Below are 144,179 nucleotides of genomic sequence, written 5' to 3' on the forward strand. Positions count from 1 at the left end.
AGAGGACATGCCTTCCAATGCCATTTTTATTCTTTAATTTTATCTTGCATTTTTTAGACTGAACTGAATGTTCCATCTCTTTTATTTCCTCCTTACTTCGGTACGTCAGCTTTGATTTCTGGTAAATGTCAAGTGGCTCTCACCTAGTCAGAAAAAAAGCAGAATAATAACTCCTTGACCTGAATTAAAAAGGTAATCTGTGCATGACATCGGGATAGATTTTACTGTGACCAGGCTATGATAGAAACACAAAGTTTTACCAGGCACCCTCTAAAACTTGTCCCAAGTTCTTGACATGCTTTCTTAAGATACAAAATAAGGACGGTCCTAAGGAAGATGATGTTTTGGAAAGGCTGACCTGAAACAGAGACTGGACAGAGCTAGAGAATAAATAAGGTATTTATTGAAAGGCCCATAGGAAACACCTTGGGCAGGACAGGAGCCTGGCATGGGCTACACCCAGGGTGGACTAAGAATGGTCACAAAATGGATGATCACTCACGAGGTCTTACACTTTTGTAAGGTTTGGTCCATTTGCATATTGGGGTTTAATTGTCCAGTTACAGTTTCAGGTTGTGAGGTCCCATCCTTCTTGTTTCTCTCTTCAGTCCACCGCTGTTTGTGCTTTTGGACTGAAAGTTATCCTTGGTCCTCAGCAGGAAAAGGATTTGTTTTATCTACCTGCTCTGTGAAGAGAGCTTACTGGCACTCAATATGAGGTTCAGAACTACACCCCTAGGCAGCACAGAATCTGAAAAAAAAGAAAGCTAAAACTTAAGTCATCAAAGAGAGACCTATGCCATAAAATAAGCAACATTATCGGCTAAATGGCAGTTCTCTCAGAGCTAGGTTCATTTGAAATAGCAAGCGAGAACACAAATGTCTTAATCCCTTTCAGTTTCAGTAAAAAACAAGCTCTAAAGGACCCACAGGTATTTCTAGGGCATTCCTGTAGAAGTGCTGGCATCTCTATTTCAAAGCTGGGAATCTAAGGTGAAGAAAAATCACTGGTCTAAAGTTACCAATGCTTCAGAGAATGCAAGCCATGTAAAACCTTCATATTTACTTCTTTCTAGAGCTGAAAACTAGAGTCACATCCATCCTGGGTTGGTTTTTTTTTTAATTTTTTCTCTTTCCTGTTTCTTGTATCTCCAGCCTGCGTTCATTCATTTATTTTCAAAGACAAAGAATTTTAGTGAAGACTGACACCTTGCTAGAAGTACCTGACCTTTTAATAGCTTTTCTTCATAATTTGAGAATTGGATTGGGAATGAACAACTATATTTTCAGAAGTTACTTGAGATTAATCACTGCAAGAGTTTTATCTTTAGATTGTTTTAGTATGTTCTTCAGCTCAAAGAGAGAACAATAAAAATGAATTATTGACCTGAATATCAAATTCATAAATGCCAATTTACTGCTAGGTTAAGAAGGTATTTTTCTTGGTTTTCTGATATTCTGCTTCATTTGCTAGCTGTTTTTAAGTATTTGTGTGAATAAATCTCATTTTTTTTATGCCACCTACTCACAACATTACTTGTAAAGAAAAGTTATTATAAGGAAAATAAAAAAAAATCACATTTTGCTGCTTTGGAAACAAACAATTAAATACACAGAAATCAAGATCTAGCTATAAAATCTACTATTCTTTATAATATCTCAAGATGGTTTAAAGGACTGTGGATTCCACAAAACGCAAATGAACTCATGGGAGAAATGATTCTTTAACAGTTTGACTTTCATTAAAAGCTGAACAGAGGTTTGTTTTAAAAATCAACATTGTGACCAGAAAAAAATTAAATCTTATTTTTTTATGAAGTAGCTTATAATTTAATCATTTTATGTACTCCCAGGTTTTCACTTATTAAGAACCTTACTGACTTTGATAACCAACTTAGTACTTCGTAATTTCTTTCCTGTCAGGCATAAGTCACACACATATATTTGCATGAGTGCATCGTTTTATCTGCTTTATAATAAAATTCATGTACTCTTTCTATTCTATATATTATGTCTTTACAGCTGTCTATAATGTTCATGAACCACGCAGACTCCAGAGCTCGAAGGATGTAACAACTGAAATAAAAATATCTAGGCAAAAGGTTGTTGTGTAGCCAAGTGCAATGCTTCTTTTTAGTGATGAAACCACACCCAGAAGTCCTCTGGACTGCCTCTGGATAAAGAAGGCAAGATTTTTAGCCTTTTATAATCTGTTTTTTTACCAAAAATCATATTAGAAAGTTCCTATTTTATAATATACTTCTATGAAGAGTAAACCATGGCAAACGCACTAGAAGACTTATGCTATTCAAAACCTGTAAATATCTTTCTTATTTAAACAACACAGAAGGAAATTGAAAGTTTGGTGACCAAGCTAATTTAAAACACAGCATAGCACCAAAGGAAAGCAGGACCCAAATGTTTGGTTTCAAACCCTGTGAAACGAGTCAGTATGAATTTGGCTTCAGAAATTTGTAGAATATTTACAGGTCAAAATTATATAAAGTAGAAATAAACAGCTCAAGTATTGTTACATTCTTCATCTAACACAAGCTCAGTTTTCCAACTTTCCCAGGCTGGCAAATGGTTAGTTGACTTCAGGTAAAGTAAGTAAGAGTAACTGATGGGAAATGCTGGGTTTTGAATTACAAGTATGATGTTTGATGTTATGAATGGACCTTATGATCCCAAACAAATAAAGATCCCTCTGTTCACTAACTCAGTGAAATTCCTTTTCTCTTTACTTCAGCTTCTGCATTACAGGCATCCAAGTGTCTGAAAATTCTTGATTTTTTTTACAAGGTAAAGGGTGTAGTACAGCAGGTAGGTATGACTGACAGGACCCAGCTTTGGACCTATTGAGTAAGATCTCTTTCAAAGGTTAACCGCTAAAATATACTAGAGATACAGCATGGAAACTCAGTAAACTGAATTTCTGCATGAGGACAAAAGAAGTCGAAGATGTTCCTTCCTAAATCAGACAGAAGTTATTAGTGAGTTGGCATTGCAAGCAGTAGTGATCTGTCCTCTACTAATTTTATTCATATAAATGAATTGGATAATGCTTCTGAAAGCAAGATTTTCATGTGATTCTAAATTAGGAAGAATAATAATTAATGAGGAACAATGCAGACAGTAACAGGACTAATAGATGACAAATGTAGTTCAATGCAGCTTAATGCAGAATAATGAATCTGGTAAGTAAAGTGGGAAAAAAAAGGGGGGAGAGAAAACCTTACCACCTGCAACCTCAAACACACACAAACACACACACAGAAGAACAAAATAAATGAACCAAACAAAGAATGGAAAACAAAGTTAAAGATATGTCCTTTCCTAAAAGTAATCCTTTGGCAGGCTTAAGCATGGGGATTACCAAAGGATAAGAAAAAGGGCTCAAGTTTGGATAAACTCAGGAAAGATATGGGAAAAGAGATGATGATTACCACACTTAAAAAGGAAAAGCTGTTTTTGCAGTTCTGTTCCTGACTTCTCCATTCAATTTGGACCCTAAAGGGCTTGCTTTCTACTCACTGAGCACATGCATCGAGAGTTGCAAGGATGCACAGACAGCAACTGTTGCAAAAATTTGTACTTTATTTTGCAGTTGGTGAGTTGCTATTTCCAAGCAGATTCAATCCACCTTTTGCTGTTTTGTCTTCAGTTAGCCTGGTAGCCATGGTTTCCAAAGGTTCCCTGTAAACACTACACTACTGAAAGTTATTTTTATGAGTACATGCAGTGTTTATATACCCCACTGGCACATCTGCTCTCCAAAAGGCAATTCACAAAGGAACAACAGTTTTGCTTTTTATTTGCATAAATTCATTCATATGCCACTAAAAAAAAAATCATTTATATGAATAGCTTTTTATAATTAATCTTTTCAAGTTACTACTATTATGTTCACGAGACCAGTATTCCCCAGCACTGGAAAATTGCTGTTAATAATCTTGACAGTTTTAAGCTGTAAGTGGCTGAGAGTATTTCATCTGAAAGCTGCCTGGTGTGTTGACATGACACTCAGATTCCCTGTTTTCCCCTGAATCATAAAGCAGTTTGGAAAGCACCACTGCATTGTAAAACATGATCTTTATCACAAGCAACCGTGATGTAGCTTCTCTGTGTTATGATATTGGGATGGCATGGACATTCAAAGCTCTAATGCAGCGCATCCCTTTGATACGTGCTTAACATTAAGCAACTGAGTATTTCTTTTGATGTGGATATTATCATGCAGTTTCTTAAAGAATTAGTCTCCCTCAACTGATTTTTATTCTTTTGATGTGTCCTTTTCAAGAGTTACCCATTTTGTTTGGGAAATGCTCTGTTTCCTTAAACTTTCTTTTTATTGTTGTTCTTTCCCGATAGGAGATGACAGATATTATTGTAAGTTTTATTCCTCATTCCTAAAATTACTGAGGTTTCTCCTAGGGCTCTTGTTTCATTTACAAATAATATTAATTGCATTGCATTTTTTTTTTTCCAAAATAAAGTTTACTCACTGCTTTGAAAGACTAAACTTCAACTTTTCTAAAACCACAACGTACTTATTATGAAAATACTTGCATGCACTTATTCTTAAGAAGACACTTTTGTTTATTCTAAAAATGATTTTTCACTTTCTGTTCTTTCTTTCACTTAGCTATATTTTTTTGGAATTTAAGATCAACTGACTCAAAGTGCCATTTTTCATGTACCTTGCAGAGTTGTTCTGCTGAGCTCTTTGACTGACAATATGCTTCCTTCAAACATCGGACCCTGAACTTCAAGGCCAATGAAAGCTATTTTGGTCAGATGGGAATGGAAATTGCCTTGACTTTGTTCCAAGCAGGCAATTAAGAAATGATAAATTAGAATCCATGTAAAGCTGGAAACCATAACTCTCAGATTTGTTATGCACTTGGAAGGTAAAACACCTGATAATAATAATAAATACAATTACTTATTGTAAAACAATGCAAACGAGCATAAGCTTATAAGAATGATGTGATTTCAAAGCTAAAATTTGTTTGGAAATTTCCATTTAATCTTGTGAAATTGATAATTGTCTTACCTTTTCTATGCAATATTTAAGTCGTCTGTCCCATGTAATCTAAAAGTAATTTTTTAGTGCTTTACCCATTTCTATAATTTCCATGTATAGTGTTTGAACTTTCAGCAAGCAGTCGCACTAGAGAAGTTGCAGGGAGGTAATGTGTTTTTCTGCTATACTAGGTGGCTGACACAAGTCATCTAGCTTATCACAAGCCCGATTACTTAATAGCTTTTCTTAGCTGTGTTGGCTACATCTTGAAGCTCAAATCTAAATCCCAACTCCTACTACATCTTATAAAATATGTTGAATAAACAGCAGCATTTTCCTGCATTTTCTAGGAGCATTTTCCAGCAGAATTTTCCAGGCATTGCAAAAAGAAATGTTTTTATGTTCATGCAGAGTTCTGATGTGGGAAATCCATTTCCAGTTCTCGCTTGTTTTATTTTACAGACTTGTTTATATATACAGAATATTTTATTTTACTCTTCTCACGTGGAATAAACTGTGAATCTTTTTAAGTTCCAATTGGTAAGTTCATTGTTAATGCCACTATAGCCATGGAAGATCTTCATCTTTGTCAAGCAGTAGGAACAAATTGATTGCTCATGAAAATTGTATTTCCCGATAAGCTCTTCTTCCGGAATATTTTTGACTAACACCATCATGCAGAGCAAGATGGCACAGCTCAGGAAAGCACTGCAGCTGCAGGCAGGGAGCTCAGCTTGGCGGTTGCTACCTATCATGCATTCTAAATGTCACTTTAGAGAATCTACCAGTTTCATTAATGTCTACTGCTAAGTGAATATTCATATACCTTGTAGGAATAAAGGTTTTCACAGCCATTGCAATTTGTAACCAATGGATATCTTATTTTGATTAAAACAAATAAACAAAAAAGATATTTCAGGAGAAATATCCTGAAATATTACTCAATGATTCTCATGCAGATAATATGACCTAAGTGAATACTATTGAATGTTGTGTAGTACAGGGAATGTTGGGAAGGTAATTTAATTATTCTTATTACCTACTTAAGTAACATTCTTCAATTGCCAAATAATAGAATTTACTTTTCTACAAAATTATTTGAAACTGAACATTAACTTTGATATTTTTCTGGTCAGAGTTTGAAAAAGAAGCAAGTGGAAGGTCTGGGATTTCCTTGTAACCAAGTTTTTTTTCTTTTGTTTATTTTTTTTTAAATTTTCTTTTCTACATTGCACTCTGGAGTAACACTTTTGTACACAACAACTAACAAGTGTAGTAAAAAATAATGATTTTGAATATATTTGAAAATTAATATATTTGTCTTTTCATGTGATTATCAGTGATATTTGTTTCAGATTTAATTCCCACTTTCTTTTTTCAATGTTTTCAATTTATTTTTGTTTGCAGGCTTGTGAATCTATTAAAATCCAGTGTTTTTAAGATTTCTCTTCCAATTACTTGAGATCTTAAATGTATAAAAAACACACAGTCAGGGACTACTGTATTTTTGTGAAGTATGATTTTTTTCTTTCCACCTGAAGTTGATCTTCAATAACTGTTTCTGAAAGAAAAATGGGCAGTGCTTTAATTGGAGCACTAAAGGAAGTTCAACTGCACAGAAACACTAAGAAGGTATCTGTTAATCACGATTAGAAAGAATAAAATATTTAGTTTAAGGTCATTCAATGAAAGGGTAAAACAATGACTTGTTTTAACTTCTTAGTTGCAGATCAGGGTGAATGTGCTGTTTTAGAGGAAAAGACCTTTAGATAATTCTAAGCAACATTTTGTCCCTTTGTTTTAAATGCTTGCTGGAGAATAGCTCGGAAGTTGTTTATTTGAGCTATAGCTGGAATGCAATTTTTTCTCACTAGGAGAGACAGATGCCTCCTCATTGGGGGAACCCTTCCTTTCAGCAGCAGGGTGTCTGAGACCAAATACACGTCTGCAGAACTACCACCTTCCTCTGTGATAACCAGTTTAAGTGGCTTTGCTCCTAGTTTAAGCAGCTTGAGTCACATGGAACTAATACATTTTGTCTTAAATTGGAGACGTGTGAACATTAGTGTGGCTGAAGTCCAAGACTGAATTAACTGCTGGCCACCTTGAAATTCTTCTGCAATTGAATGTGCTTAGGAGCGGAAACCCTATGAGCTGGCAACAGCCTCTATAGCACTGCCTACCTGTGTGATAAAATTTAAGAGCTGTTCTTATGTCTAGAATTGGCAGGGAAAGATTGCCCAACTGTTAACAGATATGGCTTTTTGGAAAGAAACTTTCAAAATAGAATTCATGTGCTTGAAATTAAATATGCATATACATTTTGGAGGTCTGAGGTCTTAAACTAAAAGTTTTAGCAAAGAATTGTTATTCATTTGACTCTTTTCCCAAGATTGCACAGGGTTTTGATTACAAATGCTGTGATGCATTCTCTACATCAGCTTTAATTATATGTAAAATTGTGGAAGGATGTAGAAGGGAAAAGTGTCTTCACTTCAAGCCTGGTAATATTCTTGTCATCTTGTACATGTTGCTTTTTAGATTTTGTCTCCCTCACTATGAGATTTCTAATTTAGAAAGAGAAATTTCACCCCAATGTCAGGCTATTACAGATAGTCCAGATAGGCAGGCTGTCCTGCAGTAATTTAAATTAAAATAATTAATGAATGTGATTTATTAATTTTCATACTTGTGAAAAAATGTTTATCTGCATTTTCATCCATTAAAGACACATTTGAAGGACAATGAATAAAAACATGTGTCCTCGAAATGTAGAATTTTGAAAGATGCATGAATATTGATTTTATCATCTTTGCTGTGAGGTATTTATACTTTTATTATGGCTTATTGATGTATCTCCTAAGTAATAGAGTAAAAAAGAGAAGAAAAATGTCTCTTGCCCTGTTTTGGATTTTTACTGTTCTTAAATGAAAAAAAAAAAAATCCCTTATGTTAACATCTTGTAAGAAATTTTTTAGGGAGAGGGAAGATCCACAGTTCAAATTCTACAACCCCAGAAATTTGGTGAAGGTATTGGACACAGACTAAAATTTATCTATAGTCCTACTTTTACTCTGGTAACCAGGAGTAAGAATTCCTAGGAGAGCCAAGCCAGAATACCTTTTCAGAATTTCAGAATGTATGGTAAGCATATATTTGGGAGAGCAGTGAAATTTCCAATGCTTGTTTCTTGTCAAAATAATATATAGGAATCCAAATTCTAAGCTAATCTATTGTGGCAACCCTGTGACCCTTCCCCAGGGCATGGCCCATAAGGCCAAAGCCATTTCAGTAAGTCTGTAATTGGACAATTACCTTTTTTCAGCCCATATATGCTGACTCAGGGAGTTGTCTCCCATTAATCTTATGTTTACCAAATGGCATGTGCATATTTGTTTTGTAATGGTCACGATACATGCAGGAAAATGGTCTGTCTACCATTTCTTATGGTTAAAAATGTGTTTCAGCTGACATTTGTTTCAGTCTCTCAGTGACCCAGTGGATTATTGCACTTAAATCCTTTTACTTCTGGAGACCTGGATACAAATTATTTGTATGAGTTGACAAGGGAAATGTGTTGGCCTCAAAATATTTCATACCAGATGTTTGTACACAACAACAATCATCTCCATAATACAGCATGATTAATAATCTCTGTTCAGCAAAGCAGTTTTAAATACAAATCAACAAGATTCAGTTCAGATTCAAGCTGAAGCACTGCAGTTTTTCACAGGGAGGACAAGGGGAGAAAAAAAATCATAGAAAGACATTTTCTAATACAAATATATTTTACTTCAATTAAATTTTATTAGAGGGCCTCAATTTTGCAGGTCTTCTTCTGGAAAAAATTCCATAGAGAAAAGGCAGGTTTTTACCTGGAGACAATTTTGCTTGACTGTCCCTGTATTTTTTTGTGACTTTTGACTAAAGTGAGGAAAGCACAATCACCATATTTGTACCTCCATTGAAATCTCAGAAATTCTCTATTAGTAAGTGTGTGGGGTACAATTATCAGAGAGACACAGCAAATATTCATTTCTTGAGAATAACAAAAAAAAAAACAAAAAAAAAAAAAAAAAAAAAAAAAAAAAAACAAAAAAAAAAAAAAAAAAAAAACCAAAAAACAACACCACTACAAAAAGACACTTCTGATGTGGATACATAAGCTCTAAACATCAAAAATCATGTTCTATTTATTTTAAATAGCAACTTGATTTTCCGAGTCAAACAAGTAAAAAGGGCTTCAACTAAACCACTCATTCTGTGGTCACAGTTGATACTATTTAGGGTTTAACTACATGATTTGTTCCTTCAATCAGATATTTGGAAGTCTAAATACTCCAATTATTTATATCTTAAAATAGACTAAAGTGGTTATTGTTCAAATATGACATCAGGCAAACAGTGACTGGCAGTTGCATAGCGTTCAATCCATTAAGTGGAAATGGTGTCTGAAGAACATGGAAACAAGGCTGACCGAAACAATTTTTGTAAATAGTAGTTTAAAAAAATTATTTTCATTTTTTGAATACTTTGGAGACTACTGCTTTATGTATGTGAAAATGTAGTGAGAGCTATGTTGTGCTAGGCTCTATGCAAGCAAGAAAGTATAAATACTGAGAAAGTTTAGAAAATGTCAACAACTAAAAATGCAGAGAATATTTGTGGAACTTCATGGATCTATTATGCAACTTTCCCCCTTTTAGACCTTATGAACCTGTACACTCCCCTGGAATTTGCAGTCCCGTTCTCATTTTACTAAATTTTATTGTCAGGTATGCAAAAGTCGGGGTTTGGGTTTTATTTCTGGTTTTGGCGGGGTTTTTTTGTTTTGTTTTGTTGTTTTGGGGGTGGTTTTTTGTTTGTTTGTTTTTGTTTGTTTTGTTTTGTTTTTGTTTGTTTGTTTTTGGGGTTTTTTGTTTGTTTTTGTTGTTGTTGTTGGGGTTTTTTATATTTTAACATTTGATAGTATTTTAAAAACATCAGCAAAAAGGAAACATTTTAACATATGCGAAAAAAATCTTAATTCTCAGTATCAATATGTTATCAATATCTGGTTTGAATTTTATTTTTCATAATTACTTACTTTTCCGTGCCCACGGCAAAATTTTTTAGTGAAAGGCTTTTGGTCTGCTAATTTGCTGTCAGGAAACATGTTTTCTGAGTTTGGTTTTAAATATATACAAGATTACAAAAAATGCATATATTTCACTGTGAAAACCTTGTAAATAGTCTGTGGATACATATTACATAAGGATATTTATGGACAAGGTCAAATAAAAAAACAGCTCTATGTGTGAAATTTCATTTTTAGATGTACTGGAAGAACTGGCAGAAAAATTAAGAAACTCCCTTTTATTTGATTGATTTCTTATACCAAATTAATATTGTTAAGAAGTATTTAATTATGAAAACTTATGTTATGTTTTTGTCTTTTATATTCTAGGCCCTTCTCATCATAGGGTAAATACGGGAAGAATTGGACAGCTAGACTAACTGAAGATGACAATAAGGGAAAGAACAAAGAAAAGTCTGTTGTAATTTAATTTTAAAAGGTACCATCATTTATTTTCAGTTGGCATTCAATTTTCAATACACTCATTTTAAAATGCATTACTGTTTAGTTTTGAATGTTATGGTAATTTGGGAATTGACTTAGCTTTTCTCAGAGTTAGAGATTTGAGGCATATTAATGAACATAAGTTTCAGATGACAAATGGTGCTTGAAGTTTCCATGTCTTTTAATTCATTTTTTATTAGAACATGGATGTTTTTCTGAAATATAGATGGCATTTGCCAGGCAAAATGGTCATCTGATTTCAACATACAATGTGATGCTTCAGTGAAGTTTGAACTTTAGAGTGATTTAAAATTCATTGGTAATAGCGCTATAAAGGCCGTGTTCCCTGGCTCGAAATGCAATAAACTGCAGGATAGTATCCCCTTTGCAGCCACACTGAACCTTCAGTCTGTTTCATTTAGGGCATTCTTTTTTTTAATTCACTAACCTGTGAATTCCAGCTGTGCTTCATCATGCTTGCATTGTCAGAAGCTAGTGCTGGTGCATAAGGATTTTATTGAGGGAGGGAAAGTGAGTGGCATAAGCTGAATCGTATTTGTATAGAACACACTAGAAATATATTTACCCATTAAAAAGCTTACACATGCAGAGTAGAAGCAGTTCTTCTAAAGATAAATTCATTTTGTTATATATTTACAAACCCAAGCTTATGTTCATAATAGCTGATCTGGATCAGTTAACATGAAATGACTGAAAACAAAGCATTAAAAAATTAATTTTTCACAGTCAATTTTTCTTCCTACTAAGCTCATAAATTATTAAAATTAAAAATATTTTCAAGAATCCCAATGCCTTTAGAATGCATAAATAAATGAGATAATGACACAATAGAGGGCTTTAACTGACACCCCCTTTTTTTTTTCAAGAAGTACAAGCCCAAGTTCTAGTCATATGCACGAGGTGAAATTCACCAGTTATATTACCTTTAAAATGGTTTGTCTGTACTGTTGTTCATCAGGTGACATTAAATATAGCTGCTTCATTTTTTCCACTCTGGATATACAAGTTACCTTTTTGCTTAGAGTGCTACATGATGCTCTGCGACTCCTCTGCACTTAAATCTTCTCATGAATCCTTGCCGGTGCATAACAATAAAAATACTCATCACTCTTTGTTAGAGCTCTAACAGTTTCAGGAAGTACAACTTTAAATATGTGCATCAGGGAGCAGCAAGAACAGAGCTGCTCCTCAAGAGCAGATAGCAGGACCTGAGCAGGATCTGGCTGGGAGCATGTCCTCATCAACGGGATGAGGTCTCTCCAATCTTGCAGGGAGAGGTGAGTGCTGGTCATGGGCTCCACCAGGAGTCACACAAAAGCGAGTGGTGGCCTGCCTCTGGGGTAATTTCACAGAAACCCAGCCAGGAAGAAAAGCAGATGGGGACAGACACAGGGCTGCAGAATGAGGCCAAAGTCCATCCAGGCGGCAGGGATGCATACATCTTATCTTCAAGGGGTCCGGGAAAAAAACATACAGGGCCTGGTTTTAAAATAACTCTGTGAGCCCCACCTCTTGCCCCTCCCTGATCTCCTCCTTATTGGTCTCTTTGCCCTAGGCCCCTCCCTTGTTCTGCCCCTTAAAAGCAAGTGTACTGACTTTGCATGGGCTCTCAGCCCCTGCTTTGTCTTTGAGCTAATTTGGGTCTTATTTTGTGTCTTTATAATAAAGGATCCTTGGAGTTGCAAGCTGAGTCCCTCCCACACTTCTTTACACTGACCCACCGGCGACTGTCTGGGACATTCAGGGCCCCAGGGAAAAATGTCGCGCCCCCAAAAAGTGCATTGGCATCGAAGCGCGTCACGACAGCCTGCGTCTATGCATGGTGCAGGGCCAGAGGCAGTGGACAAAACAAAACTCGGGCAGTGACTCACATTGCTCCTCCTTGCACTCTCAAAGTATTTTATTTAGCTGATAGACAATCACATTCTAAGTTATCACTTATGAAAAAAATTCTCCAATATTTTTAATAATTTAAGCCTCTGTTATATCTGCATTAATATTTGAGTGTATCTCCATTACCCCATCTTTCTGTGAGTTACTTGTTACCATTTGAGAACATTGTTCTTGAAGGCATAAATGCAAAATGGCTCATCAACTCTAATCACTCCCTGACAATGAGACAGGAAATTTTAGAATATTCCAGCATTCCCCCTTCAATTATTTTACCCAGTGACATATGTGTACCTTTCAGAAATTGTTTTGCCTCTTTTACTCCTTAAGAAAATATTTTAGAACATTGATGCCTTCTGAGGACTTCTTGATGTGCAAGAATTAACAGCACCCTGAGTTTAAAAAGACACAAGCTACAGCCATGTTGGTGCCCAAGAAGAGTGTGGATTCTGGCAGTGGTATGCTTTTACCTTTGCAGTACATTTCATTACTTTACTTGATTCAGAACTGGCATTACAAAGATATTTAATGCCTATAGTGTTGGTTTGGGTTTTTTCCTTAACTTTTTAATCCTACTGATAGCTGTGCAATGAAACCTGAAAACAGATTTACAATAATTTAATTTTACTGAATCACTGAATACCTGAATAATTGAATACAAAGACCACTGAAAAGCGTGAAAACTGTTCTTAGGAGTTGGAAAGTGCCCCTTGATATTCAAGGCTGCTAGTTGATGTCAGGCACAAGATGGAAAAGTCTTTTAAAGCAAAGAAAACATTTCCACCCATCAATGTTTATGGAAAAAATTCTCATTAACTGAAGTTGATAGTTTTGTATGCACACTGAACAGGAAAAGGAAACTATATATTGCCTTTTCAAATAAAGTCTTTAGTATTATTGATTTGCTGTGAAACAAACTCAGGTGAGTATGAAATTTGTTTAGGACTGCAGCATACAATCAAATTTAATTCTCCTTAATCACTTGTAAATGCTCTGTTGACTCTGATTATTTTGAAGGAATTATTTATGTGAGTTTCTTATATTTGATACCATGAAAAACAAATAAGAAAACTGAAACATCTCTGTAATAAACGAGTACTGAGAATCTGAGACAAAGATACTGAGTAATTACTCTGAAAGTGTTCTATAAGAAGTCAGTAATTTAACTTTCTTTTACTGAAGTTGGTATATAGGCTGTCTTACAGCATAGCAGACTATAAATCTATATGGAGTTGACATCTTATCTATCCCAAAACATCAAAGAATTAGGGGTTTTTTGTTGTTATAAAGAGCAGGGCAAGTAGTGAGGTGTCAGCAACACAGGTACTCAGCTGAAGTTTCTGAGGTTGTTCAAGACCAAGTTCAAGATCCTGAAGTTTAATGCCTGATAATGCAAAAGGTATTGACCATCCAAGTCAAGAAAACGGCTTCATCTGCTGGATGTCAGCTTTTCTGCATGACCCGGGGGATTCTCACTGTGCTGAGCACAGACCACACCCACAGATGCATCTGTTCAAAGCTACAGGTTGTCATGCCAACTTTATTGAATCAAGAATATCTGCCAATTATTTTCTAGAATTGTCTGTCTAGACAGATATCTCTCTTTACAGAAAAATGCCTCAGCTGTAAGATACAGACTATACTGTGGACAAATAGAGGTGACATGATCTCCCCCTACTTTCAAATTACTGCTAAGCAAAATCAAGATCCAAGAGAAAAGCAAGCTAGAAAAATGCATGTGTTTAACTCTTGCAACAAAGAGAAAAACATTTTTACTCACAGAACCTTACTATTTTCAAAAAAGGGGCACAGCATGCAAATGCAGGTCTAAGAATTTGTTTTTAGTTTAATTAACAATCTAATCAGCAAAGAAAAAAAAATTCTCTTCTTATCAGTCCAACTCCAATAGTATTTCTAGTCTAAATTGTGTCATTATTACAGAAAAACCTCATCCACAGCTATAGCTGTTACACATTCAAATACCATTTTCTCTGATACTGCACTCACCCCTCCAAAGATTTTTTAGGCCCTAAAATTTACAATCAAGCTTCACTGAACAATTGTGTTCATGGGGGTGTATGTATTTTAGAGAATCATCATTGTCATGAGTTTTTTGATATAAGGAGTATGATATTCCTGGTGAAGGTTTCTGCCTCAGTCTCCCCGTTCACTTGTTCTTTCCTTGTTGCTTCCCTGGAAGGTTTTAACTATCTAATGGGCGAAATATGCATTATTTGTCAGCAGGTGCTCTAGTGAGCTTCACCTTTGGAGGTAAAATTTCTAAAAAGGTAATACTAGCATACATATCATCTGAATTAATTTCAAGTTTTAAAATCCAGGAGTTTTTATTCACGACCTATTTGGCCATTTGTGTATGTGAAACCTCTTTTTATTTTATAGCTGTAGAAAATGCAAACAATATCTATTCTGCTAAACTACTATGTCCTTTCCCTTCAAACTAGGTATTCAATAACAGACTCAAACTGTAGATCAACCAGTACATGAGCCTAATTAGAATTTAATGGTAGAATTCATCTAAGAATGAACCAAGAATTACAGTGAAAGTGGTATGAAATACCCACACAAACACTTCTAGTGCTCATTCATTTTCAAGTTAACAAAGGCAACCCGCCCCCCCCCCCAAAAAAAAAAAAAAAAAAAAAAAAAAAAAAAAAAAACACAAAAACAAAAAAAAACCCACAACACCAGGAAGAAATATTAATAAAATTTGGGGAAAAAAAATATTTCTGTTTTCAGACAAATATATTTTTAATTGTCCTATAGCAAGATTCCTAAAAGATAGTGATTTAAGTTTTATGTACAAGTGGATTTAGAAACCTTGTTTAATACTAGGATTACATGAGCTTAAAAATCTTGTTGCAGCACTTACTTTGGTTGCAAAGCCAAAATTTCATGGTTGCTCTTGAAAATGCCATTATGTGAATTCAAGTACTTTATACACCCTTAAATATCTGCTTCATGATAGCAAACTTAGTAGATTATATTTTTCCCTTATTACAGTATAGCGGGAATGCAAAAATGTATTGCTTAAAGATATTCTGTACTGCTTTGCACTTAGCAAACTCTCGAATTACCAGTAGGATGATTCAAGACAAGAGGGCGCTTTGTAAGAGATATTTATTCCAAACACTTACATGGAATGGCCATATGAAAAATTCCTCATAACAACAGCATAACTGGTTGAAGCCAATTATCTGTTTGTTCTAGTATCATTCTTCAGAGGTAGTCAAAGTAGTTGTACAGAGAATAATGTGAGTAAATACAGAGATATTTATTCTTTATGTCATATAATAATTTAATTAATTGCCTCTTCTTCTTGTATTGTGAATAATTACTCCCTGTGTTACCCTTCATCACAGACTATTACACTCCTCTCAAGCTGTTTCTTTTCCAGGTAGAATAGTCTCAATCTATCCCACTGTTATTTTATATTATAATTTCAGTGATTGCCATTATTGCTATCTGTATCTTTTCTAATTGTACCTCATGATTTCTGACATAAAACAACCAGGATTTTACTGTATTAAAAATCATACGCAAAACAAAGTATTAAATCAAATATTTGTTTCCTAGTCCTTCCCTACCAACCCACAGGGTTCAGATTGTTGGTTGTAAAAGGGGTTTTTTTAATCACTGCTGAGATTTTTTTTTTTTCCATAGAATTATCTAATATTACTCCAAATGTTGTCTCCTGAATTATAACATTATTCTGAACAAACTTCTAAATAACAAACTGCAATATTTTCAGATACAAGTATTTCTATGTAAATCTTCCATGTTCAATTATCCATTCATGGCATTTGTAACTTATCTAGTTTTGTTGCCTTGTGGATTTGTGAATACACAAATAAATGTGATTAAAAATATTTTTATTGTATTTTAAGAGCCCAGGATGTGATTCTCCTAGACCTCAAAATCTCTTTTGACCAAAAATTATACCCACTCTATTAATACCACCAACATGACAATAAAGCGGTTTAACTTAGACAATATTCACATTCATATTGAAACTCCTGAGAGAACAATTCAAAAGGCTTTCATTTGCACAGGTTAGCTGTTGCTAGAATATGGAGAGTTGTGTAAAAATATATCGACTTCTGTGCTGGGCAACCTGCACCGAGGTTTGCGTGACTAGAGCACAATCTATGGAATTGGATTCTAATACTTGCTATGTACTTGTCCTGGTATTCTGCATTTAGTTCCCCCACACAATTAGCAGGAGCTATAGTTTAGAATCAAATTAAAATGAGTTGTAATTTAGGTTGAAATTTGTGGGGCTGTCATGCCAATGAGAAACTGTATCTTAAAACTCTACACAGTGACTAACTGCATATCACAAAAGCTCCACACATTAAAAAATGGATTAATTAAATAGGTTTTTGTTGCTTCAAGTAAGCAAAATGGTCGTAGAACATTCTATTCTTTCATGATGCAAAAGATTGGTAGTACAGAAAAACAGAATTTTTCCACAAATTTTATTTAGGTATCCAAGTTCACAGAAAAAACCAACCAACCAACCAAACAAAAACACACACACAAAAAACCCCACTCTGCAGCAGTGTGGCTGCAATGCAATGAAGAAGCAAAATCTTAACCCTCCAACATGATACATTGTCCCATTTACTCAAAAAATCTGTTGAGAAAAGACACATCACAGTCCTTTGTTTTTTGATCTTGTAATACGCTACTCCTAAACAAAGATTTTTTTCTGTTTCCTAGATTCTTGGAAACTAGAAATCAGATTATATCAGAATATATCACTGCCAATCACAGCTATGAGACATGATAGATATGCAAACATGTTTTTTATTCTTGTTCCAGAGTAATTATAGACACCTACCTACAAAACCCAGAAGTTTCAAGAGCTCTTTCCTTTTCTTTCCTCTGGTTACTTTTCCATCTATAACTGTCCCTAAACTTCTGTCCCAAGCTACCAGCAGAACTCAAGTGCAATAGCAATGCACTGAATTCAATGTTCATGACTTATAGAAGAAGGATCCTATGAAAGAACACAAGACATCAAAGTAAGCACTTCCTTAATACAGTAACTATATAATGATATAATGATCAGAAACTATGTGATCATTTTAGCTTTTGCATAATAATAAATAATAAAAGGTTCATTTTAATTTATTCTGACTGAAAAAATGGCACATTACATGTGGAAAATCATGTTTAAATTGAATGAAATTCAGCCTCACAGTTTTGTAGAATTACAGATTGGCTTTTTATTTGCCACAAGGCACTTCTGCTGTATCTCCTATTTATCATCAGTTGCTGCTAATTCCTTGATTTGTACTACAGAGCCACCACTTTGGATAATTAAAAATCTATTCTGTTGGAGTATTTACTTTTTTTTCATTAAGCAGTGTGTTAAAGGAAACAAGAGACTGTTTTTGTTGGGAATTAAGACCTTAGGGGAATGTTCTGAATTTCTGAGAAACCTTTAGATCTTTGGGGATGGCAGGAAGGGGAAGCTTCTGTTTCATTTGTTGCTGTGAGTTAATTTCTCTGGAGATATTCTTTGTGAAAACATAATATCTAATGAAGATTTTTGAATTTTTCAAGTGCAGTTCTTTAATAAAACAAATGGAATAACTAAACAAGTTTACTCAAAATTCAGAAATAATGGTCTATCACAGATTTTCAAAGCAGGAAACCCTAAAAATTTAAGGTTCTGACATACACCAAAGACTTTAAGTTCAGCGATTAGAGCTAAGATTCTGTATAGGACCTTTTAGAGCAAGTTGTGTTTTATGATGAGTCCCACTCAGCACAACAGCTGTTCTTCCACAGGATTTTATGACAACTTAGCTGCTCTTCAGAAATCACATACAGCAGGCAGGGTAGACCTCAGAAGAAAATTATATAATCTCAAAGTACATTGGTGCACTATGTTTAAGCGCATTACCTGAAAATATATCTCAGCTGTGTACCTCTTGCTCTGTCAGTTGCAATGTCAGTCATCCTGATCAGAGCTCTGAATGCAACACATTGCAACTCCCATTGGACCTCTTCTCCCAGTTTCCTTCCTGTGGAAACCATGGTATGAGGAAGAGGAGCAAAAGAAACTACCTGTGTCGTGTTCTACAGTGAGTCAATATACATCTGGGAGATGCATGTCACTAAAGACTGGGAGAGTAATCCCAGACTGAGTCATTTGGACACAGCCTTAGAGAGCCCTGAACAACTGTCTGAGTGACAGCACATTCCTGTGACCGCGACAAGGTCCAGCGTTTCATAAATGTCCGTATTTTTTCCTGTTGCTTCCAAAACTCTACCACTTTTACCTTGTGTCCTACCATATATGTTGTGGAATAGCCCTTGGGAGCAGTTTCATAGATATCATTTTCAATCCCTTCTCCAGAGAATCCTGTAACCAGAAGCTGGGAGACAATTAAAGACACTGCAAGCATAAGGCAAATAAAGTATTTTCCTTCTGTTTCCTGCAAACATAGCCATTTTTGTGACAGTACATTATATTTCTCTGCTTCTAAACAATGCAGATACCCCAACTACACAATGTTCATCCACAGAAAGGAAAAACAACTGACCTAATTCCTTTACAATGATATATAAGGATATATGAAACCAGTATCCTATTAGAAATATTTCTGCTGACATAAATGCAACTGCCTTCTAGTGTCACTTCTTTTCCCCTCTTGCTATGAATAAGTAGCTTTCCAGCATGATAGTTGTGAACAGTATAGAAGAGTATATTCGTCTGATAACAACCATATGTTAATTCTATTTCAGAGTTTGTATCCTATGCATTTTTTCCATGTCAAGCAAACTTAAACCTTCTGTTAATGGTCATATCTTCTTAGTTACTAGACCAGTGGCCTGTGTTCTTGCCACAAGGTTAGAGAGGCTGATAAGAATCACTCAGGAAAAAACAAAAAGAGCTTAGAAAAGTTTGTAAGAAGACAAAGATTTTTGTATCCTGTATTTTTAGACTGGGCTCTCTATCCTCCTGTTGCCTGCTGAGACTTGTTTGAAATGTTATCTGTCCCCTACCCTTCTACAATAATAAAGTCATATAAAAAATGTGCCCATTGGAAAGTGGAAAGACTTCCTGAGTATACACCATCAGAAAAACGTAGTTATGAGCACTGTGACAGTTGCCCCCTGCACTCACCCTACATGTGCTTCATGGGCTCCAAAGTTCTGCTTATCATTGATAGAGTGCCTCATTCACCTGCTCTGCTGGAATATAAATAAGATTTCTTGGGTTGAAAGAAAAGGTTAATATGCAATACATAAACAATACTAGAATCTCAGCTTACAGAAAATAACCTGCTATGCTAGTTGCATGGAACACAAATTGAATTTCTGAGTAAATACCTGTTCGAGAAGAGAGAAGTTAAATTGTCAAGAACACAAAGGGTTAAATCAAAGCACAAGGACTGAAAGCATTGCTCCTGGCCACAGACATTATGAGAGAAAGATACCATGATTCAGTACTTAAAAGGAAGATGAAAGTGAAAGAAACTGCTTAAAAGATAGGTGATTAAATACATTTAAGATTTTCTTTTAATATTATATTATATTTGCTTTGAGCATGTAAAGAAAATTTTAGTGAGATTTAAAGAAAAAAGATTTTCCCAATTTCTTTTTTCTTACTCAAATACTGAACAGAATAAAGATCTAAATTTTGTTGTTATTGTTATATCCTAAAAATAGGATAACTTTGGAACTCTTCCAGCTCTTACACATTTTTGGAAATGGAAGCTTGTAGTTTCAAGATTAAAGCTATAATCATAGTCTGCTATAAATGCAGTGAGCAAAACAAAGGAAGGGAAGAAGCTTACTGCAAGTCAGACCTGTTATGAAGTAGAACTCTGGTTGAAATTACATGTTGTTTTTTTCTTAAAAAAAACACGCTGGTTCCTTCATCATTGCAGTTCCTAAAATCAAAGTTCTAGAAAAATCCCAGGAGACCTACACACTCTAGCAGTCTGCTAAAATCCTTTATTGAGCCTTGATCAGCTCTTACACAGACTTAGTTTTCTTATTGCACTTCATGTTCTTCTCTTCATATCTCCTGACATTTGGTGAGTAAAGTGCTTTATAAAGAAAAAATACTTGCTTAGGTTGCAATTCAAACCAAAGAAACAAACAAAAAACCTCCCAGAAAACCTCCCACCCAACTGTGCCAATCTGTACATCAGAATAAATAAAATACTTGAATATCTTTAAATTCATTACTTCACTTTTTTGGTGTCTTTTCTTCCAACTTATAGACCCTACAGAAGTACTCAAAGCATAGAGTTGAACATGAAGGTTCACTGCACCATTAGGATTATCCAGAAGAATGGACTAGAGCTGTGTGAGAAGAAGCACAGAAATATAGCTGAAACCGTTCTCATTTCTGAAGGTCATGCACCTGAAGCATAGTTGATTAAAGCTGATTCCACATCCTAAAATTTGAAAGCTTTACAGAGAATCTTCATACCCATGCATAATTGCTGTAGTACCTGGGACACCTGAGGAAGGTTCTCTGACAGAGATGCTGGGCTTAAGTAATGTACTAATAGAGTTATTGGAATTATTTTTTGCTCAAGATATTGGATGTACTCATACTTAGTGTTTGCTCGATGTTTTAGAGAAAGGGACTCATGGCCTGAGAGGGAGAATAAGGAGGCATGTTCATAGCTGTGTTGCCTGGTAATTAGTCAAAACTTTTAACTTTTAGATCAGCTCTTGAGAGTAAATGTAGAGAGCAGACTTACCAAGACACCATGTTAGGAAGGTATAAAAACATAAAATTTCTTGTTTTTTCTCTTCCTTATGGAATGGATCCTATGAACTTCATTGAACAGTGACCTAGTTTTTTATAAATAGCAAAGAGGTGCCTTAAGGGTAAAGGTATTATAGCCTGGGGCCCCTTGAGCTGGTAAAGTCCCTTATACTGCATACTTAGAGATTATTAGAGCATTTCTTGTATCATCAGAGTAGTTTCATATCCAGCTACATTTTCATATTTTTTGAGAATATACTCACAGTGATGGCATTAACAGTGCTAAAACACAGAATTCTATGGTTTTCCAGAAATAAAAAGTCATGCTCAAATTGAAGTAGCAAAGGACAGCACACCTGGAAAAGCCTTCTACACTATTGATTAATTTTTTCCAAATATTTTTCTTTATTGTTCAGTGTGTCTTTGTGGTTTGCAGCAAAGAAACAATAGCAACGTTTTTCTCAATGCTGCATATTGTTTCTGCAGCTTTTCCTCACAAGACATGGCACATTTGTTTGCACGGAAATACATGAGTATGGTCACTAAAGTGAATAACATGGTCACAGAATAGATTTTATTCATATCCATTTATGTATATCAGTTCTGTGTGTAACATTTTCCATTTCCTACTAATAGTACTGACATTTATGTCTTTTTTGTTGTTCTCTTTTCTGAGGCAAAACTGGGAAGTATGAGTATAAACTCCTCTGCAAAATTCTGACAAACATCTTGAACCTTTAACTTGCATGTGAGTGGATTATGCACCAGGCTAATGGCTGTTCTGGATAGAGTAATCAGTCTGCTGGAGCTGTTCCAATTGCATAGGATCAGCTACACTAGAAGAGACTTACACTAGGCCAAGACTATTGGCACCTTCTGAGTCATGGGAAAACAGAGGTGCGAACAAGTCTTTTTTACATCCTCATGGCAGCTTTCAACTTTTATCACAGCTGTCATTAAAAGAAGAGGTGTTTATTTATGTGAAATGGTTTATCTTGTGCAGGACAGATTGACAGTTTTATACCAGAACACTTGCTGTATTCATACAGAAGTCAACAGTTACGGGCTTAAAATGAGTGATCTGAGAAAAAAATCTTTTTTTAAGACTAAATTTCTATATTTTAGAGTTTTAAAATTTTATATTGTGGCTAAACACTATGGAAAAATTAAAGCATTGGCTAAACTAATAGCTTATTGTAAAAGTTTCTGTTTCGTTAATTAGCATTTTCCAATGGCTTTAAACCAAAAAATTCCCAGTCAGTTCTACAATAGTTCCTGCCCTTAATAAGAGCAATAAGTTTTCTCTCTTATCTTCCTGTCATTCACTTCCTAGTGTAGGTTAGTGTTGCTTGTGTAGTTTTAAAATAACACTGTCTATCTCTTTTACAACGAAAAGAAAACACTGCCAGGGTCAGAATACAACCTGACACTTTGTTGGTCAGGGTGTTGGTAGCAGTTCAATCAAGACCCCCTGGAGTGACAGATGTTCTGTTGGAACAGAGATGATCCTATAGAAGGGTGTTGTTTTCCTCTGAAGGTCTAGTGATGGTGAGATGAGTCTGGTCTTCCTCTGGGAAATCCAGTGGAAAAAGGCTTCCCTGGTGTTCTGAATCTCAGATTTTTATCCAGGTAGGAATACTTGGCTCCTCCCACTGGGTGGAACATCTCACAGTGAGATGATGTCATTTTATCAGTCATGAAGTGAGACTCAATGGCCCATTAACAGGAGATATCCCTCGGAGGGAGGATGGGTCTTGGAAGAGATAAAGAGCACTGTCCCACCTGATTTTAACAGTTGGCCTATTAACAGAAGATACCCTCACCCAGAGTTATAAAGAATGGAAGAGGTAAAGAAACACTGCCTCACCTGGTTTTAACAAATGGTAATAGAATACATACTTTTGCATTACAACCTAAGACACTGTTATATAAAGTAAGACTTATTCCAAAGCACAAAAATGGCATGTGCTCAATTCACTGTGATCAGGGCCTATAGAAAACAGCTCTGGTCCTGAAATCTTAAAACCACATGATAGTGTCACAATAGCTAAGTTATTATACCTTGATGTGCAGGTCAGTTTGGGAGTAGAATTATGTCTTCTTGCTAATGGCTAATATCTTGTTAATTCAAACCATCAGCAGAACTTGCATCAGTCTTAGACTACAAACAAGTTTCCATCATAACTCTCAATTTTTAATAAACTGCGTTATGGAAGGAAACATTCTGTTTTTAGACTACTTTCTATGGTTTTCTCCCTTCAAAATATTTTTTTTCGACTATTCTCAAGCAAAACCCTTTTGACCTGCTTTAATTCACTTATAATTTTAAAAGAATGCAAATCAACAGTTCTCTGTAAATTTCACAGCTGTTTCCTATTTTAAAACTAATTCTAACTAAAGTAACTGCACTTGAAGCTTAAAAAATGAGATAGGCATAGTTTTCTTTGAGTAAAGAGATCCTGGGATGAAATGTACCATGCTCAGTCTACACAACAGATAATTTTAGGTTTTTTAGAGTAAAATCCAGTTATCTGTTCAAGGATGCCTTTAGCGATTGTGCTGGGAAGAAACACAACTTTCTCTTTAAAAAGGCTGCAGCAATAAGTACCCAAAGTTTCCACTGAGTAGCAATACTTCTGCTCCATTAAGAAATTTTTTTGAAAATTACAGCCTTTTGCACAAGGCTTTTTGAACATAAGTAGTAAAAAAAAATACTATTTTGTTGTCACTGTAAGGGTGTTTAATATGCAGTACAGCCCATGTGCAGAGTCTAAATTATAGAAAACAATCATGACCAAAATAGTCAACTTACTACACTTCCATTGCAATGTAACATCTGAAAGTTAACCACCTCATCTCAGTGAGATGGTCTGGGGCAATCATGGTCCTATGCAACCCAAGAGATGAGAGGAAGAAAGCAAGCCCAGATCTCTGCAGGTAAATGGAGAACAAGGCTACCTGTCTCTAGGCCATGAACTTTCCAGTCAGAATCTCCAGCTCGGGTTTGCATCTGGACAGGGCTGGCATCCAACCAAGTGACCCTTTGTTACAGATACGGAATTTTATCTTAACTTTTCTGAAACACCAGAACTTCAGAAGGCAAGGTTCCTTGAAAGCAAATGGGTTCGGGACACTGAGCCGCCATCTTTTCTACCTTTCTCATCAGAAACAAGTGAAGCTGCCATTAAAGCTCCCATTTTCTATGGCAGATTTTGATCTGGCCTTGAAGATCCAGATCCTCAAAGTCAGAATTAATTTCTACCTCTACAGAATTTTCTGGGGCTGATGACTACATTTTCCCTATGCCATGGTGTTCATTGTGACCAAAGGGAATTCACACTCCAAAATGGATCTTGCAGTTCCTGGAGCAAGATTATGGATTTCTTGATAATTTTGAAACTTGGATTTCCTGATGACTTTTTTTTATTTATCTAGGCACCCATGCTGCATATGAAGAACTATTTCAGATACATCTTTAGATTTTTTTTCCTGACCGTTACATTTCTAATCATCACCACAGACTTCAAGCAGCAGTGTTCCTTTGGCTGCTGGTGTATTGCTAGGGTTGTCACTAGTATCAGCCAAAGCTGAAGTAACCTTGTACCAAGAATAGAACTGGGAACAAGAGGGAAAACAGGCCAGATGCTTTGATTCATCAGTTCCAAGTTGTCTCTATGGTATGTAATTAAGGCTCCAAGCCTTGCAAAATTATGGGCTCTCTTTCATAAGCAAAATACCCACAACTGAGATTCTAAAGTCACAGAAGTGTTTCTGGGAGACTGCACCCAAAAAAATGTTTCAGGTACACAGAAGAGTTAGAAAGAACTCTGGAATGAGGCTAATAGAGGAATGAGACACACTCTGTCCAGATAAGTCCTGGGGGTGATCCTGCTGTAATTAGGAGTTTCTCTGCTAACAGATGTTCACATTCAGAATCTGCCTGATTGTGGGTAATAGAAGAGATTAACATTTGCCAACCAGTGGCCTTGTGTTTTATACAGCTTTCCAAAATCTACCACCCTCAGAACAATCAATAACAGTACTAAATAGGGAAAAAAATTGAAAACTAGATGAGCATTTCCAGAGATGCAAGCAATGTCCATTAAATTTTAATTAAGTGAAAACTATTTAAAAGCTAGAGACTTCTTGTCTCTAGCTTCTTGGGTTTTCTGGTTGGTTTTGTTTTTTTGTTTTTGTTTTTTTTTTTTTTTCCTACAGGTAGCTTAGACATGGGCAATTACTTTTCTATTTTTGAAAAGATTCCTGATCTCATGACAAAGTTTTCCTGAGTTCATTTATCTTAGTTGTTGACCTGATTGGCACAGCACACAGTTTGAGACAAGTTAACATAAAAATTGAAGCAAATTCACTGAAGCTTATTTCAAGTTTGATTGGCAGTGACATTTTGCTTTTAGAAGAGAAATAAGAAAAGTTCAAATGAAAATGTGTTTGTTTTTATAAAGAAAAAAAAAAAAAGCACTGATTTTTTTTTCCATTAACAATCTAAAAAGGTGCACAAGGTCATAGTTTATAACCTTAAAAAGTGTGGTTAACAGGTAATAGGGAACAGAGCACAATTAAAAGATCAGGCTTGGTGAAAGAAGATGAGAAGAGGCTCATGGGCTGTTGGGGGGTGTTAAGACTTGGGAGAATGTTTTGGATTGTTTGGGTTTGTGGTTTTGGTTTTTTGTTTTTTTGGGTTTTTTCTGTTGTTGATGTTGTTGTTGTTGTTTTATGGTTACCTAGAACTAATTAGGTAGGAAAAATATTTTTATCTGGCTTTTCATTAGTTGCTAAAAATATATGTTGGAATTCTGTGTAGATGAAAAAGAAGGCTGGTGTCTGCTAGATAATTCCTTGTGCAACTCGGGATGATTTTCAGTACGTGCAACTGTTAGAAGAGCTTTTATATATTAGTTGATCAGAGGAGTGTTCTTAAATGAAGCAAAGAGTACAGACTGAAATTAAGGAGGGTCTAGAAAACATATTTTGTAAGAAACAGCTGACAGAAATGTGGTTTAGTCTGGGGAAGGGGAGGCTCAGGGGGACCTTATTGCTCTCTACAACTGCATGGATATTTTAGTGGGGGGGCAAGGAGGGTCAGTCCCTTCTGCCAAGTCTCAACTGAAAGGACAAGAGAAAATGTCTATAAATTGCACCAGGGGAGTTCCAGATTGCATATTAGGGGGAAAAAAATCTCAGAAAGAGTTGTTAGGCTTTAGAATAAGTTGTTCAGGGAGGCGGTAGGGTCACCATCCCTGGGAGTGTTCAAGAAGCGTGAGGATGTGGCCCTTGGTAATAGGGTTTAGGGGTCATTGTGGTGGTGCTGATGTTGCTGTAGGGTGCTTAAAGGTTGGACTATTTTTCCATCTAAGATGATTGTGAAGGTTTCCTCCTAAGAGGATTCTGTGATTATGTGTTTCTGTAAAAAAGAAAAGAGAGCAATTCAAAATTTGAATTTGTATTTTAGTAAATATTTCAGGTTAAACTCACAAATAATTTACTTGAATTTTAGGATCTTCACTCCACTACAAATTCAGCTCATTGTGTTATGCGTCCTTTGGATGGGTGGCTTAGCATGCAGGATGGCTGACTGGCCCTTACAGAAGTCCTCAGCCTGAATATAAATGTGATGGCAAAACAGAAACCTCACACTTGCTGGTTTCTGTCAAACCCCAGTGATTCTGCTTTATATACTGAATATGCATCGATCCATTCCTAGAAATGAGTTTCTTAACACTGGAAATATGCCGGTAATCTGGCACATGTAACCTTCTGTATCTACATGTAAATTCTTTCCTCTATGTTTTTGTCAATGAAATGTTTAGTAGCACTCACCCAAAGCAAATTATAACTGTTTCTAACATGCAGGCAAGATAGATTCACTCAAACTTCATTAAAGTTTTCAATTCTACCCTGAAGGAAAATATCAAACATGGCTTAAGTCAATTAAATAGATTCCTGGTATGACATGATTTTAATATATAAGGGTATCTCAAATATCTCAAAAAGAGACTCAAAGCATGTGTAGCAAAGCTTCAGGATCAAGACTCAGATTTATTAGTCATCCTTCAATACCTTGAGACCAATTCAATTTGTCAGAGCTGGATATCATTGCCATTTTCCACAGAATCCTGGGGTTTAAATCAAGGCCAACATAACATCTAACCTTGGAGTGCAAAAGAACTTATAGTATTGCTGGAAGGGCCAAGTCCCACAGGGATTTAAATCTTTTGAATAATCCATTCTAATTTTTTTACCCCTAGAGGTGTAAAAGAGGACAGCTGTTACTATGTTTTACAGATTAAGCAATAAAATTACATGTGCAGCAAGAGTGATCCATACGGCAGAATATGTACCTTCAAAATTTATCCTAAATTAGTATTTTGCACTAAGAGAATCCTGTGTGGTCCTCTAATCTGTTTTATGTAACTGATGTTCATTCTCTGCCATGTTTTAATTTGCTTTTCTTCTGTGTGTATATTTTAGGAAGAATAATATTAATTTTGAATTAAAATTTTAGGGCAGAAATTACAGCATAACACACTATAGATACCACACCAGAGGTATATAGAGTATATGAATTCTGTGTGTGTGTGTGTGTGTGTGTGTGTGTGTGTATGCATTTCATACATACACATGCATCTATCAGGATGGTGCAAGTAGACACTCTTAAGAGCTGTGTTTCAGTTGTTTACATTTCAAAACGCGACCAACCAAGCTGAAATTTGTCATGGCCTAGGCTCATATGTTTAATTTCACAAAAAAAAATAGTAAAACCCTATCTGAAAAGTACACAGGGTTTTTTATACTGAAAAATTCTGACAGTCCATCTTTGATGGGCTCAAGCACTGCAAATCCCTGAAGAATTTTGAAGTTCACTGAATATGTGTCTTTTGCCACCTTGTGAATGTCTGCCTACATTTGGGTAAAATAGCAAACTTTCAAAGCATTGTTGTTTGTAAATGCTCACCGAAAACCTTTTCTTAGCTGGAATTCTTGATTTTTCCATGTGTTGAACATGTCCTACCCTAATGCGGCATAAGATTTCTCTTTCCTCTCAGCTTGGAGACGCTGCAGCTGGTGTCAGATCCTGGTGCTTGATCTAAAAAGCACTGCCTGTAAGATTGTGCTTTAAACACTATTGATGCCATTCCTGCCTCATCCAAATCATGCAAAAACCTACCTGGGGAAAGTGGGATTGAGAAATCAGCTGTGCCAGGACTGGCAGGGGTTGCTCTTCAGGGAGGGAAAGGAGACAAAGGAGTAGGGGGACTGCTGGCCATTTGAGGAAGAGGAGGGTGGGAGTAAAGGATGAGAAGTGAGGCTTGAAGTGTCAGAAGAGTTAGGTGAGTAGAAGAGGGTGAGAGATGTGGGAAGAGGGTTGTTCCAGAGCTGCAGTGAGAAGCCAAGGAGGAGACTTGGACAAGAGTCATGGTGAGTGAGACATGTAAATTAGATAAGCATAGGAAGAGAGAAGATGGATAACAGGTTGAGGTCTTTGTCAGAGGACAGGATTTGGACAAGAGAGAAGTGCCAAAAGTCAAAGAACTGTGTAGAGACTGGACCTACACAGGTGAGACGTATAGCTGCAAGTAGATCAGAGAAAGTTAAAAGTGACTGAAACTGAAATTCTTTCTATTTCTGTATCCTATACAATGCAATGCATAAAACCATCTAGAGATATCTTGTGTTAGTTATCATTGATATATGAAAGAACTTGGTTTAAAAAGAGCAGCAGTAGACTTTGTATTCTGTGTTTCTCTTTTACACAAGCCAAACATTACATTTCTACATGTACTTAGGGTGTGGGCATCAGGTTTACACTTTTACATGCAAAATAGTAAACTTGCCTCTTCAGGAGGAAGTAATAGGTAAGTACAAAAAATTAAGTAATTAGATTTTTCTCCTAATCTTTGATTAAAGAATTACAGAAGGAAAGTACTACCCTCTTAGCTGAATTACAAATCAAAATACCCTAAATAATACTTTAGATGGAGAATATACACATTAATCAGGTGGAATTTAGAGAACAGTGATTAGAATTTAGCTTGAAATAGTGTAATTTTAGTCACTTTCATATTTGTTCATTCAATGAAGTTATCCAAAGTATGTAATATTAAGAATAAAGCAAAGGACTACAAATTCAGGAAAAAAAAAAATTGGTTGTTGAGTTGGGTTTTTGCTGTTTGTGCTGTCAGTTGGGCTGATAGGATAGGTGTATGTCCGTGATTAATCACTTTTTATTCTCAAAAATTAAAGTTTCTGAAGACTAGAGACATCAAAATTTCATTTAAGCAAATTACATTAGTAATGTTAGTCAACTAAAATATGCAATGTTAAAATTTAAAGTTATGCCTACCTTGAGCTTGAATAAACAGAGTACGGCTTATTTTTTCACAAGCTTATAGGTTTCCCCACATTAGACAATTAGATTGTTAATGAAAATTAAATATTATTTTCAGGCAAAAGTAAAAATTTTTGAAAAAGAAAAACAAAAATGCTACTAATGTCAAAAGAGATAGTTATAATTTTTCTTTATTTATTTATTTTCCATTATTGCAAAGGACGGTAAAAGGATTTAATCTTCGATCATACAAAACAATGCAAACTCTCCAGATCCTCCAAGATGCATAAGCTGGAAGGCAGGGATTATTTTAAAGGCTGCAGAATTCATTCCTGCTGTTTCCATCCATAGTCTGTATAATGGTTTCACGTTCGCTAATTTTGTTTCCTGGAATATGTACCAATTGTAGTGGTTTAAGTGTCTACCAAGAACCACCCACTCTTTCCTTACTGTGAGATAAGATTAGGAGAAAAAAGCAAAGCAGGTTCAAACTTAAAGGTTATAGATTTATTAATATTAATTAATTATTAATTTAATTTATTAAATTAAATTTAATTAATTTATTAATATTAAATTATTATTAAATGAGAATCAAAATTAAACTTTCAAAACACTCCCCCTCCCCCCAAACTGTTCACTTTCCCACTGACAAAATAAAGAGACAAAACCTGTGATTTTCAGTCAGTTTCACCATTTAAAAAAATCTTTCATCAGTTCTTAGGGAGAGGAGTCTCCCTTAGAACTTCCATGGGGAAATTGCCAAAAGAAAACAGTCATCTGGTGGCTCTCATGTCTCGAATCTGCAGCAGCATAGAAAAATCTCTGCAAACTGTGAATTCCCTCCCATTTAGCAACTTTCCCACTAGCTGCACTCATGGGTCATATCGCCTTAACTAGGGCACTATTTAAGGATGCCTCTTCTAGTATAAAACAAAGGTTTACTTCCTCTATCTCCGAAATCTTCATCTCAAGGACCAGAGGTCTCTTTTTTCCCTGGGGGAAAAGGGCTTCACAACACTTTCTCTTTATCTTTTTCTGTTCAAAATTCTCCACTAAAGCTGTTATTTCAGTCCACAACGATAACAAGAACTCCGCATCCCCCTAAACAGCATTCATATGTTACAGGGAAACTTTAGTCCATTCCCCATGGCCTCAAAAGAGAAGTCCAGCCTAAACGAGGCAAATCCTCAATCCTTTCTCCCACTTAGGACTTAACGCTCTGTCTTCGCTGACTTTCATCTCGTGCAGCGTCTCTCCATGGTTCACTCTGTCCCTTTCCTCTCACTCAGAGAAGGATCACTGCTCTGCAAGTTTCATCTGTGTAAGGAAAGAGTTAACATCTTGCCCAGGGCCCGTGGAGGATTTCAAAGCCATGCCGATGGGGAAGGCTCAGAAATAGCGGCCAGGATCGCAGTAGTTAGGTAGGCTGATAGATGCCTCCCCCTCCACTCCTTGGTCTCATGAAGGGCGGCCTAGCCCAGGCTTGGAGCTGCTCCTGGGGGTGAGGGAGAACATCTCCCTCAGCCCAGGCCAGCGGTGGGGTAGGCTTTAAAATCAGCTAGATATTATCAGTTGCAGCCTCCCCTTCCCCGCCGGCAGCTGATGGGCCCCAGGGGCATGGCCAGGCCAGGGCCGGCTCCCCCAAGCAGGGACAAGCGGCGGTGCCTGACTAGCCTAGGCTGTCCTTGCAGCAGTTGCAGGGGCCAGTTGTTACCTGATCCCTCAGCCAGGAGGAAAAAGGGCTGGCTTGGACCCAGTCTCAGCCTTATATGTGTATTCACAAAGTAGCATCCAGCTTCTCCAGCGGTCATATAATGTGTCAGTATCTAAAAAGTGACCTCTGATGGCTCCCTGTCTTTTCTACAGGAAATTAACGGGTCCTTACAGTGTCACAGGGAACTGTTTCTTCTTTAACTAAAAACCGAGGTGTGTTAACCCATGACAGTCTGTAATAGAAAAAGCAAGTCATATCCATGCCCCAGCATCTTTGGCAATGCAGTGATGACCGTGCTATTGAAATCTAAATGAACTTAAAACTATCCTGAAATTCATTATTTCCTTGGAGCCAAACAGACCCTAAGTAGAGTTCCCACATTTCAAAATATATTCATTCATTCATTCATCCATGCATTTGTTCATAATTTATTTCTCTATAATGTTTAGTTAAATTTGCATTTATTGAATTGAATGGAACTACAGATAGCAACAGCTGATAAGCCACACCAACCCAAACACAGAAGTGGTGAAGTCTCAACTATAAAACACCAAATAGATGCAGGCACCAAAGGCAGTCAATGCTCTCAGTTTCCAAGTGTGTTAAGAGCAGCATGAGAAAACACTTAGAGCAAGATAAGAGTGCTTCACAGCATCGGGGGTGCTGATTGGCTGGTGATTTGAAAGGCTGAATTGCATGGCAATCTAAATGCATTTTGATTGTAACACAACTTCAAAATTGCTAAGACTTTAAACACTACTGATTATTCTAAATTATTAAATGAGCTAGAAGAAAATTACCTTGGAAGCCAAAATAAGCTTTGATGATTTATATTAGTGGTAACAAAAACATGTTTATATTAGTAAGACTGAGGAATAAACAAGTACTTTGCTTCTGGGACTGAAACTCATGAGAATGAGTAGCTGCAGGAGTATTCATGTTTCCCAGAAAATATAGGTATTTCTAGATTTAATTTTCCACTGTGGAAGAAAGATTGGGAAACCTCACATCCTAAGGTTTTCTAACCACTTTAAATACCTAATCTGTTAGAATATGTAATTGAATGCAAAAATAATATAAGAGTGTAAAAGTAAATAGAGACTGGAAACAGATGTTTCTTCTGGAAGAGCACCTTTCCTCAAAAATATTCTTGGCAGGAATAGGGGGTATTTTATATAGTTTAAACTGCTTTGCTGCTATCTAAGTATCTTAAGTACCATTTAGAACTTCTCATGTTTTTCCCGCAAAGATTGCAATAGGTTGAACAGATAATTTAAAGAACAATTCAAGTTTCTTTTTTGGAGATATTGGAGAAATTTAATAGAACATAATACCTCTGATACTGAAGTGGCAAAGCATATCATAAACTCTGATTAGCCATAAAGTTACTAATGAAAAGTCCTGGGTTACACAGTATAGAACATGCCATACAAATTTTATATCAAGTCCTCCAAAATTTCCTATGATATAAACTGGTTCCAGGACAAGAAATTATTGGTAATAATAGTGATAAACTAAGCACTTCAATTGTAAGTTTAAACCTCTTTGAAGTTCCATTCACTAAACAAGGCTAAAGCTTTAAAACTGAAGACATGCTGAAGAACTCTCTTCCTAAGTCAGGACTTTTTTGTTTTTTATGCAAGGCTGTTACACAATTCGTGGCTCAGATACAGATTTTGGTTGCAAGAGGTTGTTGTGATTTAATGTGTATTGGTAACTAAGCCCCAGACATGGGGAAGACCTCATCCTTTCTTTTATACCAGGACCTTGGTACAGACTTAGACTGAACTTCTGACTGTTACTCGTCACATAGTTGATGGTGTAAGTTGCAGTTTCTTCTGCCTCCACTGCGAACTACCATTGTGTTTTCAGCCACTCCTGGTTTGGCTTCAGGTTGCTTTGAACATCAGCAGCACAGCAACAGTACATCAAATATGTTAAAAGTATTAGCAAATCCTCCTATTACCACATGCAGAGATTAAACGTTGTGAATTCTCTTTCTTGTATATTAAAAACATATGGATTGAAACCTCATTTTGAGCAACTAACATTTTTACATGGCAGGGTACAATTTATTGATTTTTCAACTGAATTATTCAAGTCACTCATTGGCAGTGAAATTATGCAGCTTTTAAAAAAGCTGAAACCAATACAAAATTCTAAAAGAAAAGTGCCAGGTATACAAAACCGAGTTTTTTAATTAAATTATAATCTTGTCTGCATGTGGAAAAATCAGTAGTGTCTCAAATGTGAAATAACATATTACTGATAGTCATTAGACCTGATTCACAGCGTGGAACAAATCTTACGTTTAATCAATAGCAGCATTTAATTTTCAAAACTTCTACAAATTTGTAAATCTGAAAGAACTTATGACATGTAAAATGATACCTAAATCACCTGTATATTAAAAAAAGCTTATATGTTGTTCAAATTACTTAGGTTAATGCTACTTTTGAATATTGAGGATGCAGTTGTATTCTGAAGCTCAAGAATTTTCATGCATATGATAGCTTTCTTGGCAATATTGATAACAGAGAGTCACCTAAGTACCAGCCCACTGAGAGGAGAATTTAGCCTTTGGCTTGAAGCACCCAGTTTCCATCATAAATCTTCCTATCTACCCATATCAAATTGAACAGTGCTGTAGTTTAAATTCTTATGCAATGTGAAATAAGGAATTTGCAGATATGGATGTTCTGAGTTCAAAACTACTTGAACTATTTAGAAATGAAAAAGGTCCAGGATATATCCCCGAGAAATTAGACATTTCATGAAATTTAATTTTATATTGGAACGTCATGATTTAAACTCTTGTTATTTAGATCTGCAGTATAAGCTATCACTAAAAGAGTTTGAGACTACTGCCAAAGCACAGATCAAAAGAGCCTCTGCTTCCCACAGTTTTGAGCATACTTACCTTGTTTTGTTCATATTAGTTATTTGCCACAATTTCTTGCTTATTTATTCACAAGTACAATGGGCTTTATTTAATCCCCTTTTCCTTTCCACAGTGGTGGTTCTTTTGTGTCCCACCCCTCCCATTTGTTTGCAAGCTTCTCATCCTTCCCCATTAGCATAATAAAATGTAATGAACAGCTCTCATATGGTCCATTCTTTCCACATTATTCTCAAGGTTTCAACTTATGTATTCTTCAATTCACTTTATTATTATTATCTTAATAATAATGTTCTTTATCATGTTTTGATGGATGCAAAAAAAAAAAAAAAATTAGAATCCTGTTTCATTTTTCTTTTTCAAGTGGGGGATCTCACAATCTTCTTTCTGTGGCTCACAACAGGTAGGCCTGTAGAATGTTGTCTAAAATGGTGATATTTTGTCTCCTGAACAATTTCCTTTTTCCCCTCAAAACAAAACAAAAACCAGAAACAAACAAACAAGCAAACACAATCAAAAAAGGTAACTACTTAATAATTAGAGAAATAAAGGAATTTTTAAGTGTTAACAAAATATTTATTAAACAGATTTTTTTATGAAAGAAAAAGTGGTTTGTAAGTGACATCTCCATTCGAGGACTATACGTCTGTTTAGAAAGATCCGTTTCCCCATGAAGAGAGAAAAGAGACCCTACAGTTTGTCACATAAGGTAAGAAATCATCTTGCCTTTGGCAGTAACTAATAGTGGATGTTTAACAGAAAGGCAAAAGTCACAGTGAATGCCTCTAGACATGCATTAGATGTTGTAGACTGGGATAAAAGGTGGAAGGAAATTTGTCTCCTGACCTTTGCAGGAATCAGCGCACACCTCAACACACAGATAGGTGAGAAAGGCAGAATCAATCACAACTATTACCCATGTGAATGCTTGATTATTCAATCTGATGATTGAAATTAAACTTTTTTTTCACAAATTATTTTAAAATTTAAATTATATTGTTACCTTTTCACTGAAGATGGAAAGCCTTCGAAAGGAAATGTAATTGAACCAATAAATATATATGCTTATTCTAAAAATAGCTGGAATGAAAAACTTCAATTTTAATGAAAATATAATCTCCCTTTTTTACTATTCAAAACCCACAAATATATGTGACTTCTTGAACACTACAGAAATTTTGATATTTTGCCAAATGAATTTTCCAGTGTGGTTTACAAGACAGAGACACAAAACTTTGTCATGTTGAAAAATTGATTCAAAGAGTTGATTCTTCTTTTCTTCTTTTTCTTTTTTAAAGTGCTTCATGTTTCTCCCATAGTCTTTCTTCAGTCAGGGAAATAAAGTTATTGTAAATTTCAGAAGAAAAACAGTCCTTTCAATCTTGAAAATAGCAGCACTTTATTCCAACTCAAAAGGTACAGATGACATTTCTATTCAATTCTAATCCTTTCAACTGGAGTAAAGAGCTCACAAAATATTTTAAAGGATGTTAAGTGAAGTCCAAAAGTTAAAAGGTAATAAATTGCAAAAGCAAAGGAATTGATGAGTGGGAAAAAAAAAATTAAAATAAAATATAATAATGAAAACAAAAACAATTTAAAAGTTTTCATTTATAGAAATCATTGTTATTCAGCACATCAAACACATATTTCTTGTAATAACTTGAATACTAAGTTGTTCACACTATGAAAATACCTATCTGATTTCAAGAACACCATTCTGAAGCTAAAGACAAAAAAACTTTTTTACATGTGAAATTGACTGAGGGAAAACACTATGTCTAAATAAGAAATAATTGCATGTAATAAATTTTTCATCTTTTGGGATTGACCCGAAGAAATCAGATGTGGTTTGAGTTAACCAATAGTGGTAATTTGTAATTGATTAGTTTTATCCCCACTTCACTGCTGCGAGTGGGTGTCCCTGCAGAAGGAAGATGACTTGGGGTTTCAGATGTTGAAGATGGCTGGATATTTTTCTCTTTAAACACTAGTTAGCTAGTGAACTATTCTCTAAATTTGAGGGCCAGAAAAATAGAAGACAGGAAAAAATTATTTGTAGTGGTTTAATGATATTTATGTATTTAATATAAAATTGTAACTACTTGCTAAAGAACTACAAGGAGTACAAGCACAATTTAAAAAGTATAACCTTCAACTACAATAGGGTGCAATAATGAATCATCAGCAACATAAGGAAAATAACCGCTAGAATTTCTGTTAAGGCAGTAATGTAAATAATACTGCATTCCAAGAAATTACCTACCTGAGCTTTAATTGGATAGTTATGATAACAAGCGAAAATGTGGACGTTTTTGCTCTCTGCTAATCTGACGCTGAGACTTGGGGCACTTAAAAAGCTCTTGTGGCAGTTTATGTTACTACATTAGCCACATACATTTTACCTCTTCCACAGGAGAATTAGCTGGAGAGGACACAAAAGAATCCATAGTGCATGTGCTTCCATGCCGGGCCTGTCACCTTATCGCAAACCCAGATTAATTGTATTTTTAAGCCAAGGTGTGAAATTCAATCCAAGACTCCTACACTGATGTGTAGGCAGGTGTTCCCTTCTGACAGCTTTTCCTTGGAAATAGAAACCTTGAGCAGAAAAAAAAGGCAAGCAGCAGCAGTGATACCATCTTTATTTTAACAGGACTCACCAGAGTTCATTTGTCAGTGCTGTTAGTTCCCCAAGTAAAGATCAAAAGAAGCAATTAGAACTCTTTCCATCAGATTTCTCTTTTCAGATAGTATTTCTAATGGGAACTCTGAAAAAAAAACCACTTTAAATACCTTTCATCTTTTTTTCAGATTTAAAAGATTAAGTGTTCTTCAATTTATCTGAAAATCAAGATCTTTTGTGTCTGTAAAGAAATTCATGGAGCCAAATTAAGACATATAAGCAGAATACTTTATACACTGTTAGGAAGGATAAGATTCAATGTGAGTATGTCACCAGATGAGTCCCTAGTGGGGCACCTAGAAGCAAATGTGTCCCAAGAATATCTATTCTACAAGGTTTCCTCACCAGAATAAATCCATGCCTATATACATATTTTTTAACTCTGATCTAACCCCTGGTTACATATAGAAACATTTTCTTTTTCCTGTAATTTCAGTGTTGGGGTTTTTTCTTTCAATTAATTATCTGCTTTTTGCTAACGATATTGTCAAAAACTTCTTAGGTGACATTTTGATGTACCACACATCAGCTTGCTTCAACCTACAGCATCTGATGTTACAAGAAATACAAAACATGACATACCAATGAGATTTAATAAAATGTGTTACAATCCAAAGCATTGCTCCGAAACCTGAAACAACATTTTCTTCATTATTTTGCAACATTTTGTTGTTTGTACATTCGCAGCATAACTTTTTTTTTTTTTTTTTAATTTAAAAATCTGTGATTTAAACAATGTGAAAAAGCTTATATTGAGGAAAGCACTAGTCCCAAATATTGCTAACACTGATATGAGTCTGAGAAAACAGGACTTTATATGCAAAATGTGGAAAGAAACCAAGAAACAGAGATGGAACAATGAAATAATGTATAAACATAATCCACTCCAGTTTTTAAATAATTAATAGACAAAAATATTACTTTAGAAGCTGTAAATCTGACTGTAAAACTTGATAATAAATGTCAATGTCCCTTGTGAATTGGACAGCATACATATGTGTGTGAGCACACACTTATGTATATATATTATATTTATATGTGTATATACATTACAAACAAAATTTCTAGATGCTTAGGTCTACATGGATAGATGAAAAGACTAAATGAAACCAGGAGAATGGGAGTATGGGAAGAGAAATTTGCTGAAAGAAGAATAGAACAAGCAAGAGGATCTGGATTCAGTTGATATATATATTATTGTGACCCAAGAAATACAGGAATTGTCTCTGTTTAGGCAATTATCAGAGATTATCAGGGATTGCACATGTAACAATGCCTAAGTGGCTTCAACTGAGATTGTACTTCAAAATATTTAGGAAGGAACTTAAGAAAATAATTTTAAATTATCGTGTTCTTATTTACTAGATAGTCTTCGTACTTTGTCAGAGAAAATGTCATCATGTATAAAAAAGGCACTTTAAGATTCTTGATATGAATTTTCTTTATTAATATGTATTTATGTAAATATTAAGTTGGCTGACAGTTACAACCATTATTAGGTTGTGGGTGAAAAACTGAACTTAAATAAATCATTCAAAAATCAACTGTGCTTAACTTGTAATATAGTTTCTTTGTAATTTCTTACCCAGAAATTAAATTAAATGTTTTATGTGTCATCATCAATCTACTTTTCAGCATCTGCAAAATTCAAATGCATCCAATTATATTAATTTCATTGCAAAATGATTGAAATGAAAGAGGTATTTTAATAATATTTTGCATATTATTTTCAAAACTGAATTCATGAAAGCTCAAAATGTGAAGTCTAATATTACTCATTCATACATACTTTGTTGGTTTGCCATTGGTTGGTTTTTAAGTAATTTAAAGAATTAAAATTTTATTTAGCAATTTAATTACAATATAACTTTATGCTCATGGTAATAACACACAGTATGTAACTTGATTTCCTGAACACTTCAAAAATAGAATGGTGCGTATTTCTATTAGCCTCAGTGGTTTTGTTACAGAATCTCTGCATATTTATTTTGTAAGTTTCTTGATGTTGCTCAGATATCTCTTTTCAAATTAGATCAGTTGACACTGGTAGGAATTATATAAGGAGAGAATTATATTTTTATTGAATTAATGTCTGATCTTGCTAACTCTCCATTTTGATCCTGAGTTAATTGGAACTTGAATGAGACCTTTACAACAAATTTTGAAACGCCCCTTTTGATCTCCAGTAGCAAAATGTTATTCTGCTTTGTAAAACCTGTGAAGATCTCATGTGATACCAAAATGACATAAGGTCCTTGCTGACAATGAATACAGATCCACATTGGATTCATGTTCAGTAATCCATCTTTTGTATTCCTGTTCTAAAAAAAAAAATGCCCATTATATGTCAGAGAGTCCCTTTGTAGACATGAAAATTTTGCTATCAGGCTAAAGTGGAAAAAGGCAAAAATGTGCTACTTAAGTTTTCCATGACATATTCAGGATGGGCTGTAGTTGAGATAATCATATTAACTTCAAATGGAAAGGAATGTAGATTTTATTGTGTTTCTAAGACTCTGTTCAGGAGTGTGGGTGGACAGCATCACTGAACAGCTAAATAAAACAGGGTCAAGAAACAAACCACAGTTCCAGGGCCAACTGGTACAGATTAACTAATCCATAATGTTTGGAATGAGTTCTCCTTAAAACACACTGATCTTATTTTCACTACATTGTTCTAGGTTCTAAATCCCCCTTGGCCCTAGGAAAGAAGATACCGCTTCTACTTTTAATCAGTTTGAAGTGCTTAAGATTACATTCTATGTTACTGGAATGGTGGCTTAGTTTCTGTGAGGTGGAACTCTATGTGTTAGATCCAGGGAAATGCATATTCTTGTGATAGATATGAAAAGTCTGCTGGGAGGGTGCTGGTAAACCATAGACTTAGGGAAGAGATAAACCTTATGTGGTGTTATCCTGTTGTGTCTTGGTGGAAGAATACGGAATAAACTATTCCCATCGTTCTGTCCTGGTTTTTTTCTTGGTAAGAGCTGGCAGTCACAGCACAAACCAGAATAGTATGGGATAGTAATTGAGCTCTGTGTCAGGGGCATAGTATTCTTTCCTAACGCCTCAAAGGCTGTGGAAGATATTCTTGCTCTCACTCTTCCTCATATGGCTAGAGTGTATAACTTTTCCAATAGGATTGACAAAGTTCTTGGAGTGACTACATGTGATGGATTTTTACTACTTTTGGAGATTTCCACAGCTCAACCTACCTCTGGCCAGCTGCGTGCATGTCACTGCATGTCTCAGTTTTACACTTCTCACTGCTCTTGTTCCAGTGAAAGGAGCTGGAAGCTACTATTACACACTCTAAGGCACTTCTATTTTCTGTGATTTCTGAGATGCCTCGTTTTAAGTTTTGTTCCATTTCAGATGTTTTTCTCCGATTTACTTTTATGCTGTTCAAATTTTTCATTTCTTGTTATTATGAAAATAGTTATGAAAATAACAATAACATATACACCCATTTGTGTATACTGATCATGAAACTTGCTACCCACTACAAATAAGCTTCTGTGAGAGTCCCAGAAGTACTGTCACAAGTGTGCTGTCAAGGTTTATTGACTAATCAGCAAAGAATTGAAGTCTCAATTGGCTTTATTTGTTGGTTTATTGAAACAGAGAGATAGGAAGTACTGGTCAAATTAATTAATTTTTCTGGGGAATCCAAACTTTGGGATGTTGTCATTTTGATTGATGGTTATGTAAAAGAAGAGGTGTTTTGAAAATAAAAACCTCGTGAATTGTCACTTTTGTGAAACATTAATACTAAGTTTTTCCTTTTAATTGCTTCCATTCTTTTTTTAAATATAAATATCAATTTCAGCATCCAGTGACAACTTCTTGAATGTTTATGAAGCAAAGGTTAAACAGGATGTGAAAGGTATTTAGAATAACCAAACAAAATGGTTATGAAAAACATGTGTTTACATATACATATATATACATATATATCTCTCTTAAACTGCTTTAGGTCAAAGATAAAGGCTTTTTACCTTTGTGGTTGAGACTATATTTGAAAATTATGAAAACATCTTAATTCAGATAATTTAAAACATATAGAAAATAAAGCAATGGGAACAGTTTTAGTCACTTTTAGCTAATATTTTATAACATATGACCTCAAGAGCAGTGGAAGAATGAATAAGATTTTCACATACTCATCAGGTTTGGAAAGCCAGGGTTACAGTTCAATTATGTTCAAAGCTCACTATTCATTTAACTTAATAGTTACTGTTATTCTGTGATCTTGTATTTTAAGCTACAAGTCCGTTGTTTTATATGACAAACTCCAGGTTTGAGCCTTTCAGACAGATTGACATATTAAGCTCTTTCATTACTCCAGCATATATTTCCTCTGAGAGGAGCTGAGAGAGGACAAGAAATAAAGCAGGAATGTTAAAAGAGATACCCTGAATTATTGTTCTATAAATACTCAAACATTTGTCCTTACATGACAAGAAACAAATTAAAGCATTGCAAATTTATAAATTTGTGGAAGAAACTGCTATACCCTTTTCTCAGAGGCACTTTTTTAAAAAAGTCTATTGTAAAGTACTACAAAATAATTTCTTTATCCAAAAGCTCTGAAGCAGTTATTAAACCAGCTGTTTTCAAAAGTACACAAATCTGCTAAGTTGCAGTTGGGTAACTGTTAAATGTTAAACCAGTGAATGATCAGCATGTAGCAGATGGCCTGGGAATGGGTTAGAAAATGGCAGTGTTAATACCACCAGACAGAGATGTTCATTTGTGCTGTGGTATGTGCAGACTGGGTGAGTAATGAAGGCTCTGTAATAATTGTGTAAATCCCAACATTATTAAATCGATTCAGCTGGGGTTTCTTAATATATGTGAAGCACTTGATGTACTTTGAGAAACACCTCCTCTTTTTGCTAAAGCTGTTCTCATTAACTCATACTGCTTTATTTGCTGTGACCTCAGAGTTCCTGTTTAGTAACGAGTGGAATAAAAATTAGAAATCCACTTTAACTCTCAATATGAGAGAGAGGAAAATATTCCAGAAACTAAACACCTATCCCAATGTTTTTGCAGATCAGCCATTATTTGAATTGTACACCTTATTTTTTAAGGATTTTAAAATTAAATTTCTCATAACAGGAATAGGGGAAGGAAAATCACAACCTAGTCAACTGTAAAAAGTTGTTTTAAGGAGGTCACATAAAAGAGTACACAAAATCAATAACCCCAATAAGTACCTTGCTCCAACAGCTTATCAAAGCTTGTTCCTATGTGCGTAATGCTAAAAGGTAGAATAATTTTTATGATTAGAGAGAACACAGATCAGGGGTAATGCACAAGGATATCCCATGTGACAGCCCCCAGAGGATGATCACCTATGATGTTGAGGTAAAACATGAAACAAAAATAAGCAAAAAGTCAAGACACTGTAAACATGCTACAGGCAGATGCACAGCTAGCATACAGTCCCTGGAGCACCATACTTGTGTGTGTGCAGGTGTTAGTACATTTAAAAACTGTTACCCACCTACAGTTTGTACCTGTGAACTGAGAATTCTCTTTACTCCTCAGCTTTTACCAGATTAGGTGGAAGTTGAAGGTTATTAATACAACACTATTTTTCAGCACCATAGGTAATACGTTGCTTTAACTGCGCCTTATGGAATTTACATGGATATCTGTGCAGAACTGGTGGCCGGACAACAGACCTCTGAATCAGTGTGAGGCACCATGCATGATTAACAGTCAAGGAAGCTGGAAACATAAATTCTGCCAATTCCTGTCATTAACATATACATTAGGGGAAATAAACAATAGAGGAAAGGAAGAATTTATTAGTATTATTTCCATTTTATAATGACTCATAATATAGTCCTCAGAAAAAAATAAAACCTTTAAGAGATATCTATTAATAATTCTGTTTGAAAATATTGGATGGTGAGGCACTGAGACAGATTGCCCAGCAGTGGATATGCCATCCCCAGAAGTGTTCAAGGCCAGGCTGGAAGGAGGTTTGAGCAACCTGGTCCACTGCAGGGGCAGGGTGGAACTGGATGATCTTTAAGGTGTCTTCCAACTCAAACCATTCTACTGTTTCATGATAAGTGAAAGATCTAGAGTAGACACTTATGTGTTAATCAGCAGTATATTGCTACACACACAAGATGTAATATCAAAGGTGGCAGTAAATTCTCATGCTATCTTATGGCTAAAATTCCAAACATCTCCTGGAAATATACCCCCTTCCTCAGCTGTGTATTATTTTGCAGAAGAGAAATCAAGGGAATATTTTCTACTAATTTTATAGAAAACCATCCCAGTCCTTGTATGTGAGTGAAAGGTTTTCTTTACATGATGGTGAAAAACTGAGGCTGGTTAGAATTAATACTGAAAAATAAAAATCATATTTTGCTCTCAGACACATGGCTATAACCCTCCGAATGTGGTAAATGTCACCTGAAGTGTCCTTAGCTAAGGACAGAATTCATTACTCAGACTGTAGGATAAAAAAGGGCTGCAGGGCTCTTTAGGATATCTGTGTTTTGCTTAGCTCTGCAGTATGGTACAACCTATGGGAAACTTAATGAATTTCCATAGCTGGTTTAGTCAGCCACAGTTAACTAGATTTAAGGATGAGCCAAATTTTACAGGGATAATAAAAGTGATCCTTCCAACAGTCCTCTTCTCAACTCCAGTTGCTACCGGGGTAAAAAGTGACTGAATTAGATAAAAAAGTTCTGCCAGAATATCATTATTCTATACCAGTCTTCCAATTGTCTTTTCAGGTTCCTGTGAAAAGTGAGGGCCAGGACAAAACTACATAACCCTCAGTTTCGCTTATCAGAGTATAGAGAAATAGCCATGAGTAAAACAGCAGCAGGAAACACAAAGTTAAACTTTAAGGTCTTCAAAGATTGTTTCTGTAATACTTGTAGAGTGTGAGCTATGTCAATCATGTCTATCACAGAAGAGACAAACTGAATGGCAACCTACTGGATTTTATTTAGGGGCCAACAAGAACAGTGGTTTTACCCTACTTCACTACTTCATGCTCTCAACTCTCCCAGCATTATCCAGTCTTGCCTTCCCATCAATGAGTTTGCTGCTGGTCTGGGAAAGTTGGACTTGAAGACCTGTTGATTTTGTGCAGTCCAACTCTGCAGTTCCAGCTGTGTCCCTGAGTCTCCTGCAGCAATGGATGACACATTTCAAAGCATAATTCCCACAGAACAAGATTTGCCCAGTCTCAAGAGTTTATATGCAGAAACACAATATATCATCAGCTTCCTAACTGTTTCTTTTGACAAATGTGTAGTGTGTACTTCTATACTTCCGAGAGTCCCATGTGTGTAACTTCTGCTTACTCAGGCCGTACCCACAGTTTACAGCGAGCCCAGAGTGGTTGTAGCTCACCAGGGTAGGCTTGAGCTTGAGAATTCAAAGGCTCAGTTTGAGACATTCATGCACAAGCACATACATGCACAATTATCTGCAGCACACCACAATGGAAGATTGAGAGTGATTTAGTGTGTATCTCTATAAGATGTACACAGGTAGAGTGTATGCAGTGGGGAAGCAAAAGTCCTGCTGCAAAACAGACAAGACAAATCAACAGCAGATCCCTCAGGGGTTAACACATAGTGACTTATTAAATAGTTTCAATTCATCTTTTCAGTACGTTTCTAAAACCTTGCTTATGAGGAGGAACAATAGAATTGAACCTGTTATGAAGCACAGTTATTCAGATCTGTACCTTTTTATGATCTTCTCTTGAAACTGAAGCACAAAAAATGGCTAATATTGATTGAACTTAAAAAAAATTCCCAGAGCATGTTACGGTTATAAAAGCAGTCACTGCTTAGTTTTGTTTGCTTCATTCATTTTCCCTATTCATCCTGTTCCCAGATCATTAATGAAGACTAAAAACAGTCCCAAATTGCACCATTTAGCAAACGTTGTATTTTATATTTCCGTGTCTAGAAAACACTCTTCATTCTGTCAGTACCAATCCATAGAGTCGTTTGCCTCTTATCCCAAAATATCTGTATTTTCACATAGCTTTTAGCATTTTATGAGGAGTTTGATTGCAGCATTTCTGAATAAAAATAAATTATATATGTCAGCTCCTGTTTACCTACTGTTTTGATGACCAACTTGACAATATCTATCAAATAGGTTGGAATCATATTTTTCCGCTTTCCATAGGTGATCTTGTTTCAGTCATGTTTTATCATGCTCCAGTATTTCAAAGAAAGTTTACAAAAGAACACAAAGACTTAGTGTGAAGTATGTATTTTACTCAAATACATTAAATAATATGGTTTACATAATGGAAGAGTATTAACTGTGTTAGGTAGGCAATTGAGCAGAATAATGGTGCTTTAAACTTTTAAAGTGAATGAAATCTATATTCACGCAGATATTTTACAGTTTCAGGATTCATTATTTGTTTCAAACCATCTTTGGAAAACTGTCATAATATTCACAGTCATTTTGAGAGTAAGGTAAAAAGTTGCCTTCCGTAACTTCTGATTGCTATGCATTTTTTAAAAATTAACTTATTTTTGTAAGTGGCACAGACATGCAATTCTTCAGTTCCTTCAGAGATTTGGGTGGACTGAATTTTTGTGACTTTTTCCTAGGAGAACTAGAAAAATGTCTGAAACATCTGAAACAGTTTCATAATCAAAATGTCATTTGAAAAAGTGGAGGTAGTGGAGCATTGGAGAATGTGAATGCATGGGTGTTCAAACAGAAGGCAAAAAGGAATTAAGTCCAGTCCATTTCATTTCTGAAGATGTCTGGAAAAGATAATCAATGAAATTATTTGCAAGTGTATGGATGACAGTGAGATGATGAACAGCAGCCAAGAAAAAATTGAGTCAGATTTGCATGTTTGTGCTCATTTTTGGCCCACACAGAGTTCAGTTTTCTTTATAGTAGCTGATATGGAGCGCTGTTGTTTTTTTTTTTTTACTAAAAATGGTGTTAATAATTCAGGAACATTTTAGGTATTGCTGAGCAGTGCTTACACAGAGTAAAGGTCTTTTCTGCTTTTCACCCCACCCCATAAGTGAGCAGAGAGTGCACAAGGATTAGAGAGGAAGCACAGCTGGGACAGCTGATCTCAGTTGCCCAACAGGATATTTCATATCATATAGTATCATGCCCAGAATACAAACTAGGGAGAAGAAGAAAGAAGGAAGAGGAAGGGGAGGAACGCCCAGAGTAATTGTGTTTGTCTTCTCAAGTAATGATTACATTTGATGGATGCCTGCTCTCCTGGAGATGGTTTAACACCTTCTTGCCTATGGGAAAGGATGAAGGAATTCTTTGTTTTGTTTTGCTTGTGTTTGTCTTTTGCTTTACCTATTAAACTATCCTCATTTCAACACATGAATATTCTGATTTTTACTTTTCTTATTTTTAAGTGTCCCAATGGGGGAAAGTGAGTGAGCGACTATGTGGGGCTTAGTTGCCAACTGGGACTAAACCACAACAATGATAAAGGAACAGTTTAGGATGGGAAAGAAGTAATAAAAATTCTGTGACTTTATTAAATCATGTTCCACAAAACATTCCCTTATGTAAATTATGGGGGACATTTTTGGATTAAATTTCTATTATCTTGCAGCAAAACAGATTGGACCACTCAATCCATAAAATAAGTTTCCAAAAGCTCACTTTAACATAGAAGACTGTGTTAAGCAGCATTCTGAAGATTATAATAGTCTTCAGTATTTTCATTGGTAATCTTTCTGAAGGAATACAAAATTGCCTTGCTTCAGAAATGATACAAACTCAAATGAGGATTTGCTGGGGACAGTGTTACAATTGAGAAAGCATAAATAATTTTGAGATATGATCTAGAAAGAGTTCAATTATTTTCTGTGAATATAAATCAACTGCATGAATGCTGTCTGCTAGCATTTCTTCAGAAAGTGGAAGTGGGCTTTTTTTGGACCATAAATTGAATACAAGACAGTAATGACACAGCATTGCAGACAGGGCAACCTGCATAGTGGGATAGGTAAATATGAGAACAGTCTATAAAATAAGAGAAGAAATTTTTTCATTCCATGCAGCTCGGCTGAATGACAGAATTCTATTCTGAGACAGGTTTCGATGAAGATGTGAACAAGTTATGCCTGTGATAGAGGAGAGAATGATCAAGTTCTACAGAAGATGACATCGATACTGGAAAAAAATGAGCTATTAAACCTAAATAAAAGAAGAGGGCAGAGGATACAGTAATATTTTCAAAGTTTTATATAATTAGAATGGAAAGGAATATATCATCTCAAAGGTCCATCTTATTATAATGTTTATTGTAATGGTCAAAAACAGAATCTCAAAGAAGGTAAGTAAAAGGAAAGATCCCAAACCTTCTCAACCTTGAACTACTTTCAAGTGATGGACTTTCTGAACTAGGGATAGTTCTCATGTATTTAATTAATCTCAGATTACACCTAACAATTTTTAAAAATTGGGACAGTGATAAAGAAATAAAATCTGTTCTCCATTCATGGGCAGATAGGACTGTGAGTAGCAGACTTCAACTATATCAACAAAAAATTAGGTTATATTTAAAAAAAAAAAAAAAAAAAAAAAAAAAAAAAAAAACACCAAACCCCAAAAACTAATGACAATGCATAACAAAGTACAAAGCCAGTTTAGCTGAGGAGCTTGTGGAGTCTTCAGTGTTATCGATCACTAAGAAGAGACCAGCACTCTGTGGGACGTATATAAGAATCTATAACAAGCAGCACATCCTGTATGGTGGCAAAAAGGAGAATAAAACTACTCATGCTCCTCTGTATTCCTGTCTTTCTTTAATTCTATTGATTCCTGATAAATTTTCGTTATTTTTTACATTCTTACAGTGAGAGTGACTGCTCGTTCATTTCCTAAGACACTAACTCCAAATAAGGTAGCTCCCCCAGCAACTAACTACACTATGAATCAATAATTTCAATATTTCCTATGGTTTATTATAGGAAATGCTGGTATGGATACTTTGTTTATATTTAGATATTTAATTTCTGCAGGTTTTTTGTTGTTCTTTTTTGTTTGTTTGTTTTTGTTGTTGTTGGGGTTTTTTTGTGTGTGTTTTTTGTTTGTTGGTTTTTTGGGGGGTTTTGTGGGGTTTTTTTTTGGGGGGGGGTGTTTTTTGGGGTTTTTTTTTGGTTTTTTTTTTCCTCACAGGTTTTCATGAATCAGTTTTCCCTTATAGATGATTCAAGAAATTTGTGCATATGTCATTTATTTTCTGCATTTCAGAGTAAGCATCAGAAAAAACTCTTTATTTAGTGTATTTTCATACACAATGAAAATGCCACACTGAGAGCAAATGCAGCCACGTCCCTGGCTGGCAGATAATTCCAGGAGCAAATAGCTTCTGTGCAGAGTGCAGTATTAAGTCTCTGCAATACTCAGTAATGTCATCACATGCTGCCTCTTTATTTCAATTTAATTATATATTCATTCAAATAAACCTGTCTGTCATTTAAATCTTCTGTTCAAATCATCAGACAGAGAAGTGTGTGAACAATTTGTGATCCTTGAAAGGCAACAGAAGAGTAGTAGGTAACATTTTCAGAAAACGTGTCTATTTTCACTCTACTCATAGTAAAAACAATCACTGAGTGTGTGAAAACATAGATCTCTGTATTGTCAAATCATTTCAGATAAACAAGAAGTTTCTCACTTACTGGAAATCCAGATCAAAACTAAACCTCTTAATTTATAGGTGAAAGTGTATTGAAAAAGTGTTAATAGAAAGGTCTCACTGATTTTCATGAAAAAAGGCAAAATTTCTTCTGTAATCAAGATAGATACATAGATAGATAACTATTTTTCTATCAAAATATAAAACTGCCAATCATAGATAGTATTACTAAACTAACACAGTGTATTGCTCAGAAGGGATGTCCATGTCAATCAATGCCAAATCTGCAAATTGCCTTGTTATCAGTATATTCAGTGAGTTTTCAAAATGTGGAAAAACACCTACTTTTGAGAAGCCTAGGCTGTAACACTAGCCTTGAAGATTTGAGCTACAAACACCACTAACTTAATAAAACTGAATTTAATTACAAGCCTTTTCATTCCTCATTAAAATTAATCAGTACTTCCTTTGTGTTTCTCCTCTTCTGCATAACATGTGGGTCCAGATGGTTCTCAAAGACTGTAATTTCTAGGGATTTTGAGCAACACATTTGTATTCTGTAATAGAAGGCATTTGATCCTTTATTTGATGTTGGTTCTCAGAAAATCCCTACCTTTAAAAATTCATGAGAGGATTGGAGTGGTAATCTAAGCAGCTGGTCATTTTCCTGTTCAGGTCTTTTAAATCTAGCCAAAAAAAAACCCCAACAAAACCAAGAGAGATTTTTTTATTTAAAAAAAAAAAAAAAAAAACAAAAAAACCAGGTTCACGGTTTCCAGGTCCTAATAAAGATAATAGACTGTGAAATTTCATCTGTAGAATTTAAAATGTCAAGAATCTCAGCTAATGAAAACAACAATTGACTACAGGGATAGTTATATTACCTGATCTGTTGAAGCAAAAAACCACACTTAACTGAAGGGTTTTTTTCTCCACAACTTAAATCCATGTTGTTTATGAGTAAATGGATGAGCCAAGGGGTTGTGAGAAAGATTAGACAGACCTTTTCTGCTTAGCTAAGTGGTCTGATAAGACCCAAATCAGTACGGAGTGATGGCCAATATTACTTGATGCATACTATGTGGTATATAGAAAATTGGCTCGATGTTTAATCCTAGTTCAGCAAGATCAATTGTTCATTTTGCAAGAAAGATCAATTGTTCAACTGCTAGCTGATCAGGATAAAAACATAATCCAAGTTTATGAAAAAAAAAAATTAATATTTAAGCATATCTTTGTTGAGTAGGAAAGTATATTTGATGGTATACGTGTGTTTTCATCACTTATGTCATGTCTGGGAGTGGAAGTGCAAATAGTAGTTATACCATAGGAATATGTGCAAGTGCCAACACTAAATCCTGAAAAAGGGCTTGTTTATTTTAGAACAAAACTACACGATATATGATGTGCACATGTATATGTACTTGTATGTAATAATATTATATATTATATCCATTATAAATAATTTAAATCAAAGGTGTTATAAAATACATGGTAAATGTGGAAGTTCTTAATCTAGTTCAATAATATTACATGGTATTGGAAACCTCTCTGAGATAATTTTTTATTAAATGAATATGAGGTTTTTCTGAAGTAGAACTTAAGTTGCGAATAAGGTCACTCAGATAAATGAGTGAGAGAGGGATGGAAAATATGTATTATATAATATAATTGTAAAATATTATTAGATCTGTTCAGAAAATATCTAAATATGTAAGTTTTACACATCATGCAAATATGAAGAGAGTTTAAGCTGAGTTTCTGCAGAGTCAGTCCTAAGGCTATGCTAGATTTTAATAGCTTTTCTGTCACTAATGAAAATAAAGATGCAAAACACTGAAACGTATAAAGGATCATATACGTTTCCTTTATATTACAATATTCCATAAATGTGCACATTTATTTCCTAAAAAGAACATTTTAATAAATTTGTTTGTCTTGATACCTTGTTTCTAAATTTTTAGCTTTAAAAAAGCTAGCTTTTGTTTCAGAATTCCCTATGAAAATTTTATTTGCATGCTTTTTTGTCATTTCATATTTAGTTAATCATTTTCTCTCCTTCCTTTTCTTATTCATATTTTGACAATTATTCTTTTTGTCTTTGCTACCAGGAAATGCAAGGGATGTTGTTGACCTGTTAGGTAGCAGCCTTGGGTATTTGGGGTTTTATTTATTTATTTACTGGCAGATGCTGTGGCAGCATGCAGCAAATTCAAGCGGGAACAGAGGGAGAGGAGGAAGAAAGGAAAAAGATCATCATTTGGGTTAACAGTGATTTCCATAAACATGCATGTGGTACTGCTCTCTCCAAATCTAATTACTGACATGAATAGCAGGAGTAGAATTCTCTGATAGGTTGGTTCAAAAGCACCCAGGGAATTTTTATGAAAGGACAGCATTTGCCAAATCATCATCTGTGTCCCTTTTCTCAGAGAGCTCTGTGGGAAATATCTGAAGTGTAAATATGAGTGGATTATCAGCTTTCATGGTATCATTTCATTGCACCTTTTCCCCAGCAAAGAGAATGAATGACTGACTGTCTTTATAATGGTCTCTGGTGAAAGATGGTAGTGCTCATGGATTAGATGGAATTTAACATGTCAGAGAGAATATTTCCTCAGTAAAAATAAAAACCGACTTTCAAAGAGAATGCATGTAAGTCACTGTATTTCAGTTTTAATGGATTCAAGTGATTAAGACAGGAATTTACACTGGATAAGAATATCTATTTAAAAATTACAAAGTGGAATTTAAGGACCTGAGTGCTAAGGGTTAAAATTCAGCAGCATTTTAAACTGGTTAAATTTAAAGGATTTGCTTCCAAAGAGTCTAACACATATCCAATATAGATTATCACAACTGAAAACAAACAAACAAACAAACAAAAAACAAACAAAAAAAGTGGGAAATCAAACCAATTTGCTTGTGTGGCTTAGGAGACAGGAAAGGGAAGACAAGTTTTAGCTGGGCTATAAAGAGTCAAATACAAAATTATTAGCAGCAATAATAAAAATACCCATAGAAATTTGCTGACATGAGTGTCAGTTTTGGTGCTTTGCCGGTTTTGCTCAGAATGACATGAATAGGTGAAGTATGTAAGCATTCAGTGGCCTCTGAATATCAGAAGCCCACAGTCAAGTACTGAGGACCTTTTCTTTTTGTTGATTTTGAATCAGCCTCCCATAAATTCACACTACAGTAACATTTAGCAACAAGCAGAACAGAGGTCAATGCAACCAGTCACAGGGTCAGAGGTTTGAAATGATGCAAGACATAGACTGCAGGAGCACAAGATCTGCAGCAAGAAAGTCATCTAGGAGACATGGAGGGGTGATCCCAGCTTCTGTCCAGATAAGCGCCTCACAGAGGAATGAGACATCACCATCAATATTATTGGGAACAGCAACTTTTGAAAACCAGTACCTCCTTGCTTCTGATATTTCAATGCAAACTTAACCTCTAATCTGAGAAAGAAAAATGCATCTAGGCATACCTCTCACTGCCCTTGGCATAGAGAATTTCTAGCACAATACTGAGCATTTCCCTAAAGACCCAGAAACCTGTAAAAGGGGAAGGACATGGCTCTGTACTCTCTTTCTAGTAAATTCAGTAAATAATCTTCACATTCTGTAATGCTGTTGCTAATGTGAAAGGAGCTGACAGAGAAAGAGGAGGAAAGTAAGAGGAATAAAGGAAGGGAAGGTTGTGGAAGGTTGTGGAAGGTTGTGGAAGGGAAGGTTGTGGAAGGGAAGGTTGTGGAAGGGAAGGGAAGGGAAGGGAACGGAGCGGAATGGAACGGAACGGAAGGAACTTTGGAAATAGATGTCTTTAAAAAATCTTCTGTCCTGTAGTGATAGCGATAGCGATAGCAATAGCGATAGTGATAGTGATAGTGATAGTGATAGTGATAGTGATAGTGATAGAGATTAAAAAGGAACTCAGACTACGAATATTTCTTGCTGCTTTCAGTTTTGTTTAAATGGATTGTGATATTTCTAAGTTGAATTTAAATATATACACTTCACTTGTTTCTTGATAAGAGAGTAAGAAATTCCTATTATGTCTATAGATAAAATGTAAACAGATCTTGTAGATCACCTCTCTTTCAAAATTGACTTTTCTTAAATTTCCTTGGCTGAATTATCATGATGTGACAAAGCACATCTAGCTACACCTCTCAAGCTGTGTGTAACACTGCTTTCTTTAATATGATGGGACAGGAAAATGAATAGAGTAACACAAAGTTTCCAAACTGTAATTTTACTGTGAAAACAGTATCCTTGCTGAAAGCCATTAAAGAAAACACATATCTAATCCCTTGTGCAATTTGCTCTGTCTTCAGTTCCAAATGCAAAATGGCCGTACTTAGCTGCAGCTATCTGAAGGTGTTTAATAGACTGTGCTTTTCTTTGCAAATAATTGTGTTCTGGCAAAAATTAACTACATTTATAGCAACTGAATTAGCCAGGAAGTTTTCTGTAATAAGTTGGTTTTAGGCCAAATGCATTTCAGACTAAGATCTCACAAACACTGAGACAGCTTGAGAAGCCAATCTCCCCACACTATTCTTCTTTAATAGTTTAGTTTATTCAGCTTTGTAAAGGTTATTTCTCATCCTTATGCTCAGGAAAGCATGGTACCTATAAAGAACTGGACTTACACACATCAAAATAAGCGGCAGAGTGTTGAGTACAGCAGAGGCATCATCAAATAGAGGGGGATTTCTATTTTAAAAGCCACTCTTCACAGTATTGCCATCACCTCCTATTTCATCCACAGAGCTCATGTGAGTACATGGAGATTGAGTCTGTATTTAAATCAAAATTAAACAAAGAAGAATTTTTCTGCTTTATGGACAGATGGCAGCTTATTACAGGTATTCTCATATGGTTTCTCTGTGCTTATGTGGACATATGTCAATGAAAAGTGAGTTGCAGTCAGACTGGACTCTTGACTGGAGACTATATACCAGTCTCTTTATTGATAAATGAAAATATTAATAAATTACTTTTCTCATAGTATGGGGAGCTTTCCATTATGATAAAACTACTAGAATAAATTAAGTCAATATACGTCATTAGACTAAATATTGTGAGATTAATTCAATAATGATTCATCTTTGACACATTTGTAATAGAACTCTTTCAAACTATTCTCTGGTTCTTAGGATCCCGGTACAAAATTTTGGAAGAGATGAAAATAATTAAACCTAAATCCTTTCTTGGGTGCATAGTGGTGTCCTAATCTGAATCTCAATGTGAAGCAGACTCTTGGTAAAGATGCATAGACTGGTATAAGTTGAATTTCAAATGCTCAGAACAGTGTTTCTGTTTTCTTCACAGAGATAGAAATTGCAAGCTTTGAGGAAATGAATGCTCAGTTGCTCAACTGCAACTTGGTAGCCTAAAGAAAAGCTCAAGTAAATCTCCTCAAACCTCCTCTGAGAGAACAGAGAAAATGGAGCAATAGAAAATAAACACTTAAAAACTAATCTGACCAGCTTTCACTGATGAATTAATTTATGTGGAATTACCCATTAAAGCTTCAGTCCTACTAATTACTGAGCATTCTTTCTTTTTTCCTGCAAAGCATTTAGGCATGTACTTGAACTTAAATGTAACCATTCTTTGGGATTTGCTTGACTGAGCCAGTCTACTCACTGCTTCACGGGATCAAACATGAAAGTGTAGTCTATGAATTTAGCGCCTTGCCTTTTTCCCTTAAAACCCTTAAAATTACCTGCTCATTAAGTTTACACTCTGTGAAGCTAAAGCGCAAATATTTATGGGACAAAGTAATCTCTTTGCTGCTTTCTGAAGGACACCAATAAAATGATAACATTTCTTCTAAGATATTTATTATCTGACCTAATAAAATGATAGACTATGATAAAAAGACCCAGCACCACCCCAAATTCCTCAATACACTAAATTTTCTGTGCATATTTTTTATTTCCTATTCCAATGGAGAGATGTTGTATACCAGAGACTGTTACAAAATTATTCTGCTCCTAGACAAGACAAATATGAGGAACAGAACTTGTGGGTTTGATATTGTTTTAAGTGCAACTAAGTAAGTGAGGAAGAGCACATACATATCTGGCAATTTCAGATCAAGATAAATACTTACATTTGTATTTACATGTTGAAGATACTTACATGTATAAGGAAACTCATTTTTATTTTCCAAAAATAATTCGAAAATATTCACAAAAAAGCAATGAGGTGGCCAGTCAAAATTTATTATTCTTCAAATAGTCTTATTGATAATAATATGTTAAACTTGTGGGGGTTTTTTTGTTTGGGTGTTTTTGTTTTTTTTTTAATTACGGGCAAGTATTCATGCTTCACTCAATACAGTGCAAGATCCAATATTAGGATATGCAAAAGCAATGGCTTAAGTTTTCTTTAGTGTTTAAATATCAACAATTCCAATTACACCTTCCTTGTGGATTTTTTTTTTTTTTTTTTTTTAATTACAGCTCTCTTTCCAAGTAGACAAGCAGAATAGTAAATCATATTTGGAGTTCAGTGCAGAAGTCCTGAACTTTATCATCTGTTGATATTCACTGAGACAAATGTATTTTCTTGATGATTTTCTTTTCTTGCTGTGAGCAGAGGACTATGCTGTAGTCCAAAGGTCTTTTGCATCCTAGTCATTTACTTAAATTCTAAAATGTTTTATTTGGAGTTCAAATGTTTGTTGGGACATTGATAAATTAGCAAGATGTCAGTGGATTGTCAACATTTTGGCTTTTCCACACACAGACAGATAGAATCTGTTGTTCTTACAGAATGCTTTTTCCCTGGGGCTACTAAGCATATACACCCGGGAGAACATCATGGAGACCTGTGACAAAAATGGCACTAGGACAGAGGTGCAGGAAGTGGTGAATCTATGGCAAAAAGTTATTATGAGACTAAGGACTACATATGTCACATCTCAAACTTAAGCCACATCTCAAACTTAAGGCTCTTCCAGGGTTCAGAGGGCATTGTGCAGAGCTTGGCCTAACAACAACAACAACAAATCTGTGAATATTAATGGACAAAAAAATTAAAGTCCTGAATAAGTATTTTCTGGCAAACAAACAGTGAGTTTATCCCCTCTTGCAAGAGACAGCACAAGGAAGGCAGACAGAATTCTTTAGAAGACCTCTGACAATATTTAAGTTTTCATCTTTTCCTATCAAAGTTTTTCAAGCTCATTTTCCTGGTTGGCAATGTAAACATTTGGCAAGTCAAAATAAAGCTTCAACCTCAACCCCAACCCAACTCTTCCCAAATTCCATTTTATTGAAGTAGTAGTTTATCTTCTTTCATTGGCCAGGTTTCTTAAATGTTATCCCTCTTTTTCCATTTTTACTCTCCAGTGCTTTGTGGATGAGATGGGCTTGCAGTAGAGAGGGCTTGAGAGCTCTCAAATTATCCTCTTCATGAAACTTCTGAAAACTGGTGCATAAATGTTCAGGCCTCCCTGCTGAATAAAAGTTCATCTGTCTGCTTCTGGTGTGGGGAAAGAGCTACAGTACACAGAATTCACCTACATTGATTTTAATCTGAAAATGAGAAATTTCTATAGAAATTACCACAAAAACTGTAAATGGCAATTAATTTAAAATTCCACCTACAACAAGAAGGTGTCTTCTTAAAAAGACAGCGTTAGATGGGCAAAAAAAGTCACTGTTAGGGTGTTTTAACAAAAAGTTTCTTGAGCATTGCATGACCTTATATAAATCATCTTATATTGCAGAAGTGGACACATTTCACAGATTTTGTTTAAAAAAGTTAGAGTAAAAGAGGCGATGTACTGCTGAAATTTTAATATTCAATTTGGTAAATGAATGTAAACTTCTGCTTGCACTATCTGGCATTTTTGTACAGTATATTCAAAAACAAAGAGCATGTAAAAGCAGAGTAAGAGTCTATAAATGCCTTTCCTTTACTTGTGTTTCTGAGAGGCAGAACACAAGAACAGAACACAATAGTTGCTTCCCAAGCCAAAAGGAAAAAGCACTGTAATTTCCAATTAGGTATTGAACCCTTACACTGCAAATAAATTTTAGGGCAAAAATACAAGCTTCTGCTTTTGGAAAGCCTGTTTTGGCTTTCAGTGCTGAACAATCTCTCTTTCAGTAATGAGGGAAAAAGGGTCTGACTGTATTGCTTTGGTATTCTTGGACATCAAGAATGGGCAGCATTTTAGATAAAATGCCCTCTATTTTATAGGACAAATATTACAACATTCTGAGTTGCCTGGTTGTCTGACAGCAGCAGTGACATGAGAATAGTGAAATAAGCCATATAAATATTCAAGAAGAGAGCATTTTCCTTAATACTTAATACTTAATTTAGCATTTTTTTTCTCTACTAAGTCCATGTACAGACCTGCTATCAGAGAAGCAATTTACTTGAAAGCCATGCTTCCTAATGTTCTCATTTTGATTTTGTGTTTGCAGATCAAAGAGGAAATCTACCCATACGAAACTTTCTCAGTTTATCACCTTGGTGGATTTTACGTTTATTAAATTCTTATCCATTTGAGCCTATGCAAAATTCAATATATAATTACCACCATTATGTGTCATGAATAAGCTATGGCGTGACTTTTTTGATGTTATAGATGGTCCAGTAGGTACAACAGGTCTTAAGAACTCAACTTTATCACTATAGATTTTGCGTATATTTTGTTTACTTTCATTTTATTGTTCACGTCAAAGCAAATTAATGTACCTATTAAGAAAAACCAGAATTTATAAATTCAACTGGGTTTTAACTTTTTCAATGAATTATGGAATGTCATGGTGATATTTTCCTAGTGAGAAAAAAAAATAAAAAGATGCCTGAAGGAAAATGGAAAGGCAGAAGGAAGCACAAGAGAAAAGGGAAAAACATTAAAAATTACTAGATTTGGTTGCCTTAATTTCTAAATAGCTAACCTTTTTTGTTTGCAAGAGAAGCAAACATTTACTTTTAGAAGCATTTAAAATGTCTAATCTTACCTAAAACCATGACTTATCTACTTATTTATGCTCTTAGTATTTTGAACATCTGTGAGGCTTTCATTCCATAAATTTATTTATTTTTTTCTGGATTCCTCCATAAGGTGGAAAGGGTTTTTTTCTGTAATGAAAAGAATGAGAAGTTTTAAACCACAGATTACTAGAATAAGAGAACTTATTGTGGGAAGATGGCAAATAGCAGCCATAAACCATTTTCATCACAGGAAAGGAAAGTGCTTTTCCACATTTTTGAAGATACATTATTAACTGGATTGGCCTGACCTATTAGGACAATTCCTAGTTTATTTTAATTGGCTACTTTATCTGACAGAGCAAAAAAGGAATATCATTTTCCTGATAGTTTGAATTGTTAAGTAGTTTCATTTCGTACATGTATTTTTTGCAATAGACAGCTGGACAAAACAAATGCTACAGTGAACACAAGCACACCATAAATGATCCCTAATTGCAACGTTTAAGCTTGATAAAAATTCTTAAGGAAAATACATTGACAGTTTTCCTTAATCTCACTGATTATGTGCAATATTTGTTATGGAAAGGTCACACACACTACATGACAAAAACAGGAAGAAGAAAATTGTTAGGAAATAATACAGAATTTTTATACGCACACTGACTTTGTCTTTTAAAGAATTACCTCAAAGCAGCAATGGCATATCCTATTTGACAAAATAATTTAAATTAATATGCACCCAACAATACAATCATCTTGACCTGAATGATAGCATTTCCAGTAAAACACTGTCTCTCTTGTTTCCCTGTCCTACTACGACATTTGCTCCTCAAGATGCATTGACCACACACTGTCTCAGCTAATGGTGATTGTTTTTACCCTAATGTCTGCAGTAGCTGTGCATCCCTTTGGGACAAGAAGAGCATTAGAGGGACCAAGGTAGTGATGTTGCATTCCACTGAAGTGCAATGCAATGAAAATCTCAAAATACACTAATATTTTAAAATACTGAGATTACCATTCCAGTGATAATGAGCTAGTAAACACTGCAAAGATATTCTAAGAGGAAAAAACGTCCCATGCTGATTTCTGCTCCCACTGAGACTAAGAAAAAAGTTAATTACTGAGATTCTAATGAATGACAGTTTTCCACTGGCCAGGCTAAAGGAAGGGATATGTATCTTTAGCACTTGTTGCTCTCATGGAGTCTCACCTGCTCTCTGTCTGATAAAAGAAAGGCAGACATGAAAAATAACAGTGAAATATTTAGAGTTACTGCATAAGTAACCCATGCAAATTGCAGAATACTATAGCTAAGAGCTAGAAATATCAAAAAATAATAAAGAGGGAAGAAAAACAAATGTGACCTAAGTATTAAATGATGGCTATTCCTTACTACTTCAGTACATTTCTACACAAAATGCAAAAGATGAGGATCCTCTGGATAAATACAATATTTAAAATACAAGATTTCAAATGGATTTGTATGAATTACAATGTAAAACAATAATAATAATAATAATAATTAATAATAATAATGGAGAATATTATAATTGAATCTGCTTGCAAACAAAAGGCACGAGTATGTAGGAAAAAATCCAGAGACATTGAGACACAAACTGAGTTTCAATTAGAAAGGAACACAAAAGGCAACATGAAATCGTTCCATAAATACACTGTAAATAAGAGGAAAACAAAGAGAAGAATAATTCCATTACCAAGTGTGAGAGAGAACAAATAATACATGGCACAGAAAAAAAAGCTGAAATATTCAGTGTCTTTCAGTTTATTTAATCTTTACCAAAACATTAAATTATGACTAGCTACTTGACTTTATTTAGAAGATAAGAACACACTGCAAATCAGAATGGACTGAAAAATATGCAGTTAGAACAGTATGAATTTTTAGGGTTATATTAGAACAGTATGAATTTTTAGGGTCATATGCATTTCTGAATCAATCTCTAAGGCTTTATTGTCATCCCCAATGACTGAAGGAAAACAACATCAGGAGATATCTTTAGCAGAAGGGGAAAACTCAGAAATTGTCTCCCTTTTCATCTGTATAAAGAGTGAGAGTGAAATTATCAAATAATCAAATAAATATCTGAAAATACTAAAGTAGGAAAAAATAATTAAACTTGATTTGGCAAAAGCAAATTATGTTTAAATTTTTCAAATTCTTTCTTTGACAGAATACAGTGAATATGGAAGAATTCTTGTTTGGATATTGAGAATGTGCAATGGTTTTGGTATTATTCAAATGGCTTGGGTCCCAAAAAAGCTAAAGAAATACTGGTATAGGTGTAACTTACATCAGTGGCATTTTTACAGCAAATGGACTGGTTCATGTACAACAAATCTGAGCAGTAAGTCTCAAAAAGAATTATCAATATGTCTCTGTCAAAATGGGAAAGGGTCTCTTGCAGATAGGATTTATTGTAGGCCAAGTTCCACTTAACAATTTCAGCCATTTGGATGTCAGAGTGACATTTTTGCAGGAAACTGGAAAGAACAGACCTTGCAAGCTCTTTGGAGAATATGATCATAAATCAAAATGATCTTGCCTAATTGGAAGGAAGGCAAAAAATTGACAAGAGCAAATTAAATGAAAGCATGAGCAAAGATCCACAGTTCAAAAAGAGTATATAAATGCACTCATACAAAATGAGACCTGTACAGGAGTACAGAAAAGAATCTAAGAGTTATACTGTCACTGAAATTAAATATCAGTCAGCTACATGTTTCCATTGCAAAAACATTAAATAGGCAATGCAGGCCAGAGCTTTAGCAACAGCAGTATCCTGTGTAGAACATGGAAAAAAAATATTGCCTCCTATTAGTCCTCATGAAACTGGAGATATGTTGTTGTACACTCATTTTTAGAAAAAAGTATAAAAGCTTTTTAATTGTTTGGATGATGAAACACTGGAGCAGCCTAAATACCACTGTGGTGAAATCCCCCTCAATTTTACTATTTATTGCATTTGAATTGAAGAAGAAAATAATGGTTTTATTCTACTGTTCATTTGATCCTGCATGTTGGATTTTTTTTTTTTTTTTTTTTTTTTTTTTTTTTTTTTTTTTAACATGTAGCTGCTCAGTGATCTTGAGGCCTAAGCTTTCAATGGATACCAAAATGTATGGATAGTATAATCTATTTTTATACTCTGTAAGATTAACTGGAATGCTTTTCAGTCTTCCATTTTCTTTAGGCTGCTCAGGCCTTGTATATAAGCGCATTTCTTTAATTTTCCACAAAGCTTTCTTAACATCTTTAAGCCTTTTGATAGTTTTGATGCTTGTAGAACCATACATGCTTAAGAAATAAATATTAAAATCAAATACATATCCTTATATAAACCAAAATAACAGTATCTATGCAGATCTTTTTTTTCATAGCTTCCCAAAACCCAACATTTTATTAGCATTTGCAATTAAGTTTAATGCTTAAACAAAGAAACCCAAACATAATAAAAATTATTTTATTGGTTTCATATAGTAGCCATGTAAAACTTTGAATATAGTTGTGTAATAAAGGTTTGAATCCTCCTAGATGTACACCTTCTACCCAGTTCATCAGTGTTAGGTATAACAAAATTAAAGAAGAATAAATTCTGCACAGATGTAATCTTGCACGACAGAAATGTCTTCCTCTTCCAAAGATTTCATCAGTAGTTCAGCTATATGAATAGTGGGTGTTCATAAAAAGAGGTTTGGGTTGGGTTTTTTTTTTCTTTTGCCTTTTGAATACCCACTGAATACGTGCAATACTGAAATGTTCTATTAGAAAGGATCCTCAACTAGCACTTTAATTATAGTGCAAATTGTGGAATAAGCAATCATAATTCAAACATTACATTGTTAAGTATATAATTGTGAGCTCACAGGTGCAATAATGTTTGTATCACTTCAGTTACAGTCTGCATTTATAGTAATGAACTCTGAAAGCCAGAGAACTATTAATTCCCCTATAATACATGTAATGTGACTTGTATATTTTATTTGTTTTTTACAAATTCCAAAACTATAGTTGGGCTTTTTTTTTTTTTTTTTTTTTTTTTTTTTTTTTTTTTTTTTTTTTAGTTAGTTAAAAGGTTTTAAAATCTAAACTTTTAAAAAAATTCAATTTGTACTTTAAACTTTAAATACAAAATTTTACTTCATAGTCAAGTAAGAGGTTTAACGATTTTAAATTAAAAGGGTAGTTAGAGAAAATTATTAAGTGAACAAGATTGATTCATACAAAGTTATATATTCAGTTTAAAAATTGTTTCATTGAAGTATGTTGACACTTTAGTTAAGACCAGTTTGATTATTTTTATACTACAGTTTCACAAAATGGAGAAAATTATGCCATGAGTATTACATACTGAATGTCATGGGCAAATGAGAGGCTGAGCTAACTCATCTTCAGGTGATAAAAGGTGATATCCAGACAATGAAACCCAGGTGATGACAAAGATTTTTTTTTTGGATACTCCAAAAACAATCTCTACTACAGCCTGCATTTGCAGTCAAGTAATAGGCCTTGCCACATTACTTTGTGTGGTTAATAGTGTGCTATTAGGAACAATGTTTTTCATAAAAGTTATATGTTATTAATTAATCATTGAAATATACTGCTACTTTCATCTGCAATATTCCAAGTTATTTAATTATTAGGTAGTTGGGAAATGTCTGTGCATCCATTTAAATGAAAACTGTTATTTATCTAGCATACAATCATAACTGTATCCAATCTAAATTAAAAATGCATCAAAATGTACTGAAGCCACTTTATTTAAAGTGTTACCAAATATGTTACAGGAAGTAAAGCTGTGTAATTACTCAAGGGATCATATTTATAGCACTGGAGTATCCCAAGCGTTAAATGGCTTTTGTAGTTGATTAAATGTTGAAGTGATGCTGAGATAGAACTGCCAACACTGCCAATGTGCAACCCATGCATTTTCCTCTCAGTCTGTGAAATGTTGTGCTGGCTTCCTTTAGGGCTGTCCAATACTGTTCCTTGAAATGGCAATGAATGACAGAAATTAGGGTTCACTTGCAAAGCGTAGGGGATTCAGAAACTAGTGTGAGACATTAAAGAGCATATAATGAAAAAATTAGAAATCAGGAGGAAACATCATCATGGAGGTGGAGAACTGATGTACAATGCTAGGAAAAGATAGCTAATGATGAAATAAGGTAGAGGTGAATCTGTAAGGGCTGCAAATCAGGGGAGGTGGTTACATCTTTATATAGTCAAGAGCTAAATAATGGTGGTTTTTGCATGACCACAGTGCAGTCCGGTTATCATCCTCAGCAAGAACAGGATTCTGCCTCCCACAGACAGTGCAGCTGAATGAAATGCTATTGGGCAATTCAACAGCAGGGCTATGCAAGGTCAAGAAAAAAAGACTTATCAGAGAACATACGAAATCTCCAAATAAATTATTAGGAGTCAGTAGCAACCACTAATTGGACAACATTACTAGGTCTGCTGTGGTATGTTCCTTGCCTTCCTCACACAAAAGTTATGAGTAAATGGTATTTTTCTTGTTCTTATACATAGATTTTGCACACAGAAAAAAAAAAGGAAAGGAAAAACAACTTGAGGCAAAATAAAAAAGCATGTTCTTTTAAGGTCTACTTCATATTAGGAACTCCCTTCTGACTCTTCTAGTATTGTATTTGGAAACACTTGTTCTATGTATAGAATTGTGGTATTTTCAAATGTTATTTGGGGGAAATGGCAAATAGACTGCTTGAAAATGTAGAATATAAGAATACTATAAAAAATTAGGAAGTGGTTCAAAGGTGCTCATTTACAGTGGAGGAAATTAGATATGCAAATATATTATCACAGAGGTAGTTAACAAAAAAATGAGTAGGAAAAAAACCATTGTGCCTTCTAATTCGTCATTGTTTAGAATATACCTGTGAGTTCTATCTAAAAAATGACAATGCTGAGAAATGCAGAATGTTGAATTTTGCCTTGTCTCAGTTACTTCTCTTACATGTTTATTACATGGGGAGATGAGGCAAGAATGTTGCCTGTAAGAAGAAAATGCTATTTAAACACATATAGCAAAATTTACATATAATTTATATATTCATATTAAATGGCTAAATAAAAGAATGTAAGACATTTTTGCCTCTCACTCATTTGACATGCTTTTTCTGTTCCTCAAAGCCATAGGAACTGGTAGAAACCTCATCTAAAAGATTTTTCATGGAATTTTTAAACAGTTATAGTCTTTTGTTGCAGTGCTTCTTTAATGCTTCCTGACAGGGTGGCACCTGAGAATCATGGCATGTGCTCAGAAAAAAATTATGATGTATACATAAATGATTTTCAAAAGAACACTATCTGCTTTTACTTTTTAAGCCTACTGTTGCTGACATAATTGCATATTTCAGCCAAAATAATTTCATTTTCCTCTAAATCTCAATTCAGAGACTTTCTCACACAGCCAACTCTGGGTAAAGAGGAGAATTCCTTGTGTTTTAACTAGTGGACTGAAGTTGTCCCATGAAGGGTCTATAGGAATGTAAGAGCTACCCATTCTCCCACAAAACTTAATCTTTGAGAAAGACTGGAAGTATGATGTTGCTACTACCTGTCCTGTTTTTCAAGAAAATCTGGGTTGTGACTATTTAATGTGGAACATTTAGCAATCGATAAACATTGGCAATGCAAGAATGGTGTTTCAATCTGAGAGTGTAAATGATATAAGCAGAAGAAAAGGTCCTACAACAAGACCTTGCAGCAATTAGCTCTTTGTTAATGTCTTTTAGGGGAAAGCTCCAGTGTGAATACATTAGGTCCATTTAGCATTTGACTGTTAAAAACTAAGGGAAATTGGGACAGTAGTGAAGACAACTATATGAGAATACCTTAAAGAGTAGGGCCATAAACATTTTAAGACAGAATGTCTTTTGAGATCACCAAGCAAAAGGAATGGGGACAGTGTCAAGACAATTATGTTTTCAGAATAAAATTCAGCATAGCCAAGTTAAATAGTCAACAGAGAGGTTTCACAATCACAGGCAGGCAGGCAGAGTTTGACAGATGGTAAACTGGAAGGTACAAAGGAAAAGCTATCTACAACAATGGTTGCATTCTTCAGAAAGGTACAGCTAGACACTTCTTACTGTTGTCAGTTCTTTAGATTTTTTCTAACTTCAGAAGACAACTGCAAAATTCTTTCCAAACATTTCTATATAACACAAACGCATTGGTCTGAGAAGAGTTACCAAGCGCCTTACTGTGTCAAAGCTAGGTTATATTTTGTTATTGTAGACATTATAATCCCTCCATATTTTACATCAATAAAAGAGACCATATACTAAAATAAGAACTGGGGCTCTTTGTCTTTACATGAGAAAAATCTTAATTTTATTATATATTTTTAAAATATGTCCTTTATATACATCCTTACATTGCCATTAACCATCATTTGAATATAGGCCTTTGCTATGATAGAGATACTAATGAGGCTGCTGGCAATTCATTTTAAGAGAAGCCATAAGAAGGAATTGACAGACTAGACATTGGGTAAGCAGAGTCCTGGAAGCCCATACATCTTCCAGAAGCAAATATTACTAAATGGCATTGTCCAGATGAAAAGTGATGGATCAGGAAACAAGCAGTGAAACAGGACTGGATCAGAATATTTGAGACAAACATAAAAAATTTAAATTTCATCCATGAGTGTGAGGGAGATATGGGTAAGAAAGCTAGGAGATTTAACAACTTCTGGAAATACTAATTTCTGATAAAATCTCACAAAGCAAAATTAGTTTGATAGTCTATTCTATTTCTTGCTTTGTACTTCAACAAAATATTACCAGCCTTGCTTGGGAAGGCAGGATGGAGGGGAATATCTGCTGAGAACCATAGGCACTAAATTCATCTCAGTGTGATATATGTAATTTGTTTTCACAAGTATTCAATACATCCACAGGTTTAGGGGTTTTGTTTGGTATGTTTTTTGTTTTGGTTTGGCTTGGGTTTTTTTAAAGAGAAGAAAGAAAAGAAAGAGAAACATTTGCAAGAAAAACAGCACCCTATTTTAGAAATAATGTTTGCTGGCAAACAAGTACAGTATGTGCTCTAAAACAGTTTAATCTAATACAATATAAACTGAATTACTTCTTGAATTGCCACCTTCCAAAAGAAACAAGTAATAGTTCAGGGGATGAAAATTACTGATCGATTCTGCTGATTATATATATTTATTGTAGGTTGTGCTATAAATGTACCAGACATGGAATAAACCAAGTCTTTCATTCTACAAAAATACCCTCAACAAAACCAACACATAACACATCAATTTTTTCTAGTACACTGGAAACATATTTTTCATAGAAATAAACACATTTTGCAACCTTTTCTTTTTCTCTTTTATTTTGATAAAATAAAAGGTACATAGCAGGGTGTCTTGTAACAAACTGTCTCTTGAAATTGCAACAGGACACTCAATATGCCTAGTGGCCATTTAATTCAATGGTATTTTTATTAGGGTACGCGTACTGGGTTATTTAAACCACAGGGGTCTTTGCAAGTAAAAGCACAATTTGAACATTGGGAAAAAAAAAATCACACTTATTTTATATTAAAAATTAAATCTATTTCATTTTGATTCAACTTTTAAATTGTGTTTTTCCTAACCATTTGATGAAATTTCACTTCTGCTGCAGTATAAAATATATTTGAGTTCTTTAATTGTCTGCTGCATAACTACAATTGCTTTGAGAATATCAAGACTTTACAATTAAAAGGCCTTTACTTTTGCACCTGAAGCCTGTAAGTAAAATTTACATCCCAAAAGTTCTTTTTGTTATCCTACTTGAGGAAACATGTCTATTTACTTCATATTTTCACATTCTAATATTTATACGCATGGAGGCAGGAAAGTGGCTGTACATGGATGACAACAAAAATCTGAAATATTTGTCATGACAGTCTTTAGACTTCTGAATTCACTTTATTTGACTGATATTCCAATTAATTTGTTATAGCTATGTTTTATAAATGCTCCATATTATTAACAAGATTAATTCACATTGTGATGACAAGTTTTGCATTTAAGTCCATTAATAATTTCATCTCTTTCCTAAACTATCTCATTAAAATTTTCTAAAGTGAAACATCAAAAACTACAACACAAAATTTTGGGACTGCAGTACAGACATCACAAATTAGGAAAAAAAAAAAAAAAAAAAAAAAAAAAAAACACACCACAACTCTCACAGGAGAACAAATGCTTTATTGATAAATGCTTCTTATAACTAGGGATCATTTGAAGTTTAAAAAATCTTTTTGTACTTATCTGAAGTTTTTAAGCATTTTACATATTGTAAAGCACAGTTTAAATAAACTGCCATTTGTAAGAAGTAACCAATAAGAAGTAAAAAGAAAAGTAGTACCAATGGTTATAAGATGGTTATAAATATTCCAGCAAAGAATGTTAATAAAATGGATGTGTCAGTATGGTGGCAGTGCAATTATTTTCTTAGCTCAAGGGAAAATTGGCTAAGCAGCTACACAGCAACAATGTCCATTAAAAAACATTATCAGGGCTACATAGTAAAGCATTCAAGATTGTTAGAATTTCATGTTGCCACAAATGAAAACTTATTGTGTTTTGGAAAACCAGTAGCAAATACCCAGCCTGCATTAACAAATATGGAAAGCTTCCAGTGCTAATTACTACTCATCCTAGGCTGGTTGTGTTACTTCCACAAACAAAAGTAATGAACAATTCTCTTTATAATGGATTATGAATACATGAAATGGTAGTAGTGACCAAATACGAAAGAAAGCTCTTATTGAATCACACAGTTCTAAGCAAAGAAATAAAAGGATGACCATTCTTTTCTAAACTATCTGCATCTATGGACCTGTATATGGTGTTTCTACCACACATAAATTTAATATATTTTATTCTCTATGATTCTGTATGATTAGCAGTGAGGTTCACTTTTCATACTGAACATGTAAATTCAAACACTTGCAAAGGTATTTATGCATGAGCTAAAGTAATTGCTTTGTCACCTCCATGTTCCAAGAATAGAAGTAATTTAGCAAAACAAGGACCAGTTGGATCTTTCAGAGACAGGTTAGCACTCCTCTCTGCAAACAATGAATAATCGCTGCAAATATTCAAAATGAATGATTTACTAATAATAATTTCAAACTATTGGCTGACATTGTAAAAACTCAAAAATAGCAATTAATAATTCTGTTAAAATTGTACTAGAAATCTTTTTTCATTAAAAGATTTATGATGATAAAAAGGGCTAAATTGACAAAGAGTAGTGGGCATGCTTCTGATCTCACTTTTATAGGATTAAATCTACTGATTTTGATTAAGTCAATAGGTCAGTAGGTTTGTTTGTTTCTCATTACAATAGTCTAACTGAATAGAGTAGAACAGTAATTTTTATAAACAAGATAGTAAATTTCCATTTAAAAGATCAAGAAGAGTTTGTGTGTAAAGGCCACAGGTCACAGAAAAAAGCTACGTAATGAGCACAAGTAAGAGGCAAACATTACAGTATTAGTTAATGAGATCACCTTAAAATGAAAATATGTCATTCCAAGTTAAATTACATAATTCAAAAAAGTCTTGTTTCAAATTCTGTGACAGTCTAAGGAAGTGAGGAACTGGTGCACAGCCATTCTGGACTTTAGAAGGTGTGACACTGGAGACTTATACAATGTTGCTACTAAACCATAAGAGGGAAGATGATGCTTCACAGTGTGTTTTACTTTTCTATATTGCTTAAAACCACAGAAGACAGGGTTTATACAGTACAATTTATTCTGCATTGTAACAACAAAGCAAGCATCATTCTGGGAATATCACAGACTAGTTTGAAGTTAAGAAGTTGTAATATGATTCTTACAGTGTGATTTCCTTTTGAAGATATGGGTATATAAGAATTATGCAACTCTTTTCTGTTTTGAGAAAAAGCCAGGTCCCTGGCAGATTCCAAGATGTGAAAACTAACAAGGTCACTGAGAGCCACACTGTTTTTTCTTACTGAACTATGCTTCATTCACTGAAAATATAATCCATTACTTTGTCACGATGTTCAAATTAAAATCTCTCAAACCAATGTAAAGAACAGGAAGTTACAAAAAGGAAATTAAAAACTATGGAGCATAGTGAAAAAGGAATTTACAAGAGTGGTTGAATATCTAATCACAAAACACAGAAGAGAGCATATGTTACTGTCAGTAAATCTGAGAGGTTTACAACTCATATTTAAGTTTATAATTGGGCATTAAAAGGAACATAAAAAGGAAAATAATTTTAATTGTATATTTTAATGAAAACTGCAAGTATCAAACCACTGGATATTACAGGTAAAGATAGCTGATATTACAGATTAAATTACCTTCTTTTCTACTAGTTATCACTTTAAATGCTCCAAAATACAGTTCTCAGATGCTGCCAATCTTACAAAATCACAAATCATAGCTTTTCCCTCAAAATCAGGAGTTTGATTTTAAAATTGGGAGATTTTACATTTACATATGTTCTCTTCCCTAGTGAGATTTTAACACTTGAACACATATGAAGAAATCCTGTCCTCTCCCGGAAGAAAGAGTAAATTACCTCAGTGAAAGTTTTTATACACAGAGCAGGAGCTAAGGAAAAACTTGCTATGAGTGATAATAGAATTGTCAAAGGAGAAAATCTGCTTTTAGCCAGCAACATACCAGTTTTATACAAGGGCTACAACTTACAGACTGTAAAATCCTCAGTTACTTCATTTTATAATCTGATTTAAAAAAAAAAAAAATCAGTCTTCTATAGTTCCTCCTGAAAAGGCTTATGTCAGACAGAAAAATGTCAGTTCTATGAAATCTAGAAATTTATTTGCATTGCACATCTATAGGAAAGGAATTATATTAAATAATCTTACTATAAGAAATCCAGAATGCTAGCAGGTAAAAGATACCAAAAGGATTGAGTGATCACCTCTTCAGGACAGAAAATCCTGACTGGGACTATTGCACTTAGCTATACTTAATTCAGTGTAAAAAAAAACAGTGAGGTTTAAAAGTCTCATACAGAGTCTCTAATTGAATTCAGGTGAAGCAAAACTAATGTACTGTTTGGCATATCTGAATCATCCTTCCTAAAATAAGCATTTTACTTCTTCCTGTAGTTTTTGAGCAAGGATTCTGCTCACAGACTGTAACCTATGCTAAATAAGTGTATTGATGGGTATACATGTGAGTTAGAGGCACTGTCCTACTCAAAACCACTCATTTACCTCTGGCACACACCATGGCCAGCCCTTAAGATACAATATCAAGGTATACAGCTGTACCTTGAAGTGATGCTGATAGAAGGCCACTTACTCTAAGCCCTGTACTGATCACTGATGACATCTGATCCTTATTTCTCCATGGGAAATCCTGTTAATTTTGAGCTCCAGAGTACAAATAGGAAACGTGAAGTGGGACAAACCATGTGCAGTCTCCCGTATTCTATGGAATATGCAAACTAAAAGTTTTTTTAAAAAAATACTTATATCCAATACCGAGAAAATAATTCCTTTCTCAGAATACAATCAAATACATGCTCATACTATGCAACACATTTTCTTTTTAAAGCTATATACTCAATTTTAGGGCAAAAAATAAACTTAGCAATTATATCCAATTAACAGAATTAACTTTCTCTATTTTGCCAGTAACACATGTAGCACATCACTACATTGAATAGATAGTAGGTAGGTAAGTAGACAGATAGATAATAGATAGATAGAAAAACAGATATACAGGCGGAAACAACTTTCACTAGACCAGGTTGTTCGAAGGAACATCCAACCTGGCCTTGAACACTTCTAGGGATGGGGCATTCACAACTTCTCTGAGCAGCATATTCCAGTGTATCAACACACTCAAAATAAAATTTCTTCTTAATATCTAATCTAAAAATACCCTCATTATGTTTGAAGACATTACTCCTTGTCCTGACATTATGTGCAATTGTAAAAAATCCCTTTAATGGCTTTCTTGTAAGTATCCTTTAGGTACTGAAATATTGCTCTGAGGTCTCCTTAGAACCTTCTCTCTAGGCTGAATAAGTCTAACTCTTTCAGCCCACCTTTATAGGAGATTAGTTCCAGCACTCTGACCATCTTCCCAGCCCTCCTCTGGGCTCACTCCACCAGCTCCATGTACTTTTTTGTTGGGATCCAGAGCTGGATGCAGTATACCAGGTGGGGTGTCAGGTGAGTGATGTAGAAAGAGGCGAATATTCTCTCTTGACATCCTGCCCACAATTTTTTTGATGCAGCCCAGGACACATTTGGCTTTCTTGGCTGCAGGTGCTCACTAGTGAGTCATGTTGAGCTTTTTGTTAACCAACACTCAAAAGTGCTCCTCCTCAGGGCTTCTCTCAATCCACTCTCTGCCCAGCCTTTATTTTAGCTTGAGATTTCCTTGGCTGAGGTGCAGGACCTTGAACTGGGTTTTGCTGAATTCTGTGAGGTTTGAACTGACTCACCTCTCAAGCCTATGAAGGTCCTTATGGATGGTATCCCTCACTTCCAGCATGTCAGTGGCACCACACAGCTTTGTGTCTTCAGCAAAACTGCTGAGGGTACACCCAATCTCACCTTCCATATCACCCATGAAGATGTTGAACAGCAAGATTCTCAATATAGACCCCAAAGGAACACCACTCTTCACTGGTCTCCACTCAGACATCAAGCCACTGACTGGAACACCTTGGGTGCAGCCATCCAATTCCTTTTCCACAAGGTGGCCCATCCATCAAATCCATCTCTCCACTTTAGAGACAAGGATGTCATGCAGGACAGTGTCAAATGCTTTGCACAAGTCCAGGCAGATGACGTCAGTTGCTCTTATTCACCAGTGTTGGAAACCTTTTGAACATCAAACTGATCAGTGCTTTTTTCAGTCTTTACTGTTAGTAAGTATAGATCACTGACAGAAACTTGGGTGATACTGGTTTTAGTTTTTCTTTTGCTGTTGCTACAAAGAGTGTCTACAAAGGGTTGCCTGTCTGTGCAAGTGCTATTAGTTGCCATGACAGTATTTGTGTTAACAATAAAGCAGCAGTTAGGTTGAAATCTCCTGCTCCCAAAAGAAGCTTGGTGCCCACTATAGAACATGCAAAGACAGAGTCTGTCTTTCATGGTTCAGATCTCCAGAAAAAAAAATATACAGGGCCACCAATGATTATTAACATGCTCAGCTGCTGTCTTAATTCTGTAAGGCAAAGCCTTTCTGTAATTCTTTGATTCTATGATACTTTACATAAGGAGTGGTAAGAAATCTGATTTCTTGATGGGGAAGGAACATGGGGAAAGACAGAAAAATGGAACTCTTGGACTTATGGGTCTTAAAACTTAAGGGACTGAAGGGCTCTCTTTTTAAGGTCAGTTCTGCTTTGAGGAGGTCAGCATAAACAAGTTCCAGATGTCTCCTCCAACTTAAAATATTCTGTGATTCAATGACTCAATGTATGGATTCCTTCAAAAATTACTCAGGGTCTTCTTTTAGTAAGATTTAGAGGGTGTTTTCAGAGGGTAGGGGCATTGGCATGCTCAGTGTGACCAGATTCAGGAGGCAACCTCTGGTTTATGTGTACACCTGTTTATAATAAGAAAAGGGGAAGTACAGATCAAAGGAACACTTTGAAGAGTACGGTCTCTCATTTTCAGCATCATTCAAGAACAACCAGAGCAGACTACTGCAAAACTATCTCATGGAGAAACTTCCTATAGGTATGAGCACAGGTAAAGAAAAGCTGTGTTCTTAAGAATGCAAAGGGCAATGACAGGAAAAAATGTCACCTGATGACACAGGCTGTGGTACAGTTCATAAAATGATTTCATATTAAGGAGATAAAATGCTCATCCAAGAATCTGAAACACTCAAAATTCTTTCAGTGTTTAACTATCAGCTGGAATCATTGCACAAAGAGCATCTGTAGGTAGAACTGAAAAATACAATATAAGGTCAAGCAGATATTCCCATTTTCCTGAATCAGTTATAAATATTATGCTATGGAAGGAGGGCAGGTATGTAACTAAAATAAGTCATAAGATAAATAAGCAATATATGAACCTTGGGGCTGTTATTAATTAAATAATTCAGTTGTGAATATGTTGCAGAGCTTTCTTGTTGTGTTTTGTTCTGTTTTGGTTTAATACAGGAAAGTGTAAATGACTGAAATAGCAATATCTATGTCTATTAAAAGTATGCATAATTTAACGAATTAATTAATAAAATTAATTAATAAAATTAATAAAATTACATAATAAAATTAAATAATAAAATTAACTAAATTTGATAACAAAATGCATTTGCCGGTCTCTTTTTAAATATATTTCATTCTTCTTTTTATAAGCTGTGTGAGACATAGAATTTGATATAATTAAAACTATAAATAGTAAGATTTGCTTCTTAAAAGTACTGAAATTTTGAATTCAAGGGCCAATTTTCACTCCAATTTTCACTCATTTGTTGATTAGACAGAAGAACCTTTAACATTTATTTTGCTTTTAGATCTTATATCATTTATTGCAAAAATGCCTGTGGAAAGAAAGAACCAAGAGTCACTATTCTGACCTTAATGACTAATCCCCAAAAGATATCATAGGGCGCATCAGTTGTCCCTGAGTTTTGGCCTTTTTGCCTGTTGATATTTATTGCTCCTTTTTAGGAAACAGCAAAACATAGTTTCAGGTACAGTGAATATCCCCTTTCAAAGGAGACCAGGACAAATCTAATTATTTGGTGTAAATGAGCAGACCTTGGAATCCACAGGCTGTTAAAAAAATAAGCAATGACAAGTAGGACCTCTTTGACTCATCAGCTTTCCACTTATACCAGAAAAATAGCACATTAGCACCCTAAAGTTATGTTTACTTTTACAAATTAGACAAGATGAAGAAGACTGAATTATAAAATAATGCAAATTAATATTTAAAAAAATGTAAATCAAAAGTATCTTTTATTTATTTAACAGTTGCTAAAATTAATTGCAATTGAGTAAAAACTTCTGTGACCTGAATTAAACTACATAGAACCAAAATCCCTGTATCCGGATCACCAGCAGATAAGAACTGTACTTTTGAGAACCCAGAGACTTCAGCAGAGACCTTATCCTGGAGTTAGTCTCTAAGTCAAACAGCAAAGTTATTGGGATTCTGGATCTCAAACTTGATCCAAGCTCTGCTCTGCTTTCAGCTTCACAGAAGGTGACTGAAGAATAAACAAAATCTTTTAGAATGAAGACTTGTTTTATAATGAAGAAAGTATTGTGGGACTAGTTCCCAGACCTGTCACAGCCTCTATTCTGACCTTAATCTATTATTCAGTTCCTTCTCTGTAAAATAAGACAGTAGTCCTCCTGTTTTCTCATTCTTTGAATGACTTGGTACCCTGAAGTGTTGGATCTTTGGAACAGCAACTGATTTCATTTGAGTATATTTCCTGGTCCTTCCATATCTACACTTTAGTCCCAGCTGAGGTGACAGAGGTTCTTTCAATACAAGCAATTAAAAAAAAAAAAAAAATCACTCAGTGTTTTTTTGGGAATAGAATCATATCTGAAACCTGACAATGTAATACTGAAAAGCTTTCATAGTAAAATCACTGTATATAATGTCCACTTTGGAACAAAAAGAAGTGTTGCAGGGAGGGGTAAGTGGTGAATAAAATAGCAGTAAAATATTTTGCCGAAGCTCTAAGCTAACAGCCTAATTGCTTGAAATAATTTATATGAAAATACCATGTTTTACTGAGTCCTTTTAGATGGGAAAGTATCCAGTATTATGGATGCTTTTCCTACTGTCATGGTGTCTTGGTTTGAAAAGACAGGTATCTGCTAGGGAGAGGTAGGCCTCTGTAGGAATGGGGAATTCCAATCCCTTCCCTCCATGCTATTATAATTTGGAAGATTGAAAAAAACAACTTTTAAGTCAGAGCTATGGGGAAAGGAATAACAGTCCTTTACTAGTAAATATAACAGGACAGACAAACAACAGCAATAATAATAATAAACAGAACCAAGAACCCCGAGGGGCTTTGTCTCACAAGTCCCAGTCTGAGCACCAAGCCGAAATGGTGGAAACTCGGGGCTGATGGCTGGAAACGGAGGGTTGTCCCGGCAGGCAGGGGGGTGTCCCGGCAGGCAGAGTGAGCAGTGCTAAAGAAGCCGCAACAGCTGGACAGGGGCTGACCCAGATCCAGCAGGGCAGGCAAGGAGCTCCAAATTCCTGGGTGCTCCAGAAGATGATAGAATTCCCAGGACCAGACCCCTCCATTAACAGTGGACTCCTCACGCAGCCAGCAGTCGCCCGACCGTCCTCTCCGAGAGTAGAGCAACCACCACCCTCAGCTCCAGGGAGCCTTTCCCTCCTCCCTAAACTAAGTGATCTACTTCTTTTGTACAGGTCAAGATGCTTGAACAGAGATTAAGATGAGAAGCCCTCTGCACCAGTGAAGAAGTTAGAAGATATCTCTGCCTCTTGAAATGAAGAAACCTTTGCCTTTAGAGTAATCCGTCTTTAAAGGGTGACACCCCAGTATGCAAAAGTCTAAGACCCATGGCCCATAAACAGCTTGGGAAACTGATAATGGGAGGGGTCACAAAGGCAGGTTTTCCCAGGCGACTGTTTTTGTGACAGTTTAAAACCCGCAAGAGAATTATTCTAAGTTGTCAGTGGGATCCATGACTCAAAGAGAGACTCTTTTCCTAAAAAATTGATGAAAGATTATTTTCAAATGGTGAAACTGACTGAAAATTACAGGTTTTGTCTCTTTATATTGTTTTGTAGGAAAGTTTGTAGGGGGAGGGAAGAGTGTTTTTAGAGTTTCATTCTGTTTTCTTTAGTTTTTTCCCCAATTTCTTTTTCTATTCTTTTAGTGTGTGTTAATAAAACTATTTGTTCATTTTTAAGCTTGAGCCTGCTTTGCTTTTCTCCTAATCTCTCTCCCATAGAAAAAGAATAAACACTGAGACCACTACACTCAATTTAGCAACCAGAATTTGGTGAACCTGAAACCACTACATCTACATAGCAAGTTAGGCAGATTGACACGATGCCAGAGAAAACCCAGCTAACTCACACTATCCGGACCACGGAGAGAGGGCTGCCCACGGGCTGCACTGGGCTTGGGTGGTAGTGGAGCAGGGCTGCTGATTCTGGCAGCAGCAGGGCTGCTCTCTACAGCACCAGCTGTGAAGCGCTTGAGGATCGGAGTAAAGACCAGGGAGCGCTCTCTCGTGTGCATCTCAAAGAACTTTATTATCTGAAGGGGACAGTGACAAAAAACCCAGAACCCCCGTGGTCTGCACAGTCTTTTAAACAGGGGAGGAACAGGGGCAGGCGACAATTCTTCAATCAATCAGGGATAAAACTGGGAAAGGATAAAGGAGGGGTTCACAATATGACAACCTATAGGAAAGGCAATGGGAGTGGAAAGGGTCACAAGGACCAGTGGAGCTTCGAGGAATAGGGGAATTCCTGGGCAGGGTTTTGGCAGGGGCTTGGGACAATAAGGACTGACCGGGAACTCTCTGGAACAAGGAGTGGGGAATAAGGAGGATTGACATCATGTAAATGAGGTAACAGGTGGGTCTAAGGAGTGATGGACAACCTGGACAAGGAAGGGGAAAACTTGGGGTAAAACCAAACATATCAGGGGGAAACAGGATCAAACCATTCAGAAGGGTTTACAAAAATATGCATAAAGAAGAAAACGCCACCACAGCAGATTATCCTACTTCCACTGGCAAACTGTCTTAAACAATTTAAAATTCATTACAACACAAACATGTATGCAGATTAATTGATGCACAAAAATTTTATTAAATATATAAAAAGTTAGCAAAGTACTTTGATCAAGACTATCTGAAAAGGAGTATGAAGGGAACTACACTTTGAATCTGCAAAGCAGCATGAAGACTGACTGAAAGAGAAAAAGATTCCTGGATCATTTCTCAAAATGATACCAAAATGATTCCCAAAACCATACCTGTCATGGGGGACATTAAGTACTAATACAGCTGTTGGATAAAAGCAAAGTTAATCAAGCATGCATCATCACAGAGGGCAATTTTATGATCCAGAAAGGAAAGGATTTAACTATCTTGCTCAAGAAGGAACTAGTAGAAATTGCAAGAAATGGTGACATTCGATACTTTTTGATCACAAGCTGCTTCAATTTAACAAACTAAGCAATGTTCTCCCTGAACAAACCAATAAAAAATACTGTATTTTCTAAGCACAAAGTGACATAATTGAGATCCTTAGTATTACTCTTTCCAATTTTCAAAGGCCATAGCAGTAGTAGATTTATCAGGACACTATTTCAGAAGCCAAAATCCCAAAAATATTTGCTGAAATAATTATACTTGGAAACAAGTTATGTAAGATGTAAGGCAATTTAAAAAATATTGCAATGTAAGGGTCAAGGGAGTAAGGAAGATAGATGCAGATCTGATAACTGGTTTTAAAAAAAAAAAAAAAAAAGTGAAATTTAATTCATCAATAAATAAGGAGTGGGATTAAACAAATTATATGAACATGTCCTCTTAAGGCTCAGTTTAGGAGAAAGAAGTGTTAGTGCTACACAGAATGAATAAAACAACTTTGGGCATTTAGTACATAATAAAGACTTAGAATATAGATTCTAGGGATTTAGGAACTCTACTAAAAAACCTACTGAACCATTAACAATTGTTTAAGCCATAGAGAATTTAAAAGTAGAAAGAATTAGAAAAAGCAAAGTGATCATAAAAAAAGGAATAGAGAAAAGGTTAATCTTTAGGAGACGTGTTTAACTCCATTGCTTATGGAAACATATATAATGTAAAAAGTGTAGGAAAATCACAGGAAGAAACCTAGAATTTTATAGCTTAGTTTGAAGAGAGACACAGATTATTACATACCCTCTTCAGCCTCCTCACTCAAGCAATAGGTCTGGTAACAAATTACAAGAGACAGTCACAGTTTGTCTCTTGCGATGAACATTCAATATCCTTCCTCCTTTCCTGCAGATCCACACATCCCTGTTCATTCGCCAGTGTTCTCTGCCTATAGAATAACAACAGTTGGATGTGGGGATACGTCTTCCCAAAATTTTTCACCTCTAAATGTGCAGTCACAATGGAGCACCAGGAAATATCCCACCTTTCCCTGGGCTGAGTAGAGTAATAAGGTAAATATCATCTTACAAGCCTTTCATATTCTTGTTCCTCTGTGGAACTAACATATTTATGACAATTTACCCCTAAGTGAACATTTAAAATATTGCAGTCATGGCACCTGCGAATGAAAGAAACACAGCACATTGCATATGTACATATGTTGGTTTTATGCAGCATCAAGTAAAAAAATGAGTATGACATAACATTCTATGAGAGAACAACCTAGAAACACTGGTGAAAGGACTTCAAGTGATGATGAACAGTAAATTAGGTATATGTTTATAAACCAAATTTGCAACAAGGAAAATATGATTTGGGAAGAGTTTGAAGGGACAGATGGATTAAAAACTGGCTGGATGGCTGGGCCCATAGAGTGGTAATGAATGGCTGGACATCCAGTTTATGTTCAATCACTGGCGGTATTCCCCAGAGCTCAATGTTGGATCCAGTCCTGTTTAGTATCTTTACCCATGATCTGTATGAAGAGATGAAGAGCATCCTTATTATGTTGGGCAGAAGTGTTAATCTACCAGGGGGTAGGAAGGCTCTGCAGAGGGACAGACTGAATCAGTGGGCCAAAGGTATGAAGATCAACAAAGCCAGGTGCTGGATCCTGCACTCGGGTCACAGCAACCCCATGCAGCACTAAAGGCTGGAGAGCTGCCCAGTAGAAAAGGACCTGGGGGTGCTGGTTGGCAGGCAGCTGACCATGAGCCAACATGTGCCCAGGTGGCCAAGAAGGCAAATGACATCCCGGCTTGTATCAATAGTGTGGCCAGCAGGGCTAGAGAAGTGATTGTCACTCAGCACTGGTGAGGCCACACCTCAAATCCTCTGTCCAGTTCTGATCCCCTCACTACAAGAAGGAAACTGAGGTGTTAGAGGGAGCCCAGAGAAGGACAATGGAGCTGGTGAAGGGTCTAGAGAATAAGTCCTATGAGGGAGCTGTAGGTGTTCAGCCTGGAGGAATGAAGACTCAGGAGAGACCTTATTGGGTCAGTCTCTTCTCCCAGGAAACCAGCAACAGGACAATAGGAAATGGCCTCAAGCTGGGCCAGGGAAGGTCACTTTGGGCAATAGGAAGAATTTCTTCATGGAAAAAGTCAAACATTGAAATGGACTGAGTAGGGTAGTGGTGGGGTGATCATCCATCTTCAAGAAATGACTGATCATGACAGTCACATACACAGTGCCGTAGTTTAGTTAACAGGATGGTGGTGTCAAAGGTAGGACTTGATGGCCTTGGATGACTTTTCCAACTTTAATGATTTTATGGCCCTATGGTTCTATGATTCTATGGCATGACAAAGATATAAAAAGTCACTCTTCGAGGTCTGAATGCCAAATTGCATTTAAAATACTGTAGACAGGCTTCTTAAGAGTGCATGGAGAAGTTGAAAGGACTTCACAAAGGAGCATCAAAAGTCATGCTCCTACTGCAGCAATTCTCATCTTATTAAAGAGCCAAAATGCTGGTATATAAAAGCAACAGCTTTTAAATAATGAAAGAGTATAACCATCAGACAAGACCAGAGACTATCAGGATGAAAGGCTTTATACATGGGTCAGCAAGCTGAACTTCAAAATTTGACTTTTGAACAAGAGATTTTTTTGGGGTTTTTTTTGTTGTTGTTTGTTTGTGGGTTTTTTGTTGTTGTTGTTGTTGTTGTTGTTGTTGTTGTTTTTTGTTTTTTTGTTTTTTTTTTTTTAATGTCCAGAAAAGAGACAGAACTCCACATATTAGACAATTTAAACCAAATGCGGGAAAAAAAATAAATGTGCTTTGAAGTACATTATGATTTGCAAGAGGAAAATAAACATGTTTTATGTGCCAGTATTCCTTCCTCTTCTTCTTCATCAGAAAGGTAATATTAAGGGCAATATAAAATACAGTAGGCAGCATAGTAATAAAGAAGAATAATGAAGTTTCCCTTGTTTATGAAATTTTTCTTTCCATTATGTCACTACCAAAAAACTAAACCTCTTTTTTGTTTTAAACAAAGCTCATAAGGAGCAAAGTTCTGTTCTGTTGTCTTTGATAAATACATGTATATTTAAATCTTATCAATCATTTTGTTTTATAAATTTATAGCAAGGACTAGTAACAGCAGGAGCCAATGTGTACTTTGGTAAACATATCAAGAAGAGAGCAGAAAAAAACAGAATAAATAATAATAAGAGTGGATAGCAAATTTACCTAAGATTTCTTGGAATTAAAAATAGGGGGAAAGTGGAAGCAAATACCTAATGTTTCAAATTATCTTTAAAGAAGTTTCAACAGACATATTCACAGGAAGGAGGACGAGAAACAAGTCAAGCAGAATATAATTTAAAAACCATAATAAGCAGAGATAGGAAAAGACAATGCCAAGACCGAGTCAACAAATAATGAAATGGTCAAGAGAACAGACCAGACAGAATGCAGCTGCAGCGCTGCTGCATCATCTGAGCCTGCACTGTATGAAGGAAAAGTTTTGAAAAGGTGGTATATTAAATCAATTTGAAACAGGAGCAAAATTATTGAGAACTGATTGATAAATGTCTTTTTCATCTGTAATCTTTGCTCTGAGAAAAGTTAAAATTTATTTATCACATATACAGTATGATGGGTGGATATTTGCTGAAAGAAAAGAAAAAGAATTTGAGAGAGAAAACAGAAGGCAACCATAATAAAAGTTCCCAAAAGGTAGAATAAAAGGAAACCCTCATTAATTTTATTTTTCCTGAAATAGAAGACTTTTTTCTAATATGTTAGGGGTTAAGTTTGGTTTTGTTTTTTTTTCCTTTCCCTATAGCATTTTTCCCCCCCATAAGTTACTAATAACTGGGAGACTAAATAATGATGCTTAAAGGGTACTTGACCCACACAAAAGAAGTAGTGAGGGCGGTAGATCACTTAGTTTGGGGGGAAGTGAAAGGCTCAGGGGCTCCGGGAGCTGAGGGTGGTTTCTTCTGCTCTCAGTTTTGGAGAGGATGGTCGGGTGATGGCAAGCTGTGTGAGGAGTCCACTGTTAACAGAGCGTCCGGCCCTGGGAATTCTACCACCATCCATCATCTGCTGGAGTGCCCAGGAATTCGGAGCTCTTCGCCTGCCCTGCTGGAGCTGGGCCAGCCCTGACCAGCTGTCGCAGCCTCTTCAGCACTGATCACTTTGCCGGGACACCCCCCTGCCTGCCGGGACACCCCCCTGCCTGCTGGGGAACTTCACCATTCCATCCACCAGCCTGCGAGTTTTCTACTTTTCCAGCTTGGTGCTCTCAGGGTCCCAAGGGATCAGACTGCCCCGGGCTTTGTGAAACAAAGCCCCTCAAGGTTCCTGTTTCTGTTTATTATTAATGCTGGAGTTGTTGTTTGTTTGGCTTGTTATACATACTAGTAAAGATCTGTTATTCCTTTCCCCATAGCTCTGACTGAAAAGCCCTTTTAATCTTCTAAATTATAATAACTTGGAGGGAAGGGATTGGAATTCCTCATTCCTAGAGAAGCCCCGCCTCTCCCTAGCAGATACCCGTCTTTTCAAACCAAGACGCAATACTTATCGCCACTATATCTTATAATTGGAGAACTCTGTTGAAATAATGCTTTTTCTCATTTTCATAAACCTAGTGGATTGGTTGATTTTAAATCAAACTGGACATATGCCATGGAAAAATTAGTGCTAGCGAATTCCTGGCTTGAATGAACAATCTCTGATTTTTTAGTACATTTTAAGGAAAGATCAACATGCGTTAATCAGGCAACACAGGAGTATTTAATTTCTCCTTTTTTTTTTTTTTTCTCAAAGGGCCAGAAAATTCAAAAAACAATTGGAAGACTCAGAAATACCTCAAACAACACCTTAGCAAACACTCCTTGTCAATAACTGAATATAAACCAGAATGCTTGGGTCTCTTTTCATCATTATTACACTTCTTTACAAAGTGATTTGACTTCAAGTTTCTTAACACGTGCCTTGATTCCATGGAGACACATATTTCTCTGAAGCACTTAAATTTCTGCAATCAATGTTCTATTTTGCCGAAGTGACCATTAACTTTATCAGCATTACTGCAAGCTGCAGAAAGTTGTTGCAGATACTTTATCTGTAGGATCAGCAAAATTTGGAAATACAGATTAGGGCTGACTTCCCTCTCATCATGAATGGGTAATTCAAAATTAGCTTTGGACAAAAGAGACAAAAACAATACTGGATGTTCATAGCTAGAGAACAACCTCCTTATGCTGCAGGAATGTATGTGTCATAGGAGGTAGCAGCCAAGAAATAATTTTCCCACTGTCTTCCCTTCTCACATCTTTCTTGCAGCAACTACTGACCAAGACTTCCATTCTGAACATTATAAGTAGCTGTAAGGTCAGGGTAGAGTTGCCCAATTTTATACTGAACTAGCACTGTCCTCGCTAAAGCTGTAGGTTTCAAGCAGCACTTTTTCTACCAGACCATTAATAATTTTTCAGTACAGGTGGGTAGGACATGCTTTCCTACTGCCTTTATTACAAATCAAGATGAAAAATAATATTATCCAAATTTTATTAATTGTTCAAGTAAAATATATTTCAACTATACAGGCTGTTGAGTTTCATTTTGATCCATTATGATCCATTACAGTATTTAAAGGCCAACCAGTTTTCAAACAAATAAAATATTTTTGAACTAAGAATTTACTTTATTATATACTTATTGCAAATTCTTTGCAATGTTTCATGTGTCATACAAACAGTTTTATTTGGTAGACAACATTCCCGCTACAATGATGAACAGGAACACTTTGGCTCCCTGTTTTTCAGACCACTGCCCATTTACCTTCATCTGCACTGGGCTACACACTGTCTCGCTGTCAGTCTATAAAGTCATTTCTTGAAAGATTTATTTAGCGTGGTTCATTACCATGAAACATAGTGTGGTTAATATTGCAAAGATTATGTGCAAATGAGAGCATCTGTAATTCTAATGCTCAGAATTTAGCTCTGGTTTTGCTGTTAACCAGATTTATTAGCATTTTTAACTTAGAATATTATTTGTTCAATAGAAAGCATTGCAACCGATGATCACTGTTGGGTATAATAAAAAATTCCCAATTTGATAGAATTAGCTGAAAAACTATGTTCAATTTCCTTGTAGTATTGCTTTGGGTACAAAATTGCCAGAAAATGGAATAATATTGTGTTCCAACAGTAAATATCCAATGTTTTAGTATCTGAGAATAGGCTACCATATGTTTTGGTCTTCCAAAACAAATAATTTGCGGAAAAATTTAAGTGCTGGGCTACAAAATCACTGACACTGTTTCAGAGTTCCTATGTATGAATACTGACCTGAAAAAATGAATACTATATTTTAGATGAAGTTCTAGAATTCACTTTGGGCCAATGGGAAAATGAGACAACTGACAGAATAAAAATATTTGGGTTTATAATCTCCTTTCTTAAAAGTCAGCAAGGTATTTTGTCCTTTTTCTAATGACAGTTTGTCACAGTGTCCAATTCACGCTGACCCGCGCGACCACAGGCTAGCTCAGTCTCACTGTGGCATCATGGTAAGGTCGGAGTGGCGGACAAAGCGCGCCGCTTCCTCCCTGTGGGAACTTGGATCCCACCCTCAGCGACGGGCATGTAGATGGCGTAAGCGACCCCGGCAGCTAATGAAAGGTGGACTCTCCCGAGCAGGGTGTAACGCAAGTTTATTGAGGCAGAGGAAGCGCGGGGCTCTGCACGCTGCACCTGCTGCCCAGGAGAGACCCTGAGGCCAGGCACGTGGCAGTTTTTAAGGGGGGGTGGAAACGGGGGCGGCGACAACCGGTCAGCCAGTCACAGGAATCGGGGGGTTTAACTGGGGGTGTGAACCATAGAACTGGGGGCCAACCACAAAATGATGGGAGGGGGTCTCCCGGGCCCCAGCCGATCACTCGGCACCCCTCCCGGAGTTTTCTAGAAGCCAGGGAAGGGTCTCTGAGTGACAGATAGGGCGACCACGAGGAGAGAGGGGGAGGTTGACAGCGACAGGTGCAGGGAAGGGATGAATGACAGAAAACGTCTGGTTTTACAGTAGACAAAACCACCAATGCAGAAGGGAAAACCAATGCAGAACACAGGGGTATACAGTGGACTCAGCCATTATAAAAATAACTTTAAAATCTTACAAAAATAACTTAATAACTTAATAAAAACAATTCTCACACCACCACAACAGTTAAATTGAACAAATAGGAGAGACAGGATTGATAAACACCAATTTAGAAATGCAGATCTGTTGAGAAATTTTCAGACTGAAGCCCTTATGGGTTTTTGCAGAAATAACTCAGCAGTACCTGTTTGTATGTTTAAAACTGATTTGACGAAGTCTGAAACCACCTAAACAGGTGAGGAATCCCCACAATACTGATATCCCTGTAAGCTTGTTAGAGTTTCACCCTGAAATACTGGTCATAGGTATTCCTTTACACATGAGGACTGAACCACAGTAATTGAGTAATTGAGTCCTTGTGTGTATAGCAATTAGAAAACCAATGCTAATTTTGAGTAATCGCCATTGATATTTTGTTGGTAGTTGAGAATTGGTAATTCAGACCCAATTCTCCTTGTACTGCTACATAATGGAACAATTCCAATTCTCCATATTGATATTTAAAACCAAGTCACTACAATAGATAGCTACATATCACACAAGAATTAATTGCAAGCAAATCCTACACCTTGATAATAATTGCTACTTAACTCTATTGCTTGTTTTTTTAATATATTTTAGGATAAGTATATTGATTTGGACAATAAATTTACATTTACAAATAGTTTATATATTTAAAATTCAACGATTACTTTTGAACAGTTTCTATGATTTTTCTCAGACATCAAAGTAAATGAATTTTTGATAAATTGCGCAAAAAGGAGACCCGAGGGTAGAGATTAATTATCTGAGAAAAGCAATCTCTTTTCATGGACTCTGGAGGCAATACCTAACACTAAGTATCACACCTCTGGATGGAAACTGTCAGGTAAAATGGATCCTGTTTAAATTAAATCTTTTCCTTGTAAAAAGCCTGATTTTCTTTACTAGATTTCTCACTAGAACAATTTTTTGAGAACACCAAATTTTACACTGAATTTGCATTCCAGGGAAAGGAACAGAAAAAAGTATTTCCCTGTAGTTCAGTTTGACCTAAAGCTATGTCTTCTTGAACTTCTACTTTTGAACTCTCTCTTTCTTCCTGTATGAATTCTTCTGTATGGATTGTTATATTAAAAATATATACTACAAAATAAAAATAAAGTTAAAATAAAAACCTAAATACTGGGTTAGAAAAATTTGAAAAGTTTTCAACATTTTCATTTCTTCCTTTCAAAATATTTTTCAAAAAATACAGTATATTATGAAATATATTTTGATTAAATAGAATGTTCAAGTGCATCCATAGACCAGGCATGAATTTTCACTTACATTTCACACATCATGGTTTGTTTGCTGGAAGCTCATAAGTTGAACTCCAGAGATGACAGAGGCATGCTGAACACCTTGAACCCTGAAAGGAACAACTAAATTCTGGAATTTACATTCAGGCAGAACTGTGGAGTTAGGATTTTTAAATATATTAAATTTCCCTTGATTGCATACATAAAATTCTGTTTTACAAGAATTAAAATGTATATCATATAGTCTAGTTCATGATATTAAATACATTGATTTAAAGAAAAAGCTCAAATATTTATGCAGTTCTGGCCTCTTCTCCATAAACGCCAGAACGCAAGATGCAGAAAATAATATAGTCCATATTGACAGCCTGAATTATATTCTGACAAACTTAGTTGAACTGTGGTTTTGTTCTGGTTAGAAATATGTTTAGGGGCAGGACAGAGATTATTTATATAACATCTCAGAATTGAAACTGGAATGAATTTCTCTTTCTAAGAGAAACATACAGTATTTTGCAAGGTAAATATAACTGCCCTGCTTTTCTTCTGAGTAAGAAAAGAACAGGTGTATTTGAGTTGGTTTATTTGTTAATATGCATTGAAATCTGCTATTGTTTTTTCAAAAATGCAGAATACTACTTTTTCATGTTCATTTGTTATTGCATGCCAGTCTTGACAGTAAGTGGGGATGGAATTCTGTGTCTGCAGACACAATGCAATTCTTGGAACTCCACAGACTCTATCCAGATCCTGAACAGAAAATACTTTGTGGGATTTGCATATTGCCATCTAAGGTGAAAGTATTTAAGCTTACTTCGTTTAAGACTCACTTGATTTGTTGAGCTGAAAAATGTTGACTCATATTGCAATGGCTCTGTTCATCCACAAACCCTTAGCTCTATTGAGACAAGATATTGACTTAGGTGAAAGTTTAGGAAGCCTTAAGCATGTTACATTCTCATCTACTATTTAATCTACTAATTTTCATCAAGATTTTTACTTCAGGCTTTAACTTATTATCTTAATTTTCTGTCTCTCATTTGTTCATTTGGGTTTATATCAATAATAACTGTAAACTGAAAACCAGAATGAAACAGTTTTCTTCTTCTCCACAGTCCCCTTTACACCATCCCATGATAAAGAAGATAACTGAACCAGTACAATTAATCACCTTCTTTTCACTCTTATTACAAAACAGAAAAAACTTCCACCCAAAACCCACTAAAAAGAAAGTGCTTTGCAGAACACACATGGGAAGTCAATCCCTAAGCAATGTCTGGTTAGAGAGAGCTAAAAGATATATTATTACAAAGCCAAGTACTTTGCTGATACCTCTCTTTTTGTTACACAAACAGGCTCCATTTGAGTGCATCTCCTTTTCCAAAGACATGGTGTGGAAGCAGAGTCCATATAGGACCTGGCAAGCAACAGACTGTAAGATGTTAACCTTCACTTCACCACCCCAATGAATTAGAGTAGGAAGACACAAATTCTTTTGCTCTGCAAATTAATACCTGACTTATTACACACAGACCTCCCTCTAGCCTTTTTCAACTATCACCTATTAAGCCTTTCTCTCCTTTCTTCTGCATTTTTTTACTTCATTCACTTATAATCAATCTTTGAGCAAATATTTTAATTTTCAAAACCAAAGCATTTCTTCTTTTTTTGCAGAAATTATTCCATTTGCTCAAGTAACTTTAATAATAATAAAAGAAAAAGTTACAGTTAGGTCTTCAGTAGTGTTTTAAGTGGAATGTATAGAAATCAGAAAGGATTATTGTCTCTTCAGGGGTGCAGCTATTTCATGACTCATTCACTTGGCACACCCATATTACTCACTTTTGACCATTTAAAGTCAAGATAGCTACAACTTTATTCCTATTGTCTTTCAAGATTACAATATCAACGAGTCAAAAAATACTTTGTACTTGACAGTAGACGATGTTGTCAATGGCAAATATTTTATCATGAAAAATTAAGGCAGGCTCTTAGTAAATCTGGGGAATAATCATTTGGAAAATTCCACCCTTGAATTCTGTTAGAAATACTTCAACCTGGTGCATCATTTCCATTTTTAGTGAGTATATAGCTTCTTTTCTGTCTAACAACTGCAGCTTATTTAATACAGAAATTTCTGGCTAGACATAAAATCATGTACTGAGATTCCTAACATACTGAGATTCTTCTTTTTTTTTTTTTTTTTTTTTTTTTTTTTTGTTGTTGTTGTTGTTTTTTTTTTTCACTGTTCTTCATGGCTTATTAATTGCTATGTCATTGTATCATAATAGAGTAAAAAAAAAAAAACAAAAAAAAAAACCAACAGAACAAAGAACAACAATTCTAAAATTTTTCCTGTAAAGAAACACACTACTTTACACCACTGATAGCTCACAGAGCTGCAGATACAGTAGAACACATGCTAATCTGTGTTTTTCTTGTGACAACAGGGAACCTGGACTTTCTAGAAATTTAACAAAATTCAGACAGAGGGATATGGCTAAGGTCACTGGGAACCAAAGGTATTTAAGTTAATTAACTATGACCTAAACGGTCTTCAGAAAATATTCATTTATTCCTATGGAAAGCAAACTTCACAGCATACACCACCTGCTATCATCTATTTTCCTCAGTTGAACCAAGACACTGAAAAATTATCTTAACTGTACAGCTTCATGCACTCTCATTGTACACAGGAATGATTTTTAAAACAGTTTCCAGATCAAGAGCCAAGACCTCAAAATCAAGCTTTGAGAAGGGGGAGCTTGGCTGAGCCTCTGCAAATGGGTTTTGCAGGATCTTTCCCACTAGGGTGGTCCTCACTCACCTCCAAGCCCCGTCAGAAAGCCGGGAAGATTTTGGCAGAGTAAGGATTTCTAGAACCAGGCTGTAATGCAGCAGGGTTTTAACTGTAGCAAAGATTGAGAGGGAAACAAAACAAAAACAAACAAACAAACAAACAAACAAACAAACAAAAAACATACAAACAAAAACCACAAAAAACCCAAACAAACAAACAAACAAACAAACAAAAAAAAAAGCCAAAAGACCTGACAGACAAGGATCATTACAGAGTTCATATTCATTGTGGAGAAAACAGAGGTGCAATTTCTTACTTGTGTACAAGCAGGAAGCTGAGGGCAAAGGAGTCACAGTGGAGAAAAAAGAACACATCTTGATGCTCTCTGCCCCATCAGAGAAAGGAAAGGCTGTTTAGGTAGCAATGTTAACTATTGGGGTAGATACAGCTCATGAACTACAGGGGTAGTTACAGCTCATGCTGGGGTACAAGTGGCTGTTGTAGACATGATTTTTACTTGGAGCTAGCTGTAGTGTGTTACCAGGAGAAGTGCCCACTAGCAGATGCAGAAGAGTCAGTGTGTAACAGTAAGATCTGAGAGCATCTTCTGGTTCAACTTCTCTATCAAGTGTTTGTATGCTCTGACAGTACCTTGCAATATGAAAGAAATATAAGAATACTTCAGAGGATTTGCTTCAAAAGCATGTTCCTGATCTGCCCTGAAACATTATTGTGGGTGTTCCCTTTCTAGGCCAAAATGGAAGTATAAAATCAGTCTTTTTTTTTTTTTTTTTTAAGAAAATAAATACCAACTTTCTATTGACTTCAGTGATCTAGCATTAGGACCATGGTAAAAACATATTAAATAGCATTGAATATGTTAAGATTTTTGCCAACAAGATATGTATCCAGCTGGCCTGGCCAGGATCACTTCTGTGCTGCACAGAAGAGACTTGGCAGTGGAGTCCTCACAGCAGCTCTGGGCCCTCTTGACTGGCAATGATAAACTACAACCTTTAGTAGTTATCAGATGTTAGAATTGTGATTTGAGTCAAAATCATGCTTTATTCAGCCTCCAGATCTTAGGTCACATTTCTTGCCTGCTGTCCAGTTGGTTTTGGCTAGGTTTCTTTCCTTTTTTAGTGTGTGTGTGTGTTTGCCTCTGTCCTTGAAATATATATTTGCAGCTCCTGAGCAGCTAACAGGAAAAGTGCTGGTGTATGTGATAAAATGCAATCTTGCTGCCATCTTCATTGTATTGCAACAAAGGACCTTTGCTGACAGTCAGCTGGACTTTGATTTTTCCAGCTTCATGACTGCTAGTCTTGACATAATACATTTCTTAATTTTACTTCTGGGAATAGTGTTTTAGAAACAATGTCCTATGTTTTCAATAGAGGGGTTTTAACCTTGTCACCCCTTTAACCCTTGTTTTATATTTTGGTTTTAGTGCCTACACAGACATTTCCAGTCATAATAACTCCAATCGTAGCAATTTTGTTACTAATTTCTTCACTCTCAAATAGCAATGCCCTGTCTTCCTGCTGTGGCAGTGCATCCTTAAGAGCTGCAGATGACATTAAACTTTAGCCAGCTTAGGCAGCACTCCAGATTGTTAGCATGACACACCAATGTTACCAGCTCCTGTGTCTCTTTCCTGTGGTGCCTGATGAGATGGAAGAAGATGGGTCAAATGAAGGGAAATAACAGTTCATGTTCCTGTAATCTTCTGCCATCAGTTGTACAGCAGTGTTCACCCCATTAACTTCAGCCTTACTTATCCTACTTCAAAATGTTATAAAAAATCAAGTCTCTATGGTCTCTTTGAATGTTTTTTATTATTTATAAGTCTAACACTCTCCAGTTATAGACCAGATGATCAGCTAGTGAATTCAGTACAAATTTACTGATTTAAAGCAAGTTTCTTTGAAACTAATGAGGATCCAGCTCAGACAAATATCTTTTGGCTTTAAAGTCCTATGTATCTGCATGTATGTGTGAGATGAGTAAAAGATTCAAGTGCCATATTAAAAATAAACCAGGGTTTATGTGCTCTAGGAATTTGATGTCTGACATTAAGATAAAAAATAAGGTCCACTGTGGAGCTTTCTGTTGCATTTTAAATTTAAAAGGGGAGACGCAACAAAATATATATTGTATGATTAACTTTCACAAAGTTAAATTTAGCAAATAAATGCTCCAAAATATCAAGGCTAGTGTTGCTTTCCAGTAAATACAATTGAAACATGTGAAAAATTAAGTAATATACTTTATATTCTACTTATTTTAGAGATATAAATTTCTCCTGTGAAGGCAACATTTACTTGTCTGCTGTGAACAAACTTGGCCTTTTTCTAAGAATGCCTCAGCCATATTTCCTGGTAAGATAGTTCTTCCTCCCTTGAAGTATCCAGGTAAACTAGAATTATGAGCAGTTTGCCTCTGTTGGAAGATGACTAGACACACAGTGTATGCCAGGGAACATCAACATATCTCAAAATTAATTTATGATTTTTTTTTCTTGGATCATATTTGGAAATAAAATTTTAAGCTTCGCTGACTGAAGTGGGTAGGATCGTATGTTGGGATCAAGAGCCTGATTATAATTAAGGTAATTCAAAGAATGTCTTTCTATAAAAGGGATGTTCTTCTCAGTCAGAACTTCCTTCATGCATTAGAAAGAAATATATTAATGTGGAGACGAAAGGATGCTGATTTTGCTTCCTAGATCTCTCCTCCCAATAAAATACTGCATATTCACTTCATCTTTTACTTTCTCTACATGTACCTCTACTCCCAGACTGAGTTTCTATTTAATTTAATGTGTGAGTAAGGTTATCTCTTTATCTAGTTTTTTTCTTTTTCAACAGCAGAATTATTGCTGTAATCTCTGTACTGATGAACAAATCAAAAAACATCACCTTTTACTTTAACAAATACAGAATTTTAAATTATGGAATGCTCACCAAAGTACCTAGATTTCCTCAGAATTTATCACTGAAACAAAATACTTGCCTTATTTTAAACTCTACTAAGAACAGTCTATTTTTATTAATGTCCATTGCTTAATCAATCTGATCTTCCCACTGAGATTAAACTGCCAAACTATTGTTGATACCAATGGTATCAGGATCAGATCAGACCTACATATAGCACAATCAGTAGTTTTGTCATTATTAAAAGGTTTGGTTAGGAAGTGAAAAGCAATTTTGTCAGTGTGTGTCCAAGAGCAGCACAAGGAGAAAACATGTAAATTTAAGACTCCATTTAAGTGTGCCAGTCTGCACTGAAAAGATTCACCTGTGAACCTGATTTTGGTTTTTAAACAGAGTGGCATAAATGTGCCAATGGTTACTTCAGCCACTGGGATGAAGTGGTTGCTCCAGAGCCGGGCTGAAATGCCTCATATGGACAGAAAGAGAGGACAGCATGATTGCTTCCTAACTGCTCCTTGCTTAATAACCCTTCTTCTCTCTGACTCCTCAGGGTGCTTGGCCTCATCATGACTTAATTTGCTGTTTCCACAGATGTATTTTCATTACATGAAATAAAATAAATCAGTGATCTCCTACACCTCATGGATTTATGTTACCCCATCCAAGTAGATTTTTTCTGCTAATAGAAACTGAAAATCTAGACATTCCCTTGCCAAATTTTCTGTGATGTCAAAAAAGGAGATGATTGAAAATATCTTATCATAAATTACAAAAGGGTTATGACACATTGAAAATCAACACAGAAAAAGAATTTAAATGACTGAAACAATCTTAATCAATGTTTTGCATCTTATTTACTGAAGCATGTACAGCATCTGGAGCACTTCAGATCATACCAGAATCACTTCAGATAAGTTCCAAACTTCACATGAATGAAACTTCCCTTCAGAAATGACAGCTCTAGAACCAATGTTTTTGATAGTGTCCTAGTTTTAGGAAAATTTTGTAGAAATATTTCTTGTTAAATTCTGTCCTGAATCTTATTTTCTTTCTGTTAAAGCTAATAAGAAGACAAACAAATATTTAAACTATTAAATGTAAGGTTTGTGCCTTTTGAATACTTATACATGCTGTTGAAAGAAGGGAACAATAATTCCCTTCAAATGTTTAATTCTTAAAAAAGTAATCATTTCTGCATGTGATTTTCAACCATATTTTATCATTACATTTTTTTTAGGCTGAACTGAAACAGTTTCTTAGATTAGAGAATTTCAATATTCAACATTCATTTCAACATTATATATGTGTGTGTGTGTGTGTGTGTGTGTGTGTGTGTGTGTAGAGAGAGAGAGCTATATATAGCTATATACACCTATATATTTCCAGCTGTGCCTTGGAAAAAAAACATTTACTTGTATTTTGTATGCTTGACAAATTCAAAGTGTGGAATCCAGAAATACATAGCACATGGACTGTCTCACATTGTCAAGCAAACAGAATTAATTCTGTTTCATGTACTTGGTCGCAAACAGCAGGTTACATCTGAGACATGCAGCCACCCTTCTTTGCCAGAAGTGACGTGTTATCTTTACTTTTTGCTCAGACTTGCTGCTAAAAACAAATGAAAGGAAGTACCATAGTATGGAATTTACATTTAATAGCATGAATCTCAACCATGAGGTGAGACTACTGTAAACCTTTGCTTGTGATGATAAACTGAACTTGACTACCATTGAGCATAGGAAATATAAGAATTTCCAATTCTTTATAGAGAGTATATTACTTAACCTACTTTCAGGAGATTTGTACCCAGTATTTTGAGTGACTGCACAGAGTATGAGACCCTGCACCATCTGCTTCAATAACAGGTCCACCGAACGGCCTACTTTCTTTTCTTTCCACCCTGCTGCCTAACCTTCACCTATCTCTGTGGAAGTGCTATTACTACCCAGATTTGACTTTCTGGGAATCATCTACCCCCAAAGAGTTATCATTTTCACATCCGTTCAGTGGTCATCAAAGGACTCACACAGTCACTACAAGTTTGCAGTCAATATTTATACCTTTATCAAAATATCTAGAAGTATCCTAACCATCAGGGAAGAATTATAAACTCACTTATATTTACTGATTTAAGCTGTTACTTGTTGACTACTACATTTAATCCCTGAAGGAATAAAAGAGTTCACAAGAGGGATGTTTGTCAAAGTGTTAGCAACATTTAAACAAAAATAAAAATAATAATAAAAAATACCTATCATTCAAACCAGTATATTGCACAGGGTAGACTTTTTAAAGTTCTTTCTAGTTCCAGTCTGGGAAAGAGACAGCTTGGGAAGACCTTATTGCAGTCTTTCAATACTTAGAAAGGACTTATAAGAGGGTCTGTAGTGACAGGACAAGAGGTAATGGTTTTAAATTGAAAGAGGATAGGTTTAGATTGGGTATAAGGAAGAAATTCTGTGTAATAAAGGTGACAAGACCTTGGAAGAAGCTGTCCAGAGCAGTTGTGGATGCCCCATGGCCCATGCCCCATCCCTGGAAACATTCACAGTAGGGTTGAATGGGGTTTTGATCAACCTGGTGCAGAGCGAGATGTCTCTGCCCCACCCTGCCAGGGTGGTTGGACATTATGATCTTTAGAAAGTCCCTTACAACTCAAATCATTCTTATCATTGGGTGTATACAAAATTGGACTTTTTTTTTTTTTTTTTTGTCACGAAGGAACAGACTATTTTCATATCAGTATCCCAATTTGAGGTTGTGCTGTGTTTAGTCTTCTAGTATTTTACAAAATAGTGAGAAAACCTTAAAAAGATAAATGAGAGCATCTTCTACTCATACTCCATGTTAAGAAAAGTGATAGATTGGTACTGGCTATCTATGAAGAGATTCTCATCTAAGGTTTTGAGGATTTCCAGACAGTAAAAAATCACATGCCTGATCATGTCTTCCAGGTCCTCCCATTTATTTCACAGAATCATAGAATTAACTAGGTTGGAAAAGAAATTTGGGTTCATTGAGTCCAGCCTATGACCTGACACCACACTGTCAACTAGAACATGGCACTAAGTGCCACATCCAGTCTTTTTTAAACCCCTCCAGGGACAGTGACTCCACTACCTTCCTGTACCATTCCAGTGCCCAATCACTCTTTCTGCAAAGAATGTTTTCCTAATGCCCTGCCTAAACTTCCCCTGATGCAACTTAAGACTGTGTCCTCTTGTCCAGTCTCTGGTTGCCTGGGAGAAAAGATTGACCTCCACCTGGCTACAGCCTCCTTTCAGGCAGTGTAGAGTGATATAAGGTCACCCCTGAGCCTCCTTTTCTCCAGGCTAAACAAGCCACTCAGCCACTCCTGATAGGCCTTCTTTCCCAGACCCTTCACCAGCCTTTTTGCCCTTCTCTGGATGTGTTCAAGCATCTCAACATCCTTCCTTGGGGGCCCAGAACTGGACACAGGTGTGGCCTGACCAGTGCCGAGTATGGGGGAAGAATGATCTCCCTGCTCCTGCTGGCCACACTATTCCTGATCCAGGCCAGGATGCCATTGGCCCTTTTGGCCACCAGGGCACACTGCTGGCTCATGTTCATCTGCTGTCACTAGTACCCCAAGTCCCTTTCCTCCTGGGCACTGTCCAGCCACTCTGTGCCCAGCCTGTCATGCTGCACAGGGTTGTGACCAAAGCACAAGAGCTGCCACATGGTCTCCCTAATCCTCATATTGTTGGATTTGGCCCATCTATACAGCCAGTCCAGGTCCCTCTGCAGGGCCTTCCTGCACTCCAAGACTTGGTGTCATCTGCAAATTTATTGATGGAGGACTTAATCCCCTGATCCAGATCATCAGTAAAGATATTAAACAGGATGGGGCCCAACACGGATCCCTGGGGGGCACCATCAGTGAGTGGCCCCCAGCTGGATGCAACACCATTCATCACCAGTCTGGGCTTGGTTGACTGGCCAGTTCTTAACCCAGTGAAGAATGAAAATGTCCAAGCCATGGGCTTTTCCAGGAGTATGCTGTGTCAAAGGCTTTGCTGAAACCACCAGGAGGGTCACCTGGTCATAAAAGCAGATATTTGAACAGTTTGGTCAATGATGTTTTAGGAGTCCTCAATCTTCCCTGAGGAAGTAATAAATAATAAGATATGCTGGCAAAATTTTGACACTAGAAATTCTTAATGTGATTCTACTGTTATGTAACATCTATCCAACAGTAAATTATGCATCTGTTTCTTCATATGATTGTCTAATTGCACTCTTTGCATTTTAAAAGGGAAAGAATTTTGGCTTGTAAATGCCATGTAATATTTGGGTTGTTTGTTTTAATTAGTATTGAGAGAAACTGCACTGGCCTGACCTCCCTTTTAATCAACTGTTACATCCTTGCCATTTTCCTGTCAACTTGCTGTAACTGCTGTATTAGGTTATTAGAGAAGCTGTGGTCTCAACTTACTGAGGTGTGTCTTGGAATGATCTATGCTTTAGGAAGTCTTATCTAAGAGGGGTTATACTGCAGTAAGAGTCAGAATGACTGCTTTATTTTTCACTACTTGAATGACTAAGTGTAGTTGGATAAAAAATGCTTTGTGGAGTACCAGCTATTCATTAATAACACTATTTCAAGTCAGATATCTTATTTTTCATTCTTTACACTCAATTTTCAAATAAGTGCCCAGTTTAAATTTCTAATTTGCAGTTAAGGTTTGAACACAGTGCTGGAAATATGGGATGCTGTGTACATCCTGGTACTTGAGAAGCAAGACCTACTTCCAGGTTTGTATCCACTGCAAAAATGTAGAACCATTGCAATATAATGTAAACAAAAAGAGTGAATAGGAAACAGTTCTGAACATCAGCTGTGGTTATCAGGGCCATAAGTTTCACTTGAGTATATATTTAAAATCAGTCATACATCAGACCTCTTTCAGGGGAAGAATAATGGTAATAATTAAGCTAATAATGCAGTTTTATATCCTGTCTGATTAATCTCATCAATTGAATGCTAGTGAAACTCCCATAAAAATATGAGAACTTATGGATGTGTTGCAGAAAAAACAGTCTTCCCTCAGGGAGTTTACATTTAGTTTAATTCCTTCCCAGTTAATATAATTTCTAATCATTGATCTGTAGTTGAGGTTAAAAAAAGAAAACATAAAGAGTTAAACACCTTTATTCCCCCACTTCTTAGGGTCATCTTAAGCTGAGCACCTCTTGTGACCCCTTTCTTCTATCAACTTCTTTGTTTTCACTGTGAGTTAAACTCATATCATCCAACTTCCTTGGAATGTGCCATGCAGGAAGTTGGAGTTGTGTGTAAGAGTTTCTTACTGCTGCTACTTGCTCTGTACCGAGCATTCCCCGTTCTCTGTGCTTCTCAGTGTACAGCCTCCAGCAAAGGCTCTTCATGGGCTGCACTCTCCTGGGGTTTCCCTGTTTCCCAAGGGTCATGTGCAGGCCACTGTTCATCCGGGTATTCCTCTCCTGCATGAAGTGCCTCCTCCCAAGAGCACATCTCTGGCTATGGGTCCCCAGATGCTTGTTCCCCAAGAGCAGCTCCTTGGTGTCTCCTCACATCTCTGCCCCTCCTTTTCCTCCTGATACCAGCACAGTGTGGTTCATGGCCTCCTCCCAAGCAGGTGACCCTGCAGCCCCCTGCTACCCCCATCCTCCCAAGCGTGCCCAGTGCAATATGCCAAGCTAAATATAATCAGCTGGTTTCAGAAACAATTGTAAACACATTATTTTACCTGGCTGACATGTGGCTTGAGTGTGCAGTTGTGCATTACCAGTGCCTGCTAAAAGGTTTAGTTAGTGTGAACAGAGTGATGAAAGAGCAGACCATGACAGAAAAGAATCAGGTTCACCCTCACACTCACCTCAGAGAGCTACCCCATTGTGCATTGTTCTGTAATTTCTAAGGTAGCTTCTAAAGTAGGATTCTAACAATTGTACTTGCAACTAAATTAATGCCATGATTTCCAGTTCTGAAGTGCACATTACAGAGCTTAGAAATACCCTTTCTCCCTTGATTAGAAATTATTTTATCTTCAGATTATGAGAGCCATTCCTCCACTCAGCATACCTCAGGCATAGAATTAGCAGTTCAGTGGACAGGTAAATATCATGAGTTGGCACAATTTTGTTTTCTAAATATAGAGAAATGTAAAATGTTTTTCCCTGCCCTAAGAGTAGCGTGGGCTGCGGGGGGGAGGACAAGGACCTACCAGAAAGCAGGCTGGGATATTGGCAGCTAAGTTGACCAATGAGAACTGTGAGTGCGACTTTGGAAAGAACATTTAAAACTAATCTGCAGCTGACCGCCCGCTCTCTTGCTTCAGTGATCGGCCATGGGGTAACTGTGCTCAGGGCCGGGCCCGGCCGGGTCGGGCTCTGCTGCCTCTCTGGGCGGCCGGGCCGGGCCTAGCTGGGGGTCTGGGGGCTGCTGCCCGCACGGGGAAGGCTTAGGCTGGCTGAGCCCCTTTCCCTTGCTTGCGGGCAGGAGAGAGGGGCAGCGGCAGCTCGGCGGTGCGGGGCCATGTGCTCAGACCACGGCAGAAAGGACCAAAACATGGCCCAGCTTAATCACTGCTGGCAGCAGAGAAAGCAAGCCTGCAGCTCCATAACAACTTTGAGGTAGACTGCCCTAGATGAGACCGAGGGGTGGAAAAAAGGACCTTTTCCAGCTTCCTTTATCAGCATGGCCCTGCACTTTTTTTCTTCAGCCCTGCAGCTCCGCACGTGCACATGGCTTTTTTTGCAAGCCCGAGTAAACTTAACCCTTTCTTAGCAACACAGAACTTTTAAAGCACAATTTTTCCTCAAGAGAAAGAAGAAAGCAGAAAGTACATGGAACAGACACTGCATGAAGTCAGTTAGATGAAAAGTGAAAGAACTAATAATATTGGAATAGGATTGAAGAAGTGGACATTTTTAACCAGACTTTTCTAAGATAAATTATGAAGAAACGAACTGTTCTTTGTAGCATCTTAGTATTATTTGGGTAGAATGGTATTCTAATCAAAATTAAGGACTGGTGTAATAGAGATCTACTTTGGGAACTGTGAAACCCCTGCTCCTGGGTCAAAAAGGAGGTCTCAGCCTTTTGAGACAAAGATAATTTTAGATCAGAAGAAGTATTCGTAAATAATACCCCAGATACACTGAGAAGCTCTGCGGATAGAACATCACAGTCTGCGAAAACTCCGGGTGGCAGTAGAATGTGTAACAGAGAGCATTTGACTGTTTTGTCTTACAGCAAACATCTTCATAAAAAAATCTTAGAAGGACTCTTCTAAGTAGTGAGTAGTTATGTCTAAGTAGTGAAACTGACTGAAATTTCTAAGTTGTGTTTTTTTCTGTGTTGTTCAATAAGAAAGTTAATCATTTGTAAGAGGAAAGAAGCATGTTTTTAAAGTTTCATTCAATGTTTTAGTTTTTTCCCAGCTTTCTTTTTTTTTCCTATTCTTTTAGTGTGTGTTAATAAAACTATTTTTTGTTCATTTTTAAGCTTAAGCCTGCTTTGTTTATTTTTCTCCTAATCTCTCCCTCCCACAAAAATATTAACACTAAAACCCCTACAGTAAACCTCTTTCTGCTTTGATACACCACATCCAGCACATGCTACTGTTAACATAGGGTCCATTTCAGGAAGGCCTGCTGCGGAAACGCCTCTTTTCAGCATTTTCTTTCTCACCCTCTGAATGAGAGGTTCATTCTTGCTTTTGAATATATATATTTAGGTTTTTGCCCTGTTCATTTTACATATAAAAGATGGAAAACGTAATTTTTGTATGGAGGAAACATGCAGCATTTTTACACTGTTTACTAACATGCAATTTATCTCCCTAGTCAGGAATCATTTTCTTATTGTTTGTTTCAAATTAAAATTATACTTTTTGTAATACAAATGAGGAGTAAATCAAAGTGAATTTCTTTAAGAGATTAGTGATCATACCATATATTGCTAGTATCATACTCTTCAATTTTTTTGTGATCAGCAATATTTACAATGCTGATTTCCTCTGCTTACCATTTCATTTCTAGGGAAAAACACAGTAGCAATTTTGTGGTTTTAAAAGTTAACCCCCTTCTAGCTTTCAAATATTTTAGAAAAAGTTTCATTGAAATTCAGTTCAAAAATAAATGTAATTTACTCCTGTTTGATAATCAGAGATCATCTGGCTTCAGCAAGGCTTGCGTGACTGAGTTTAATAAAACATTTGATGAAATCTTGATTGGATCACACAAAGCTTGGTATTTGGGGAACATCAAGTGTGATTTGTGCTTTTGTATCATTCTAACCCTAATGTCCCTTCTTGCTGAATGAAATAATCAGCTTAAATGTATGTACACTAATGATGTGTTTGTCATGAAAACATAGCACACAATTCCTTCATCAGTGTCACAGGAAAGCACAATGGATTTAATTCAGTGCTAGCTGGAAAATATTTTTATGGCGGGATTTTCTTAAAAGGCAAGAGAAATTTGAAATGCTCTTCTGAATGTAATTTATACAGATAGAGTGATAAGCAGGGTCTCATAGTAGATGCCCTTATTCTTCTCATTTTACATTTGTTTTACGTTTTGGAGTTGGTAAAAATAACATAACAATTGGCTATAATAAGATGTGGTCACGGTTAAAATCACCCTCATTCTTATGTGACAGCTCAAAACAAATTTCTTGATGCAGTAGTCATGTATGTAGCTTGTGAAATGTGTGGTAGGTTGGTCTTCCCACCTCCTTTCCTTCTGTGCTGGTTTCAGTTGGGGTAGAGTAAATTTTTTTCTCAGTGGCTAGTATAGGCTGTGTTTTGGGTTTGTGCCAAATAATATAAGGATGTTTTTGTTATTGCTGTGTAGAGCTTACACAAAGCCAAAGACATTTCTTCTTTTCATATTACCACCCTGCAAGGAACTTAGGGTTTCCTGGGAGGTTGAGATGAGACAGAGCTGGGACAGGTGACCCCAACTGACCAGAGGGATATTCCAGACCTTGTGACATCATGCACTGTATATAAAGCAGTGGGGAAGAAAGAGCAACTGGGGGGACATTTAATGTGATGTCATTTGTCTTCCCAAGTAATTGTCTCATGTGATGGAGCCCTGCTCTCCTGGTGATGGCTGAACACCTGCCTGCCCACAGGAAGCAGTGAATTAATTCCTTGTTTTTCTTTGTGTGTGGTTTGTGCTTTCTTTATTAAACTCTTCTTATCTCAATCTACAAGTTTTACTTTGATTCTCCTCTCCATTCCACTGGGTTGGAGGAAAGGAAGAAGGAGGTTGAGTGAGAGTCCATGTGGTACTCAGTTTCCAGCTGGGCTAATGTCATGGGTTGGCACAGGCTTTTCATTATGGAGGAATGTTCAGTGTTTTTCTTTTCCCCCTGTCAAGACCTTGGAATTGCTTTAGAAAGGACAGGGACCTTCAGAAGGCTAGTTTGGGATATTGGCACTCTTTCGACCACTGAGAATGTCAAATGTGACTTTGGGAAGTACCCATATAAACCCTGATTCCCTGCAGGTCACTCTCTTGCTTCCGGGCTGGTCACCAGGTAACAACGTGGGCAGCAGAGGAGGGCCTGGCCCAGGCCCTGCTGCCCTTGGGCAGCCTGGCTGGGCCCCAGCAAGGCCTTCTGGGCGCTGCTGCCTGCACGGGGAGCGGCCCGGGCCGGCTGAGCACCCTTTCCCATGGCTGAGCCCACTTTCCCCCAGCTGAGCCCCTTCCCCCAGCTGAGCCCCTTTCCCCAGCTGAGACCCCTTTCCCACGGCTGAGCCCCCTTTCCTTTCCCCCGGCTGAGCCCCCTTTCCCCCAGCTGAGCCCCCTTTCCCCCGGCTGAGCCCCTTTCCCCCAGCGGAGCACCCTTTCCCACGGCTGAGCCCCTTTCCCCCAGCTGAGCCTCCTTTCCCCCAGCTGAGCCCCCTTTCCCACGGCTGAGCCCACTTTCCCCCGCCTGAGCCCCCTTTCCCCTGGCTGAACCCCTTTCCCCCGGCTGAGCCCCTTTCCCCCGGCTGAGCCCCCTTTTCCCCAGCTGAGCCCCCTTTCCCCTGGCTGAGCCCCTTTCCCCCGGCTGAGCCCCCTTTCCCCCAGCTGAGCCCCCTTTCCCCTGGCTGAGCCCCCTTTCCCCCAGCTGAGCCCCCTTTCCCCCAGCTGAGCCCCCTTTCCCCCAGCTGAGCCCCCTTTCCCAAGGCTGAGCCTCTTTCCCCCGGCTGCTGGCAGGGGAGAGGGGAGGCTGCAGCTCAGCAGTGCTGGCCACGTACCCGGGGCTGCAGCAGAGGGGGCCAAGCCATGGCCTGCCTTAATAGCCGCTAGCAACAGAGAAAGAAAACTTGCAGCTTTATAACAACTCTGAGCTGAGCCACCCTAAATGAGACCGAGGGGTGGAAAAGAGGACATCCGCCAGCCTCCTCCATCAGCACAGCTTTGTGCCTCTGCAGACCTGCAGCCTGGGGCAGAGAGCACATGGCCACTACAGGCCTGGACAGATTTAACCCTTTCCTGGCAACATGAAGCTTCTAAGGTCTAACCTTCCTGGAGAGAGAAGAAAGAGGCAGAGTGTACGTAGAAAAGACTCCACATGAAGCCAGTGGATCAGAAGTGAAAGAACTGATAATATTATTGAACAACGGGATTGAGGAAATGGACATTTTTAACTGGACTTCTCTGGGGTAAACTATGGAGAAATAGACTATTCCTTGTAACATCTTAATGTTGTTTGGGGGAATGCTGTTGGTTCTAATCAAAATTGGAGACTTGTATGATTAAGAATTAATTGAGAACCTTAAAACCCTCGCTCCCGGATTAAAAGGAGGTCTCAGCCTTTGAGACAAAGATGATTTTAGAGAGAAAGTGATTTGAAGCCCTCGGCTCCTGGGGTAAAAGGAGGTCTTTATTTCTTTTGAGATAGAGACAATTGCAGAAATAGAAGAAGAGAATCCTTGTTTTGTACTAGAAGAAGCATTCTTAAACAGTACCCCAGATACACTGAGAGGCCCATGAGTAGCCAGGGGAAAGGCTGCTAATGGATGCAACAGCACAATCTGCAAAAACTCCAGGCAGTCGCAGATTTGTGACATTGGGAGTCACGAGACTGTTGTAGTCTTGTAGTGTCTCCATAAGACTAGAGAGACTCCTCTCCCAAAGTGATGAAAAATTATGTTTAAATGGTGAAACTGACTGAAAATCATAGGTTGTATCTCTCTATGTTGTTTTGTAGAAAAGTTAACAGTGTGTAGGGGGAGGGAAGTGTGTTTTGTAGTTTCATTCTGTTTTGTTTTAATTTTTTTCTTAACTTTTCCATTCTTTTAGTGTGTGTTAATAAAACTATTTGGGGATTTTTTCAAGCTTGAGCCTGCTTTTCTATTCTCCTAATTTCCTAAATTTTCTCCCACAAAAATGGTAAGAAACACTAAGACCACTAAATCTGGCAACCAGAATTTGGCTAACATGAAGCCACTACAGCACTTACATGCTTAAAACCTGACACCTTCTGTCACCCTGGTTTTTCTGCGTTTTTTAAAGCCTTTTGATTGTTCATAAAAATGGAGTCAGACCTTTTAGCTACTGTACAATATTAGGAGCAATTTCTACCTTTTTCCCACATATGTAACATATACAAATCCTTTGTTTTTCATTCTCTGTCCTTTGTTTGCATATTTCTAACCTGAACAATTGTAACTGATGGCTGGTCTAGCCAGTTGGCTGAGAGGTGAAAACTCCAAAAGCCAATCCACTGCCAGACCCACAAATGTATAAAAAGTAAGAAATAAACAGGCAGAGGGGCTCTCCACCTTGTTCTCCGCCTTGGGCTTTCGGCCTTGGCTCTCGGAGGAACCTTCTGCCCTGCGAAAATCTTCTTGACTCCGTGTGATTGATTTGTGTATCCCAGTCACAACCTTCCACGGAAGGAAAGCTTTATGCCAATATGAAACACTTTTCTGTCTCCCATTGTAAGTTGTTGATTTCAAATGCACATTTGCATCAGATGTGAAAATAAAAATTGAAATCTTATAAAACCTTCTGAGATAATATCATTTTCATTGAAGAATATCACTACATTAAAATTAAAGCAGCTAGGTTTCAATAACACTTCTTTAAAGAAAGCTGAAATAATTTCAATAAAGTCAAAACATTTTAACTGATTTTCCTTGATGAAACACTATGACTTTTCATTTCAGAATATTTTTTCAAGAAATTTGCTATGACATTTTATGTTACTTAGCTGCAAGATAAACTGGCAGTGAAAATCTTACCTTTCAGTGCGTCCAGCCAAGGGATTACTTTCCTTTTTTTTTTTTTTTTCTTTTTTTAATTCAAAGTCATAAGAGTTTGGAAGGAGGTTAAGATAGGATTCTAATAGTACAAATATATGTACACATACTTTTGTGGTGTACACCTCTCTAGAATGGGTATTAATCTTGTCATCTGTTAGCTGAAGTGTTAGAAAAGTATTCATTTACTTTGTGATCCAAAAAAATTAGGCTGGAATATCTATTTTATCTATTTATCTATTCTCTGTATTGGAAATAATTTTTTTGTATTTTAAATTTGGGTAGAGTTGCTTGTTTCCTGGCAGATCCTGTTTGCTCATTGCATCCTGTAAGAAATATTTTATTATACCAACTTTTGCACAACATCTAACTACAAAGGAAATCAGAATTGATAACAGTCTCATGAAGCATCTTTTTTTTTAAAAAAAATTAAAGCCATATGAAGCTAGGGGGGAAATCCTAGGCCTCTTAGTTATCCATTTTTAAAGTTTTGTTTACCTTGTTGATTTCTTACTAACATTGTTCAATTGTTGCTGACATTCGTTTTTATTTTTTTACTTATTCTGTAGACCTTCAAAATTGTGAATATATTTCTTCTTGGACAGCATGTTGGCAACAGATACTCCTGGCTGGGAGCTGTGTCTTCCCTTGGTTTATGAGAACATTTTTCAAACTGCGTTTGAAAAAGTGAAGTCCTGGTGTCTCCATAGTTTCTTTTCCAGGAAGACTATTAGAAGGAAAGGCTAGGCTGAAGTAAAAATGTCTTCTTTTTTCTTTTTCTGGGGGGAGATATTCTGAAGTGGAATACTTAAGGTAAGGGAACAACATTGCATTTTGTGTGAACTCTTACCATTTAGTGCTCACAAAGCCTTGCATGGTTTTTAAAAATTGGAATAACATTTAGTTGAAAATTCTGATATAGAAATTCCCTCATGTGCCAGTAGCATCAAAAATCTACTTAGTGGCAGGTTGTAGGTGGGCATGAAGTGAGAGTTTACATTAGTGAACCGCAATGAATGAAGAGCACCCAGAATTTCCTATATTTACAACTTCTGCCTTTAAATTTACACAGTATATAATATTTGGATCCATATTTCATATAACATTTGAATGAGCTCTGGATCCAGTGTCTGATATAGTATTTATAATTGTTTGTATTTCTAAAATCTACACCTGTATGTAATTTGCAGTTATTGTATCTACTGCCACTGTCATATAGAAGGTCTAGACAGGGATTGGAATTTTATTGTCCTAAATTTTACACAAGCCAAAAAGTTGTCACATTGGATAGTTAATTTTTCTGTATAATATTCCTGCAGTTTTTAGCAACTGAAATGATTGAAAGCTTGAAATAGAAACTAATAACCAGTAAAGTTAGAGAGTTTGTCTAAGAGAGGAGTGTTTCAGCCTCAGTGTCAACCTCTATATCTTCAAGTAAATTTAGTATTAAAATTTGCAATGTCCTTGATCATGCAACTTGTTAGTCACTTAGATCCTCATTTGAATGAGTTCAGTTAATACTTGTAGAAACACACAGATGAAGGAAATGTCAGCAGAACAGAAAATCTGTAACCAGTAAGATTTATAGTGAATATAGAAGTCTCTGGAAATCCTCCAGCATACAACTTGCAATACTAGCATGCATGTCCACTATTGTTAGGGTTCATGCTTCATATTTTAGCTTTCTCAAGTTATTTGACAGTACCAATGTTTTCCTGCTGTGAAACACTGTAAAGTACCAGGTTATTTATATTTGCTGTATTCCTAGAGTTAGAAAATTATTTAGAGAAAAGATTTTTAGGGTGCTTTTGCTGCTCTTGTTCAGTGATTGTAGGAATTCAACCTTGTTACTCTTGGAAATTAGGTAGGAAAATATGAGCGTTTTAATGTGAGGAATAACACCATATACAAGTTCTGATAAAAGACATATGATGGGAAGTATTAGAAATACAGTGACAACAAAAATCACCAGATATGCAAAGCATTGCCTGAGTTCTGACTATATTCCAGAAGGTACAAACCAAAGCATTTGGGTGGTATCTGAACCTAGTCAGAAATGAAGCTCAGAAACACAATCACCAGTGGTGCTTATTGCATATCCACAAAATAAAATTGCATCTGAAGCACTTCTCTTTGTTCAATGGTTTCCTCAGGCAGCAGGAATTAAAACTATGTTTCCAATTTCTCTGGAAAAGTGTTGGAAAAAAAAGCCAAGAGATAAACCTTTCCTCTTTTGATAAGTGCATTGATAGGCAGCTAAGAATGCAACGGTTGTGACCAGAGGAAAAGAAATTTGGATACTTTGTTTTTCATCATAGTTATGTCACTTCCCTCATAACTGTAAAGAGTTTTTCTGGGAACAATAGAAAATTAAGATTTTTCCCAAGCCAAAATTCATAAATTTTTACATTTTCACCCCTTGTGAAACACTAATAATGCAACTATTGAAGCTCTTCATAAAAATTCACAATCTGTCTCTATCCATGTATATTTTTCCTACTATGTTACAGTGGCTTCTACAAATAAATGAGTATATTTGTAATGTGACTATTATTAATTTCAAAGGAAATTAATTAGATTTACATTCAGAGTGTGATGGTTTTGAAATATCTGTCCAGAGCGGATGTTATGGCAAGACCTGAAATATAAATATAATTGTTAGGTTTTTTAAGGAAACCGAAGGACACCACTTCTCCCTTTTAACTTCCTCTTAATCCCAGCAGTGATATAAATGTTACTTAACTTATAAGAATATCTGCTGTGTCTTATATGGATCAAGATCCTGTCAAACAGTGTAATGCTTCATAATAGTGTGTCACAAGCCAGAAAGAGAACAGTTTTAGCACAGCTAGAAAAGCAGTTGGAGGTAACCTACTATGCTTCTGCTGTATAATTCCCACTTCCCATATTATTTGAAAATCTGCTTATGAAACAGGAAATCTTTTGTTCGTGAATGTAGTTGCAGTAATTTTAGAAAGTCACTGGGGGTTTTGTGTATGATATGAATGGTGGGATTAACTTTTCAGTAAAAATAAATATTAAGAAATGTAAATCGATAATCTAGCTGAGTTTTTCAGGTTGTTTCAACAATGGAAATAATTTTCAGACAGGTTTCTAACTGCATTGACCATTTAAATTGGGAATATTCCATTTGTTTTTCAGGCATGTCTGTCAGTAATACTGGCTACCACATTCTTGTCCATACTTAGCATCCATCTACCAATAGTCTTTTAGTAATAAGGGAGTCATAACAACAGGAAGTGTATACCAGTGTGTATGCCAAAATCTGGGGAGCCATTTACTGACAGTAATGACATAACCCAACCCTTGTTTGTGTGCTGATGTAGAAGGTGCTAAGTTTAGTAAAATAAAACAGAAAGGGATAGTGAAAAAATAATAAAGAAGGAAAATGACTACCTAGGGATTCCATAGATCTGTGCACAAGTAGCACCACAGCCAAAAAGATAAGATAGCTCAGCCTTTGACAGTGAACTGACAGTAACTGTTCTTCTTTTATAAAAGATAAAATAATTTACTTTATATTTTTTACCCCCGCTTTAAAATTGAATAGAATCATAGAATATGCTGACTTGGAAGGGATCCAATAAGATCTTAAGTCCAACTCCTGGACCTGTGCAGGACAACTCCAGAGTCACGCCATATATGCGAAAGCATTGTCCAAACACTTTTTGAACTCTCTCAGGCTTGGTGCTGTGACCGCCTCCCTGGGGAGCCTGTTCCAATGCCTGACCTCCCTCTGTGTGAAAAACCTTTTCCTGATATCCAAACTAAAACTCCCCCAATGCCAGCTTCATGCCATTTCCTCAAATCCTGTCATTAGTCATGAGAGTGACATTAGACATGACTGTGCCTCTGCTTCCCCTCATGAGGAAGTTGTAACTGCAATGAGGTCTCCCCTCAGTCTGCTCCAGGCTGAACAGACCAAGTGGCCTCAGCCACTTCTCATAAGGCTTCCTCTCCAGATCCTTGTGGCCCTCTTTTGGACACTCTCCAATAGTTTAATGTCTTTTTTATATTGTGGGACCCAAAACTGCCCCCAGCAGTGGAGGTGAGGCCACCCCAGTGCAGAGCAGAGCAGGACAATCCCCTCCCTTGCCTGGCTGGTGATGCTGTGCCTGAGACCCCCAAAAGATTGGATGTGGCACTTGATGCCATGATCTAGTTGAGGTGTTGTTAGGGCATGGGTTGGACACGATGATCTTGAAGGTCTCTTCCAACCTAGACATTCTGTGATTCTGTGATTCTGTGACAGGGTTGGCCCTCCTGGCTGCCAAGGCACTGCTGAGTCACGTTCAACCTGACATCCACCAGGATCCCCAGGGTCCTTTCTGTAGCACTTCTCTTCAGCCTCTCATTCCCCAGTCTATAGACACAGTTTCCCTGTCCCAGGTTCAGAACCCAGCACTAGTCCTTGTTATGCTTCACATGTTTGGTGATTGCCAGCCATACTGTAAAGAATTTTTATTTAACTCAGAAGGAGACAGTGAGTAATGCCACAGTCTGAATACTCTTATGACTCTTTACTTCACTCTCCCTCAATTATGAGATTAATTTTGTTCATCGGAAAATTGACTGTAAAGATACACTTTTCTAAATGTTATATTTAAATTTACCAAACTTACCTTATTTCTTCTTACTATATACAAAAAGAGATGGATTCAAAGATAAAATATCTGATCTCTCAGCTGTAAGCCATCATTATGAGCTGTATAACATATGGTGTAAAAATAAATACATCTTGCTACATTCGGACACTAAAGTTTTTTTTAAATGTATTTCAAGTAGTTTTCTTTTTATCTTAGCTTTCTGCTTTAGCTTCTTCACATCTATTGCCAATTCTATACCTACACATTGGATTAAAAGGAATGATTAAAAAAATACAAACATATGCAAAATACTCCTCAGGGAAATACCAAATACTGCGATATAACCTCACAGAGATAACCCTGTACATGAATCTGAAAATATGAACAGTAGCTAAAAGTTAAGAGCTAAGAGCTTTCTCAAAAGACAGGTATCTCACGAAAGTCAGACTATTCCCTAGTCAAAAGAGAGTCTGGAGAACAAACTGAAATTTTATTATTTGGACAGCAGTAATCATTTGGTAAATAGCAGCATTTGATTTCAAAAGTAACCTGGGATTCAGAGACATTTTCTATATGTTTGGTGCTGTCCAAGTACATTTTCCTAACCTTACTCTTTCCACTATTTTAAGCTTTCCTTCTCTGGGGACAGAGTTTAGCACTTTTAAGTAAACCAATGATTCCACAGGTGCATCAAACTGTAATTGTCATTTAGGATTTGATATTAAAAAAAGCATGATTATGCATGAGCTTATATTTGCTAAGCACCAGAATGGTTAAAATTATGATCTTGTTTCACTGTCTGTACAATGATTTTTAGCATAAATTCTAGAGCTAAGAATGCAGAAATTGGTCTAGAGAGAACAGGAATATTAGGGAGGAGCAAGTAGTACAAAAAACATCTGTGCAGAAATAGAGTCAAATAAAAGCCAAATTTGGAATGCAGTAACAATTACTGATTTTGGAGATGAAATTTACTGCATCTTTGGTGAAAATATTTTCCTCGGTTTATTCATTGATTTATTTCCTAGTGACTTAATAGGCATTACCACCATTGTGTTTTTGTCCACGAAAATATTGTACAATATCTTATATGTCTCTGTAAGTTTATTGCTGAATACAGAGTTGAGGATATGTAAAGATTTGGGATAAGAGTAGTACCAAAACATGTGCTATTATTCTTATGTACTCACCTGTAGTAAGCTAAAGCCATTGGCTAGCATAAGAAAAACCTATCACAGGGAAGAACAAAAGGGGCTGGTGTATACATCCATGTTGAGAAAATTAATCTAGATTATGTTAAAATTTGTCCGTGTTATGAAAAAGAATGATCAGTACAGGGCTGCTTAAATGGGATATGACTGTGTTGTTTGACTGGTATGCCAGGAACCTGGTCTCCAAACCACAGTAAATAGAATAAAATGTACCCTAGGTAAAATGCAAACAATTCTTGATTGAACAAGAACTGCAGTAATACTAAAAATTAATTCTGTTAAGGCAGGTAGATACTGCAAAAAAATCAAAAAAGTGTCTCTGAAACATAGAAAAGAAATAGAAAACATAAAAACAGGACAAGGCTTAGTTTTATGTGCCAGCCCACACTGAACAATTACAATTATTAGGGAAAAAAGAGAAGATTTCCTCTGTATGAAAGATACAGTGATTTTTGCTTAGAGTAAGCAAAAAATCAGCAATGTAAAAAAGAGTCACATACTCTACTTGATATAAATATAACATATCTCACTCAACAATTTGCTTAGTAGCCTCAAAATAATAATCATAAAGGCAGGGGTGAGGCTGACTGGCACAGCATCAGGGATAGCCCAGATGGGACAGAGGTTGGATCAGTGTTGCAGCGCCATGCTCCCCCTTGGCACACCTTTTGCATCCCCAGTGTCCCTGGAGTTGCAGGCTTTGTGGCTCCCTTGACCCTAACCCAAAATCTAGTCCTCACTTTCCTGACTAATGTTAATTTTTACCCTTATCCAGTTTTCCATTATGTATTTTCAAAGTAATTAAATTAATAATTTCATTTTTAGAGTGGTGCCTGGCTTTTTTATGACTTGGGGTTTCTATCTGTATATTTCCCACATCTTTGCTTTTATTATTTGTATGTAAAAAATGAGGAAGGATCTGCATACAAAATTATTGCAGACTCTTAACCCATGTAACTCTTAGGAGAGATCAAAAAAAAAACTGGCAAGGCAGACACTGATACTTGTTCTGCTGTATCTGCTGTAAGTAAATGTGAAACAACTTCCCATATTTTGTTTCCATCTCACATATCCATTTTGGGTAATTTTGAGGTATTTGAGTGGAAGTTCATATCTTTCCATTGAAATTCAGAAAAAATAGGGGTACAAAGAGTTAAAGGAAAAGTAAATCTCATAGCTGAGTTCAAGAGATTATGAGAATTAATAAGAGAAAATCAGAAAACCTCCAATGAAACACTGAAAAATCCTAAAAATTCTTCTGTCAAGGGAGATACTTGTTTTTGCCCTGAAACTTTTGTATCTTTGTGGGTTGTTTGGTTTGGTTTTTTGTTTTTTGTTGTTTTTTTTTTTTTTTTGGGGGGGGGGGGTGTTTGTTTGTTTGTTTGTTTGTTTTGTTGTTGTTTGTTTGTTTTTTAAATTTTTAGCATTCAAGGTAGCAAGGTGATTTTTTTATAAGAAAATATAGCAAGATTTCGGCAGTAGCTTAAAGAGCTGATGCTATACCACATCCTAATGAAGATTAATGTGAACAAACTGCCAAAGGACATTTTAAATTGCAAGAAGAATATAATTTGTTCTACCAATCATCAGTTTATGTCAGTAAATATGTGTGATGTGGTACAGATCTTGAAATTTGTCACGTGCTTTAATATTGTTGTTCATTTTTTGGACTAATCAGTGGTCATATTTCACATATTTCTCATTGATGCCAGCAACTACTTCTGAAAATTATTTCTAGGTAGTGATATCAACCTCTAGTCTGGAAGTTCCTTTAAACTACAATGGTTTGATTCAGATGCTTGTTACAGCTTTATATCACCTTTTAGCTGCTCTTGCAAACATCTTGAATATCCTGTTTCTATATGCTCTGAAAGTTCTATATGCTCTGAAAGTAAGACACTGTCAGGAATCAACTCCATAAAATAATTTTAAAGTATTAGTGATTATTTTTATAGACTCAAAAATATGAGCTTTAGGGAGAAACATAGGAAGTAATTCTTTTATTTCATGCATCTTTTCTGTTAGCATTTAAAATGTCAGTGTTTGCATGGAAATGGGGTATAGTAATTCTATGTTGTCAGCAGTCTATCACTACAATTTTCTAGTCAGTGAATGTAAGAAAAAAAGGCTCTTAAAAACTGGCTCTATACGCAATTCAGAAACTGAGGGATATACCCTTTTTAAAATATGAGTCTATATATCCTCCTAGGATTCCTTTTCAACTCTCTGGGGCCTCACTGAATGGTATTTTTTATTGTATTATTTCACCAGTGTACAGTTGTCATTTCTCAGTATAAACTCTATATTTGTAAAATATATAAAGCAACCTCAAGGAAGTTTAAGAGCTCTTTTTTCTCTATTTCTGCCAATTGTTCTTTGGCCACCAAATGAGAAATGTCTGATTTTAATTCCAATACTTAGTTTCTAACCATATACTCTTCTTTCTTTTTTTTTTTTTTTTTTTTTTTTTTTTTTCTTTTTCTTTTTCTTTTTCTTTTTCTTTTTTTCCCCTCCCCTTTTTGCTGTAGGATCAAATTATAGGTAAGCATGTGGATCCCAAGTTTATCCACACAGTGATGAGCTACCTCTACAGGGTGGCTGGGAAAGCTCCAAATTTTGGTGAAACAGCAGGTGAATCAATTAGTTACAGAAAATCCTGGGATACTTTGCCTGGCGGCTGCTGTGCTTAATTTAGGCTATCCAGAGGGGATAACTGTAAACCAAATAATTTTAAAATTCTAACCCTTATTCCTTTGTGTGCTCTTTGCCAGGTTCATAGCATGTTAATTGAACTTGGAATTCAGCTGCTTTTGACTAACCCCTTTAAAAAGCTGCAAATTGTCAAGTCATTTAGAAATATTTATTGTTATAGGCATAGCAGCAGTACAATAAAACTGTAAAAGAACGCTATTGAAATGAATGACTGTGCAGATTTGTACTTTCTAAATGTCCTGGATGAAAGCTACAGCCTGGCTGAGAAGAGTTCAGAGCCAATATTCAGAGCCAGTCTGCTCAAATCACCATAACACTTGGAGCAATAGAGCCTCCTCCTAAGTTTGACCTGATAACTGTAAATATTATGAATTCATCAGTTTAAAAAAATATAGAAAAAATTTCTGATTGAAATAAAATTGTATTGCTTTTCACAATTATTTTAATTAATTTTTCAAAGGAAGATAGAAGAGTTTGATGTGACCCTATTGCAGATATGAATCACAGCTGTCACAGCTTTTGAGTGAGCTGTTATTCTTTGCATTTTTCTGTGTATGGCCAACAGTGAATCTAAATATGGCAATATTGTTTCTCTTTTTTCTTTTCTCAACTGTGGAAGAGCAGTGAGGAGTTATAGGAGGAACAGTGCAAATATATGAACTTTCAAGAGACAATTTCACCCCCATCTTTATTACAAGGAAAAGAACAGTTCAGCATTTGACTGCATCCCCAGCTGCACAAGTAACCCTTGTTTTCAAGTACACATAGTTGCCTATTTGAGGAAAAACCCTTTCAAGTGTGAGAGGCTAAGAAATGAAAAATGCAGTGATCCTGATGCCCTCTTTATAAAGGCTACATTTCAAGATCTAGTCATCCCAAGTCTCCCCTTTTTTTACTTCTCACAAGTCTGTTGTCTCCTGTATAATTCATAGCTTTACACATGCCAGGCATTTATTCCAATTCTAATTTGACAGAAAATCTCACGATGTTTTGGAAAAATCAGAATTCCACATCCTTGCTTTTTCTGACTTTCTTTAATATTTAATTCACTTGAATCACATATCTGTGTCTAAAGAGTTTTTAATTTAAATATTTCAGCCACCTTTCTATCATCTTCTTCTTCCATATTCTTCTAGATGTCTGTCTATATACCTGTCTCAAATGTTTAAGATCCGTCCTTTTCACTTTTTCACCGTCAGAGTTATAAAAGATAGAAATAAAATCTTTCAGAGTCATATAAATTTTATCTTTTGTTAATATTTAGCTTTCCTAATTTTTTTGGTCAGGTATTTATGCTCTAAATATATGTTTTGCATTTCCTAAATTGGAATGCATTTCACTAAAATTGAAGTCTCTTGGCTGGTCATAGTACAACCATTACCCATTTGTCTATCTTCATACCCTCCAACTTTCTCTTTGATAGTAAATACAGACCTTGGCATGGGGACATTGTTGAGCATTGAAATCCTCTTTTGTTTATACATATATTTTCATAATAATGCTTGCCCAGATTCCATCCAGGCCAAATAGGACTGTATCATCAAATTTCACGGCACTGCTCTCAAGTTAAGATGAGCCATGAACATAATATTAAATCCACTGGTTAATTTGGATGAGACTTCCTTCTTGTAGATAGTAAGAACATTTATTGGTGTGGACACGGTTTGTTGGTCTCATTGCAAAAGCTCAGTCCCAGACACATTCAATTTACAGGTCTACATAGTCTCACATCGCTTCTCACTGCAATTCATTCTGTAAACTGCCTGTATAAGTCCTACCCATACACTTTGTCCTATCAAACCTACAAGTTCTTCTATGTAGTTGTCACCCAGTATTTACTTATTTATTTTTTCTTCATTAGACACATAAATCTCTCCTATATACCATCTTCTGGTGCAGACACAGGAGAGAAGTACATTATACCCACTATATTGCAGGCTGAAGTCTAAAGCAAAAGGTGTCTGTCCTCATAGATGTTTCCTATGAGGAAACACAGATAGAGAAATTATTTGTTGACATAAGGTAGAGAAGGGGAGATAAATGAAAAGGATGGATGTGTAAGCCTAGATGATGGTTATTTTGAATATTTTACATATATTCATAGATGTTTTACTGTGTCAGTGAGACATTTCTGATTTAAACAAAGATAAGGTATATCATCAAATGGAGAAAGGTTTCTGATTTTGCTAATACATAAAAGTCTAGAGCAGGTACTTATGCTTATTGTATAGCACATAACATCACAGTATTCACATGAAAATTGTCCAGCCTGGAAAGGAAAAAATAAGAGTAGAAAATAGAGTTTAAAACCTCTTATTAGCTGTAAAGTGAAGCCAGAAAGTCACTTTGTTGGTCTGCAGTGACATCCAGGCCTTGGAGCCAAAATAAGGGAAATTGCCAGCTAATGCAGTGGTTGGCCAGAGTGCCTCCTGAGAGAGGCTGTGGCTCAGACAGTGGAAAGGGTATCTGACGGTAGTGACTAGCAGGAGCATCTAATGAAATAACATAACATGGAGTATGGCATAACATGGAGTAGCTTGAAGAATAAGGGTCTATGGAGAGAAGTTAGTGATGGCCCCAGATCAGAGCAAGGAGCAGTCAGAAGAAGGAAAACCTATTAGAGAGGAAGCAAGTCACAGCACAGGAAGACCTCAGAGTCCTGAACTGTAGACGAGAAAGCAACTAGCCATTCCAGCCTTGTGATGCACTTAATAGTGACACTGAAACCATAATGTAAGAAGGGAAACATTCTGTCATGTACTGTTGGTTTTTTTTCTCTTCCCCATTTAAATTCATTCACCACTTCCCAAGAGCAGGCAGATGTTCAACCATCCCCGGGAGAGTAGGACTCCATCACATGTAACCACGACTTGGGAAGACAAATGCTATGACCCTGAATGTTCCAACTTCCTTCTTCCCCAGCTTTATATACTAAGCATGACGTCATATGGTGTGGGATATCTCTGCAGTCATCTGGTCATTTACAGTCATCTGTCCAGAATGTGCCCCCTCCCAGCTTCTTGTGCCCCTCCCATCCCTCCATCCTGCTAACTGGTGGGGCAGTATGAGAAGCAGAAAAGATCTTTTGCTCTGCCCAGCAATAACTAAAATATCACTGAATTATCAGCATTGTTTCCAGCGCAAATACAAAATGTAGCTCCATATTAGCTACTCTGAATAAAATTAGCTCTCTTCCAGCCAAAACCAGCACAGGATAACAGCTCAAGCCACTGTTTTATTAATAGCCTCTTAACTGTTCAACCTAACCCTTATTACAACAGGTAATTTCTTCACAGAAAAGTTAGGCAGACCTACATCTACCATAGATGTCTTTCTGGGGTGGAAAACCCCCAAAACACATCATTGTAATTGCACCACAGAGGTCTCCCCTTTGAAAATCATTCATTTCTTAACTCTAACTGTAATAAGCTTGAAGGATTCACTATCATCTCTCCATTAGAAATAACTGATGTTGAAGCGTTCATGCACATAGTAGATCATTATCCGGTGAGAAAAACAGTCCCTGTTCACACCCAGGACTCATGCATCATCCAAATTGAGTTCTTTCTAAGGGTTAAAAAAGAACAAAGCTATGAAGCTTTGACCTGTGGATCGATAAGGAACTTACATCTCCAGCAATGTGTGGCTCTTAATCAAAACCATGGCTGCTCGTTTATACCAAAATAAAAGGTCATTGAAGCATTTTCAGAGAAAAGATCGACAACTTTCCAAAACACCTTCATTCTCTGATCCTTTAAATTTTTTAATGAGCAAGAAATGTACAAGAGGAAGTTCTTCTGACTGAAAAATACAATAAGAACTTAAATAAAAGACAGCAGATATGAAACTGGAAATAAACCCTTCAGTCCTTTGACTGACAAAGCTGACATGAACAGAAACCTTGGTATCCATGTTCTCTGTAAGAGTAGTGACAGTCTGAACTCATCTGGTAACTCCAGTAGGAGCTAAACTGTAATACAACAGGTATCTCATCAATCTTTAGGTAAAAACAATTAAAAACCCACAACATTTAAATTAATGCCCTTCTGAAAAATGTTCTAAACAGTGTTAATCCAGTTCTGTACAAAACCACATTTTATTTTTCATAATATCAGTAAATATTTGAATAATAACCACAATATTTGTATGGTCTTGACATAATTGCACTATCTTTAAAATAAGTTTTTATGTAAGTTATGCAGCAATGTCAGTAATGAGTGTCAAATTTATTCAGTTAAGAAAACTTATAAAAAAAACCCTGCCTTCATGTAAACAGAAGAACATATCACAAAGATCTCGTTAGTATAGTTAGCCAGTTTTACTGGAACAACTTTGTCAAACTAAGAGTTAAATAAAACTTCATTAATTTTGGAGTAAAATTTGAAAACTGATTATAAGTTACTCCATTTCCATAAGAAATAAGCATGCAAAATATCACAGAGTGGAAATCTTCAATCATGCCTGATCCTTGAGCAGTGTGGGTATGTACCAGTGTCATGCAGACTCATTTTTAGCCTACAAATTAGGTGCTAATATGATCTAATACAGTAGAGTAACCAAATCACTGAAATAAGAAACTTCTGCACAATTCTTTATCCATTTTACTTAGTCCTGTTTAACTGATAAATTTCCTTTTAATAGCAAAAGAGAAAACAGAGAAAACAGAGACTTTTGATGTAGTCAGTAAAGGTGAGTTCTTTGACCACACTAATTCATGCAAAACCATGATCTGAGCTTGTTGTAATGAATTAATTTGGTTTATATTGTGTTTCATCAGATTTGTAATGTTTTTTCTCTGTATCACATGGTCTTCCTTGCCCAGCAGTGCCCATCCCCCACACTGAAATGTAACCCTACTCTGTTCCACTCCCACTTTATCCCTGACTGGGCAGTGGTTTGTCCCTGCCTCTGGACCCTGCCCCCTGGGAAAAAGCCCCGCCCCTGGGCCGGGCCAAACTCCCTCTGGCACTGGTGAGCCACCTGGGAAGAGCTCTAGCCAGGCAGGGCAAGACTCGAGAATAAAGCTGTTATATCCCACCCAGTGAAAGAGAGCAGGCTCTTTCCTTTTGCCATCGGCGGTCGTCTGGTCTCATAAAGAAATGCTACATGAGCTGCTTTGTGTATAGAGCATTGTGGCTTTGTTTTGGAAAGGAACAGCCTGTAGATACTTCACCTGACGTGTACAACCCTCTCACAGGTCTCATATCTGACAGTCCTATATGGTAGATGCTGAGATAGTAGCATGACACAGGCTATCATTAAACTCTAATCCTGACATAAATTTGAGTTTACTGTTTTACAGCCAAACACTCACAGTCCAGAAAAAAAAAAAAAAAAAAATGAAGCTCCTTTAAAATTCTTACCTTCTTGTATCAGACCACCTCCTAGTTTTCTATCACTGACTAGCCTTAGTAAGAGAGACCTTATGGAACAGTAAACAATAATCTGACAGTGTCTTACAGGACAGCATTTATACATCCACCAGTCTCTCTGTTCATTAGTGACATTCTGAGCATGTCGGCCACCCTCCAAGAAATCCAGATCTCTTAACCTTATTTCATGTACTAATTCTCTGTAATACTTCACTATGTGGAACAACTCTCTGTGGTGAAGCAGCAATAAATATTCACATTAATCCCTTCTGATTATTCTCTGGGTATGTATTTATGATTGCTTCTTTCAGCTGACAGAAAAGAAAGGGATTTCATTAACATAGTTTAAATTACAGCTCCATCATGTCACCAAAGCCCACCATCAAACAAATAGTGTAAATTGCAATATCATTCTTTTCTGTGCAAATTTTGTTAAGAGCAGTTAATAAAGCCAAAATAAGTAAAATATTAACGTAATGGAGAAGGCTAAAATCTTTTATTTGTTCTGAAACAGGTATGGAAAGGTCATAAAGCAAGACTATCAATGTCTCATACAGTCATTTGGCAGGAAATTCTGTGAGGTGCTTAAAATATTGTCCTTGTGAATTACTTGTGGCATTTTTCAAAATGGTCCTTTTCTGTTCTCATTTTCTACACCTATCAATTGACCGCTTCAAGGAAAGGCATTTTTTATTGCTGTACTCATCCAAGAAAAAGTGGAAAAAATTAGTGACAGACCTTGAGAGAAATAGAAGACAGCAATAACTTGTGTCAGTCTATTTGAGAGCAGATGAATAAAAAGACAGTAAAACCAAGCTGGTAATATTGCCCAGCTAATACATTATGCCAACCACAACCTTACACAGTATTAGTTAATGTAGCTTTCACATAACTTCTGGGAGTTTTAATGTACCCATTTTCCTTTCTGCCTTAGAAGGTGAATCAGCGAAATCTCTCCTGAGCTCTTCAATATCAGTATGGTAAATTTTGGTGCAGATTTTTCCTCTAGCTGTGAATCTAAATTCCAGACTTATCAAATTTTTATGCTGTTATGTTTTATGCATAATATTGCTGATTGAATAGATCCAGAATATGAGGGCTCCCCTTTTACACACTTTTTTCAATACTTCTTTAAAATAGTGGCATGTTTTCCCAGAGTTGCCACTATATTGGCTGATGGACTGTGAATTGTGATCACTGTAGTTGTCCTGTTGGAATCAGCTGGAGCCAGCTGTGTCTCACACAGGGTAGCCTCTGACTTCTTACCACAAGGCCACACCTCCAGCCTGACGCCTCTGTCATGAAACCTTTGCCACCTATACCCCATACACAAGTATTTCTTATTCTTCACGATGAAAATTCATTATTATTCGTTCTGTGAGATCTAGACTCAACAAAAGATTACTCTCCTTTGGGATATTTAAAATAATGTTAAAGAGGAGTTTAAATACAAATTAAAACAACCCTTACAACAAAGAGGTGAAAAAGACAATCAATCAGAGGAAAGCAAAACTAATCTTGCCGCCCCAAGGCACATCCATTCCTCAATGAAAAAAAATCTCAAATGTGTTGTCACTTACATGAAGTTAGGTTTGGCTGATTTTTAAAGATTTGGAAAGTGATAATTATTTTGCTGTGAAGGAGGAATTCCAACTCATCAGACTGGATAAACTTGTACAGAGGACTTACCTAGACCTAGTATGTTGGAATATTGCTCATTTCAGAGCAGCAAGGTAGTAAATGTGTAGGAACTCTGATATCCTTGAGTGTTTGGTTTACTGTGCTCTGACAGCCAGGTTGTAAATCAAGTTAAATAAGAATAAACTAATTAAGCATCTAGGAAAGCATTGATTAACTTGGTAAGTAAGTGTAGTCCTTCTGTCCTCTTTTGCTTACTGATTTTGGATAAAACCTGAGTCAGAACTTGGGCTACCTTAATCTAGACAACATGCCATAAATCTTTAATTTAATGTGAGTGTTTGTAGGATTGTGTAATGGATGGAAGTGCATAGAAAAAGTATTGATTAATGGCTGTGACAACTACACCTATAATGGACATTGACAACGCTCTGGAAGTACTTAATGTTGCACACAATGACAAAGTACAACATGTTGATAAAATAGATGTTGTCAACAGAAAGAGGGGAGGTCAGACAGAAACATAATATATTAATTAGCTCAAAATCAAAGACAGGTATCTAAAAATATCTCTATAAAAGCAATATTTATTATTTAATAAGATAACTTTATGTCCAGGCTTTATTTTTGTGGCTTTTTAAACAATGGCCTGAGTACTTTGGTTCTGTACAATCTGTATCATCCTTCAAAAGTTGTAGAATAATGTTTTCCACTGGGAGCTAAATGTGGTGATTTTCTGTCAGGTGTGATCATGCATAAACTTAATTCATAGCACCATAGCATCAGCAAGCTTATACTTAAAGAAGAATTATTTTTAGGTGAAAAATCTTCTAGAAGCACTTCTGTCACACTAATACATACAGTACACTGCTAAACAATGTTAAGAATGAAATTTTAAGTGAAACACATGGCCTTGTTCTGAAAATAAATATTTCCTTAGAGTTGGAATTTTGTACTGAAAAGGAGAACAGAATACAAGACTTTATTTTACTCCCTTATACCTGTGCAAATTCCCTTTAGTGTCAATGGGCATAGAGTGAATAAAGTATAATGAATAGAGTGAGGTATAATGAATAGAGAATAAATCCTATCATGAACAATTTAAAAGTATTGTTTTGAGTCAATATACTCTGGAAAATCTTCCTGACAGCCCATCAAAAGTCAAAGAAACTGTAGTTATACCACTCCTGCTCTGTTTCCATTGCCTGACATGCCTTTTTACCATGCTTAATTGACTCTAATGGTTACAGGGAAAGTGGCAGAAACTCCCCTATGTTGAAACTCACATCTCCAAGGCAGAAAGAACATCAACACTGTCAGTACTAGTGCCATTTTACCACTTTCTTTGTCAGTTTGATGTAAAATTTAGGTAGACCACAGCTCCTTAGAAGGCAGAAGGTAACACTGACAGTGTGAACAGCACTAGGAAGCAGATGAGAACTATAATTTCATTTACAGTCAAAAGAGACACCACTCACTGCCAATGAATATGATAAGGACCCATGCCTGCTCTGCCTGTTTTGAGGACTCTGCACAGTCTGAGGACTGTGATGGGTGTAGGTGCCACAAATATTTAAGAAGTGTCAGATGCCCCATCCCTACCTTTTTACAGAAGCCCTGTCCCCTTCCCAGCAGCCTAAGAGGCCCATTTTCCCTGGAAGTCATGCCCAGGACCAGACATTCTATACCAGTTTAGCAGGAAGGACAGCAGCTCCAAAGGCCCTTCCCCTCTCTCTACAGAGGACTGTCATGTTTCAGCCACTATTTTAGGTCAAGGTGTCTTGTCTCCATTCTATGATAGGTAGCTGTTACTTTGTTAAATGTCATCCTGCTCTATAACTTGCTGATTACCGTTTATTGGCATCATCATACCCACATGTTCTCTGAGACTGACTACCCACTTCCTTTCAACCAGGAAGTGTTCAAATATAAATATATGTACTTCTGTGTACTCTCTATCTCTACATATATACATATATATACAACATATATACATATATATATGTGTAAATCATATTGTATTAATTATACATAAATACACTATTTATATTATTTACACACACATTAAAAAATATGTACGTGCTACATCTGTATCTATATCTATCTATATATATGGAACTGTAGAAATTAAATAGATATAGCCGTAAAATCTTAGGTAAAAAACTACTAAAACCAGTTTAATGATAGCTAATGGAATGGATAATTGATCTTGAAACACAAATAGGAAGTCATTAAACAAAAGTAGAAGAAAAGCTCAGTGCTGCCACTTTACCAGGTTTCAGTACAAGCCATGACATATCTGAAGTGTGGGAACTTCCAGAGAGTGGGTGGGTGGTGAATGGGATAGGGGACAAGGTACAAACAAGCTGGAATGTATCGAAGGACTGAAGACCTCTTTTATAAGGCTAACAAGAAGCCTCTCTTGCAAACTTGGAAAGATGAGCCCAGTCCAGTGAGCTGGAGTTAGAGATCCCTGCATCCTGCTGCAGCGCAACAGGATGAACATGTAGTTTTAGTGGTGCAGACTTGGGCCTTTGCATGCTGCTGCAAGGCACGGGCAAAGCTGTCTGAAATTAGAAAACTAGAACTAATGCTAACTTCAGAAAAACCTGTATGTATGGACAATAAGAAAAAGGCACAGAGGGATTCTCCCAAAAGACTGCATTCTTTTGCTTTCTTTTGGTGTTTGCCCTGACATGTACTTCAGCCTTAAAAGTATCATGTATGTGGACTGGCTGGGACAGTGAAGAAATTTAACAGTCTTCAGTGTCATAATACTAAGTAAATTGTGCACACAGTAGTTACAATTCACTGCGTAATCTTTTGTTTCCAAAATTTCCGGTTATGCAATGGCAAATGTGTGTAAATAATCAAATGCATATTGCAATTAGATCAAAACTGTCTGCACAAAACTTTGCAGGTTTTTCTGGGTGGCAATAAAATTTATCCAGAATGACTAGATTTAGGAGCTGTTGGAGGGGCCTAGACTAGCTAATATATCTCTATGTACAGAGCCACTCAAGAATCCATATGCCAAGATGACAACATCAATACCAATACTGCCACTACAACACTGATAGGTTCTTTCATTTCACAGTGTAACATCCTAGAACTGAGTGCGATCTTTCTTGGTCAGAGTTATGCTGCCTAGGGTCCACCAGTGAAGATTCTTCCTTTTCGTGATTGGAGAAGCCTTTTGTAAACTAAGACTACAACTCCTACTTGATTTGCAATGGAGAGCATCTGGCTTGTATCTGAAATAATAATTATCTTCTTCTGACATATTTATGAGTTTTCCCTTCATTAATTTTTATCTGGGAAATATTCACTGCTGTGGTAGGGTAGTTTTAGAGCAAACACCTGGTTTTTACAACTCTTATCAGAAATTTGCAAGGTTTCAGGCAGGGAACAGCTTAAAATTAATGAAGTGAAAAGCTTAACCCTTTGGGCCTCCTTTTGAAGTGTCTCAGCAATACCCTTTCCAGAAGCTTTGAAGGGTAATTTTTTCCTTTATTCCATATATGTTATCCTCCCTCAGTGACTCACAGCTCACAAGGTGACATTACATTCTGCAACCCAGAAGCAGCAGAAAGTGAAATATAGAACAGAAGCCATTTCACCTGGAAAATCTGAAACTTTTCCCAGGATTCAAAATTCATTCCCAATTCATTGTTTTTCCGAGTGCAAACTAGAATGGATGAATGAATTTAAAATCTTTGAACCGCCCTGTGGTCAAGCCTCTATATATTTCCTTGTATTCCTGTTAATAACCTCTAACAAAGAAATGTTGATAGTTTTTTTTAAGATGGTTCACAACATCTGGCAGCAGTCATTAAAGTTATCTAGGCTACCTCCCTTAAGTCAGTAAAAGGTACTGTATGAAAAATGCCAAATAGTTATTCTGTGAAAAGAAGAGAATTTACCAAAATTATTTATCAGCTCATAAAGTAACAAACAAATATATTTGTAAAGTGTACTAGGAGCAATCTGAAGCTGATTGGATAAGTACTTTTTTTACTTCAATCACCAAGTAAAATGTGCAAAGACTGCAATCTCTCCTAAAGAGAGAATCCTTGACAAACAGAAGTACGGAACATATTAAATTGATATAAGTTTTAATGCATACAGTCTCATAACATAACCAAATTATGATAGTGTTCAGCTTTTAACTTACTTCCCATATTTATTACACACATAAGTATATATTGTTTTATGAAAAAAACAACAAAAAACCAACCAACCAACCAACCAAACAAACAAACAAAATGCAGAAGAAACCCTTTTATTCATCATTTTTAGAGTTAAGGTATAAACTAGGACAAAATCTGATATTTGAAGAAGGACTGAAAACTCACTGTCTTGGTGAGAAAACAGGTTTTCATTACCTGAGTCATGGTGCAGAGATCTTTCTGAGAGCTGTGAGAGATATTGCGTATCCCGTTTTGAGCAACTCAACTTTTTCTTTTCTTTTTGTTTGGATAATATTTCTCAATTTATGTAGCTAAAAGTTTTTGTTTTGACATTTTCAAATGGTAAGCTTTGACTTCAAAGTATCTCTTTCCAAAATTTATCTCTGAAAATCTCATGAAAAAGTAATGGCTGTCTTAGCACACATGCACACTCTTAAATATATTTAATTTGCACAAGGAGCTATACTTCTAGCATGTGCTAATCTTTCTATACCTAATTTTCATGTTTTATGCTCATTTTAACTTTCAGAATACAGTTTTCTCTGTTTCTTATAAAAGAGCAAGAAAAAAAAAATTAGAAGCAAATAAGAAAAAAAGAATAACCTCTTTAATCAGTTGACACATCTCATGCACTACCAGCACAATAAAAAAACAAACCAACCCTCTGTGATTCATAAAGGATTATTTTAGTCCTATGCAAAGGTGCATTGTGTCTTCCACAAAAACAAAAAGTCATTTGAGCCTCTAAATAAGGTTTGCATCTTTCCCTTCCACTGATATGTTGCTCTTTTAAATTACAAAGTCAGAAGAAATTCTCCTTATTGTTAAATGAAAGAAATTCCACCCATATGCAAGAAGTCTATATTCATATACCAAATCTATCAAGTCAAATTACTTGAAGAATCTTTTAGCATTAAAAAAAAATCTGCTTTTCCCTATTGTGACATACTGGATTCTGTTTGCAAAAGAAAAGGACACACATTTTACCTATTATGTAGGAAATGTAAATGCAAACACATCACTTTTAACAATTAAAAAGAAAAATTAAAAAATCCTAATGTTGCATTAGTTTTTAAATTTAATACATAGGGCATGTAAAAATGGTTTCTTTTTAAAAGCCTACTGCAATAAGAACAAAGTTTTGAACAGCTTGATGTCATAAATGCGAGTTCCTTGTTTCAACTGTCAACAGAATTAACCCTTAATAAATCAGATCACCCTTAAAGATCAGAACTTTACACCAAAGTCTCTAGAGCTGCGTACTTAATAAAACTAATTTTTAAATTTTGTAGTTCCTGGTATTGGATTTGCTTTTAATTGTCCTCTTGTTTCACTGAAGTACTCTAAACAGAAATGTAAAATCCAGAACATATAGCACTTATTAAGTTGCTTTTCTTAGTGAGCAAGAGGGTTTATCCCCAGTTAATGATTTTCAAACATACTAAACAATTTAGCCAAATTTTGCAGACATCTTCAATATTTCAGGAACTGTATAGCATCTTATGGAAATTTGACTGTGCAGTTCTATTTTACCTATGCAAATTCTATTAAATTTTTGAAGTAATACTTTAGCCACTTTGAACTGAAACATAAATTGATGATGTCATGCTACAATTCCACCTGCTTATTTTAATACCAGGAATTTACAGACATAATCCCATTTGTTTGGGCTCAGGTGCCAGTGGACAAGTTGTGTCAGCTGTTTTATATACTTGTCCTTAATTAAAAAATATTATAAAATAAATTTTTAAAGAATTCCTATATACAGACCATATATGTGATCATATATGTTAATGCTTTGTGAGATGCTCATGAATAATTATGGAAATAACCATAGTCAAATTTAATTAAAAATTATTGTCTCATCTGCAGAAAAAAGGACAAAAATACACTTGTGACAATCAAACAACCTAAAGATCAGAGAACACTGATTTCTACCTGAACTAGCAGTGTTCATGGCTTGATTAACTGAACGACCTAGTATAACTCCATCCCTTCATTTCTCTTTGCAAATCTTTTGCACATAAAACAATAAGCTTCTAAAGTTGAGAAGACAGTCAAGTTCCACAAATTAATTTTAATAAAAATCAAACCATAAATGTTCTATTACTTATCTTGTTCTCTTTTATCTTTCTCTTTCCATGATAATAAATTGGAGACAGTTGTGTGCGCATCTATTCTGCTACATCAGGTGAAAAGATGGTAGAAGATAGTGCAGATATCTCATGTCCTGTAACACAATACTCTTATGAAGGTTCAGGTAACACCCTCAGTACCTGATCTTATACGAAGTCATAGCAAGAGTAAGTAATGTCAACACAGAGAGTTCTCAACCAAATAACCTGTTTCTAGTAGGCAGGTTAGACTTACAAAGAGCTCATCAAAGCTCATTATGCCCAGGCTATCAATAGTTGACCTAACTAGATAAATTCTAAGTTTTGAAAAATCTATGTTGTACTGTTCTACAGGGAGGCACAAACTACTCCTAGAAAAAATAGCATTACAAGACTTGCATTTCTTACATGTCAACATGTGTAACAGTAGGTCACAACCAAACACATAGATGCTAGATCTCTGTAGGGAGGGAAGGGGGACTCTCCAGAGTGACCTTGGCAAGCCTGAGAGGTGGAGCTGTATAAAACTCATGAAGTTCAACAAGATCAAATGCAAGGTGCTGCGCTGGGACAATCCCAATCACAAATACAGGCTTGGCAGAGAATAGATTGAAAGCAGCCATGTCGAGAAGACCTAGGGTGGTTTGGTAGATGACAAGCTGGATGTGATTTGGCAGTGCACACTTGCAGCCCTGAAAGCCAACCGTATCAAGGAAGGTTTCTACCCCTCTGCCATGCTCCAGTGAGATTCCACCTGGCATACTGTGCCCAGCTCTGGGGCCTGAAACACAGGGGCATGATGCAAGTGCAAGTTGCAAAGTTCAGAGGATGCCACAAAAATAATTTGAGGGCTGGAGCATCTCTCCTAAAAGAAAAGGCTGAGAGAGCTGGGGTGGTTCAGCCTGAAAAAGAAAAGGGTCTGGGGAGACTTCATGGCAATTTGCAGTACCTAAAAGGGGCCTGTAAAAACAGGAGGAGTTCTTTTTGCAAGGACACATAGCTGATGGCTTTAAACTGAAAGAGGGTGCATTTAGATTAAATGTTAGGAAGAAATTCTTTGCTCTGAGGGTGATGAGATGCAGGAACAGGTTGCCCAGAGAACCTGTGAACGTCCCATCCTTATAAGTGTTCAAGACCAGGTTGGATACATCCTTTGAGCAACCTGATCTAGTGAAAGGTGTCCCTGCCCATGGCAGAGGGAGGGGAACTAAATGATCTTTAAGGTCCCTTCTAACTCAATCCATTCTAAAAATCTATGATTTTATATACTTTGCTTACAGAGTGATGAGAGGGAGGAGGATGCAGAAAAGTAAATATGTGGGAACAAACAATGCCTACCAAGAAGAGCTCTAGCAAGTGTGAAGAGAGACGAAGAGGCTAAAGTGTACAGAGTACAAGTTCCAGAGATTTTTCCTGCTGAGGCGTCTTACTAAACTCTATATTAATTTTTTTACAGACTACCAAGAACACAGGTCACAAGAACACATTTTTACAGAGCTCTGTTTCCAATTTAGCTACTGCATTTGAAAACTTCAGAGGTTTTCCTGTTGGAGTTTTATAGGAAGGATGGATAACAAAAACCTAAAGTGTTTTGGATCAAGTGCTTCTTTACCATCCTCTCAGCATAAATTAGCACAGTGACACTGAGCTGCACATAGCTGAAGGCACATATCAACAGAAATAAAAGCATGTTCCAGAGCACAATTACTAAAATTACAAAGTTTGTTTTAAAAATATCTACTCAATTTTGTTTATGAAATGCCTTTTATTTTTGATTGATTAGATTTCTCTTGTCTTCTTTCTTTTTTTTTGTGATTCACTACTTAACAGTTTAGAAACAAAATTCCCCTTTGTTCACACACCATTGGAAAAGTGAGACTTTTTAAAAGCACTGAGTGTTAACCCATCTGCGTCTGTTCGTGCCAATATGAGCCTTACCTATGACTCTGGTTGAATGGATACTTTTTATATTTATTGTTTGCATTTCCTTCTAATTAAAGTTCTCTCAAAAAGGGCAAAAACTTTCTGTGAGTGAAACAAGATTGGAAAGAATGAATTCAACAAAAATTGGGCAGTTCAGCATTAGACAGGTAAAGAATTAGCAGCTACGAACAGTGGTAGTAGCCATTCTATGGGCCAAGAAATAGCATTAGAAATAAGTGTTAGTCTATTGAATACTACTTATTTCCTACCTGGTTTCTCTACCCTTCAATGCCAGAGACTCTGCAGGTGATTACCAAGTGTCTACTTTTCTGGCCATCTTTTGCCATTGCCTTATAAATAGTAACTTTCCAAATCCAGTATTTATTTCGTACAGCAGTAAAATGTCCAACACAGTGCAAATCCAGTTTCACTTTGAAACATGTAAATACCACTATATTACACGTAATACACTATATTACAAAGAAATTATATTAGGTTACAACAAATACAGATGCGTTCAAAGTTCCACAGATGTAGTAATGGGAAAAAAATAGCTTGAGAAATTATAACAATTCTGTTGTCAATAATTTTCTTATTGATCTCAATGGAAAAAAAAAAAAAATTCGTAATTAATTTATGCTACGGCTGATGAGGAAAACACTACACAAATTCTTTCCTGAGAGAAAATATATTTTTCCCAAATTCCGAATTTTCTATAAAACTTTGCTTTGAGGAAAAATTAATTTACATCTGAAAATGAAACTAGGCATTGAATTTTCAATATATTCAATACATAATCCTAATATTTTTCATTGCTGAAAGATCTAAAGAGTCCCAGCCACATTTCTCTAAAAGCAGTAGGCTCTGCTATGTGTAGACTCCTTGCCTTGGAGGTTTATATGTCCCAGAGTAAATGGGATATATCCAGTTAAAAGAACAATGAGCATTCTCATACCACATTACAAGTCTGCCAAACTCATGAGTGCATACTTTTGCTTGGACTAAAGAAAACTTAGATTCAAGCTTCTCCCCAGCCTTATTTGGAGAAAGCTGGCATGAAAAATTGTAATGGGAAAGAGGCAAATACAAACGTTGTCTCCGTGTAGAATAATTCTTACTTAGAACCACTTCCAATACATTTTCACTGTGGTTTTGCTTTGAGATAAATCTGTTTTCTCACTCCTTCAAATATCTTGCTTTGTTCTCAGGAAAAACAAGCACCTTTTAGTGCCTTTAGTTTTGCTTTGGAATAGAATTGTCACATTTATTTCAATAGTCATTACAATGTATTTTGAACTAAGAAGAAAACTATGTAATATTAGGAAATGCTGTAGCAATATGTACAAATAAGATAAAACTCCAGTTACATAAATCTTGAACATTGGCTCATATTAGTAGCAAATATATAAAGCTTTTTTCTCTGTTTTGAAAGGTTATATACTAATCAGATTATGGTTCTCAAATTTATTCTAATCAGAGTTCTTGCCTTATTAATCTTGATACTTATTTTAAATCTCAAAGAACTTGTACATACTTAAATTCCTTGAGAATTTTCTTGTCCCTTATGAATAGGAAATATACCATTAGCAAAGAAAGCTGTTTCATGAAATCCATGGGGTGTAGAATTGCTAAAAAAAGTCTGTGATACAGCTTATAAAGTATATTAAACCAAAAATAAAATTAGGCATGTGAATTATGAGGAATGAGCAGAGGAAGTGAGGCATAAAAATTTAATATCATTTAGTTTGGGTGGTTATTTGGGGTTTTTAGGGTGTTTTTTATCAAGACAATATGAGATGGGTAATAGGAATAAGTTTAAGAAACATAAATTTTCCTAATCAGGTAGAAAAAGAATTCAAAAGGCTTAAAATATTCAAGCATGGACATGAAGTGTTGACCATTGTAGGTTTCTGAAATAACTGCAACATGAAAACAAAGATTCAGTAAAAAGTGTTTAAAATGATGTCATGTCAGCAACACTCTTATACAACAATGGAATGACAAAATAGTGCCTGCATTTAAGAAACCAATACGAGTGATATCATACGTATAACACACAAGATAGTAGTGTGTGTCACCCAGTAAAGGTTCATATAGAATGAAGAGAAATAGAAGACTAAAATGCTGATTTATAAGTGTGAGATCATGACAGAATAACTGGGTAGATTTTTCTCAGCAATTTAGTAGCCTTCTAGAGAGAGAAAATCTATCTTGGCTGCAGGTAACTTGAGTCCATCATTTGACACTGATGGCAATACGGGAGACAATTAGGAAGACAGAAATGCTGGTTAATACAAAAATAATAAGCTGAACAAGCAACCAGTTAAATGAAGAGCTGTTAGGCTAAAAAAAAAAAAAAAATTAAACTATTAAACTTGTAATAGTAAATAATCTGGATGTATCTTCAGTGCATAAAAATGAAAACCTGAGTTGTCCTGATGAAAAAAATCATAGGAACAAGGTTTGAGTTTTCTTTCACTAGACTTCAGCTGGCTTAATCCTCAAATAATAAAGTATCAAGTCCTGTCTAGATTCCATCAAGATTCTGAGAATATATATTGCCCTAAGTGCTTTTCTTACATTTCCAACTAGAATTATTTTTTTAAATTATATAAGGCCCTGCTTAGTGATGGAGAGTTTATTTTTCCCTTTTCAATGCAAACCCAATGGCTATCACAATTAATAAGTGTATTAATAGCCAGGTCTTTTGAAGGAGATTTTAACTTGAATTCTTCATCTCCTATGCAAGAATCCTTTTCTCCCATTTTAGATTATTTTAGGCTATCAATTTTGATCTTTCTTAAATTACTGTATGAAAGAGATTAAGACAAAGACTTTAGTTTAATTCTCCCATATCACAGAATCACAGAATATCATGGGTTGCAATGGACCCACATGTGTCACTAAAGTTCAATCCCTGTCAATGCATGAGACAACCCCAAAAACCACACCATGTACCTGAGAGCATTGTCCAATCACTTCTTGAACTCTCTCAGGCTTGTTGCTGTGGCCACTTACCTGGGGTGCCTTTTGCAGGATCCAACCACCTGCTGGGTGAAGAACTTTTTCCTAATATCCAACCTAAACCTCGCCTGACACAGGTCCTGTAACTGACCATGAGATGGATGAGATTGTCTGGCCCTCCTCTTCCCCTCATGAGGAAGTTGTAACAGCAATGAGTCTCCTCTCAGTCTCCTCCATGCTGAATAGACCAAGTGACCTCAAATACTCCTCATATGGCTTCCCCTCAAGGACCTTCTTTGGATGCTCCCAAATAGCTTTGTTTATATTACACACCCAAAACTGTCCCCAGCACTCATGGTGAGGCTGCCCCAGTGCAGGGCAGAGCAGGAAAATCTCCTCCTTTGCCCAGCTGGCAATGCTGTGCCTGGTGTCCCTCAGGACATGGGTTGCCCTCCTGGATACCAGAGCACTGCTGAGTCTTGTTCAACCTGACATCAACCCCCAGGTCCCTTTCCACAGTGCTGCTTTCCAGCCTCTCATTCTCAGTCTGTCTGTACATCCAAGGCTGCCCTGTTTTAGGTGCAGAATATGGCCCTTGCCCCTGTTAAACTCAGTACAGGTGGTGAATGCCCAGTTCTCTCATTTGTCAAGGTCTCTCTACAGGGCATCTCTGCCTTTGAGGAAGTCAATGGCTTCTCCCAGTTTTGTATTATCAGCACACTTACTTAGTAAATCTTGAGTCCTGCACCCAAGTCAGGAATTAATGAAGATGTTGAAGACTTCTGTCTTGTGTCAGTGGCTTTCCCCGACATTCAGGTGGTTTTAGAGTCTTTTGCCCTCTGCACAGCTCTGTGCCAAACGGATGAAAGAGACAGAGTCTTCCAAGTTCTGATTTTTCAAGGTTGCATGCTTCGTTTATTTTTCTTATCTTACAGTTTTCTCAGTGCCCAACAAAGATGTTTGCAGCTGCCTGGACATCTGACGACTGCTCCCGCCCAGGGCTGTCCTTATCTTTTTTACTAATTGCTACATATTCTTTATTTATCATTTCTCGCCAATGCCTATTACTAATACTAAACAGGTCATCTCTACCTTGACCCAATCCCCATTAAACTACTTTGTGCCACCGTCACTGCTGAAATGGAGGGAAGAAGAAGGAAGAAGCAGGAGACAACGCCCCAGATCCTTCATCTTGCCCCCATTCACTTCAATGCTATAAATCTAAATTTACTGTTTTTTCACCCTGTGATAAGCTAAACTACAATCTTTCACACTCTTGTGGCCTGTAATCCCTCCCGCAGTGCAGGAAGCCTTTCCCATGGACTGAGATCAAAGCCAGTGTCCCTCTGAGCTCTGGGCTGGGGTCCCAGATGCCCCTGTCCAGGTCTCTGACCCTCCAGGGCAGCCAAAGGAATGCCCTGGACTCCAACAGCCCTGTTTCCTTCTCTTTCCTTTTATAGTGAATGTGTATTTTTTTATTCAAATATTAAATTAAAATAAGAATTGGGGACCAGTAATTAGAACTCAAGATTGCTCTTTCCTAGCTAAATTACTGAACAAGAGAATCATATTTAGTCTTGTGTAGTGGTACAAGAGTTGTTTTATTAAGTTATTAAGTTATTTTTGTAAGTTTTATAAGTTTTTTGTAATGGTTCATTCCACTGTGTACCCCCCTGTGTTCTGTAATGGTTTCCCCCCTATGAGTTAGTTATATAACCAGACATTTTATGTCAATCATTCCTCCCCTGCACCTCTCCCTGTCAATCCCCCCTCTCTCCTCGTGGTCGCCCTGTCTGTCACTTCGGGACCCTTCCCTGGATTCTGGAAAGATCCAGGAGAGGTGTTGAGTGATAGGCTGGTGCCCAGGGAATCCCCTCCTCCCCTCTTGTGATTCGTTCCTTGTTCAGAAGTTGACACGCCCTGTTACACCCCCGTGTTTCCCGGTTGGCTGACCCATTGTCACCACCCCTGGATCCTCCCCCGTTTATAAGTGGCCACAAGGCTTTGATCTCTGCTCTCTCTGGGCAGCAAGGGTCCAAGGCAGAGCTCCTTGCTGGACTCCCCTTAATAAACTACCTTTCACCCTGCTCAAAGAGAGTCGACCCTTTTTCTGTCACCGCAGTCGTGATGCCATCAGGTCCATCCACCAGTGTGGGGAACCAAAGACCCGCCGGGAGGAGGTTACTCACCCAGCTTGTAACCCCGACCGATCCACGTTGCCACAGTGCAGAACTGAGCTAACCTGTGGTCAACGTCTGCTAGGCGTGAGGGACACTGCGATAGTCTTGGAATTGCAAAAACGCTGGGCTTGGAAGGGACTTCTGGAGGTTCAAGTCCCTAATCCTGACAGAACTGGATTGGATCCAACTGGAGCATGTAGCACAGGGCCATGTCCAATTGAGAACAGAATACCTTCAAAAATCAAGGTTTCCTTAACTCTCCAGGTAACGTGCTTAGGGATTGACCAGCTACAAGATTAAAAAAAATTCTTTATAAAACTGCCTTGTACTCACCCTCTGACCCAGTCCATATTTTGCACTTCTGTCTCCTGGTTAGGGTAACTTCAACTATGAGTAGAAAGTTATGTACTCATTCACATTCTGCTGTCCTCTGGAAGAGCAACATCAGGCTTAAGAGTATTCAGGTTTTGAATTAATATGTTCCATACCAGATTATTTTGTATAAATAGTTGATACATGCTGCCCAAATATATATTCTGCTTTCTTTTAGAAGCATGAGTTTACTAATCTATAAATGTTAAGGGGTTTTGACATCTGATTCTCAGATAAGTTCAAGGTTTGTAAGATCAAGCTTACTTATAGGCAGTCTTAAGACAGTGGTTGTGATGAAAATACCGTCTTGCCCTCTTTGTTTGCTAGTTTTAGGCAATTGCAAGCTAACCTGATGTGAACTGGTCCTTTCTACTGGGGGCCTGCGCCTCTGAAGATGCCAGAACTTCCCTGCATGCTGTTATTGAAGCTGATGCACTATCTGCAGATTCCTGGATCTCTTTCTGATGTCTCTTATCTGTTACTGTACTTAAACTAGATAACAATTCTTTAAGAACTGTAGTCCAGTCCAGTCCATCCTGAGCTGACAAGAAGATAAGCAAGAAAACTGATTTTCCTTTCTACCAGTGGACCACAAGGCATGTACCATACATAAAGTGTTATAAAATAAATTAAGCCACTCAAACCAGTCAAATGTCTTTTCTATGTCTGTTGAAAGGATTATATGAATCCTAGCAGAAAGTACCAAACTCTAACAGCACTTTGTGCCTTTACAGTCATGAGAAGAATTACTACTGTCCCCATATAAACACATTTAAATATTTGTGAAGCAGGATACCTTTCCTATGGTAGGGGTGATATTGTCTTTATACTTAGTAGCAGGGAGGGAGGGAAGAAATCTGTAGCTGGGACATTTGTCTCTTAAATGACCTTCTTGTAGTCATGCTGAGATATCTAGCTCCTTTGTAGAAGAAAACTAAACAAATTAGTCATAACAAGAATCAGTGGTGGGGAGTGGGAAATGTGCTCATGGTTTATACTGTGCTCCTGAGATTCATTAAAATTGGCAGCTTTATCTGATTTCCTTTTCTTCGTTTTAGTAACTACTTCTACTGCTATGTTTGTATTCAGAGATAAATTGTTCTGAAGATAATTTAGGTAATTTAATATTTTTTAGATTTCTTTCAGAGTAGACTATTCTTATGCCATTGGATGCTATGTAATCAGCTGTAGTAGAAGCAAAGTTTTAATTAGCATCTTTGTTACCCGGTAGCACAATTAACACACAGCTTTCTTGCGCAGAGAAGACCAACACCTGTTTCACAGTAAAAGCCTGTAGTGTATATGCTTTTGAATTGATCTGTTTACATCAGTATGTTCAGTTTGTCTTTCAGTTTCACACTTCTTCCTTATATTGTGTGGTTAACATAACAGGAAGCTTGGTTTGAGGAAGAAAATTCTTGCCCTACTTTTGGAAAATTTCTTTGCTCCTTGCCTTTGTTCTTATATAAATAAGGTAAGCACTGGACTGTAATAGCATGCCTTGTTCCTTTCTAAAATGATCACAGATATTCACTTTTTTTCCCAGCAGTGAACAAAAAATATTTTGAATATTAAAATATACTATGATGACCATAGCCTCTCTGTGGTTTACTGGAGAACTCCTGCCTAGTACCTTGCTAAATGCTTCTTTGAATATCAAGAAAGTATCCAGGAAGGCAATTTTTTATCATTTTTACCTGTGACCTGAAATTGCTTGAACAGGGCAGATGATGATGATTCTCTACTACAACATGGAATAGCAGCCACACTCAGAGTAGGTTTTGCAATGAATGTGTTCTTTTACAAATGAGTCTGTGCATGCTGTGTTATAACAGGCGAATGGTAAAAATCTCCTACAGGAATGCCCCTAAGCCAGATCTCCCTGATATCTGATGAGTGAGCTCCTGTTGCTTTATTTGGCCCTTGCTGGCACCCATTTCACTGCTGACTGGACAAATGCCATTCAACAATAAAATATTCTTGCCTGGAGGACTTGACACAGATGGGTCTGGTCAGATTAGTCTCTTTAAGTGTAAGGAATCAAGCCCATGACCTTTTTTACTGGTAATGGTATTGTATGTCATATTTTTCACAGAACAGCTATTGGCAGTTTGAGTTTACATTGTACTGCTATTTAATTTTTACTTCTTTGGGTTTTTTTTACCTGACACGCCACATGATGGTAGATCAGTCTCTGGAAACCCAAGATAAACATTATTCTTCTATGCCAAATATAAAAACAAACCACTTTTTTTTTTTTTCTTTTGTTTTTTTGGGCAAATGTCACTTTTTATTAACAATTGACTAGTCAGTATGGAGATTATTATATCCAATCCTTAAAAATCATTTTATGTTGACTGGTTGTAAAGTAATTATTATTCCTACCAAAACTGTGAAAAAATGTTAAAAAGCAACAAATCATAAAATGCTGAGATGGTTAAAAACTGGTACACCAAGCCATTTCTCCTTTGACAATAATATAAATTTAGAAATACTTCACTGAAGGTAGTAGTCTGATTCAAATGAAAGGAGAATAAAGTTGCTATGCAAACTTGTCTATGTAGTAATGTGGTAAATAACTACACTCTTGAAGTTTCAGAAGTTATCAGAAAGTAGATTCTAAATGTCTCTTTTTCTTTATTAATCTTGCAAAAGTAATCTTTATAATCATATATAAGCAACCCAAATACATTCCTGTCTATGGTATCTACAGAATTTTTTCTTTTTTTTACCATGAGGTAAGGTGTGACTCTATCAGGCATCTTTCACTATGAAAGTAAATCTTGTAAAATGATTTCTTAAATATAAACATTATAGAATACTACAATTCATTGCCATGATATTTTATGTTACATCTCTCTTTTTAGCAACCAGAAATTAAGGAAATGAACGCAGGCTTAAAATTTTAGCTGAATGTATCAGGACAGCCAAGCCACAACAGTTGGATTGTAAAATAGCATTCCATTCCATTTTAGCACTCTGACAGCCTGGATACCCAATGGCAGAAGTCAGTGATCCAGCAGCAGTAATTGAGGCAAATATCACCACATCATCCCAACCATAGGCCTAGGCTAATTTCATCCTAGAGGAGAATGCTAGGATCATTGGAAATTTTGGTAAATACCTCTGTGAAATGCTCCCAAAGTGTTGGCAAGTGCCTGGGGTATGCAGTAAAGACTTTTTGCTCTTGGCTAAGGGTAATAATTTTGCTCTTGATCATGTGTCACGTAGGTCAGGAACATAAGTCAACTCAGTGGGCAATCATAAGGGGTTACCTCCCAGTACACCATACCAGAGTTTTGGTATGGTAGATTTACTTGTAAAGTAAAGTAAAATTGCATATAGGGATCTAATAGGAATCTAGTTTAAGAAATTTCAAATGTGCATGAGTGGAGTTCACTAAAAAGGTCGAGTTTTCTCTAATTAGTCGCTTATGATGAAATATTTACTCGACTCTGATGAATAGTTAGTGGTTGGCAGAATTTAATCTTCTGAAATACTAGAAACATTTTTATGTAGATGCAGCACAAATAACTGGAATATAAGTTCCCTTGCTTTAATATCTGTACATCTCAGGTCGAAATTGTTACTAAAAAGTTGTTTTAAATTAAAACTCAGAAGTTCAAATTGAAAATTGTCTTGTATGTTGTAATCAGTTTTTGAAAAATGTAATCATAGCACAAGATGCCCTTTAAATAGTTATTTCCCATGGTGTAATTACTACTGAAGAAGAATAGAGTAGCTAAACTACAGTGAGATCGAATTTACAGCTGTTAATGCAGCTCTGCTTCAGAGTATACTGTTGGCTGAAAGGCAGACGTGAGATCTCCCAGGGTTACAGGTTTTAAGTCTCAAAGCTTCCAGCAGATTACTTCCTTCATAACTGTACATTTCAAAGAGCTCAGAGGCTTGACTTTAAAACAGAAATAAGTATCCCTCAGAGAAGGCACCAGTACATGTTATTCAAGAAATTTCCACATTAAAACTGTAAGAATCAACATCTGTTCATAGAAAAATATTCCAAACTTTTGTTTAACCAAACATTTCCCATGTGAAAGTTATGTGTCTCCTGCTTGTTATGGCGTTTAATAAAATTCCAAACCCAGATATATAAAGAGAGAGAAGACTGAAGGAAATACAGTCGTCATGAGGCATTAGTAGACACAATGAGAGATATGTAGAGATGTCTATGCATCTCTGATTATCTCTGTATCTTCAGATTTGTCTTATCCATGTGTAATGGATGTCTTAATCCTATTTTGACAGTTCATTTTGATATAACAACCTTATTGTTCCCTACACTTAAGATCACATAGGCGATCTGTGAGGTGATGAAAGGAACACTCTCTGCATCGTGTTCCGCAGTTCTCAGCTCTATTGACCAGGCCAGAATAGCTTCAAGAAACAATCCAATATACAGATGTCCTTTCCCCTGTGATTACCTTTTGCTTACAAGGGAACACATACACCTTCCTAAAAAGTGGAGTTTCCATAAGCTTAGGAGAGAATACATGTCAGATAAAAGCACTGCAGCTGCTGAATATGTTTTTATATATTAAAGCATTTTAAGATTGTGGGTATATTGCAAGTAAATTATTTAACTACATTCAGCTGTCCTGTAAGTTGTTTGTAATTACTGATTTTGCTTTTCAGATGTGCATAATAAAGTTCTCATCGTAGCTCTTTCAAATGCAGCAGCAATGCTGACTCTTCAGTATTTGATAGTTCAATGACACAGGATATTTTATATTCAAGCAGGAAAAAAATTTAAAAAAAGAAAGATAGAGGCAGCACAAGGTAATGCATGGTGTTATTAGTGGCTCAAATTCATTTGCTTTGCAATGATACCTAGTCTTTGAAAAAGTTTTATCTTTTTAATCGTATCTCTGTCAGCAGTCAAGCTTTAATATTTCAGTAGGTCTATAAAATGTTTCTTTCGTGTACTGATAAATTTTCCTATATAGTCTAAACTAAAAGTTTTCTTCTAGTCAAAAGTGATACCAAAATACATTGTCCTAAAGATGTAAGATGCTCACACTGCATAAAAACAAAACCAGTTTTTTTAAGTGTTGCGGTAAGTTAATTTTGCATATACTCTAATCTCCAATAATCACCCATTTGTACCACAGCTCATCACCATGATATTCAAGCAGGTGGTTTTTTTTCCATTTTCCCCACTAAGGCATGGGATTTTTTCTTGGTTTCCTATAGAATCAAAGCATATGCATACATGCCCTATATACGTCTAGCTGTTGATAGCATAGCCAAACAAAATAATTTGTGGAGCCCTCTAATTATAATTAGTGTATTAAAACTTCCTTTCACAAGATGTATAAGCAGATAGGCTGACACAAAACAAATTGTGATTCTGCCAACACATTCATCAGGAAATATGTGAAAACATGATCTTACGAAGAAGCAAGAAATTTGGTAGACCAAAAGTGGTCTTATTTTAAAGCGGCACTGAGGCCCAGATAAGAAATTGCAGTTCTTCCACTCAAGCTGAGAAGAGAACATCAAGAAGAGTTCATCCTGAACAGTATGTTTAGCTTTGAAGAATTATTTAAACTTTTTTGATTTTTAACTTTCATTTTAATTAATTTCCTGACAGATGATTTGACTTTCAAAGCATCTCTTTCCACTTCTTTTTTTGAAGATGAGGGGCTTCTGGTGGAAAAAACTTCATCACTACTTCTTTCCAGTCCCCCTTCCACTTCTATGTTTTCCGCTCTTCAGGTATCAGTAGAAATGTTCATCTTACTTTGATTGAGAAAAAAGTTTTGCATTCTGTGTGATGAAAACAAACTGTTTCAAACTACAACTGGAATTTTATTTAAATCATTCAGTACCTGTTCCACAAGTGAAAGCACTTTTTAATCTGCTTTAACTTGATGTCAGAATGTACACACAATCTGAATTAATAAGGGGTTTTTCTGTGATTATGGAAAAGACCAGATACGCAGACAAATGTCTTTTGTTTACCTGCAGACCATGCAGCATTAAATTGAGTTTCAGGAGTTAATTTTAAGAGGACAGGAATTAAAATGGAAAGTAAGGCAAATAAATGCCTTCCAAAGTACTTTATTTTCAAAGACTCTTCAAATTCTCTGCAAATACAGAGTAGCAATTATGCTTTGTATATAAAAGGCAAAGCTTTGTCTGTCTTCTCCAAGCAAGTTTTGCAGTCAGATTTTTACACAATATGCCCTTTTCTTAAGAGAAAACTGGCTTTTCAACTTTCTGCCCTGTATGAAGAACATGAATCCCCACCCTAGTGAAGTGTGAATGGTTGAATACAGGAGTATTTGAACAGCTATCTTCCCTTCAGTGTGCTGTATGGTTTAATCTGTCGGTAAATGTATTTTAGAGAGATAAAACACAATGCAAAACTAGGGCAGGGGTTCAATAAATTATTGTTTGGGTTCTTGGCCAGCAAAAGTGTACCTCTGTGAAAAAGTATCAATTTTTATGTTCTGATTCAATATCTTTGTCTAGTGTCTGGCATGAGGGAGTTTTCTTTGTATCTTAATTTTCTCTGGGCAGAGTAACCAATTGAAAACTTATTAGAAGAGATCTCTGTTCTGTTTGTAGCTACTTCTGTCCAAGGACTGGTTTATATATTACACAGTGACTATTTATGGGGGAGATAAAACCAGACTGTGCATCCCCAGTCGAAAAACTGGGGTTCATCGTAAGCCACTGCTCATCAGAAAAGCAGAAGTCAGCTGAATTAAGCTGTCCCTTTGAAACCAGCACTGAGACTACCTAAACAATTATTAACACTTAACCATACTGAATCTTCTCATCAGTTAGTCCTGCTAGAAGTTCATTCTAATTCAGTGAACCCATAAAATCACAACATAGAAGGTAGTGTCTGTAGACACATCACTTTGACTGCTTTTCTTTCTCATGTAATGCACCCAGGTTCACATAATTCCACTAAAAAGTAGGATTTGTCTCACATTTAGTCACTTGCTCAAAAATTTACATATCCAGGTGTTCTCTTTAGCAAGAGATGCTTCTGGAGAGCAAGTAGGCTTCTTCACACCTCTGAGATTCTTTTGTAGCTTGTTTTGGTTCTTTTAGGCCCAGAGACTATTAAGAACCATAATGTTTAGCTTCAACAGTGTTGACTCTCTAGATATATTTGTTGACTGATATGAAAACTTTCAAAATCTATAGGGCTTTTCCTTATTTTCATAATTTTGTATCTTTCGCCCTCTTTTTTTACTCACATCAGCATTTTGATCTTAAAGTGCTATTCCTTTGATTCAGCTATTGATTCTAGGTTTGATAGCACTGGTCTGATCAGAAAATCCTAGTAGTCCACTAGGGGGACTGAATGAATACTGGAATTCTCATTTAACTGCTTTTTTCTGATAAATCATGACATTTTTTTTCTTAATTTGGAAAAACTTGTCTTTTTCTTCCATGGTTAATGCAAACCAAAATATATATTAACTGCCAACCTCACATGAAATACTGAATTCTGTTCTAAATCTGTCAATCTTAAGTCCTTTTGTGGGGGGATGAAAACTAGAGCTTTCACTAAGAAATGAAATATTAAACTGGTCAGGTTTTCAGAAAAGTTGTAAAATCAATACAAAAAAGGCAACATTTCTAGAAAATGTGTCATATTGACAAGAAAGTCATCAATGGAACTCAAATTTTAGGACAGTTTCAACAGGGCGGCACTTACTATTTGCTACAAAGAGATCAGCATTCAAACCCGTGGCTGGGTTAGCATGTCCTGAAACACTACCATGGATCAGATGAACTGTTGCAGTTCCCTGTGAGCTCTCCATCTGTGGTAAATCCCACCAAGGTAATTAGAATGTGTTTAAACTGGAAAAATGACAAGCCTGAACCTATGAGTGGTCAGTGCTGTAACTTGCTATGGAAGATTTATGTGCTATTATAACTGAGACCTCAGGTTAGTTATTCCTGTGAATTGCAATACCAACACTTTTTTAAAAAGTCTGTTCCACTACCTTTTCCTATTTACTGAGAAGGGAGAAGGAAATTTTTAAAATGAAGGCTAATGTACAAGAATAATTTCTAAAAAACAAGGAACACCATCTATTTAAAACAAATGAACATGTAGCAAGCTTACATCATTTGAACAGCAGGATACAGGAGAAAAAAAAAATGTAAAACTAGCCACTTAAAAAAAATTGTTTATTAGAGCACTCTTCTCCACAGCAGGAAATAAGAAAAATACTGTAACAGCCACCTGAAATATAATTTAATAAAAAAATACATCACCAGAAATGTACAGAAAGAAAACAGCTTGCCAAACAGCTTAAAATACATTTATTCAAATATGCACCAGCAGGATATACTATAAAAATCTAAAATTTCCACTGTGTGAAATAAAGAAATAAAATTATTTTCAAACAAGAGGGAAGAAAAAGTCCTCTTAAAATAGTTTTATATAGCTTGCTTTGCATTAGTTGAGCATAAAGACAACTCTATTCACCAGTGGCTTCACTCTTCTTTCCTGGTCCCATTCAACACCTATGTCCAACATACATTTAAACAGAAGCATGTGAGAGGCCCCTGCTACCTCAAGTTTAAATGTTAATGGGCTCACCATCTTTAATAGCTGATCTCTTTAAATTAAAATATATCTTAAACTAAATTTCTTGCAATCCTGTTTTGGAGAGGGTGATGCAGCTGTTCTGAAATTTCTTTTCCTGCCAAGTCACAATTTTCACTGTGAATCTGTCATGCTTCATGGGATGTCTCAGTTTTATTTGTGTGAGAGTGGTACCCAAGGTTGCATGGACACAAACTATCTTTAAGGAAGCCAAGGATTCCCTAATTACCAAGTAGGAGCTTGACAGTGTCTCACCCTAGTACTGTGTTACCCTATTCCAACGGCCCCAGTGGGGCTGGTTCTGATACAGCATGGTAGAAGGGACAACACAATCATTCCAAGTTATCAGCTTGATTTTGCCATCTACTGTGTAAGCTCAGATATACCTTTTAGCCACCTAGGTTATGGTTACTCCTTTTTACAAACCAACAATGATCAACCAGCATTGCTACATGAAAGTGGAACATTCAGGATCTTTATGCCGGGCCATTGCCTCACATGCGAGTAAACTGAACCTCATAAATACTTATGCTTTACATCTCTCACTAGGATTTTAGTTCCACCAGTGTGAGCTAAGTTTGTCAGTACAAATCTTTAATATCTAAATAGCCCAAAACTCCCCCTGTGTTTAGGAACAGGCTTGCGGCAACAAAGGACGCAGTGATTCTTCTTCAAAAGACCTAAATTGGCTACATGCTTTATGCATGCATTTTCCAAGCCTTGAAAATTACTCTTCCCAACAGCAGTCACCTCTATTCCAACATGCCAGACTTTCTGTGGTAGTAATAGGAAACCGCTGCTCTCAGATATGTTACTGTAATATTTTATTCTATACATTCCTGCCCTTCCCCACTGAGGCCAGGAGAAGTCAGGCCCTGGACTCTCCTTCTGGACGTGGGTGAAACCATCACACTGATAAGAGGCTCTGATCTGTTTGTATGAAGACAGAAAGACAGAAAAAATGACATGAAAAATATGTATGGTCTTAGCAAAAATGATGGGTTGAGAATTGAGCCTTCTAAGTAGCATTACTAGAAAACCGGGGAAGATAAACTCACGTTATATACACAATAAATACCTCCATAAATGTAAATAAATGTGTGTGTATAACTATAGAGAGCAAAGGAGATAAGAAAAAGATGAACATCGACCAAAGCCTACTGTGCGAAAATGTGGTTATTATAACATATATGTCCATGACATTAAAACATTTCATTACTTTTAGGGAAAGCTAAAATAAATACAGGGAACCTCTTAAGAACTGATTCTGCACACAAGTCAAGCAAAGTTACTATTTGAATTAATAAAGGCTTCAGGATCAGGCATACTCCTCATTATTTCTTAGCCCATTGGATAATTCAATAACTAAAACTGCAAGGTAAAAATGTGTATAAAATTTAATCTGTTGAGATGTGGCTGATCACTTTATCAAAAGAAGAGGATTGTGCTGTTGGATTATGTTAAATCAAACTTCAATCTCTTTATGATCTTAAAAAGCAGCCCCAGAAATAAAGTTCATCTGCAGTAAAGCTGGTATTTCTGCTCAGGAAATGATTTGTGCGTGACAGTGATGATTATAGCCAAGGAAATAATTCCTAGCAAATTATTTATTCTGTGAATTTCACCATTTCTTCTGTCCATGATTTGTCTGAGATCAGACAGCAATTCCCTCAGTGTTATTCTTAATTCAGAATTGTTTGAGGTGTTATTACTGAGTGCCTTGTGATCTGAAAGACATTCATAAACAGCTATTCAGGTTAGAAACTGGCTTGAAGCCTGTGATTGCCTTGAGGATTTTCTCAGGTAACAGGTGTCTCAGCTGAGCCTTTTCTCACTGACTTCCCACTAAGCTTTGTAGAACATCTTGGAGAAAAAGTATGTGACTGCATTTAAAAAAATGTCCCGCTAAAAATGCCTTTCCAGCTCTGGTAAAGAGAGGCTTAACATAAGTTATAGGGAGAAAGCTTAAAATATTGAACAGTGCAGTTTTCTTCACCAATTTCTACTTGAAATCCAGCACTTGGAGGCTGTGGAGAAAGCAAGAAACACAGCTGATAGCTTCTCCTAGGATGTCCATACACTACTTTCCCCCTGGTACTTCCTAATTCATCTATACGGTGGCAAGAAAGGAAAGCTGAGATGTTAAGATCATCAAGTCGTCTCAAACACCATGAAGAAGAAGGAGCAATCTTTAAGATGTATATTGCCTCCCAAGTCCTCGTTTCCAGCAGCATTCCTCTCCTTTTCCTTCTTCATCAACCTGCTGTGTATAAATAGTAATATTCAATAAATATTCAATAGTAATATTCAGGAAATAGCAATTTCAAGTTCACAGCCATTAGGGGTGAAAACTCTACCTTCACTTTTCCTGTTTTCAAATACTTTGTATCTACATGAAAAAGTCAGTAGTGGCACAGAACAGTATGACCTCAATTAATAGCAAAATAGCAAAAACAGGAAAGACTTCATACAAGCAAATCCTTGTAGTTTTATTTTAACAACCAGTTAAAACGTACATTCAGTACAGTAATGTGTACTAAGGGTGCCAGGGATTGGTAAATTGATGCAAAAAAAGGCATTTTCATTTCTTCATCCACTTTCTACTCACCAGACTAATGTTTATCTGACTATTGTACTATTGTAAGAGATTTCTAGCTGGCTAGTATATAGTGTTTCAGGTATAAAAACTTTTCATTTAGAATAGTTCATATCTCAGTGACAATATTGGATATATCCTTTAGTTGTGTTGTGTACATTGGCTCTGCACTACCAAATATGCTTTTTCCCATAATGGTTTTGGAAAATGAAAATATAATGTTTTGTAATAGGGTTATAGTAGGTTCTTATTATTTATGACTTTTTTTTAATAACAACATTCAGGAGATATTATTGTTCTCCCTTTATAGGAAAATTCTTTTTTGGTTGTATTAAAAATCATTCATCTAAGGAGTTTAATAACATTCCTATATAAAGAAGGTCTTATATTAATATGTGTATTTTATGCCACTTCAGCTGTAGTTCTATCTTTAATTTCATATAAGCTATTTGGAGTTGATTAACTACTATATAATCTCTGCCTGCCAAATACATGAAAAGTTGGTGGTGTATTTTTAATCATCTATATTCAGGGCTGGAAATTAATTTTACTT

Source organism: Hirundo rustica, chromosome 1 (assembly GCF_015227805.2).
Source record: "Hirundo rustica isolate bHirRus1 chromosome 1, bHirRus1.pri.v3, whole genome shotgun sequence".
In the NCBI taxonomy this organism is placed as follows: Eukaryota; Metazoa; Chordata; class Aves; order Passeriformes; family Hirundinidae; genus Hirundo; species Hirundo rustica.